At 43.8% G+C, this 120,336-nt stretch overlaps 2 protein-coding genes across 3 annotated transcripts; one reads left to right on the top strand and one right to left on the bottom strand.

Annotated features, from left to right (window-relative positions):
- The first annotated feature begins 10,842 nt into the window (after window positions 1-10,842).
- TRAT1 (T cell receptor associated transmembrane adaptor 1) lies at window positions 10,843-25,600 on the top strand. The gene is made up of 6 exons (XM_090031602.1): window positions 10,843-10,919; window positions 16,317-16,436; window positions 19,054-19,090; window positions 20,429-20,490; window positions 21,825-21,889; window positions 23,254-25,600. Exons 2-6 carry the CDS (start codon window positions 16,319-16,321, stop codon window positions 23,521-23,523), a joined length of 552 nt encoding a protein of 183 aa, XP_089887728.1. The 5' UTR covers window positions 10,843-10,919; window positions 16,317-16,318; the 3' UTR covers window positions 23,524-25,600.
- A 7,867-nt stretch (window positions 25,601-33,467) lies between these two features.
- On the bottom strand, window positions 33,468-103,255 carry HJURP (Holliday junction recognition protein). Of its 2 annotated transcripts, none has more exons than XM_090057954.1 (13): window positions 103,016-103,255; window positions 101,843-101,909; window positions 91,949-92,010; window positions 83,352-83,379; window positions 73,715-73,767; window positions 69,896-69,953; window positions 58,539-58,600; window positions 53,920-54,033; window positions 52,164-52,245; window positions 48,857-50,382; window positions 47,713-47,776; window positions 37,013-37,100; window positions 33,468-34,666 (listed from the first exon to the last, which is right to left on the bottom strand). In XM_090057954.1, exons 1-13 carry the CDS (start codon window positions 103,088-103,090, stop codon window positions 34,633-34,635), a joined length of 2,313 nt encoding a protein of 770 aa, XP_089914080.1. In that variant the 5' UTR covers window positions 103,091-103,255; the 3' UTR covers window positions 33,468-34,632. The 2 variants fall into 2 exon arrangements, with proteins under 2 accessions (XP_089914080.1, XP_089914089.1); XM_090057963.1 differs by having other exon boundaries at window positions 101,843-101,904.
- Between the last annotated feature and the right edge of the window lie 17,081 nt (window positions 103,256-120,336).

The raw sequence follows: 120,336 nt of genomic DNA, 5'->3' as shown, positions 1-120,336 counted from the left end.
GCAACTGCATTGCTGTTTATTTCAACATATTGGTGAGGTCAAGACTGAAGAACACCTTTGTTCAACCTGGACTTCTTGTAGACAGAAACATGTTCAGCTGCATTACAGATCAGGGATATGGATGTCTGGCCTTAATATTTTTACCTGTGAATCTGAAAAGAGGTTTCTCAAAAGCACACTAATGAGTTTACTCCTATCAAGACAACATACCTTTTGTCTTAATGTAGCATTATGTTAATTTACCTATCTGTATTTAGATTTTTAGTAGGAGGCGGCACTAATGGTTCACTTTCGATATCCTTGACCAACATTAAAAAATAAATTAAACAAATCACTGATTGAATGACACAGCGGTTGCATCTACACATGACTCCGACTGCAGTCATTACTGGAGTTACTGTGCAGTAGCAGCACCGAACAGCTTTTAGGTGACTGTGCAGTAGCTCATTACTACTGCTCAGTAGTGTTGCATCGCGCTTCCTGCTATATGACTCTACTACATAGCATGGGCGACTGGTGATACTGCCCCGCCAGTGACTGGGGTGGTCTCCCTGTGGCTAATCTTGCTGTCGGGGAGGGGGGTGTCACTTGTGGCCGGTCGCGCTGACTGGGAAGTAGCTGCGTCGCTCTCAGAAGCAGTCGTGGTGCTTCATCTGGCACTCCCACTCCCTGGCCAGCACTCGCAACGGGGCACCAGCGCTCCCGCCTGCCACCCCTGCCCGTCGCCTAAGTGAAGAGTGCAGCCTGTCAGGGGGTGCACCAGCGCTCTCAGGGGGTGCATGGGCACCCCTGTGCACCCTCTACACGTTGCCACTGCTACACAGTAGTAATGAGCTACTGCACAGTCAGCATCTCATGCAGACCTGGCCAACAAGGATTATAATACCATCCACAGTGCTATTGTCCAAGTGTTTCAAAGGCAATTATACCTTTAGTTGTCAGGAGCACTTAATTCGCAAACACCTGAAAAAGTATGAGAGGCTAAAGGAAATCCTATAAACTTACAAGTTACTATAAGAAAAACACATACGAAGAGTCATTTCAGTATTTTACTACAGCGCACACACACATGCGTGTGGAGTATCATAAACAGGATGACAGTACTATTCTTAACTTATGTAAACCAATAACTATAAAATAAAATGTAGTGTAGGATTTAAGGAAGTAGACAGCTGAAGAGTGTGAGACAGAAAATGTACAGTGGCATTCTTCCACTAGCTCAAGCAGTTATAGTAGCAAACTCTAAACCAGAGCCAATGAGGAATTTTACAGGGAGACTTGTTTCAAGGTGAATGACTTCGGTGGAGCTTAAGCTTTTTGTGACAATTTCTGTGGAAAAATTCTGAAGTCCAGAGTGGAATTTTTGGACAAAACGAGAGAATAAAAAATCCCAAACTACCAATACCTTGGGCGCTAACTTGAGGTGTGGGAAACATAGATTCATTTCTGTTTTACATTATTCACACCAAGGACTTTAATCAATCCCCCATCTCACAAGGAAGTCTTCACAAACAGAATAATCCTTTTAATACAAACTGCTGAAAAAGGAAACAAGAAAATAATGTGAAAGCACTTCAGTGCAGGCTGCGGAGGACACAGGTATTTAAGTTTATCAGATATTTCTTTAAATAGAGTCAACCACAACATTGCTGCACCGAGCAGTAGTTTGAATTAAGTCAACCAGTGTATTAGTCAGAGCAAGTGAATTAACTACTTTAGCATACCACAATACACCTTTTGCTTTTGGAGGGTTTGTCTTCACTGCCTTTTTAAGCTTAAGATATGACTTCAGTTTTGCCCTTATTTCATTTTCTCTCGCCTACAAGACTCTAGCTTGAGTTAAGTGACAATTTGAGGTCAGTCTAACTTTTCCATCTACTCATTCCTACACAGTAAACCTACTGGCCCCTTTGGCCCAGGGGTGCGGCACCTGGCTTTACGCTAGCGTAGTCACTGCAGAGCTCCATCCACAGCGTTGCACACTGGCCGACTCTGCACCTGCTCCTATCTGTCTGGAGGCATTATTATCCAACTGTTTGTTGTAAAGAGCCACTTGCGGATTCTTTCCCAGTTGTGCGAGGCCATGTCTGTCCTTGAACTGCAAAGTTCACTTATATCTGCCTGAAATAAAACAAACCCTGGGCTTCAACATTTGAGCTTGGGCTAGCTAAGTAAGTCACCTCTGAATACAGGTAAGATTTCTCCTGGGGACAGGATTGGAGCTAAAAGCCAGGTCAAAAGCCCCGATGAACAGAGCAATGAAGACTTTAGGCTAGAGATGTGGGAAAAGGTATGACGTTCAAGCATTGCTGAAGTTTTAACTAATAAGGTTAGAGGGACATGTCATGAGCTCATGACCTGCTAATCCTATTATTTGGTGTAGCTCAGGAATTGCTACGCACAGGGGGTGCTGCCACTCCAGCGCAACTGGAGCAAGTCTAGTGTACTAACATGAGCTAACTGTGGCAAATGCTCATATCCATAAAAAATGGCAAAAACTCACAGAAGATGAGGCACTGTAGTACTCCTTTCCATATATGGTGTGCTTGCTCTTCGCTAGACCTCATAAAAAAGCATGTCCACATCAACGTTTGCACAGACAAGGCTCAGCGACTCAACAAACAACTTTTACTCAAGTGTTAAAACGCCCATTTTCAAGGTTACTAAGGGCATGTCTATCCTGCAGTATATCCAAGCAAGCCCCACCCACCTGCATTCACATTTTCCAAACCTATATGTGTGCCAGTGAAGTTTCTCCAAGCTCATCCCCAGCAGTCACTCTTAAGGAAGCTAGAGAGAGAAGGCTTTCAAGCACCTGCAGAAAGATGCTCCGGTAAGTGTCCGTGCCAGCAAGGTCACAGGTTTGGAGCGTGCCTGCAGACAGAGGACTAGCCTCAATGTACTCAGGCCAGGCAGCGCCTATAGCCTAGACAGGCCCCTTGGCACTTCAGAGTGCAAGGCTTATTGCAAGTCAATGGGCTCCTGCATGCTGAAGTCACTTGTGAAAAACGGGACTTTGGGCTGACAGGGAGCAAGTCAAGTGGACCTGATTTAAGAGATCAGCTCCTAAAAGGGAGCTCCTAAAAGACAGAAAACTGAACAGATTTGCTAGCTTTACCCCCTTGTGGCTCCTCTATAGGAAGAAGTCAGCAAACCTGGTTCCTGTAGCTAGAGGCATGATCAGATGAACCAGTTACTATGAGACTAAGGCAGGCAGACTTTTATTGAACATCACAGTAACCACACACATACACACTTATGCCATGTAAAGGGCAGACTGACCTGTAAAACCTTAGGTCTCTATGAAACAAAGATAAGTTACCACAACTGAGCTTTCATTTCCTATGGTGTAAGAAGAGTGCACACAGGCAGTTTACTGTGCAGCAGTCAACTGTCCATAATAAGCCCTCCATTTCTACCTTAGAGTAACTTGGCTCATGCCTTGAAATATCTCATGCAATTATGAACTGCAGAAAGGGCTGCAAAAAGGGAAACATTTAAATGTGTTGTCTACAGAGCCAAAGGGGAGGGAAAGAAAACCTGAAGTCTTAAGAAGAACCCAGTTGTCCAAAGCAGAACATGAAGATTTCTTTTCATAAGAAAATTCCTCTTCACAGCAACTATTATATTTAGAGTGGCTTTATAGAACTACTCTCTCTCTAGGACAATCGGCAAGTCTCAAGAGTATATTGTAAAACTCACTGAAGTCAATGGAAAGATTACTATTGACTTTCTAGGCTTCTGAGGCAGATGACACACAAGCAGTTTACTGTGACATACATCCTAGACTGCCTGTTCTACTTGGGCCCAGCTTGGTGCTTTCATATGACTAGCCTCAAAACACTGCACAAGTGTGTCGGTTTTAATTCTCAATGGAAATTTCAGAGGTGCAGAATTACCAAGATGAGAGATTTTCTTCTAAAAACTCAGTTCAGTGTCAGAGTCCTTGGCAATGAGGTTTTGCAGAGTTCGGAAACATAGTAGTGGTTTCCCCACAGGAAATCTCTGATATAGCATGTAATAAGAGCCATCATTTCAGGGACGGTTAATGAGATTGCCTTGTGCTTAACGTTCTGAAATTCACTGTTTTATCACTGACTATTGTTACTTACAATTTACACATGAGACTGTGATCAGGTGGTTAATTTTGTTATGAAATAGGGAACTCAACCCACTGTAGACAACCAGCAAAACTCCTCACACCATAAGCCCTGTTTCTATTTTTATAGAAGTTTTATACCAACTTAGGTTCATAGGTGTTACTCCCGATTTACATCCCTGCACGTCCTGGGTGGACTTTAAACCACTGTACAACTTGCAAAGAAGACTGGAAGAGTTTGTACTTCACATACTTTCAACTTCATTGAGAATTTCATCTCCTACAGCACTTTTCACAGACCATCTCCAACAAAGGTGAGTGTATTTTGGTTACAGGTATCTTTTCCCAAACCCTTCAAAGTTGGTTCACCGTAGAGAGAAGATTCACATTAAGGGCAAGTCTACCTGCAAGAGCACTGAAACTATTCATGGATATTCAAGCACCACTGCTCTCCCCATTTATTATTCATCCTCCCCATTCTTTATTTATTGTATTGCTAAAATTAATGTCAACAGTGACGGTGGTCTTCAAGAAGGTACAGTTCAGGTAATGACTACCTTTTAGAAAACTCAAATGCAAAGTAGGCACAATGGGCCAAAATGTGCTCTCAAGCATGTAATTTATTCCACTAGATATTGTGGGAGGCATGGCTCATCTGATTATTTAGTCCGATAACAGAGTGTCATACTAACACAGTAGTTATTCAGAAGGAAAGAATAATGTACCACTTGCAGCCTCATGCCCACACAGCAATATGCACAAATTATCAGCAGTTCACAAATATGGAATGAGGTCTATGCTCTTAATTTACCCTGTTACCTGAAAGATATGGGTCTGTCCACTCAAACAATGCATATGAGCCTTACATCCTTAATGCCTAGGTTTCTGGTTTTTTTAGTCGTGCATATGTTGATCCCCGTCTCAGCTGACGATGTGTTTTGTAACCAATTGCAAAAATTATGAGGATGATTTTAAATATGGAGAACTGGAAAGCAGGGAGTGAAAATCCTGAAATGCCTTTCAGCTTGGACAAATCTGATTTTCTCCAACATTTCCAACCCCATTTTCCAGACTCTAGTAGTTTGGATTAGAGCTGCATAAAGCAGGTAAAGATGGTTTCCGTCTAGTTTTGTACAAGTATTGTCACTGTTTCAGGCAGTTTGGGTCCTTGGCTAATTGCTCAACTCCCTATAAGGGTGCTGCACAGACTGTCCGGACCCAGAGGACTAATTCAATACACAACACAGCTCTGTAATTGTCCATCTGCTGAACAAGCAGCAAGCTGTTGCTTCTGGACCTAGACTAACTCTCCCCAAGTTTTAAGCTCCCCGGAGCTGCAGAATGATCCAGCCATGGTTTCTTCCTCCAAGTCTTTGGTACAGATTAACTGCAAGCCCTTTAGAGACACAGGGCCTCATAGGGGAACTACTGGAGGGTCCCAAGACTAATGAAAACCCACCCTCCCCAGTAGGCTAAAGTATACCCTTTCTGAAAGCTTCAGCCTTACTCCTTCAGGAACATGACAGTTAGTAGAAGTACATACATAACACTCTCTGCTTTAGACAGCAAAATGTAGACAAGTGAATGAGACACCTGGATACATTTCCTAGCCTCAGTTCCCACATATGCTTAGAATCATCATCATCAAAGGCCATCTGCTGCTACTTTAAACCTCCCCAGAAGAATGCCTACCCAACAGGCTTCTTAAAGAAGTCCAGGATACTTCCCCTCTGTACGGGTCTCTTCCTCAAGAATACAGAGATAATTTCTTCTTACATTTGTAGCCAGGCATCATCTTCTTTTCTCTCCCCAGAAAGGTCAGCAAAAGATTCTTTCTTTATAACTACCTGTACCCTTTGTCCAGCTTCATCACCATCCCCTCTCCCCCCACCCACAATCAGAAGTTTTAAGGGCGCACTGAATAATTCTTTGCTTAGTTACCACCTCCCTTCAGTTTAGACTGAAGGCCTGGACAGTATCCATCTCTTAATTCCTTTGGAAAGGAGGACCATGAAGGTCAAACAGGCCCTGCCCTCTTCAAATACTGTGTCAAGTGCAAAAATGTCCCCGTTCACAAGCTTTGGTCAAATACGAATGCAAAAGACAAGCCACGCTGTGCATTCAGAGCATAGATCGCAGCATGGCCCACTCTCCCCAGGGTCAACCTGAATTCATCACCTCTGTACAGACAGATTCCCCAGAACACCATAACACATGAAACAAGGGCCTATCCAAAATCCAAACCCATGTGAAGCCTGTTACTGTTGCCAAACAAAGCTATCATAACTGACAAGTCGTAATTATCCTTCTCTGCTGAGGAGTAATTTATTAACATAAACAAAGCATTTCCACTTAGAGCTAAACTTTTTTTGCCTTATTCTACATACCCACCAGTTTATTACACCTCTCCTTGACTCCTAATTACCTCTAAAGAGTTTTTCTCCTGCCAGGTCTTTTCCTTCAGCTAATAGCATTTCACTCAACATCCCTGCAGGTTTCTGCACTCCTCAGGCCTGTTGCCTTGGCACGAAGGAAAAAGGCTCTCTGCAAACCCACATCACGCTCCTACTTCTTCATGTTTCTCACTGAGCGCAGGCTGTCTCTCACCCCTCCTAACATCCCTGGTGTTGAGCTACAGACTAATCGCAGGACTCATTTCCTTCACCAGGGGAACAGACCTGAGCGGGATCCAGGTACGACTGGGTTCATTGCATTTCAGCGGCTGGCTAGCCCAGTGACAACATGCTTCTTTTAAGTGTGAGCAGCCCTGCTGAACTCCATTGGACTTCTCCTTTTCTCAAAGAACATTTTTAAAAGCTTGGGATGTGAGCCAGCGTATTCAGTGTTTAGTCTAATTAAATCCCAACCCTCTGCTTTGTTTGGCCAGAATGGCTATTTTCTGGAGCAAACATATAAAAGTACACATTTCCATATTTCAATTCTAATCTCATATCTAATATTGTGGCACATATCAAAGCTGCTTTTAAGTCAGAAATGTGTTTCTTCTCATGCTAATGTTTATCCAAATGCACTTATTTTCAAGTTTGCAGCTCAGTGTGAGAGCATTCACTATTTTTAATATTTTTGCCTCTAACTATACCAAATTGGAAGACATCTGGTTTTGATAACATCTGGACAATTAAAAGCTCCATTTAGTTTTGGGGCAAAAAAAATAAAAATAAAATAAAATAAATTGCAGAGCCATCTCAACATTACCAGAACTAGCTTAATTAAACATTCCTAAGGAAGCACTGGTGTGGGAAATATACTTTCTACATTCTGATTTTGGATGCTAATAAATTAATAGTATTAGGAAATAAGAACGACATTTTAGTAGATGTATAATAAGCAGAAGAATTTTTTCTCTTAAATCATTCTTTTCCAAAGAGGCTAATATTATAAAATATATAAAAGCATATATTGCTGATAACATTTTACAACTGTTGTAAAAATTATAAAGGCCCTCACCTGTGCTCACTCAGAAAAGAAAATTGTGGATAAGGGGCTTTGTTGTTTTATTTAATAATTATAATAAAGAATAAGACACTTATTTTTAATCAAAGATAAGGCATTTTGGGCCTAAAGAAAAGAAATAAAAATAAAAGGTATAAATCCTTGAGAAAACACCATAAGAGATTAAATCATCTGCAACAAGACAGCAATTCAGAAAACAGAATGGCTTCGATAGCCAAACACAGGCAGATGTTTTGGAAATATCAAGATGTGGTATATAGAAAATACACGCTTTTGAACCAGCTGCTTTCATCAGGTGTTGAGCAGATTAAATTTGCCTCTGGCTGGGGTAACTTGTACAAAGCAAGAATTTCAAAGCTAGGAGGGACCATGTAATGATGGTTTGGCTTCCTATATAACCCAGTTTATATCATTTCATTAAGTAACTTCTGCAGGAAACTGGTAAATACTGGCAACCTCATGTTCTTTAGAAAGACTTCCAGGCTTGATTTAAAACTTAAAGAGCTAGAGAATCAATGAAGTAAGATATTCAAATTTCCCAAATTTAAAAAATACCGCTTTATTTGTTATACAAAGCTAGATATGGGCACAAATAAAGCATCCGTACAGTATCATTAATGTAGGTCCGGGTTCTCTAGAAAATGAAACAGAGCTGAAATTTGATTCATGAAATGATATACAGCCATGTTGTAACAAGAGGGTATACTTCCACCCTACACTTCAGGTTAAAAATGCAGCTGGGCACTGCCCACATTTATTATTCCACTGAGTAGTGCCATTGGATTCAATGAAACTACATACCTAAGTTTGCGTGTTACTGCTCAACATAAGTTAGCATTGCAGAATCAGGCCTCTCACATGAAAACACAAAGCCTCGTGCCTGGTTTTTTGTGGGAAGAGAGGTAGATCGTACCAAATACAAGGGTTCAATCTACTTTTCACTTCTTCCTGAGAAATACAATGCAGGAGAATACCACTTCTATCTCCAGGCTGCTTAGAAACCTCCTCCACCACATTTCCTGTTTGTAACTGAGCAAAGAAGAGACAAAAGACTTTTAAGACCAAGAGAGCTCCAGAGGCAGACTCAAGTTGCCAAGCTAAAGCAAAAGAGCATATTGGGGTGAGGCAGTTTAAACTCAATTTTATTTTCTGTTTGTGATACAGAAGCTCTTTCTCCAAATAACAATATATGAACAGGTATGTCTTTTTCTCCACTTTCGCTTGATTTATATAAGTCTTTTATATGGAGAGAATGTGTTTCAATAGATTACAAATCCCTTGAGCAGGTTGTTCAAAATCTGAGAGTCTGAATATTCATCTTAGTAATTACAATGATGAGTCGTCATCACTGTAATCTAAATTAATCTTCAGCTAAGTGGGCAAAAGTGCATTAAGATTTGTTAATGAGGAAGAAACACTGGCATCATTTTTGTGCTTAAAAAACTTCCTGCTTAGAGAGATGCTGATTTTACTGTGCGTTTTTCTTCCCCTTCTGAGGCATGAAGTTTATATCTTAAAGAAGCAATTAGCTGCGGTCTAATTAATTGCAGTTTAAGGACCCCTTTCCAGGGAATCAATCTTGTATTAAAAGTTCACCCAGGTGGAAATTTTATTAATGTTAATTTAGCATTCGTCAGTCACTTAATGGATTTTTTTGGAAAGGGTCATTACTATAGAACATTATTTATCTCACTGCTTAATTGGAGAGAAAAATTGCTAATTCAGCTTTTGTCTACAGACATGATGGGATACGAACTCTTTTACTCCTCCAACTCATTCTGCAAATATGGATCACTTGGAAGTGGCCAAAAGTCATTAATATACCTCCTTCGGATGATAAAGTGATGGTGGAGTTGGTATCTCTCATTCCAAATGAAGAGATATATACTTTCTCCTCCCCTCATCTTAGCTGAAAGGACTAAAGAAAGAATCCTTCTTAGTGATGATTTCTCTAAGTCAGGGACAGAATAGGACAACTTTCCAGTAGAAACTTCTGCTCTCCATCCTTGAGCTGTTAGAAGGATTAACAAAAACATTGCTGTCCTTTCCCCAGGCTCCAGAGAGTAGTGCCTTTTGTGAGCACCAGATTTACTTCATAAATGAAGCCTGTGTCCATACCATTGGGGTACATCAATGCCCATTAATGGGAGGATTTTAGACAGGAGATTTTTTAAAGAACCCTACAGTCCAGAGATGTGCCAATGGTACCTTAAAAAGGGAAATCAGAAAAAGAGAAGTCGCAATTGCATTTACTGAAAAATATGTTTTAAAAGCCTTACATTGTATTATCATTATGATATAGTGCCATTAACGTGCACAACAAAAAACAACACACTAAATAAATGGCAGACTTTCATCCCTCAAGCAGAAAAATGAGAAAGTCATACAGAATATCATTCAGTTGGTCTAATTTACATTTTGAGATAAGGAAGGCATAAATTGCACTTAGATCCACCACTAAAATGTGATCCTTTCTTCCAAAACTACATTGCCTTAAAAAAGAAATGGATGCCATAAATATAGAACAGAACCCAAAGCAAGGTGGATAAAAATATATAACAATGTGATTGATGTATTAAATATATCCCATCCCCCCGCCAATGTTCACAATTTAACACCAGAAATCCAGGGCTCAGTGAGCACTTTTATGGAAGTCTTTAGGCCGTAACAATTCAACCTTCATTGCTCTAAAGGCACTCCCATTGCTTTTATAATTGCAAACAAGCTAGTCTTTGAGAAGAAATATAAGAGACTCAAGTCCATTGTGTTTCTTTTGCTTGAAGATGATTCCATGAGACCTGGATAAGACCACAGGCTTGTAACATTCAAACCATGATATATTATTCCTACAGATCTGTTTCAACTTGGGGCATTAGTTTTAAAAAGAAGCAATATAATTTTTTAAATAATAAGACAAAAAGTTAGAACAAAGAAAAGGTTTCACTTTCAATGACAATTATTTGCATACAAATTGAGAAACCATCACCAAATGTGGCGATAAAGATCTTTAAAATCAGTCTCCTGCCTACACAAAAATCACCTATTTTTGCTGGGTATCACAAGAGACAATATGGAAGAAAATTAAACTTGGAAAACAAATCCAACAATATTAAACCATGGGCCACTCTCTCATAGTGAGAGAGGAAGCATTCAGCATTTTCCTTCCATTTGTTTCAAGCTTTCCCACCCCCCTGTATTTTTTTTCAGGTCTTTTGTGCAGCAAGCGAGTTGTTACAGGTTACACCTGTTCTCTGTCACACAGAGACAGCTGCTCAGTTATCTGTGGAGACGCATTGTTCTGCAGAGTGCTATTCAGGTTTTCCCCACTGCTCTCGTCAAGTTATAGGTATTTAAATAACTCACTTTTAATAATAGTAAATAGCTGGGGTGGGGGGTTACTGGCAGTAAGCATGTGGGTAGTGAAGGAACAGCTGGGGAAAAGAGGGAAATGTGTATGCATGAAGCAAGGGGTCTGAAAAAGTGAGATTTCTTTCATGTTTTCTATTTGGATAGCAAGATTAGCTTGAAATTTACATTAGAAAAAAAAGCATGGGACACACAGAGAGGCAATATTCTGTGTTTGATCAAACCCCTGACTGGGACTTTATGGATATATCCAAGACTCACTTTCATTTATGGAATATAAAAATGTTGATTGACAACTACAGGTATTTGTAGACTGCTTATGTAGGATCAAGATTAAAAATGCAAGAGGATGATATGTTAATGGTTTGTGCATGTGCATGTTTCTCTCAGATAAATAAAATAAAACATTTACATTGGAATTTTGTAAAATAATTTAAAAAAAAATCTAAAACATGACCTGCTGAGGAAAACATTAAACAGTCTGCCTCAGACAGAAGCCTATTTATGATGTACAAAGAAATCCAGGAGGTTATGAAATTTTTTTTTTGTATGTTGGAACATAGGCCATGGTGTCTCCTTTTTTATCCCTTGGAGGATCTAGGAGAACTGTGAGGATCATCATATTTTAAGTGCAAAGAAAATTAAACCTCACTAAATGAATGAAGCAGCAATTTTTTTACATCCTGACTTTAATTACATAAATTAAACAGTGAACAAATATTCATTGTAAAACTTGTTGTTATATGTTGGGAATTGGTAATTGAACCAGTTTGAAAAACAGGATTGTAGAATTCATGCAGAGTTGGCTTGCCAGCAGGTATTAAACACAATAGTATGCCTGTAACCTCCAAATTACAATTTTGCTGGCCACTAAACACTGGAAACTGTAAAACAATGATTCTCAACCATGGTACAGTGGCCCCTTAGGGTGCCTGAAGACCTTTTCAGGGGTACTATCGGATGCCATACAACATAAGTACTTATAGGACACTGCTACACATTCAAATTAAAGCTGGATAGAAACCATCTATAGAGTTGTTACATATTTTCAAGCACTAACTTTGTAGCTGCTTGGCTCTTTTTATAGCTGAATAGTCATTTTTATTTTGTGATAATGACTTTGCACATGTGACTGGTCTAATTTATTGTACAATTAACCTTAGGTATGCAACCATAAGTCACAAGATAAACCCAGTGGCTGCGTCCAGACAAGTGAGGCCGTGCAGTATGTGGTGCCGCAGACATGTCTGTGGTGCCACATATCACACATTCAGCTGTTCTCTGTGCTGCGAGGAAGCAGAGTGGGGGTTTTTTTTGACTCCTGGATATACGGGTATAAAAACAAAATGCGTGCAAAAAAAGCTAAGCAGCACATGCGTGTCGCTCAAAACTGGAACCTGGCCGCTGGAGCCACACTCTGGTTGCTAATCAGGATCCAAGCAGTAGGATTGCCACTGCTGCAGCCCCAGGAGTCCCTCAGGACCTCAGGTAAGGCTGCTGGGCCAGCCTTCCCTACCCCACCCGGGGTAAACTGCCACGTGCCAGAGGATGCTCCCTGGTGACAACTAGCGGTGGCACAAGGTGTGCTGCTCCTAGCTGTCTTTTGGGGACCAAATGTCCACGCCTGTGTGGACATGGCCAGTAATTTCAAATAAGAATCCGTAGTGTTAAAAAAAAAATACTCTGATTTGTTGTAGTCTTCCTGAATTCTTTGCAACAGAAAAATTGCTGTATTATTTTTCCATAGTCACAAAATGAGTGAAAACTAAGGGCTGGCATTTTCTAAGGGGTGCCTTGAGTCTAAAAAGGTTGAGAACCACTACTGTAAGGGAAGAGAGGAAGAGGACAAGCCAGGCTGGTTAGGCCCTGCATAAACACTCTAGCTCCTTAGCCTCTCCTTTATGTCATTGTGAGACACAGAACAGAGGGCTACATGGACCCAGGGCCCGATTAATGCATAGGCAAACTAGGCACATGCCTAGGGCCCAAAGTGAAGAAGGGGCCTAGTTGTGCTTATTTTACATATTATAATTATTGAGTAAAAGTAAGTAATACAAAGATACAGTATTAAGTAAGGGTCCACAAGTTTGTTTGCCTAGGGCCCACTAAAGGGTTAATCCAGCCCTGCATGGACCTGTGATCTGACCCAACATAGATTTAAGTTCTTAATAAACTATTTTCATTCCCTCTTCCCAACATCTTAAAAAAAGAAACAAAAAGTTGGGAGGATTGCTTAATATTAAAGAATCCAAAGTCCATGGCTCTTCAGTTAAAGTCTTATGCCTCTGAGATCTGCTTCCTATGTTATTAAGAAAGAAGAGAAAAAGAATTCCCAAATTTCTGAAATAGACTAATTGGATTTTTTTTTGTTTTTCCTGCCAGTTCTTTACTGCAGGAAAAGCTACATGCTCCAATGATTTTTATAGTTATACACACACACACACACACACACACACACACACACACACACACATATAGATACACACACAAACACACACACACACACACACACACACACACACACACACAGAGTCAAGTCAAATTAAAACTCAGTTTGGGAGACATCCTCTTCTTCAAACCTCTCTATCCCAAATGAAAACAGATCTCCTAGTTTCTGTTTGGATATTTAGGTTTTCCTCCTTCAGGGTATGATGTGCACTTCCTTCCCATGGGCCTAACAATAAAACACATATGGGGAGAAATGTGGAGAAAACCTAAGTAAGTAAATGCCTACAGTCAAAGTAGGAAGACAACAGGAGGAAGGATGGTCTTGGGGGTTGGCACCTGGAGTGGGATGCAGAAGACCTCAATTTCATTCCTGATTCTGACTTCTCATGTTGTTTAGAGCAGTTTACTTAGCAGGAGATTTGGGGGGAGGAGGGGATGCAAATCTCAATCATCTTTGTGTCTTCTGTCAGTCTGTTTCTATGGGGAATGTCATCTGTGCATCTTTACACAGAGACCTGATACCTAAGCTGGGGGATGCTCATGACTGGCTTTATGGGCCCTCAAAACACAGAAGGTGCTCAGAGAGTATAGTGTGAGGAGTCTTGTAATTATTCAGAGAGAACTGGGAGGCTGTAAAGGGTAAAAAAGGAAGGAACAAAAACTATAGTTTCAGACTCCACATAAAGTTATGTGGCAGGGATTCTGTAAAGGAAAAAAATGTCTGTTAGAAAGAAGGGTACTCCTACATTTTTTGTAGAAGACAGTTTTGTCTTTCACCAAAGAGAATTGTGCAGTTCATGATTTTACTAAACTCCCACATTGTCTCCTGGCTCTTTTGGTTTGTTTCTAGCTCTGAAGACTCAGTGGTCAATTTAAATCAACACAAGACACGCCTATATGAGACGCTTAATGCACAGTAAACTTATTCTACTGTGCATTAGCACATCACAGCAAAAAATGCGCTAATGTGCTAATGCACAATAGAATTAGTCTACTGCACATTAAGGGCCTTTTGCTACTGAGTGTAAGTGTCGGCTACTGTGCATTTCTGTAGTAACTCATATTAGAGGTACTAAATTTAACGCGTTGTAGCAAAGGTGCATTACTACCCTTGTGTAGATGCACCCACATCCAACAGTAATTGAGACCCTGACAGTGCTGTCTTTGATACCGGTGGAAGATTTGCCACCAGCTTCAGGGGGGAGCAAAATTGAGTTCTAAAGGCCCGATTGGGCCCAGCTGCAGTTTTTCCATTGACTTCAGCGACCAATAGGTTGCACTTTGCAAAAGGGGCATTTTCCTAAGACTACTGCCATGGATCATTGAGCAGCTCCTTGAGTCAGGATGTCATTATCTCAGAAGCAACGCTGATCAGAGTAAAATAAATAAAGAAGGCAGCTCTGGCAATATGGTGTAATTCGAGAACAAAACAAAGTGCTACAGCCAGAATGAGCAGTGCTCACAGAGAGCAGGAGCTAATGAGCCAAGCAGCAGCAGTCTATCTTCTCTGCGGGAGCAAAATCATTGGCCCCTCCTGCAACATAAAATGTCCTTTGCCACACGAATGGCTAAAAAAAAAAACCCAACAAAAAACCCAAAACAATGAATACATGAAGAAAACTTCACAGAAACCAAGTGAGAGTAATGTTACTGGTCCAGTCTGGGTTGTCACGCAGAATTTAATCCAATTGCTACCTGCCTACTCAGTCCCCATCATAGCTCCCTTCTTTCCTGTAGCTGTTTCGGAGCTCCTGTAGTTTAAGTCTCACAAGTATCCATCCCAGGCACTCCAGCAGTGAAAACAGGATGCAGAAGTACCTAGGGCAGGAATGCAGCAAGCACACAGTTGAGGCTTTCTCCATCAGGGAAGGATTTTGGAGCTACTTCACTGGTGGGAGTAATCACATATGTGGGACTGCTCTGTTTGGTGGCAGAGGGTCGAACAGGCTGTGCTCTTTTTGTCTACCCATGGCAGTAGAGAATTTAGATGATATGAGTCCACCTTACACAATGTACCATTGTTAAAAATGAAGCATGGGTTTGGTGGGGTGAGAGCAGGAAGGGGGGAGAGAGAGAGAGAGTCTCATCTGGGTTTCTCAGCAGCCTCCAAGCAAAGGAGGGCTTGAGATGGATGGGCTGAGCTTGCTTATACTTCATTACCCTGGCTCCTCCACTGCCAGTTCTTTTTAGCTATGGCTAGACTCTGGCTGCCGTCTTTCTGATATCCATAGACTCCTACCCGTTCCACTTTCTGCAGCTCCTGGGTCCCTCTTTTTCACCATCCCAATGAAAGGAGCAGAAAGACACTTCCAGGCAGAAGCCTAGATAGTGCAGGGGATCGTAACAGCTTCTGACAGGTATGGAGAATGCAGCAGAAAGACATTTTTACAGGAATGAGGGGAGGACCACAAAATATTAAGGCATAAAAACACTCACAAGAAACGCTTGCAATCCCTGGAGATAAAACTCAGCACAAAGCAAAATCCAGAATTCAGCCTTGATCAGGCTAACTCCATTGAAGCCAGCAGCTTCTACAGTCAGGAGTTTTGCTTAAATAAAGAGTAATATTTAGAATTCAGTTCACAAACCTATTTAGTTAACAAATGGCAGATATTTTGGAGAAGATAGCATCACATCTTAGCATGACAGCAACTCTCCTGATTTTCTACACTTCCGGGTATCCAATTGGTGACACCAGACTTGGTCAAGGCAACACACTATGAAATGTCATCTCTATTAGTAGTTTTATCAATCCTATTTTCTTACTATTTGGCATCTAAACACTTCCACTAATATTTAATTGGGTTGTATAGCAGCGGCTGTGACTGGAATAAAAATGTAATGCGACAGCCTTAACTATAGAAAGACTAAAAATATATACAGCACTTAGCCAACACCTGATTAAGGAGGGCTTTGCTTTTTGTTGCAGAAATGGACAATGTTGTTGAGTGTCACTTCTTAATCTGGGGACTTGTAGCCTTTTTGACTCTGGCTCTGGTTGTCTCAGTCATCCTAAATGTTTCATTCTTCATGAAAAAGAAGCAGAAAGGTAAGCAATAGCGTGTGCATCAGTTCCATTGCATGTCAGAGATACTATAAGCACATTTATTATTTTTGGCCAAATATTACACTTTGCATCTTATAAAAGGCATCTTTAAAGAACAGACTGAAGTAAAAATGATTGCTTAATATGTGAGGTATGATGTCATCTCATAGGTGATGCTCTATGGTAGGACAACAACAACAAAAAATCAAATAAATGTCAGCATGATTTAATAGTAAAGAAAAAAAATCTTGCCCCTCGCAAATGTTCTCATGACTGTATATTCTGATTTCATCCACATTTAATTATTTAATTGGAAATACAACTCCTGTCTGAAAAAGTAAATTTTACTAAATAACGGGCACTCCATTACAGCATCCTAAGTAGCTATCAAGCCATTCTGTTAATAATCCAAAAAGGACAATATAGCTTCCTCAATAAATGAAAATACAGTATCCCTTTTCATTTAAAGGTGTGATTTTCTCTCTTTTTTGTTTTTTACTAAAATAATTATACCCATACAAACCTTGTCATGGATGCAGTTGCACAAAAGGCATTTCACATGTATAGTTTTTGCCCCTATCCATACAGCTATGCTGGCATGCATACCTTTATGCTGGTATTCATAGATTTCATAGATTTCATAGACATTAGGGCTGGAAGGGACCTCGGGAGATCGTCGAGTCCAGCCCCCTGCCCAAAGGGCAGGAAGTCAGCTGGGGTCATAGGATCCCAGCAAGATAAGCATCCAATTTGCTCTTGAAAAAGTTCAATGTAGGTGTTTGAACCACCTCCGCTGGCAGACTGTTCCAGACCTTGGGGGCTCGGACAGTAAAGAAATTCTTCCTTATGTCCAGCCTGAAACGGTCTTGCAGGAGTTTGTGACCATTCGACCTCGTCATCCCTTGGGACGCTCTGGTGAACAGATGTTCCCCCAGATCCTGGTGGTCACCCCTGATAAACTTATAGGTGGCCATCAGATCACCCCTGAGCCTGCGCTTTTCCAGGCTAAAGAGTCCCATGGCTCTCAGCCTGTCATCGTAAGATCTGTTTTCCTGACCTCTGATCATGCGTGTGGCTCTCCTCTGGACTCTCTCAAGCTTCTCCACATCCTTTTTGAATTGTGGAGCCCAAAACTGGACGCAGTACTCCAGCTGCGGCCTCACCAAGGCCGAGTACAAGGGGAGAATGACGTCCCAGGATTTGCTCAAGAAGCATCTATGGATGCATGCCAGCATTTTGGTCGCTTTACTAGCCACAGCATTGCATTGCAGGCTCATGTTCATCCTGTGGTCAATGATGACCCCCAAGTCTTTTTCTTCTGTAGTGCTAGCCAGCGTAGCACTGCTGAGCCTATAAGGGTGCTGCAGGTTTTTCCTCCCAAGGTGGAGAACCTTGCATTTATCGGTGTTAAACACCATGAGGTTCTCGTCTGCCCATTTGCTGAGCTTGTCCAGGTCAGCCTGGATCACCCGCCTATCTTCTGGCATGGATGCTTTGCCCCAAAGTTTGGTGTCATCGGCGAACTTGGCCAGTCCACTCCTGACTCCAATGTCCACATCATTAATGAAGATGTTGAACAGGATGGGTCCCAGGACAGAGCCTTGAGGGACCCCACTGGTCACAGGGCACCATGATGAGTGACTGCCATCAATCACAACCCTCTGGGTCCGACCACGGAGCCAATTTCCCAGCCAGCGGATCGTGGTGGAGCCAAGGCCACAACTGGCCAGTTTGGCCAAGAGGTGATCATGGGATACCAGATCAAAAGCTTTTTTGAAGTCAAAATATATGACATCAATCTGTCAAGTCAAGATATATGACTCAATCAATAGTAAAATGACATTATACTATTCTGTGCTGGTACACACCTCATACATACAGAACATGTGTATACACATGGAAAGCATAAAGAAAACAGTTTGACTGAGGGATGCTGAAGTGGTATTCATTCTGAAAGCCAAAACAGAGGATCGAGCACAGAATCTCGTAAATTCTTAAACCCAGTTTCAGCAACGAACCCTTCTGTGGCCTGGGCTTTCCTGAATCAGTTCACTGATCTGTGTAACATAGGAGATTCCCTTGCAGAGATTCTCTTCCCTTCTGCTCATTATATTGCATAGGATCCTACTACTGTACCCTTGTTCTTCCACATCCTGTATTATTTTTGTCTTCATTTTTTGTGATGCATCATATGCTTCTCCTACAAGTCCTTTGCAGCAGTCTGCATGTAACTGGCAAATGGGACCTTGACTGGGACCTGTTGGAAAAGGGCAAAAATAACAATAACAATAGTAATAATGTTATTAAGTTGTGCTAGTCTGAATCTAGATCCATGATAAAGGAAAACCTATTTAAAAACAAATGTCCTTAATCAGTAGTCTGAATCTGAGAGGAAAAATAACCCCACTTAGGACTTGGAGAGCTGAAAATGAAAGCTTTCATTCTTGCACAAAAAGCAGGGATAGTGCCTGAGAGCTATTTTTAAACCCACATCATGTATCCTTCAAGCTACACAACATAGTTGTGTTACAAACAATTTAATAAAGTCTGCTGAACTGTATCAACCATTCATGATTTACATTTTCCTTTTACTTAAACTATGTTTCAAACCCTTTTCCAGATTACACATACAGAGACTATCAAGAATATCATCCAAGGTATGTTGAAGATAAAGTTCACTTTCATTTAGGAAGGGTGATAGAGAGTGGTAGGTTACTGGGGATGGAGTTGAAGGAACAGTGTACCATTGGTCTTATATTTGTCTACAAAGAAACCTCTACTTCTGGCAGATGATGCATTCCTTTTAAAAGAAACAGGGAAAAAATTACATCACTTAAATACAGGAAAATACTTCACTCATTTTATAAAAGAAGGGTGGGATTTAATAAGTTGTGATATCAGACTAAGTGGGCATTTATTATTGCTTAACCACGGAGTGAAAAGGTAATCTCAGAATTCTGCCTCAGTGGTCTGAAAAATCATGACTTCCCCATATCTAAGGATTCATATTTAGATGGCAGCTTAAGCAGGACCAGGTCATATGCCATGCCCAGTCTGGCTGCTCCAGATCACATGCTAAAACGCAGACCAAGTCTGCGGGTCAGTTCAGCCCATGGACTGACCCCATACCACTCAGCTGCCCCACAGTACCAGATGAATTTGGCACCCTTGATGTAAAGTATCTAACCCATTGTTCTAGGGCATGCTTTCATACAAACACTGGAGGATGTCAGATGATTTGTAATGCTGGTCAGGGACTACAATTGCTATTTTGATTTTTTTGTTTTCTGATCCTCCTTTGCCTTTTATGCTTTTAGCATTTTGTGCTTCAAGGGATGTTATTACTGCTTACAAATACATTGGGGCAATAGGTGAATGCACATAACGGAGAAGAGATATTCTAGCTAAAGAAGAATATTGGCACAAGAACGAATACGTATAATCATTTAGGCTGGAATTTAGAAATACTCTAACCACCAGAACTGTGGATCATCAGGAACAGCCTTCTAGTAATAGTAGCAAAGCAACATATCTAAATGGTAAAGATGGAGCTCCATAAGTTTATGAAAAAGGATATGGTATAAGATACGATTATTGGCGGTAACACGACTGGGCAGTGACCCAGGAGATCCCTTCCAGACACAGGTCCTAGAAATGCTGGATAATATTAATACCAAGCATGGCTCTTACAGATATTAAATTATCCAAGGTATGTCCCAAAGATATAGTTAACTCACAGAACTGTGAGCTGCCCCTCTAAAAATAAAAAAAACAATACTCATTTTCTCTCACACACTGCTTCCCACATGTATTAAAATTATCGTCTTTTCTAAGACAAGTACAATCTTATTTCTATCTATGTTTAAAGTGCTTAAAACAACAAAATCTTAACCTCTGTTAAGGCTTCAAGGCACTACTGCTTCATAGGTGACAAAAATCAAGTTCAGTATGTGCAGCATCAGCACGAACTAGTTATTTCTTATTCCTCATTGCAGTGACGATGACTATTACACTGAAGAATGCCCAGTTTATGGCAACCTCAATCAAGAGATCCTAGGTAAGACTTGTCTTAATCCTGAGAAACTGTTATGCAGAAATAATATTTTACTGGATGTTATTAATGGAACAACTGCATGATTGGGATATACTTAGATAGTTTTCAAATGCATCGCTTTCAGAACTGAAAATAATTTAAAATCTCGAACTATGTTGCTCCAGTTGCTTCTAGGGGTTCATTTTAAAAAGAAGCTTATCAGATTTACCACATTTATTACCCTAATTGTGACATGGTACATTGGAACCAGGACAGTGCATAACGATTTTGGAGGAAAATGAAAATTGAGTTTGGTAAATCATTTTACTCATAGTATCTCAACAAACACATGAGGGCTTGTCTATAGGCAGGGGGCTGCTGTTTAATGTAAAGTGCAGTGCTATACTCATGCATAAGGCTGTCTGGACACACTTCTTGTTATGTAAACAGCTTTATTTGTTTTAGCTTAATTAGGTTCGAAACAGGTTTAAAATGAACTGAAATCAGCAGCTCAAGCTGAAATAAGACTGTCCACATGGATTTCAACTGATTCAACTAAACCACTTCCAATTTGTATATCAACACCTTTAAGCAAATGAGAAAGGGAGGAATCCATTTTTACCAGTGCCTAAAGAGGTTCTAAGAGAGGAAATAACTTGACCCAAGTTTGCACTAAATTGCTGTCAGAATCAAAAGCTGTATCTAATTACTCTGACTCCTAGCAACTTCCAACACTGACCGACCAACCTGTCCAGGTTGGGTCCCTGAGAAGCCTTGCTTAGCTTGGGACAACTGACAGGTCACATTGCTGCAGACCAGATGAAAGACATGGAGCCAGTTTGTGGGCTGGATCCTGTGGGTGCGGTTGGTCTGCAGGCCAGATCCAGCATAGGGTTGACGTGTAGTGTTAGTCAGCAGGTGTGATCTGGCTTGCTAGTATGGGTTCACTGTGGGATTTGGCTGTGGAGTGACCCCACACACCAGCACAGTTTCCAGACCCATGGGGAACCTCTAAGCTGGATTTGGCCCACAGGCCAGAGGTAAACACCTCTAGTCAAAACTGTTCATGTTTTAAAAGTTATCCCAAAATTAAAAAAAAATACTTGCTGGACAGCCAAAATTGCTGCCCAGTTCCACAATCACAAGAATAAATAGACCCATGTATAGGAAGAAAATGAAATTAAATCTGGATTTTCCTCTTTTCCCAAAAGAGAGTAGACTGAGCATTTAATTTTGAATTTTCATTTCCACTAATGTAGATGTGGGAGATGCAGGTCTATCCTGGAGTGTTTCTGTGTATCTTTTTATCATAGACAGTATCTCATTACCATTAAGAAATATTTTTCCTTTTTAATAAGCCTTGGAGGAATGTTGCTACGAACAGATGACGGCTCAGCCCCAGAGACCCTCTGTGGGATTACAGGTATCCTTATTTCTACCTTTCCGTTTAGCCTTCATCATCAACAAACACATTTTATCTCCAACTCCTCTCATGGGTCCATTAACAGTGGTCAGCCCCAGCCTCTTCGGCAATAAAGAGTGGGAAACTTACACTGCCTTCAATTTCAGTTCAGCTAAGCACTTAACAGTGTACTTGGTGATTTTGCCAAATCCATGCCTTAATGAGGACATTTGATCATTGCAAGCAGCCAGAGAATAAACGCGAGTCATAAGAACACAGCTCTAAGCAAACTGTGGGTTTAATGACATGGATTCTAGAGGGGTTAACAAGGAATTTGCTCCATTGTATCAAAAACATCAGCTTAGCCACTAACAAGTAATGACGTACTGAAATCACAATTTTGAGGAAAACATGAAAGCTGGCTTTGCCTGTGGAAGTGGGCAATGTCTGCAAAATCTGCAGGAAAAAAAACCTTACTGAAAATGAAATGCTGTCTCCCCAGTTAGAGCCAGCAGTCCTCATGGTGGTGTGGCCCAGCTGTGCAGCCTGCCAGAGGGGAAGCTGTGATGGCTGCCAGCATACAGGGGATCCCAAGATGGCTGCCTCCCCTGCCTCTCACTGCTGATTGGCTATGAGGGCTGCCTGTCATGGAGCTCTGCCCCTCTCCTCCAATCAGTAGTGGGGGACGGGGCCACAATGCAGACAGCCCTCTGTGCCAATCAGCAGTAAGGGATTGGGGCCATATGGACAGCCTTTGCAGCCAATCAGCAACAAGGTGCATGGCCCTGGGGACACCTTGGTCAGGGGCATGGCGGGGGTGGGGCTAGCCACAATAAGCCCTCAAAAATGACAGCCAGCCCCACAATCTGCCTATGAAATTGGCCAGCTGCTTCTGAGTTGAGCTAACCCCTACTAATAAGTGAAGTTACATATTAAAATATTTGGCTACTAATCGTTTATACTGTGCTCATCAGATATTTTTTAAATACATAATGTATTTAGAAATTAAGATGTGGCAGGATAAGAGAATCCTTAGTTTTGGGGCAAAAGGTACTACCTATTATGGAAAATTACGGAATTACTTACTAAATGAAGTGCTAAAATCTGAGTCACCAGCATGGCATTGCTTGCTGTAGACTTCTGCTTTCAAAATAAAATACATAAGCTGGGAGCCAGAAATATACTGGGAAAATCTAAATCAATACTTGACTGATTGCAGTGTGGCAGACCCAAGCCACATGCCCTGCAATTTACAATGTCTGGACCATAGTATAATCATTACCATTACTGCACTCTAAACTTGCGCAAAAGCTTAAAGGGTGTAGCTGTTCAGCCAAGGATTAATACTGTACAAATATTAGTGAATACAATGATTCTCCTTTTAGGTGCAACCTGAAAATCAGATGTGCTACGCATCTCTGGATCACAGCATTAAGGGAAAACACAGAAAACCTAGGAAAAAAAAAGCTCCACTAGAAGAGGAAGAAGACAGGACGTCTAAAAGCAGCACACTGGCTTCTAAAGCTAGCATTTATCTCAATAGTGAGCAGCTAGCTGCTGAAAACACGGAAACAGAAGCCATTCACGATGACCCCATCAGATTATTTGGTTTGATTCATAAAGCAAAGGAGAAAACATTTGAAGGGGATTCATGACCCAGCTGAGTCATCATACCAAATAAAGGGTCTTCTGCCAGGTCATGCAACAGGAAGATGCTGAATAAATAAGGATTAAAAACCTGGTAAATTAATGCACCAATCAATGGTACAAATGGATAAGAGATGTTACAAGCAACTGCAGACTAATTTAGGCCAGTAAATAGCAAGACGTTAGACCTTGACTGCTAATTCTGAGGCCGCCTGAAGAAAAGCTGGACACCCACGTATCCACCCATTTTCCAAGGGAGTTGCGAGCTGCAACCCTCTCAGAATCTGGCCCCAATTAGCTGTTCCAATGTGTTGTTATGCTATTAGGTTAGATTCAGTCCTTTTATTTTACCCCTTTTTCTGAAATGAAATCAAAAAGCCCCACTCAGTCCTCTGTAGTTTACTAGCACATTCTGACTGTTATTTATAGTTTCATACATAATTCTGAAATTAGAGGCACTTTAGGATTGGTGTATTTAAGATTTTGGTTGATTGTACAATTAAAAACTTGTTATGCTGTACTTCCCCACTGTGACCTACAGTAACATGTTGTTATATTTAAGTTTAGAGAATAATTGAGCAATTTCAGTTCATTTAATTCAGTACTTAAACATCCAGAAAAACTTAACAATTCCCTTACATGTACTTTTGGTTTCCTTTTGGTGACCTTTTCCAGATGAATCTCCCTCCTTACTCTTCTACTAACGTAACATTTCATTGGCTCTTTGTAAAGAAAATGGTAAATGATCCAGAAAAACAAACCTCCTAGGGAAGATTTTTTCCCCCATAATTTTCTATTTGATTCTATTGGGCGTGTCTACACAAGATGCTAAATACACAGTAGTATTTCTAAACACACATTACCTAATTCTACCACATATTACCATCACTACGAAGGCGTGTGCCAATGCTACTGCGCAGTAGTGCCAGTTACTGCTAATGCTATAATAGGTACTAAAATTAATGTGCAGTAACTATGGCACGTTAATGCACATGTAGACATGCCCTGTGACTTTTACATTGGTGCTTTTACAGCTATTTTAGGAAAGTAGAAAGGCCCTTTTATTTCCACCAGGATTCAAATGGTGCATGCACCATATTTGGACTTTTGTCATGCTAAAAGGTGTTTGGGGAAGGGTCTTGTTCTTTTTTTAATATATGAAACATTTTGGGTTTGTGTAAATATTAGTAATAATAGGTTGTGGTTGTAATGGTGCCACCTTTGGGTACATATTTTTCTCTGATGAAGGGCATCAGGAGGTCTTCACATGCAAAACAAACAGAATATGAATAGTCAGGGTTCCATCTGAAAATATTAAGTAGTACTTGAATGTGTCTGCATCTTTCTTAGAATGAAAGTCTCCAAAAGAATAGCTAATATGAAGGAACCAGGAAAAAATACTAGTAGTGAACAGAAAATGTATTTTGCACATTGTGATAAAAACCAATCTGAGATTTTCAAAAAATAAGAAGATAAGCTTGAACTGAAATACAGGAACGCTAAAAGAGGAAGTTTATCTTACACATATCAAATCTGAAGGAAGTATTTATTGCTTAGTTACTACAGTAGATCAAAGAACACAACATCTATCAACAAACTCTTGCTTAACCTTACACACCAGAAAAATACACACACACACATCTACATGAACAGCCTGAGTCAGTAGAGAGATTGAATATTGAACTCAGCTGATATACCAAACATGCATAGGGCCAAACCCCCCCAAACCTCAAAGGCAATTAACTAACTTATTTAAATTACCTGGTCAAGCAGACAACCCTGGTGACAAGGGGCATGTGTAGACAAAGTGGGGGCCCTAAATTGAAGCAGAGGGGTTTAAAAAACACTGCTACAGTTTAGGGCCGATCAAACCCGTGTTGTGTACACACCCCACTGACTTACCCGTCTCTCCGGCGGACAGGGGATGCGAGGTTTTGGCAGGTGGAGCGGTCTCTGGGCTGTGGGGGAGGGGGTAGGTGCTTCCCCCTGTAGCAGCAGCCCCCCCCCCCCCCAGGCAGCACCTGCATGCAGGCACCTGGCTTGGGTGGTTCCAGGGGGCACCACAGCTGCGGAGGGAAGCACCAGGCCCCCATACACAGCTCAGGCAGCAGGCTCTGCTGGTGGGTGGGGTGGGGTAGAGATTTTTCTTGGGCAGAGCCAGCCTTCCCGAGTACTGCCAGTCTGCCTGCAGGGCTTCCTGCAATACTGCATGGAGCCCGGTGTTTCACTCTGTGGCTGTAGGGACAGCAAGTCATTTAAGGAGCATTACACTGCTGAATTTCCTACAGCAGCTGGAATTAATGTGCAATACGCTGCTGACATGTGAAAACACTGACACCATTAAAGCGATGCAAAAGCATTTAGCCTGCTTTAAAGTGTTGTGCACACCCCCCACTTGTTTCATCTACACACGGCCAAGCATTTCTGCTGCTCCTATTTTTATTTACAGCGGCAGCATCTACACAAGATGCTACTACACAGTCAATAAGTTGTTGTAATTGAAATGTATTTATTACGTTTATATAAGTATTAAATAAATGCACAGTAACCTGAGTTACTGCACAGTGCCGCCAGTGAACAGATGCTTTTTTGTGATGCTACTGAGCAGTAGCCTAATAATACTGTGCAGCAGCGTCATGTCACAGTTTATGCCATGTGACACTACTGCACAGTAATATCAGGCTACTGAGCAGTCAGCATCTTGTGTAGACGTTCCCAGCGGAGAAAAGATAAGAGATAGGGTATTTTCAGTTACGACACCTTATGAAGCCAGTGGTGGAAGTCACAAGTGGCCAAGGACTACTTTCTGGGTTTCTCATGCTACTTGTACTGGGCACATGGACTTTGCATTCAACCTCCCTCCTTCTGGTAATCTCGTGGGTCACTAAAGTCTCAAAACAAAACATGTCTAATTCCCATTAACATCAATAGAATATACACAAATGCTTAACGCTAACCTCGTGCCTAAGTGTCTTGCTTATCTAGGAGTCTGTAACTTTGCTCCCTCAATATTGTTAGTCTTAATTCAGTCTTTTATGGATTGATAAAACCTCATACCAGCTAGGAACTTGCCATCTTTTCCTAGTTATTTGATGATGGAAGCAAACATGGAACCTTTGGCAGATTCTATTTCTATGTTTGGCCACAGCTTCGATTAAATGGTCTAAACGTTATCATCATAGGAGAAACGATTTTATCCTATGATGATTTTGAGGATAAACAACATTAAATGACCACATCAGCTATTTCTAGAGATTTCTACTGGTCCTAATATATGGATATTTTCCCCCTTCAGCAGTACAGAGATCTTTTTAAGGAAATAATTCTTCAGTTCTGTAGCATTGGCTTACATTTTATATAGACTGAACCTTTTGTCCTTAGCCTACAAGTCAGTGAAAACCACAGATCTGCCCTAGCAACAACCTTTTTGGAGGTGGTTGCAGAACTCTGAAAAGAAGAATATGGTTTTTTGGCTCCCTCTTCAGCAGACTTCCTAGGGGGTCCTATGTGACTGTGTATATGATAAGTGTGTGTTGTATAAATGCCATGTTAAAAAGTAATTTCAATAAAATTGTTAGTAAATATCTGCATAACCTAAAATTCTGTTTCCAGTAATATACTGATAAAGTATTTTAAATAAAACCAAGGTAAAAGAAGAGTGTAAAACTGTGATCATATCATAAGCAAGTTGAATATGTTTTTACTTCCATATAGCCCGAGACCCTCAAAAGAGAGAAGTGAACCAAGACAAAGCCAGAAGGGGAATTATTATTTTTTTATTACAAATATCCTCATAAAAGCATTAAAAACAATACTATCGCTATATATAATCTCTCATAGCTCAAAAGAAACCATAACTATTTATAACTCACCCCCCTAAAAAACAAAACAAAACATTTTATCTTTTTTCTGTATATAATGCTACTCGAACATAACATTGTTTATATCACATCCCCCCCAAACAAACTAAACAAAAAGTGTCTTTCTTCCATATCCCCCAAAACATGAATTTACATCACATCCCCTGCAATGTAAACATGTCTCTCTCTCCCATATATCACACTATGAACCTAAAATTGTTTGCATCCAGATAACTTTAAAACAACATTTTTCAAATCCAACTTACAGCTTTTACTCCATTCCCTTGTTTCAGATAACATCCACCCTCCCACTTCAAATATACAAGCAACCACATAGATTTATACATTAAACATAAAACATCATTATTTTTATCTTACTGGTACATATCTTTGTGGATCCACTCTTAAACAATGCTTTGTTCATCATTATAAATATAAGGTCACTCCCAATTATACTGATCCAGGATAAACCATAATAACCAGAAATATAAAACTAAAACCATACACCTTTCCGTCGGTCCTTGTCCCAACTCCCACCATCCGTTGCATCAACTCCCCCTGAACATAATCACTCCCCCTCCCTAAAACCTCTTCCTCCGATCTATAAGATACCTTTAACCCAATACTCCCTCTGTTCCTCACCTACTTTGCTACCCCTTCTCCTCCACTATAAACACCTAACACCATATCTCATATTTGTCCTTCCCCATTGCATGTCCCTTATGGAAACATAAGCCACCATTCCTCCTTTCTCCATCTCTCTTCAATCCCCACCTGCTTCCACTCCCTTTTCCTCATATAGTATCTTAGTTCAAGCAGAGCCAACCGTAGACATGCTCCAACTGTGAATTCCAATCCTTTGAGAATCAACAGATTCTGCACCTTCCGCAACACTACTTTTATACACGTAAGCCAGATCCTCCTTCTCCACTCCTCTGAACCCTGCTTCACTATCCCATACTTGATCATCACAAAAGTAACCCTTCTACTCCACTTTATCCTCCTTACAAACCCGTACATCCTTAGCCAAACCTCCCTCGCAAAATAACATTCCCAAATAATGTGCACCACCATTTCCTCTGCTGCGCATCTCTCCTCTGGAAAAACGTCAATCTTCTCAACCCCCACCTGTGCTGAATTTCCCTGACTGGTAAAACCCTATCTTCCACGTCAGTTCTGCATGCTCCCCCTTCAACCCTCTATCTGTGATCCCCCTCTAAACCTCCATTGCCCATCCAACTCCTCCATGTCTGTCATTTTATCTTTCCGTCTAATCTCTTTCAACACCCTCCCTTTTTCCTTCAACCCCTCCAAACCCCAACCCCTCCAGCTTTGACACCTTATAAATCCCGCCAATCTCCCATAATAGCATGACATTCTCCAGGCCCATGGCCTTTTTCAACTAGTCCCACATAATCCCAATCTTCTTGTCATGGCATGGGGTCTGCAGGGATGGCCATGGTGATCCTAGGGCTCCATGACTGTGCCTGCACCACCCTGCAGGGCACCTTCTAATTTTGCTTGCCACATCTTGTTGGTTGAAATAATAAGTTGTGAGGCTGCCCACGAGTTTGTGTGGTCACAGTCCTGCTGAACCCCGCTAGTTCCTGCTGATCTTGGGTCCCTTGCCATGTCTCACTCAAAGTCAGTACCTCTCGAGACACCCTAAGCCTTATGGGCTAGATGCGTGGTTTCAAAACCACCCCTTTACCATGCCCCATGCCTCACAGATTGCATCTAAATGTTGTCTCTTTTGATGAGGCTGCAGCCTAGTTCAGCCTCCTGTCATCACTGGGCCCTTGGCCCCAGTAGCGGTGCCCTCTGGTGCTGGGGTCCCTTCACCCTGTCATGGTGCCCTCTCTGGTGCTGGGGTCCCAGCAGCCCTGTCATTATGCCCTCACTGGCATTGGGCTCACTTCAGTCTTAATGAGTCCTCTTCTCCAAATAGCCTCATCCCAGTCCACCAAATTCAAATAACAATGCAAATACAAGTCCTTGGGCTATAACATAACAACAACGTTGGAGGTCACACTGCCCCTGTAAGGAGGCAAGCTTCTCCCTCAACAATGTAATGCCTCCTAGCCCAAGATACTTTAGGAGTTCCTAGAGTCCATTAGTCTTATCAGAAGCAGAATAGACAACCAAGCATCTTTGAGTAATGTTTCTGCAACAGCTCCTTCCCCCTGCTTGCTGACAGAGCTAACCTCCTGCCAGCCCCAGCCCTGAGGCTTATATATGCCCAGGGCCCTGTTACCTTCTGGTCAGCTGACTGGGTGCAGGTGCCAGCTAATACCAATTAGCTTACTGCCAAGGCAACTTGCCTAGCTCTCAGGGCTCCCTAGCTAAGCTGCCTTTGCTCTTGAAGGAGCATGCACACCTTAGTGCCCTGCAACACTCCTCAACATCCTTCCTGCCCAGAAATGATAGAAATTGGCAGCTTTCCCTACCCCTTCCATGGCTTCTCTTGCAACCATCTGCATGAATTGCGCGTACGTGAAGGTTTCCATGTCTGAAAAGTTTCCATTTGTCTTCACCCCCCAACACCTTCATCTCTTCTACCTCCCGCAACTCATACCTCCCCAAATCCCCACAATTTCCCACATCCAACACTGTACTCTTTGCCTTATTCAACTTTGCACCCGAATCCTTCCCATCCTCCTATGTGCCTCAACACATGCCCTACTGATACTGTATCTGTCAACAGCGTTGTCAGGTCATCCATATATGCAGTGCATCTTACCTTCTCCCCACCCCAACCCGGAAAGGAAATCCTGCTTGTTACCTTATCTCCCCAAATCGCTTGCACCAGGGGTTCTATTGCACAAATGAAAATCCCCACTGACAAAGGACACCCTTGCCTTACCCCGTGTGAATTTCAAAAGCTCGCCCCAAGTGCTCTTCCACCAACAACTGACTCTGCCCTCCCATACAGCAACTTCACCCACCCCACCAACTTCTCTGGAAAAGCCATATTCCCCAGTACCCCAAACAAAAATTTATGTGCCAGCCTGTCATATGCTTTTTTCCAAATCTAAATTCACCAGCAATGTATTTATCTTCCTGGATATATGTCATTTTATCTCTCAGTAACCATTAAGTCTGTGAAATTCTCCTCCCCCTCTACTGAACAAGTCTGGTCCTCATGGATCACCTGTGTCAAACTCTCTTTCATTCGTGCTGCCACCACCTTTGCCACCAACTTATAATCAATGTTCAATAGTGTAATGGGCCTCCAATTACTTCACAGATCCTTTTGCCCCTTCTTATGAATTAAAACCACCACCTCACCCACAAAATCCTTTCCTACTACCCTGTACTCTGTGATCTCCTCAAACACCTCCACCAAATCCACCCCCACCCAGGATCAAAACTTAACAAAGAACTCAGCTGGTAAGCCATCCTTCCCCAATGATTTACCCTTCCTTCATTGTTGTCAAAACCCTCTCGACCTCTTCTACTGATATCCCCCCTTCTCAAGCAAATCTCAGGATGTTGTCCTCCTGCTGTACTCAGCCTTGGTGAGGCCACAGCTGGAGTACTGGATCCAATTCTGAGCGCCACAATTTAAAAAGGATGTGGAAAAGTTTGAGAGAGGAGAGCCACACGTATGATCACAGGGCAGGAGAACAGGCCCTATGATGAGAGGGTCAGACCCATGAGACTCTTCAACCTGGAAAAGCGCAAGCTCAAGGGGAACCTGGTAGCTGCCTATAAGTATATAAGAGGTGTGCATCAGAATCTGAGGGAATGCCTGCTCACCAGAGCACCCCAAGGGATAACAAGGTAAAATGGTCACAAACTCCTCCAAGACCACTTTAAGCTGGACATAAGGAAAACCTTCTTTACTGTCCAAGCCGTCAAGGCCTGGAATAGACTGCCTCCAGAGGTGGTGCAAGCACCTACTCTGGACTCATTTAAGAAGCATTTGGACATCTATATTGCTGGGATCCTTTGATCCTAGCTGACTTCCTGCCTGCGGGGCAGGGGGCTGAACTTGATGTTCTTCCAATGTCCTTTCTAGCCCAACATCTATGAAATCTATGTACTATAAAAGTATACTACAGATGTGGCAGGTGAGACTAAACAGGTATCTCACAGAGCCAGGAAATAATCATATCTTGATGATATCACCCTATATTTATGCCAGTGCAAATAAGCAAATGACAAACAATAATAATAGGCAACTGCCTACAAAGATATGGGTTGAAGAGAACACTAGTTTTTTCTTCCTAAAGAATACAAATGACCACTTGTGAGCACACTGGTAAAGTGCATTTGACCTTAAGTGTTATAAAAAGATTCCTACTTAAACTTTCAGAATGCAGTACCAAACCTTCATGAATCTGGGAAAAGGCAAATGTGATCCTGTGGGCTGAAAGATAGCCCATGTTGATGGGCTCTATAGGAGCAATTTGGTTAGAATAATTCTCTCTTCCAAGAAAGAAGAGAACAGTGATGCTCTGGGGAAAATATAACCAGGCAACAAATTAAAAAACCCAATAGCTACCTGACACTTTTCAGCAGACAGATTTCTTCTGAGAACTTGTGGGACTGAACAAAGTGCCCAGGAACAGTAGCTAGGTCAGAACATTCACTAGCTGAGGAACAGTCACACTTCAAGTGCCAGACATAGGAGAGAGAAACCATATTTTCAAGCACATTTCAGTAAACAAGGGTGAAAAAATGTATTCCTTCTTAACTTAGGTCCTGAATGCATTCTGATGGCTTGTGGTGCACAATAACCAGGGATCCTAGTTTTCTCTAATAAAAAAATAAATAAATCACAAATTCTCTGATAACCCCCCCGCAAAATCCGTTATTAAAATTAAAAGCCCCCCCTCGCATTCCCGCCAGGCCTGCTGGTGCCCCTCATCCCCCCTAATGCCTCCCCCAGCCCTGCTAGTGTCCTTCACTGCCCCCAAAACCCCCCTAATCCGGCTGGTGCCCCTCACTGCCTCAACAACAGCCCCCCTGCCCTACTTGTGCCTCTTGCCCTGCACCCACAGCCCCTGCCCCCCAGCCCTGCTGGACAGGGCCCTCATCTGCCAGGGCTATATGGCCAGGGACCCAGGTCTGCAGCTCCCTGCCCCCAACAATAGTCAGCTGTAGCAGAAGCAGCCTGGAGCCGCACCAGCCCTGCTGGTGCCCCCCAGCCATGACCTGCAACCCTCCAGCCCTGCCAGAGGGGGCCCTAGCAAGCCCCACTTATTGTAGAGGCTCCAGGAGCAAAGAGTGAGGCTGAGCTGAGCAGAGCTGGGGCTGACTGAGTCTCAGCCCCACCCTTCCTCCTCCCCCTCCCAGCAGGGCTGGGGGTTTCCTGACCCGTTTGCAAACAGCTCTTGCAGGCTGGAGCTCAACCAGCCTGAAGAGCTGCTTGCAAAAGTGGAGAATTGTGAGCTTTTCTGCTAAAAGGAGAAATAGGTGTTTTCTCTGATAAAAAGGGGAAATCTATGAATTTCCTGGTTTTCCGTGGGAATCGGAAAACCTGAATCCCTGATGATAACCCAGCTATCGTGTTTACTCTTCTGTCCTACAGAGTAAGCAAAGACTAACCATATCACATCATCATATAATAGGTGTTCATAAAACTGGGAAAAATTATATTTCTACACCCAATCTATACTGAATGAACCTAAAATATGATCTATTACGGTGGCAGGGCTGAGGAGAGAGAGGGTCCCTTTGCCCATCACAGTCCATCCTGCCACCCACCTGCTCAGAGTCCTCCCAGTGACACTTGCTTGTCATGCTTTTTTGGGTAGAAAGGACTCCTAAGGCCAGGTCTCACAGCTTGGTGTGTTCTTGGTGTTGGGTGGTACTCTTGGTTTCCTGGTCGGGCTGTCATCTCACCAGCTTCCCCCTTCTCTGTCTCAGTTTCACTGCCTTTGGCTCTGGGTTACTCCCAGGTTACCACCCCTTCAGATCTAGGGCCCAAGACATGGGGCATCACAGCCACTCAACAGTAGCTGTTTGGACCACCACAGTAGACTCTTGGGCTATCATGCCTGTGGCAGTAATCTTTCTTGTGGGAAGTAGGTTGGGCAGGGTGCTAGGACACCCTGTCCTGCGGCCTCCACATCTCCCATTACAGTCACTCCTGGTTCACCAACTGTCCATTAGGGGAAAAAAAGGAAAAAAAAAAAAAAAGGAAAAAAAATCTCAGCTTAAAGTTCTTTCCCTATTTCAGGGTAATGGACACAGTCTTCACAGGGATTTGCCCCACAGGCCTGCTGTCCAAACAAAATAGAAACAAAAGGGGAAACTAGAATTTCTTCTGTTCAAGCTCACTCCCCTGCCAGGGCTACTTACAGGGTCCATCTGGTGGGGACCATCCTGTCCTCTTGATGGTCAGGCCTCCACTGCCCCCACCCATCCCTTCTGGGTTAACTTTTATCTGTCCAAGCCACTCCTCAACTTCTGGTCATGTGGCTTATTCAGCTGCATGTGGCTCGTACTGTCCCAAAAGGTCTTGGTTTTTAAGTGGTCAGGACCTCTTTCTAGCTTTCTTTCTCCATTTTTCATAACAGAGACTCTGCTCCCTCTTACAGTTACCAAACTTTAGGAAAAAAAGAAAACAACTACTAAATCCAATAACACATAAAATTTTATTAGACAGACAAGATTAGTAATGAGATAAATGGAAAATTAAACATTAAAACCTGGAACCTAATAGAATGGCCGCATTACAGGTTCATAATATTATACTGTCTTTGGACCTTTCTAGCTAATGTTGTCGGGAGCCTAATAACATGCACATATAAAAAGCCACTATTCACAGAAGAGGGTAGGAATTCCGGCAAGTACAGAGCTTGTTAATACATTATTATTAGCATGATGATACCTGTGTTAATCAGCAGACAAAAGAACTATGTGTAGCCCAAACATGTACAATTATGAATACTACTAATATATGAGTTACAAATATATGCTGAGCTATAAGAAGGAGCCTTGATTCTCGCAGCAAGCAGACACCTCAAAAGTCAGATAAACAACAATTCAGTAAGTAGAACTGCCCTGCAATCCTTCTGGATACTCTTCTGGATAAGAGGGACTGTACAAATTAGGATAAACTGTATAATACAGAGCAATGTTCTTCAGCTCCCTCCTTAGCAGGAATTGCAAATTTCAGTCTGCAATAGTTAAAACTGTCCCTGATATCTTTAACAATTCATAAAACAATTTCTTTATGGCCTTCCACAGATGACCTGGGCTGGGTGGTAGCCATGAAGTTGTCAAAATGATGTTAGGAGTCCTCTTTCACTCATCATTGTAGCTGAGTTTTCTGAATATCCTGGAAAAGAATATTGTTGAATTATAGTTACTAGTAACTGAACCTCTGAAGAACAGAATATCAAAGCAAAGGATCCAGTCACCTAATTGCATTAATTGTTAACTGCAGTGGGCCTACCGTACTCCTTCTTACACCCACCTGAACATAGGGATTCTTTTCTTCTTTCCATTTTTTAATGTCCCAATAATTTCAGCAAAGAGAGGAAAATCTTTATTAATTCAAATTAGGCTAATAACTCTGAGATCTAATCTAGCAGTCATATCTGAACATAAATAAAAATGAAAGTTCCAGAAGAGGGAGAATACTTCCTTTGCTCTCCCTTTCATTTCTCCCCTTAGGAACTGAAGGATTGGCATCTTATTCTTCAGATTTACTGTGAATTCATCCAGGTTGAGATCACTGTGTTAGGTGATCTGTCACCAGAGTCCAAGCCAGCAGCATTCAAATAGATCCACAGCCAACCTGTTACTTTCTGTCCTTTTTCTTTCCTGATATTTATCTTTTGTAAACACCTTTTGCCAAGGATTGTCAAATCTTTCCAGACACAATGAGGATCTATCTGTTTCTTTCCCAACTGTTAATTGGAACACATGGCTGCTTTGCCATCTGCTTGGCTGTAAGATTTCGGAATGCTTCAAGAACATTAAGGAAAAGCCTCATTCTCAGGGTGTTTATTACAGGCATCTCAGATGTCTAAAAAATATCAAGTCTTTGGCTGGAGAAAATTGCCAGCTGAGAGCCCATTCAGGTTATACAAATGCATGTTCACTGACTTGCAATTAAGGAACAAAGATCGATGTTTATTCCAGATAGCTTGACAAGAAAACATTCATTATGGCTTCTCATACAGCCTGTTACTTGCACACATGCAGAAATCGGTTTTTGGCTTTGCCAATCTTATAAAAAGTTTCTGTCCAGAGGGACAGAAAGGAAAGAAACAGAGAGAAAGAAAACAAGTATGAATTAAGAAGCTGAGTAACGATTTACCAAAAGGAGATTTAAGTGGGAAGAGACAAGTAAAGCTCACAAAAAAATCATCCCATCTGTTAAGCTTACTCGAGATCATACACTGCATTGACTTTTCCATATTTGTAGAGTCTTCACATTCATCTCTGCCTAAACTCATTTAGGAACAGTTTACTGTTCTCTCCTTTTTATTCAAAGCCTGGGATCTCTTTTCCTTAAGATTGGTGCTGAAATACTTCCACAATCTGTTTAGCACTCTCTGAAGAACTCATCTACTTATCATCCAAATTACATTATTTATTCTAAATTTCTAAATGTTCAACTAATTTTCAGCCTCAGAAGCCTCTTTCACATGAGATCAGCTGTACTGAATGCATAATGGCATTGCAAAAGTTTAATGGTATGAGTCTGGGAAGGGTATACTATTTGAGAGTGTCAAGTAACAGATTTATCCTTCAGATGCTTCTAATAGAATGCCAAATAGGAAGTCATGTTTTAAAGTCTTAAGAGATTTTCTGTGTTACCAAGTGTTAGAGAATGTTTTAAAAATATATTCTTGGAAATAAAGGAGATTTTAAAACTATCTTGTGCTTTATATTTTACATTCCAGTGTTTATAAACCTGGTATCCTCTGGTTATGAAATCCAAATGAGCATGACTTCAAGAGCAGAAGCTTCAGAAGCTTCCAGAAGTTATCTTAATATCTCCCCTTAATTCAGTTAAACAAATTAAAGCCCTAGTAAGCAGATATTAGAATCTGAACCTGTCACAAGGCTAAAATTACCAACCGTGAAGTAGACTAAATTTGATGGGAAAGGAAACAAATAAATATGTCTAAAGTCAATCCTGCCTTACTTGTCAAGAGGTCTAGTTTATACACAGACTAGTGGGCACAAGAATGACAAGATGGTCCGCGACATACGATGAACGCAATTTAACATATGTCCATTAACACAACATATTTAGTATAACGGGTACCATCAACATCTTGTTTCATTCTCACCACATATTCATGTATGGAGCACATGTGAAATATGTAACACATGACAGAGAAATGCAAATCAGAGCTTTTAAAACCTCTGCATCAAAACCTATCAAGATGCAAGGTATTGCAATATTTAAGTCTCAAAATGCACCCTAAAAGTATAGGTTTGATCAAGGACTGATATGACACTATTAATGGTATAAAAACTGCATCAGTTATTTTTATTGTCATAAGAACAAATATAAATATGCACACTCTGTTTCCTCAAACATCATATCTTTAAAAGGAAGGATATTACACTGCAAATATGTTCTTTTTTTGAGAGAGAAAAGAAACAAAGTAACTTCCAGTTGCAAAATAACTTATTTTTTAACTGCTCAGAAAAAGTCACTTGCCTTTGTTGACGTTTTTCTGCATTTCTAGTTGATCCATGATTCTGCAGCATCCTAGGAATAGTTGCATAGATATCTGCTATCCTGGATTCTGGTGATATAATGAACAATGTGAAAAATTTTAAGCACCACATGGAGTACACTGTGTATTGCAGAAGATTGTTAAAACACTGGACTGCTATGGGCTTGGATAAGTAGCTCAGACCATCATCACCTTAGTCAGCAAGGTTGTGTCCAAATTCAATTTCAAATACAGTTTGCATTTAACATTCAAAACAGTGAACATATTTAAGTGTAAAGCTAATTTTCTTTAAAGTCTTTATAATGTATCATCATTACAGAGTTAGGGCAATTAGAGTGCATCGCATACATCGGTAAAGAGAAATATTATAAAGGACATTGAAGGCTAACAATTTCTGGGACAAACTATAAAATAAAATTGGACTTGGAAAACAGAAAATTAAGGGACTCTTAAACGTGGCAAAAAAAAAGTCAAGAATCTTTCTGAAGAGTGTGCAGGTAGTGTGCTGACTAGGAACAGATTACTAAAACAAAGCAGTGAACAAATATATTTTTTCTTCGGTTTTCCCTTGCAATTGGTTAACTTTGTGCATTTGACAATTTAAGTTACTTTTATCAGTTCTTCATCTGGAGTTCTTCCTTTGCTGACAAGATGAATGAAAATGAACTGACAAACACGAAAATACCAATGCCTTGTTCAAAGTATATATATATATTATATTAGTAAATTCTCAAGTCACATTAAACACACTTTACCCAAAATTTGTTTTTTTTCTTTTCTTTTTAAAAAATAGTTCAATATTAATGTGTTCTTTCACATAGCTAGAGGGGAAGTACTGTATTTACCTGCACCTCTAGTACCTATCTCCCCGTCACCGATCTCCCACACTGCCCCCAGTGCTTACCCCCTGCTGCCTCTTCCCCCCCATAGGCCACCTCCCCTTCCTGACACCACTTATCCTGTGGCAGCTATTTCTACACACACACACACACACACACACACACGTGCTTGCGCCATGTGATCTTCCCCAAATTCACCCTCTCCCCTGCTCCACAAGCTATCCTTGCCACATAGCAATGGCAGTAGCTACAGCCATGGTCCTGGTACTTGACTCCAAGATGAGAGTTCCCTTCCCCATGTTAAATGAGGGAAAAAGAACACTTAATTTTGGATTTGATTAAATACAGTAATTCAGAACAGAAATATTCCGTAGCAAAAAAATTTGAAAACTGGGGCAATGAAACCAAAGGTACTGAAATAAATTGGATGCAAATTTGAAATGTCACATGATATTACATTCAGTTAATGGTTACTTTTGACTGAAAGTACAGTATATTTCAGAAGTTTGGTAAGACCAACAAAGAAAAATCAGGGATTGATTTAAAAACAACTTAAATATAGATATTCATAGTTTGGCTGTTACTTAGATATGGGCAGAAACATAAATCTAAAAAAAAATCTGAAAAAATCTGAAAAAAATCTCAATCACTAGAAATTGAGGGAATTTGTTTTGGATGGAACAAAAAGATACCTAGCAAATGAAAACCCTGGCTAATTATCAAAGAGGAAAACAGAGGGGAAAAAAAGAAACAATGTTTCTGAGCACAAAATATATTTAGGTAAAATTCCTAAATAGTCCCCAAAAAGGGTGGAAGTTGCATCTTTTGAAACATAAAAATTTAACTAATCTAAACAAGAGGGACGCACAAAGACAAAAACTTACCTGGCAAGATGGCCTAACCAGTGTAATACAAGGACTAAAATCTTTACTTGCTAGCACTCTATTTGCTGTTACCCAGCACTTACTGCAAGATCAATTAAATGACTTCAGAGATAAGCAGTCACCTTTTTTGCACCCTATTAACCCTTAATTTATGGGAGGTTAATAACTGACCAATTTTTAAAAAGTGCTCCCATTTTAAATACAAGATAAAACTCTCTCTTCCAATGATACCACCAAAAATTCATAATGGAAAGAAGATTAAAAGAACAACTGCAAGAAAATAAGATCCCTATTTTGTTAAAGCCAGAGAGTGAACTAGATTCAGGCTACCATTTAACATGTACAATTAACAAGCTAAAGCACAGTGAAGCTAGGTCATGATTTTTTTGATGGAAGGTACTTCTCTCAACAAAGAATTTGCTGAAATGTATCCTTTTCATAAAACTTTCAAATTTGAAGAAAATTTTACTGGGGAGGTCTCTCTCACGTTCACAATAGTATTTCTGGTCAAAATCTGAGATTGAGAAACCAATTTCAGAACAGCCAAGTGTTCTGGGACCTTGCCTAGAATATGGGATAATAAAAATGCAGAGCATGAAGCTGTATCTCCTATATGCCAGTTGAATGCTGTAACCATGAGGCTGCTGAGGTTTTTCATACCTTAAAAAACAAACCCCCTCCCCCCACCCCAAAACCCAACTCACAAAGTAGTCATGCTTTGCAGAACACGACTAAATGGTGTCCTCAACACTCTTCACAAAACAGAATACTTGTTTTCTGGCCTACACGAGAGGGTGGACCAGGTATGTCAAATATATTGCTTGCAGGGCTACGAGTAGCCCAAGGAATTCAGGAGGGGAGCTGTGGTGGTGAGGCTGGCATAGCTAGCAGGGGCATGGTCTGCTGTGGAATCTGAGGCCCTGGAGCCCCACTGGGCATGGCCCCTGGCAGGTGGGCTTTGCTGCCACAGCCTTGCTTGCCACACAGCTGCTTGGTACACTGTCGCCTCTGCAACTGCTGCTTGCCCGGTAAACTGGCCAGTGAGGAGCCCTATGGTCTAGATGCAGTCCAAGGAACAGGGTAAGTTTGACCGCCCTGGGCTAAACCAAAGAGCTGCTGGCCCCAGGAGAAAAGATCACAGCCTTTTACCGCTATGTCAGGCAGAGATCCCTCCTCATCACTGCCATACCTGTATGCTAGGTATGACATCTCCAGTGCCAGCTGAGGCAGGACCAGTTGAATTACTTTACTGGCTTGTCTTTCTTTAAATAAAACTTGGCTTACTATAGTCTAAGTAGATTTAGAAAAGGTGACATTTCACACCCCCAGTTAAGAGGCAGTTTAGAATGCAACCAACTCTGTGCTTTTAAGCGTGCACAAATGACGGTTCCTTTCCAACATAGCATGTTGCTTCCAGAAGTGCAGGCCATGTACTAGGTGGATATAAAGGACCAAAAGGTGAGAGAGGGGCCCTAAAGAATGACTCTCAGATCTATTTAGGAGCCTATTGCCTCTCTCATTTAGGTACATTTGTATATCTGGGTCTCAGACTAGTTTATCCAACCTGGTAATCCTTACTAACAACTGGCTGTCAATGAAATTTTGGAAAGAGCATCATAGTAATGGCTATTGTATCTGAAGTCCTTCCTTCAAAACGAAGGCAAGTTTTACTGTACATAACATCTAGGATCAAAAAAATTCTTCATTTGACCCATTAGTTTCAAAAGCAAATAAAGCAAAAGGAGATTTCTACCCTTCCAACTGCAAATTAAAATGTGTGCAGCTTTCACAAACATGAATTTTGTAGTTATAAACCTCAAACTTATTAACCTTTCAGCTGATATACCCATATATCATTTATGATTATTCACAGAGGAGCACTTTATTGCAATGTACATCTCAAAAAACACTGAATAGTATTTATAGTGAAGGTAAAGGAACATTCATGTATCGTAAAAACATGCAAAGCAACAGCTTGCTTGTTGTAAAAGTAACCAATTTATAGTTTCTTCCCTTTTATAATACCCCAAAAATAACAATATGCAAAACTCTGCACGATTACATGCTGTTCTAACAATGCAAGGAAGAAAATTCTTTCCCTTGTAAAATAACCTTTTCAGAATTGTGGAGGGTGGGAAGAATGAGAAACATCGCTAGGCTATCTGCATTAATAGGAACATTGTCATGTTTCTGACAAGGCCCCTTATGTAGTACGTCATCAAGCTGAAAAGAAGTTTGGAAAAGTTTATGGGCTTCCTGGTACCCTACTGAAGTCCACATGGATTTTTTTCAGGAAGAGAGGGAACCATGAATGTCACTATATGTGCTGGGGCTCATCCTGCTACCCATTCATCTCCTGCTGGTGCATAACACATCCATAGATGCTTCTCAAGCAAATCCCAGGATGTCATTTGCCCCTTATACTCGGCCTTGGTGAGGCTGCAGCTGGAGTACTGGGTCCAGTTTTGGGCTCCACAATTCAAAAAGGATGTGGAGAAGCTTGAGAGAGTCCAGAGAAGAGCCACGTGCATGATCAAAGGTCAGGAAAACAGACCTTATGACGAATGGCTGAGAGCCATGGGGCTCTTTAGCCTGGAAAAGCGCAGGCTCAGGGGTGACCTGATGGCCACCTATAAGTTTATCGGGGTGACCACCAGTATCTGGGGGAACATTTGTTCACCAGAGCGCCCCAAGGGATGACAAGGGTGAATGGTTATAAACTACTGCAAGACCGTTTCAGGCTGGACATTTCTTTACTGTCCGAGCCCCCATGGTCTGGAACAGCCTGCCATCGGAAGTGGTTCAAGCACCTACATTGAACACCTTCAAGAGAAAATTGGATGCTTATCTTGCTGGGATCCTATGACCCCAGCTGACTTCCTGCCCTTTGGGTGGGGGGCTGGACTCGATGATCTCCCGAGGTCCCTTCCAGCCCTGATGTCTATGAAATCTATGAAACACTGAATCAAGGCCTTTCAATCAGAACAGATGTGCAAAACTCTACTCCTAGATCCTATCCCCTTCCTCTTGCCTTAGCCACTGGGGGTGGAATAAAAACGCACGCGCACATACTCTCACACCCATATTTACATGAATCTAAGACAATGTTGAATTTAAAGCAACTCTCCCAATAATCAGATTTCATACATGGAAAATTATAAATTTGCTATAATTTTCTCTGTGTGTGTGTGTGCGCGCGCGCGCGCTCCTCACTTAACGCTGTCCTGGTTAATGTTGTTTCATTATTACATTGCTGATCTATTAGAGAACGTACTCATTTAAAGTCATGCAATGTTTGGTTATAACATTTGGCCACCACCTGCTAGTAGGTAACTACTGTGACGCAATTGGATTTGCTTAACATCGTTTCACTTAACGTTGCATTTTTCAAGACTGTAACTACGAAGTTAAGCAAGGAGTAGCTGTAGTCTAATTATTGGATGGGCATCATAAATTCATCTCCCCACCTCTGTGGCATGGGAGCCAGCCATTAGTGCCCCCTGTCATTCCTCCCTCCCTCCCTCCCCCCCAGTGCCTGCCCCCCTGGCCAGCACTGCACCCCTGCCCAAAGCCTGTCTGTCCTCTGCTGCCACTGCCACTTCGGTCACTGGTTACCCTATGCAGTAGAAGTAATAGTGGCGGCAGCAGCTCCAGCTCTGGCTCCTGGCATGGTCTTCCCTGTAGCATGTCCCCCCACCCAGCATGACATGGCCTTTCCTGTCCTGCTTACCCCCACAAAACATAGTCTCTCCATCCTATCCTACTGTACAAGCTATCGCAAGTCACCTTGGCTCTGGCCAGCACCAGCAGCAGCAGCTCCTGCCCTAGCATTCAAGACAAAGCTCCCTGCATGTTAAAAATGGGGGAAAACCCTTGTCTTCAATTTGAGTAAATGTGTGTGCATGTGTATGTGTGTGTGATCTCACTATGCCTTGTCCTCAGATAAGCACAGAATGTTTTAGGGCAGGGGTGGGCAAAATATGGCCCACAGGCTGGATCCGGCCTGCCAACTGACTGGATCCAGCCTGTGGCTGCACATGCAGCGATCTGCATGGGGCTGAGCTCCACCTGCTCTCACTGGGGCAGCCTGCTCCATGGTCCTGCCCATGCTTGCCGGCCTGGGCCCTGACCCATGTGCATAGCTTCTAGTGGGGCTGTTCCTGGTGCTGCTCTGTTTTCCTTACTTCCAGTGCAAGCCGCCTGACTGAAGCTTCCCTACCCAGAGTGGCACAGCAGGGGGAGAAGGAGCAGAGCAGCACCCAGCTGGCTGCAGTCACACTGGGAACAGCCCTGCTGAAAGCAGTGTGTCTGGTGGGGCCTGGGCTGGCAGGGCTGTTCTGCTCCCCTCACCTCTAGCTGCAGCTCCTCTTCCTCCTGCACCACTCCAAGCCGTGGGGGAGCTTTAGGCAGGAGGCTCCTGCCTCAGTGTGTGGGGCTCTGGCTCCAGCTGCCTTCCACCTGTCAGCCCCAAACTGTCACTGACCCATGGCCCAGTCTTGCTTACCCACCCCATTCCCGAACACTGCTCTCCATCTACCCCAAAGTCCCATAGGTAGTATTGGTGTATTGTTGCGTAAGGGAGCCGGGCTGACTTGGCCCACAATAGGTCATCTAAACTCCCTATATGGCCCTCACCAAAAATAGTTGTCCACGCCTGGTCTAGGGAGTGAAAAATGTGGTTTCTTGTCCCTTTTATTATACAGGGATCCTAGGACAAGGGCACATCTCCACAATATCAAACTTGGAAACAGCAGCAGCTCTGCTCCTCATGCTCCTAGAAAACAGCATATGCCCTCTTGCAGGAACCGAAAAGTAACATTTATATGAGCTCCCTTCAGAGTAGTGCTGTAGTGGTCTCACTGCTGAAAGCCCAACATGTGAAAAGCACAAGAAATTGAGGAAACAAAGGACCTCTAATCTCTTTCAGCTGATCTTAAGTGTTCCTTGCAATAAAAGTAGAACATTCTCAGAGACCAATTCATTTTTTTCTGAGGTGATAACATCACCATTAGCTTTGAACTGAAAATCTGGAACTGAATGTAACTTATTGCACAGGAAATATTGACAACTGCTAATATGAGAAATACAAGAACAGAACAAAAGCGAAAGGAAATAAAAATCAGGAAACTGAAAGCAGAAAAAAAAAAGTTACAATTCAGTAGAGTTGTTGAAGGGGTAAGAAGAAAGGGTTCAACAAAGGAAGGAAAAAGACAGACTAGGACAACTATGAGTCAGCTGCTCACAGATAGGTGAGCTATTAATGGAAGAGGCAGAGAAGGTAAACTATCCAGTAACTAATTTACTTCAGTCACAAAAGACACCACACACATATACATACAAACATCTGACCACAAGACTAGCCAACATACTATCAACAAAGATCCTGTTGCATAAAAAATGTGTAAGAGAATTTTGACAACCTGAATGAATGCATGTCAGGAGGGACCGACAGAATTCACCCATGGGTGCTGAAAGAACTAGCTGTAGAGACAGCAGGCAAGTACTAAGGGGTCAAGAGCTGCCTGAGAGACTACCCCTCAGTGGCCTCACCAGTGAACTTTTGGGTCTGGAGTGCATTTCCAGCTGATACAGGACACACTCAGGCATATCCTGGCTGATACATGATGCTGCAACATAGAAGACTTGAGAAGTAGGGCTGTGAGAAGCTTCAGTTGCTGATTCGATTTGGCAGATTCGGCCTGATTCGGTGGCCGAATCTCTAAATCAAATCAGGAGCCTTGAGAGTTCAGATTCAATTTGGAGAGATTCGGAAAGATTCAATGATTTAGACATAGCTTTAAATATTTTTCTACATACCTCAAGGTACCAGGCAGCTTGTGAATGGTGCAATGATAGGGTGGATAGAGCGTCCCTCAGGAGCGTTGGGGAGTGGGGGGAGGTCCCCAGCGTGCTTGGTAGCAGACCTAAAGTGGACCAGAAGCACTTCTGGTCCACTTCCAGGTCTGCTGGGGAGCGTACTGGGGAGCCACCCTGCGCCCCCCCCGCTTGGCGACTGGAGCCTCCTGGGTCTGGGGGGGCACCCATGGTCCCCCCCCCGTGGCCAAATTGCCAAGCTGGGGTAGTATGGCAGGGCCCCCTGCACGCTCGGTGGAGGACCCGGAAGCGGACCAGAAATACTCATGGTCCACTTCCAGGTTTGGCGCAGAGCATACAGGGACCCCCACCCCTGCAGGACACTCCATCTGCCCCACCATCGCAGTGTTCACGAGCTGCACCTGGTACCCCGAGGTATGTAGAAAAGACATTTAAAACTGTGACTATGGCTGAATCACTGATTCTTCATATCTTCAGATTCAAATTTAGCCAAATTGAATTGGTGACAGTAATCTGAATCAACTAATCAAATCACCGTCCCTGGTTCGGGCCAAATCTGAACTGAATATGGCCTGTTTCGCACACCCCTACTGAGAAGGACTAATGTAGTGCCTACCTTTCCAATGGAGAAAAAGAAAGCTCAGAGCATCAAACACTGGTTAGACTCATTTCCCTACCTGAGAAGCTACTGGAGGAAACAAACCAGTAAATGTCAGGAGGACTAGGAATGCATGTGTTAAGAATAAACCATACTAAACAAACTTGATTATCTTCTTTAACAAGGGTAACTGAGTTGGTAGGAAAAGTAAGAGTTGAACATAATATCCCTGGACTTTAGTATGGCTTTGGACACAGTCCCACAAGATACTCTCGTGAGGAAACAGCAGAAGTGTGGGTAGCTAGAATTAGCATTAGCTGGCTGAATAACCATAAGCAAAGGGAATCTATTAATGGTTCAATGTCAGATGAGCAGAAGGTCCCAAGTGGGACTCCAAATGGACCTGTTCCATGTTCGGTGTTGTTTACTTTACAGGAAGAGAGTAAACTGATAAAATCTGCAGAGGACATACAAGTAATAGAGGCTATAAATGCTTTGGAGAAAAAGATTAAAATTAACATGCTAACGCCAGAAACTAAAACAGATGCATAGGGGATAACTGGCTTGGCAGTAGCACTAATGAAAAGGATCTGGAGGTTAAAGGTCACGAAATACTCAGAAACAACCAAAAATGCAAATCTGGGTTGCACTAGCAGAATCTCTATATGCAAGACAAGGAGGAGGATAGCACCACAATACTCAGTACTAGCTAAAGTACTTTTTTTCAGTTTAGGGTGCAACATTTCAAGAAAAGAGAAACTGAAAAGGAAGCAAGTGACAAACAGAATGCCAGTCATATAAGGAAAGGTTGAAGGAACAAGGCAGGGCTGGTTTGGAGAAAAGGAGACTTGGAGAGGATGGGAGGACAAGACCGTAGTTTTCAAATATGTAAAGATGATAAAAAAACTAGGGGTGCACCAATAAAGATTTTCTTGGCCAATCATGAACCAGGTATATCAGCCAATACTGATTTGATAACCAATTTACAGGAATGAAGCCGGGCAGAGTGGAGACCAGCTCCTTGCAAGTTAGTCTGTGGAGAGGAAGGGCAGCAGATTGAAATCACTATGTTGAGCTAGAGAGTGTCAAGGGCTGTGGCTGGGGGTGCTGCCCAGCCAGGGCAGTGAATAGGACCTAGGTCCAGGGCAGAGAGCGGGACAGAGCTGCAGGCAGCTTGTTCAGGGGATCAATATCCCGGTGCTTAAAAATGGTGGCGGGCGTGCTTGAACTAAAGCTTGGCAAATGAGCTTTAGTTCAAACGCTGCCTGCCACCACTGTTTTTAAGCACTCGGACACTTTTAACCGGAGCCAACTGGAGCGAGCGGGGGAATGTGGACTGCTTGCTGTGGGATCAGGGCTCTCTGCCCTGCTGCCCTTCCCTCAGGAGCACTTGGTTGCACGTCCCCTGACTGCCTGGCAGCAGGAGGCATAACTTGCCACCCCCACTGCTGCCAGGGGGCATGTAACTAGCACAGGACTCTTGAGGGAAAGGCAGCAGAGCAGAGCCATGAGCTGAGCATGCAGCTTGCATCTGCTCCATGCACAAAACTAGGGGACATATGCTCCCCTATGCCTGTCCCAGGGGGTGTGCACAGCATAGGGGAGTCACCCCCCGCCCTGCACCCCTTGGAAAAGCTGCCTGCGGCTCCATCCTGCTTGCCGCTCCAGTCCCAGTTCCCATTCATTGCCAAGGCTGGGCAGTGCCCCCAGCCCTTGCCCTGCTCCCTCCCTCACCGTGAGGGACCTCGATCTGCACTCCCCCCACACCCATTCCCTCCCCCATGTCCCATCCCTGCCACAAACTTACCTGTGGGTCACTGCTCTCTGGGGCATCTGGGGGCCCTCGCCAGAAGGCATACTCTATTTATTACTTAATGTTATTGGCCACACCACCCAAAAAAGCCGATAATGTTAATTTTCCTTTTATTGGTGCTGATCCAATATGGCATTGATATATTGGTGCACCTCTACAAAAAACATTCTTGATTTTTCAAATTTAGAGCTTGAGCAAATTCTCTTATCAACTCAAGCACACCATTCTTATCACTTAGATTAACTAGCTTACTGAGTTTAAGGCACAAAACAAACCACATTTTGCCAAATGCAGCTGGAAGTTGACATACCCTAAAACTGTTAATAAAAGTATTTGGTTCCTAAAGGATAAGATTAACTAATTACCAATTTCCCCATTCACATTAACAGAGAGATGTGTACATCACTTGAAGCAGATCAGAGAAAAAAAACACTATATAATTTTTTTTATAAAGAGTTTCTGGTTTAATGGAAGAAGACAATAGCCAAACAACTCTCAAGCTGCAGTTCACAAAACCTTTCATGATTTGTTTTGCATGAGGTGTGTTTTGGGGGGAAGGGAAATGGATGTCATTTAGGAAATGGTTTGCAGAGATCTACTGGCTTATCCTTTAAAGCAGTTCTCCTAACCTATAAAGCAAGGCCTTCTGGAACTTACCTTATCCTTTAAAGCAGTTCTCCTAACCTATAATGCAAGGCCTTCTGGAACTTACCTTGCAGGAAAGTACTTGGATGAACAAGAAAAGTACGATTTGGAGAAGCAGGAAACCCAACATTCTGAAAGAAAATCATTGATAAATTAAATGAGTTTTCAAACATCTCAGCATTCATTGCATGAAATGGAGAGCAGCATTGTCTCTAAGCTGCGTGGCGTGCATGGCCACGCTTTGCAGCATAGCATGAGCATGCCTGCATGGCCACACACGCCACACAGCTTAGAGGAAACACTGCTGGAGAACAGGACAAGAAACCCTGGACTACAGGACCAATTTAAGACCTATGAAAATTAGTAAAAAGCTATTGGTTTCAACAGGATTGTATGAAGTTTTTAACATCAATTTTTCCAACAATAAAAGGGGAGTAGTACTCGCCAGTTTCACAGGAAAGTTGTGAAGGGCTAGGGACAGAAATTACACACAAACAGGTCTAAGTAATTGGAAACTGGTTCAAATCTGGAATATAACAGAAGTTCAGTAAACATAAACTACTTTCAAAATGGCTGAAACTGGTTTAAGATAAATATGGATGGGTGTCGTATCAGGCTTAAGTGATTTAGGTTAAATCAGTTTATTGAACTCCCAGATCCCCTCCAGAGTTCAGTTAACTCTCAGTCCTACACCATCCCAGGATGCTTTTCATCTCCCCCGCAATTCCCCACCTCACAGAGTGGGCAGGCTAGCCTTGGCCCAAGCTGTCTTGCTCCAGCTGAGCAAGTGGGTGTGTTGTAGTGCCCCCCACCGCCTGGCTTTTGGCCAGGACCACTGCAGGCATGTGGTTGCTTTTCCTAAATCAAAAATGAATGTCTGTTCACTTGTGTGTCAGTTTAATATACATAGTTTAGACTAACCTGTGAAAATTGAATCAATTTAGCCTTGGGCTTTTTTGACTGTCTTTACCTAGCTGGCATGATTTAGTTAATGTTCAAAGAACAACATTTTTGGGTTTTTTTTTCTTTCAATAGTCATTGCAATCAACTAAAGATATTGTTTAATATTTTTAAATTATTTGACTGCTTCTACATTAAAATAAGGCTGAAAGTTTTCCCCAGGATGTACATTTTATGAGGGCACAAGAAGACTTTTAACATTTCAGGTGTGTTCGTGGGGAAAAAAGGCAATACAGTAAAAGTTTCCTTACAAAGTTCTCAGAGTCATAATTTTGATTATTTGGACTTTGAGAGAGGCTGGCAACAATCCCATCATTTGTGTTTGATAAGTCCATGCCAGTCGCCTGAGGGTTAACATGTTTCTTATGAGAGGACTTTGGACTTGCTCCTTTAGGACAGTAAGATTCAGGTACATTTTTCAGTCTCTTTAGTGGTGAAAACAGAAGATCTTCCTTATGGATATCTGCTACTCTCTTAATTCTGGCCAAAGAAGGCAAAGTTCGTATGGGTGAATTAATTAGGGCATTTACAGTTTCAGACATTTGTATGCATTCATATTTCCTTAAGTTTGAAGCTCTTAAAAAAGTAGGGAGTTTTGGAAGCCCTTCAGTATGTAACTTCTGGTAAATCTTGTCAAATGCATGATCATACTGTTTATGACATGTCTCAGAATCAGAAAAATTAATTTTGAATAAACTTTCTCTCTCTTCAAATCTCCTTAGGCTTGAAGGAGTTTTTGGAAATATAAGTGGTTTCTGAAGTTCTTTAGAGCACAGCTTCTGGTAAACTTTTTCAAACGCAGTCTCATATTTCTGCTGAGCCTTGCTAGGACTCCGATTCATAGGAAGTGAGGAAAATGAATGACTGCGCTGCAACAAAACACCTTCTTTGATTGGCTTTATTTCAGGTTGTCTGTGAAATGCATCTGATGTTCTTGCTAAGGAGTAGTTGTTCAGTGACAGAAAGGTATCAGCATCAACATTAAAGTTGCAAGTGGGAGAATTTCTCTCTGAGGTACTATCAAAAGTTACACCATCAATTTTGCTGTTCTCGCCATCCTTCATTAGACAAAGAGACACTGATCCCAAACCTCCAGTGCAAGTTACAAAAGGGTATTTCTGAGAAGATATTTCAGGAAGCTTCTCAGTTGGGCTACTTTGAGAATGGTTCAGTGACACAGCGGCCCGAGATGGACTCTCAATCAACAATGTTTCATCTGTTCTAACGACTGCATTTGGAAAACCAGTTGACTTCAAGATGTTTTGGTCTGTTGTTTCAGTGTAATTACTGGTGAAACTTCCAGAACAGTCTATTATACAGTCTATTTCCATTGCTTCGGTATTAAAAGGTAAGCAAGACAGCACATCAGATTCATCCCTAGTTAAACATGTGTCATAATTATTCTCATTGACTTTATTTCCAGGAAGTAATTTTTGTTTCTCCTGATCATTACCATCATCATGTGTGTTCTGCAGGCTGCACTTTACTTTAGCTGGCCTGAACCTTTTTGTTTTTACCATGGTAACATTAAGTCTTGGTTTTTTAGGATGCCATCCTCTGCGTCTGTAGTTTCTGATTATGTAATCAGCTATTTTTCTTTGAGTTTGTCTGTTGATCAGTTTACTAAGGTTCTCCACCATGCTTGGATACAAGTCTGCAAGTGTGACATTGCTCCAGGAACATTCTTCATCTGCAGACTGGTACTCTTCATAAAAGCTATCATAGCCAGTTTCATTTTTCTTTGTGAGAGGTTGACATCTGGGTGCAATTGTATCTTCTGAACAAAAAGAAACAGTGGAAACATGTGATTTGAGATTTGGAAGCAAAACATGTTACCTGACTCTGCCTTCCTCCTGAAACCATTATCTTAGCTTCCTTATAGACCAAATAAAGTTAGGCAAAATAGTAATTAGAAACTTTCTAGTAACATTTATTACATACTATAAGTCTATAACTTTTATAGACTGTCAAATGCTGTAAAGTATTCTGTGTTGATCTTCATCTCTTAAATGAAGCTTTATAAAACTCAGCTTTAATAAAGATTTTTTTGGATACGTGATTAAAATCTCTAGTATTTTTTCAGCATAATTATCATCAAGTTAAAGGGTAATTAAGCAAGAAGATTTTTATACGTATTTTGTGAACATTTTTGTATTAATAGATTACAGAAAATGGATAATGTTTTAGAAAATAAAATGTAAAGTTATTTTAGAAAGGAGGCCAAAAAGTGCTTGAGAGAGAAATCTAATGCTGAAAGAATGTTAAAGTACTTTCATTCCAAAGGCAAAACAGTCTCTCCTTTTCAAAATTTCTGACATTGACTGGTAAGTCCAAGGTAAATTTCTTAGAAAGGGATGGCATAAAACAAGCCTTAAAACATAAGAAAATACAGCATTAAATTTACTTTGTTCATTTATAAAATGTAAACATTTTTGGTCTATGAGGCAAAACATAATATGCTGTGAAGTGTTAAGTATTTCATACAAAAGTAACCAAATATTAATTAATGGAACTAGGAGCACTCATGTTAGTTTCTCTCATGAAAGAGACTAACACTCTTGAGATTAAATTACAATTGCGTAATGAGCAACACAATAATTAACTTTGTTCTATTGTTTAACAAAACTAAAAGAATCACTTTATTATCTAGAGTGCTTTGCTGCATATTCCTATAAGACTGCAGGAGCCTTGAATGTGTCAGTAATAGAAACTTCCCTTGGGCTGAAGCACTATATTGATAGGCCCAATATCTGTAGTCTCTAGAGGGGTGAAACTTGAACTTAAATGAATGGGAGTCTTCTGTTGCAGGTTTGCAGGATTTTAGTCTGGTACTGTCTTGCAGAAGAAAGGGGACAAAAGTAGCAAGGAAGCAAATCCAACAGATATATTGGACAAAAATTAATCATTGTATTCCCTGCATTTAAACCAAGGCAAACACTAAAGCATGTAAAAATTCATAGATTCATAGATGTTAGGGGCTGGAAGGGACCTCTCAAGACCAGGTCCAGCCCCCTGTGCTTGGGCAGGTTAAGACTGCTGAGGTCAGATGACCCCAGCAAGGTGAGCATCCAGATGTTTTCTGAAGCTATCTAGAGTAGGTGACTGAACCAGGAGGGAGGAGCTTAAACAACCAAGCTTAAATATTATTGAGCTTTTTTTAAGTGCTGTGGTAGCTGGGAACATATGGGAAGCAAGATATATTTGGTAATAGCTTTAATTGGACCAAGAGAGCGGTGTTTGTGCAGGTGTTCCATGACTTACTAATAATTTATTATTAATTGACCTAATAACAGATACTACCAAACAAAACTTTCTTCTCAGAATTCTCAAAAGCTTTTTTCTGGTCACTTTTAATTAACTGGGCTTCATTTATACTAGCCACTTTTTCCTTTTAATTTTTGAAAGACACTTCTAGAAAAGCATTAATAATGCACCTATATGTACCTGCGCCTTAAGAGTTCAAGCCACTGTACCTTCATGTTTAGATAATGCACACTCTTCTATGTTTCCAGTAAAACATGTTAAAATCATTAATAATATGTTCAGTATCATGCTCACCAGATACAAATCTAGATTTCTCCATGAGCCCTTGTAATGGAGAAAGTAGGTGAATACTTTCCGGTTTTTCTCTAGGTGCCACCTGAAAAAAAACCTCACAGAACTCAATTAGAGAATCTATTACATTAGTGCCCAAGCATCATTGGATTGTGACATCCATTTTACTAGTGCTAAATAAAGAGAGAGAGAGAGGCATGACCTTGTTCCGGAGTAGCTTAATGAAATCCAGGAAGAGAAAGTTCCATTCAATACTTGCTCCAGTTTAATAAAAGCTTCAATAAGATTTATTAAGCAAAACAATTGTAGGTTAAACTTCAAAGGACATTTTGTAGAGTATGCAAAATCTTATATCACCTTTGTTCATTTCTAAATTAAACATAAAATTTACATTTCGTTCCCAAATATTTAAATTTACTTAGATTTATAAGACAAGTACTAGGCAACTCATCAACAAGCCTAACTTCTATTTTCCTTAAAGAACAACCATAACAATACTAGTTCTTCAGCATAGGGATATAAATAATATTTAAAAAATATCTGTTTAGCCTCCTCTAATCATATCGGTTAAACGATTTAAGTGGTAACAGAGAAGATTGGACATGGCTGCTGCTGCTGGGAGCTGCTCCCTGGGCCATTTGACTGAAGGGGAGGGGAAGGAAAGGGGAGGTAGCGGTGGGATACCCTACCAGACAACTCAGATGCAGCAGTAGGCGAGGGGCTGAAGCCATTGGCGTGCTGGGAAAGGAGGGACATCTCTGAACAAGCAGCTAATTAAGCTGCCCGCTGTCTTCCTCTTTAACCTCATAGGCTATGGTTATTAGTCTCTCCTCTTGCCCCTCCCTCTTCTCCTTGCTCCTCCCTCCTGCCTGCCCTGCTGCCTTCCTGTTCCTGGGGCACTGTGCCGCTTTCCTTTTGAGCCAGACTGCGCCCTTTGCTAAAAGTTAACCGGTAATGAATTACCAATATAAATACACTTAACACTGAAGTGTTTATCCTTTCACATCCCTACTTTAGCAGGCCAACTAAGATGTGTAAATTCGTCTTTACTTCTATAACTGGAAAAAATTACATGCAATGTAAAAAAGGCTATTTGAATACTGTTTGCTCAGTTTCTTTAAATTTTCCTTTAACACTAAAAGCAATGGGGACAAAGCTCATCTCAAGATACAAAAGCCAAATCAAAACTCAGATTACAAAGAGGAAATAAAATTATACTCTGTATGGCAATTATAATAATAAAAAAAATTCCATAAACATTACTTGACAGGGTCTGTAACCCATATTGAAGGAAAAAAAAAAAGTCATTAGGAGACTACAAAGAAATAGCTAAGCATTTAAAGTAATGTTACATAAATTAGCTAATGTAGTATAGATTAATATTTAGCAACCAAAAAAATCACTCCCAAAATCAGTCTTAATGAGCTTATTAAAGTTTACTCTAATAGGATATCACTGGATTTCCACCAAGAAGAGGAGAGGAAAATAGACTGGGATATACTGCGCCCAACCCTGTATTTATAATGGGTACACTGATTCAGCAGTTTCCTTAGTACATTAAGTTTTAAATCAATTCAAATGTTTATAAGTGATTAAGATGCTCTATCTTCAAGAAAATTATTCTATTTTCTACTAATGAAGCTCCTGCACATCTGAATTGTTCCTAGCAACAGGCACACTAAGTAATAAGTTGGCAAGTAGTTTAAAAATACAATTTTAAACAGTTAATGGATTCTATCAAAATGTAGTAATATGTTACCGTAATCCACTTGGGAATGTTCCTATCATCACCTTGTACTATAACATCCACACGAACTCTGAATTTGTCTCCCATTTCCATCTCAGAAAGGTCTGCAAGCAGCCGATTATTTTCCTATCATCGGTAAAAAAGAGCCCACACAAGAAATAGCCATGTCAACAGAATATTATGAAGTACAAATTAATAAAATACTTTGTCAAAAACATCCCTATTATTCAAATTAATCAAAAAATTTAAAAACACAGATAGAACTATTAATAAATACATTCTTACGGCATACTCAAAATACTGAATGAAGTACCTTTACACTCCAAATTATTTTTTACGTACATGTATATTACGTTCTATATAAAAAAAAAAAAGATTGCATTCCTAAAAGTAGTACACATATAAATAGCTACATCCAAGTCCTTAGAGAAGGTTTATCTTCCAAAAACTTGCATGATTACACTATGTGAGCAGGTTAAAAACAATGCTACTCCACCTACTCTACTATCCAACTTCAGTATTGCAGACTTGCTTCACCTTGATCATTAAGGAAAAAAAATGTTGATTATGATTTTGGGAGAGGGGGAAGATTTTTCTTGAGAGGTAAAAACAGCAGATTGTTGCCCTGGATGCCTAAAGTCTGCCCCTGGCTATATCACTGATTGATGAGGGGACCTTGAGCTAGAACACCCCTGGCTCAGCGGGTGTAAACAGATATCACTCTTGTGCCACCAAAGTGAGCAAACAGACATCCTAGCTCCATCTCACACTTCCAAGTGCCTAAGGAAATTACAGTTTGTGATGACCTAAATGGCAAGACAGTTTTTTGCTTGCGCCATGGGAATTCTCTTGCAGAGAATTCTTGCAGCACAAGTATCAGGCTGTCACACCTTGACTCAGGACACACATCTGCAAGTAGAGGAACCTGCATGGGCTGTCCCACAGGATTAGGCCACCAAAGCACCAGGGGGACCTGACTTCATGGAACAGCAGCTCTGGTGATGTCTATGGATGCCAGTGAGCTGGATCAGCTGTGCAGGGACACATCCCACCCCAGCCGATCCTATTCTGAAGATGACCGTTCTTAGCCAGTGTCCCTCAGTAGAAAGTAGATAATAAAAAGCCAAAAACGTTTTGAAAGAGGAGCTGGCCCTGGACAGATGTTCTGTTTGAAGTGCTCCAGACAACAAGTGTACAGGCATGCATGGACAAAACATTTCCTACAATCCCTCTATGCACCATTTGGAACACTCAGTTGGAACACCAGAGTGTTCAGTCCTCCGTTATCCCACAGTGCTTCATGGGGTGAGGGTTGAGGGCAGGGCAGACAGCTAACAAGTGCTCTCATGTGAGCTAAGTGGTTATCCACCTTACTTCACTCCCACTCCCTCCTTCCTCTGCTCTCCCAAAGACGACTAAGATGCTGAAGGACTGCATTTGCTCCTACCATGCCCCATGGCTAAAGCTTCAGTATACCATTACAGAGATTTGGAATATGATGTGGGGAGGTCCTGGTTGGAAACCATAGATCTGCCAAGAACTGAAGGGCTTTGAACTGGAGTAGAATTTTGAGCACTTCAAATGCACATCTGTCTACGGCCTTTCTAAATGCCAAAATCCTTGGTGACAGTTACTCCAGAGTCAGAGAACCACAAACATAAAATTTCCATCCTTGGAAACTTTCAAAAGTAGATTAGACAGACACTTGGCAAGGATGGTTTAGTCAGGGATGATCCTGCCTTGAGCAGGGGGCTAGACTAGATGACCTTATGAGGTCTCTTTCAGTCCTACTTTCCTATGATCTTATAAAGGGGATCATAGGAAAGTGGAGCTGAAAGGGACCTCCTGAGTTTCTTTAGGTAGACTGTTTCAATGCCTGACCCCCCCTCATAGTCAGGAAGTTCTTCCTAATTTCCAACCTAAAATTTCCGCTGCTGCAGTTTGAGGCCATTTCTCCTAGTCCTGTCCCCTGCAGCCCTAGAGAAAAGCCCATTTCCACCCTCTTCATAATCACCCTTCAGGTATTTGAAAACTGTTATCAAATCCCCACTTGGTCATTTCTTCAGATGAAATAACCCTAGTTCTTTCAGCCTTAAAATTCGTCTCCCAGGCCCCTAATCATTTTTCTTGCTCTGCAAAGGACTCTTTCCAAACTGTCCATGTCCTTTTTGAAGTATAGGGCCTAAGACTACAAACATTACTCCAAATGGGTTCTTAACAGTACTGAATAGAGCAAAAGAATCACTTCCCTTGATTTGCAACTGACACCCCTATTAATATAATCCAGGATGCTGCTGGCTTTTTTTTTTTTTTTGCAATAAGAGCACACTGTTGACTCATGTTCTGCTTACAGTTTGCCATAACCCTATGGGGTCCTTCTCTGCAGTACTGCAGCCTAGCCAATCATCCCCAGTCTGCATTTGTGCATGTAATCGTTCTGTCCCAAATGCAGAACTTTGCATGTCTCAAATTATATTTAATTTGTTATATATGATAAAAAACAGCAGCCACGGGCATGATAATCCACACACAAGTATTTGTTCCCCTTAATTCACTCTTTTACCTGTGTCTCAGCATTTCTGAGTGCGAATGGGCCTTTATCAAAATATGAGTTTCATTATCGAATCAGACACATGTTCATTTAGTATCTTGTTTTTGGCCACTACCACATGCTTTAGAAAGTATGTGTAAGAAGCCTGAAGAAAGCAGACATGGGGTATGCCCTACATACTAGACCTTACCCGACTTAACTATCTTGAGGTTGGCCTGAAGCCTTGTTATTAATATCACCTCTAAAAAAAATAATAATTATGCTGCTTGTAACCACTTTGCAGTTTTGATATCCACCCCTTTTGGAATGCTGCCAGCTTCTCAGCTTCAATGACTGCCTGCCTGTGGCAAAAGGTTTCACATTTGATATATGTGTTTGCGAGAAAGCATTTCCCTCCTTTTACTTATTTTGCTTTCACCACATTCTACTTTCCCCAAGTTCTTGTACTCGATGACCAGATCAGAAAAAGCTGAGTACAGGCTCTATACTATCCATTATTTTATATACTTTTACTGTAACCCCTTAATTCATGCCTTTCAACAATCTCACGTTAAAAACCATGTCAACATTTGAGCCTCATGTTTCTGATCATTCATATTATTCCATCCCATTCTGCCATAAACTTGGAGATGGGTGTTGCTCAAGAAAATTTAAGACAGCTTTAAAATAAATTAAGGTTTTTTTAATTTAAACTTAGATCTTAACTAAATTATCTGTATGGTTTTAGTGAAGCTGAAGAGTTGAGCTGAAGGGTCTAGGCCTGAACTTGGAGAAGAAAAAGTATCAAGTTTTGTAAGATATTGGAAAAAAATCTTCATAAGATATAGGAGAGTTTCCAGCCAGTCTGAGGTATCCTTAGAGAGAGATGAAAACTTTTGAAGCATATTTTTCTCTCCTACTACCCTTATAATTAATGCATATTGATGCAAATTGAAAGACTTAACATGACAGGCCTGGGGCATCAAATGTATGGCTCATGGGCCAGATTTGCCCTGCACTGACATGCTGTGTGATCCATGGGGCTGGTAGCGGGGACAGGAATTCAGGATGAGACCTGCTGCATAACCAGGGCACAAAACCACACTGGGCATGCAGGATGGTGGCCCCACACTTGTGTTTGAATCTTTCCTGCAAGAAGCCCTGCAGTCTAGATCCAGCCTGGAGGCAGGGCAAGTTTGACACCCCATGACAGGCCAAGTTACTTACCTAACAGGGACAGAATAGTATGAAAGCAGGGTGTGGCAAGGGGTGGTAGGGATGACAGGACAGCTTTGATTTTTTTGCTTTCGGCACTGCTTTTAGTCTTTCAGTGTTCAAAAAAGGAAAAACGCTTTATCTGTGTCAAGTCCAGTTGAATCCAGTGAGATAACAGTAGTGTAAATAAATAAAATAAAAGGGGAAATAACTGAACTGGCAAAATGGATTAAGGAAAATTGCAAATGGTATTTCAGATGAAGTCTCACAATTTATTTATATAGAAACACATAGAGTATGACTACATGGGACAACGCAGTGCCATGCAGAGATATGCTGAGCTAGCTGTAAATGCACTAGCCCTGGAACCAGAAAGCAGGGTAGCTGAATTAGTACAGTGCTATGCCAGGCTAAGTAGCCCCCAGGGCTCTGCAACTTATTAAAGCCTAGTTTGCCCTCAGTCTTCCCTCATTTGCTCTTTAAGATCATGTAAGTCCCTAACTGTCCTCAGTGGGACTAAGAAACCTAAAGAGCAGCTTATGTGAAATGGCTTTGGGGATTACCACTTAGTTCATAAAAGGACTGCAAGGGCTAACAAAATATCTGTTAGCAACCTCAGAGGACTGAAGGACTCAGATCTAGACACAGGCGTTCTAACAACAAAGAAAGAGATGCATATGAATGAAGAAGAGAAACTTGTTACAGTTGCAGCCTGTACAGTACCCCAGTTGCAGCTAACCAGGTTTTGCAACCATCTGCCAAGCACCTTTCACAAAAAAGTCCACATAAAAATAGTTTAAATAAAAACAAACACGAAACGAAAACGAGAAACAGAGAGACTGTCCCATTATAATTAATGCAGAAAGCACAACAGAAATGATCTTACCTCTAGGTTAACATTTTCAAAGCTTCTTCTAATTGAAACCAAATCTGCTTTGTTTTCTATATCTGCAATTGAAATTAAACACTGAATAAAATCCACTTGCATCCTGCAACAACTGCAATTCATTAATTTTTCTATGAATTAATAACACACAGATACTATCAAGACCAGTTGTAATAGCAACATCATAGGAAAGCAGGGGTGGAAAGAACCTCATGAGGCCACTTAGTCCAGTCCCCTGCTCAATGCAGGATCACCCCCTGACTAAACCATCTTTGCCAAACTGCTTTTGCCTTTTTAAACTGCATTTGAAAGTTTCCAAAGGCAGAAATTTAGGTTGGAGCTTAGCGGAAATTCCACAAATTCAAGGTAGCCTGTTCTGTTACTTCTTTTGATTGGCAAGCAAGACTCCTGTTACAACCCAATATGCTGCTGGCTGTTTTTGCAACCAAAACACTTCCTTCCTTTTTCATGCCTCCTTGTGACAAAGAATTTAGCAGAATCCACAGATTGGTTGGTATCTGACAAGGCTGCACCATGAGCGCTTCTGTTGCAGCCTCAAACTTGCAAGCTCTGGCCTGTCAACTGTGCACCTGAGTGCGCATGCCACCTCAGCCCCACAAAAACACTATTGGCTCATAATCAGCTTATGGTCCCCTGTAGTCCCCAGGTCCTTTTCTTCAGTACTGGCTAGTCAGACTCCGGTCTGTATATGTGCATGTAATTATTCCATGCCAAGTGCAAGACTTTACACATGGTCATGCTAAATTTCACCTGACTAATTTTGGACCATTTCTTCAGCTTTTCTCCCCCAACCCTCCAGACTGTAACTCCACTCAACAGAATTGCTAAGCATGCACTCAGTCTCCTCGCCCAAATCCATTAAAGAAGAACTAAAAAACAATGAATTTAGGAAAGACCCCTGGGAAACCCCTCCTGATGCCTCTTCCCAATTAAGCATTAAGCCATTGATGACTACCTATTGGGCGTGTCTACATGAGAAGTATACTGCACAGTTGATTAAGTAACTATGCAGCAAGTGTCTCGCTGCACAGTAAACATCTTGATATCTACACATGTGCTTCTATTAGGGCATACAAAATTAGTAAACTCTGTAGCATGGCAGTACTTGTAAAATACAAGTACTACTCTGCTGCAGTTTTTTTTCATGTGCAACAGGCTTGGGTTAGATCAGGCTTGTTCGCCACGCGGCCCGCCAAGCCATTTTTTGTGGCCCACAGCGCTGCAACGGGAAACGAAAGTAAACGTTTACTTTCGTTCCCACCCCTTGTCCCTCCCCCAACCCCTCAGGAGCTTTCTAATGGCTGCTGAAGGGCTGGGGAGGGGGCAAGGTTCCCACACGCACCGCATCAGCCTGACGTTGCTAACGCGGTGCAGCTTCTCCCCTCTCCCCTCATTTCATGGTGTCCCTTCCTCACCCCACCCCTCCCTTCCTCATTTGCATGCCAGCTCCTTCCCTCTCCCACATTGCAGGATTTCTGTTCCTAGCCCCACCCCTCCTTATTTCCATGCCGGCCCTGCCCTGCGCCGGTCCTGGCCGGCCGCATGGGCTGGAGCAGGTCGCAGTCCAGTGGGTGGGCAGGTGCAGAGAGCACACATGCCGGTGCAGAGGGATGCTGCCGTGGCCAGGCCCGCAGGACAAGCTGCTGCCACTGCTGCTGTGGCTGTTGGGGTGGGAAGCCGGCGCAGCTCCTGCAGACATCGTGCTGGGGATGGCGAGTCACGGGCCCTGGGGAGTGAGGGACCCCTGCCGCTTGGGCTCAGGCTGCCCTGAGGAAGAGGGAGCAGGGGGGTGTCCCTGCACCCCCTGTAGAGCCCCCACATGTCCCCCTGGCTGCTGAGCCCAGGTGCATAGGTGTGAGAGCATCCTCGAGGCCGCCCAGGTGGCAGGGAGGACATGGTGGGGTCAGGCAGCACCTCTCAACCCCTGCGCCCCCAGGCTGCGGCCTGACTTGACAGGCCACACGAATGCCTGCTCCTGCCGGCCCACTGGGTGATAAAAAGTTCATGATCTGGCCCCACATTCAAAAAGGTTGGACACCCCTGGTTTAGATACTACTTCTGCTAGCTGAGACACAAGGGTACTTTAGCCTAGGGAATGCCTCCTGACTAGCCTCACACTGAAGCACCCTCTTGCCTCAGCCAGCCCCTGCGCAGCATGTGGAGCCCAGTCAGTTCCCTGCCAGCTGCTCCAAATGGACTCTATGTGATATGCACAATTAAACCCTGGAGCAATAAGCTCTGGAGTTTATTTGTGTGCATTACTTGCATGTGGGGACATGCCCATTGAAAATGATGATGTGACCAGTTTTGTATCCACCTTAAAATACTTTCTCCTAGTATTTCCTTAGCTTGTTAATGAGAATGTCATGGGATACAGTGTAAAAAGCCTTGCTAAATCCAAGGTGCATTACATACACAGCTCTCCCCTATCCATAGAACCTGTCACCTTATCACAGAAGGAAATCAGTTGGTTAGGCATGACTTCCTCCTGGTGATTGCATGGTGGCTGTTCCAGATCACTTTGTTCTTCTCTAGGTGCCTTAGAATAGATTCTCTGAGGACCTGCTTCATGATCTTTCCTGGTATCAAGGTCAGACTGATTGGTCTGTAATTCCCCAGATCCTCCTCCTTTCTGTTCTTAAAGATGGGCACTATGTTCTTCTCGTCTTTGTTCTGCTCTTCTCCTTCCTTTCTCCCCATAGGATCTTGATCTCTGTCACTTCATGAACAGTCACCCAAGCTGGCTTCTACTTTCATGTTCTCAACCAATTCTTTCCTGTTTGTGAGCAGCAAGTTGAAAACAGCTTCCCCTCTAGTTGACTTTTCCACCACCTCTATCCAAAAGTTATCCCCAGCACACTCCAAGGATTTTCTGGTCTGCCTGTGCACTGCTGTGTTTCCTTCCCAGTACATGTCACAATAACTGAAGTCACCCATGAGAACCAGATCCTATTACTGGTTTAAAAAAAGGCCTTGTACACCTCTTCTTCCTGGTTTGGTAGCCTATGCAGAGGCCAAGTGGCATCCATCCTTTTGTTATTTCATCCAATCTTTACCCAGAGGCTTTCCACAGGCCTACTTTCTACTTTGTAATGTGCCTCACAACACGCATACACCTCCTACATATATAGTTTTGGCCAACTTGACCAAAAAAAGTTCCAAACAAAATATGTTTTTTAAAGCTTTTATAATACCTAATGAAAACATTCCCTTGTTTTACATTTCCAATTTAAATTGTATTGAATGTGTATGGGTTGTAGGCACCAGAGCCATGTCGAAAAGTTCAGGTTAATTACCTCAAAGCAGAGTTCTTCCAGATAAGCACCGATATGTCGAGTCTACAGAACGAACCTACTTGTCAGGCACCCAGGCGTTCCCTTTACAGTGCTGCTGCTTTCTGTCAAAATAGTTCCTAAAACATTCCAAGGGCACAACTCCACAAGCACAACATACTTGTGCTACCTCAGGCCCTTCTATGGCTTAGAAAAGATTTTATCTGGATTTCCTACAGAAGATGATGGGAGGAAAAGGTGAACGTGCAAGGCATGTCTCCGTGAGCGGGAACATGTGCTTCTTGGGGAAAAAAGTAGTAGCACAGTATGTGCCGCTGCTGCTTGTCCCTGTGAAACATCTGGGAGTGCACACTCTGGAGCACGCATTACTCAGGGTAGGGCTGGAAAAGCTGGGAAAGCTGAGGCCTGCACCTGGGCTGGTCCCAGCACCCTTACCTGGGGCAATCATAGATTTTCATAGACATTAGGGCTGGAAGGGACCTCGGGAGATCATCGAGTGCAGCCCCCTGCCCAAAGGGCAGGAAGTCAGCTGGGGTCATAGGATCCCAGCAAGATAAGCATCCAATTTGCTCTTGAAGGTGTTCAATGTAGGTGCTTGAACCACCTCCGCTGGCAGACTGTTCCAGACCTTGGGGGCTTGGACAGTAAAGAAATTCTTCCTTATGTCCAGCCTGAAACGGTCTTGCAGGAGTTTGTGACCGTTCAACCTCGTCATCCCTTGGGGCGCTCTGGTGAACAGACGTTTCCCCAGATCCTGGTGGTCACCCCGATAAACTTATAGGTGGCCATCAGATCACCCTTGAGCCTGCGCTTTTCTAGGCTAAAGAGTCCCATGGCTCTCAGCCTGTCATCGTAAGATCTGTTTTCCTGACCTCTGATCATGCACGTGGGTCTCCTCTGGACTCTCTCAAGCTTCTCCACATCCTTTTTGAATTGTGGAGCCCAAAACTGGACGCAGTACTCCAGCTGCGGCCTCACCAAGGCCGAGTACAAGGGGAGAATGACGTCCCGGGATTTGCTCGAGAAGCATCTATGGATGCATGCCAGCATTTTGGTCGCTTTACTAGCCGCAGCATCGCATTGCAGGCTCATGTTCATCTTGTGGTCAATGATGACCCCCAAGTCTTTTTCTTCTGCAGTGCTAACCAACGTAGCGCTGCCGAGCCTATAAGGATGCTGCAGGTTTTTCTTCCCAAGGTGGAGAACCTTGCATTTTTCGGTGTTAAACACCATGAGGTTCTCGTCTGCCCATTTGCTGAGCTTGTCCAGGTCAGCCTGGATCACCTGCCTATCTTCTGGCGTGGATGCTTTGCCCCAAAGTTTGGTGTCATCGGCGAACTTGGCCAGTCCACTCCTGACTCCAATGTCCACATCGTTAATGAAGATGTTGAACAGTATGGGTCCCAGGACAGAGCCTTGAGGGACCCCACTGGTCACAGGGCACCACGATGAGTGACTGCCATCAATCACAACCCTCTGGGTCCGACCACGAAGCCAATTTCCCAGCCAACGGATTGTGGTGGAGCCAAGGCCACAACTGGCCAGTTTGGCCAAGAGGTGATCATGGGATACCAGATCAAAAGCTTTTTTGAAGTCAAGATATATGACATCAATCTCTTCTCCCTTGTCCAGGTGATAGGTCACCTGGTCATAGAAGGAAATGAGATTGGTCAAACAAGACCTACCCGCAACAAACCCGTGCTGGCTATCCCTTAGAATGTTAGCCTGGGCCAGTCCCTCAAGGATGGCCTCCTTAATAAACTTTTCTAAGATCTTCCCCAGGATAGAAGTCAGGCTAATGGGCCTGTAGTTAGCCGGATCCACTCTCAGGGCCTCTGGGAGCTACAGCCATGGCAATCTGGCAGCAGACAGCCTGGCCAGTAGCTGGAATGTGGCACTGACTGGTCAGGCTCTGATTTCCAGTGGCACGCTGCTGCCATGCATCACCCATGTGCGTCACCCTGTTTTTTTAAGGCGTGGCTTTTTTTGACACTGGAATCTTCCCGTGTCAATAAAACCCTGTGCTGCAAATTAGTAGCACAGGGAACGCCTGCACGTGCAGTGCCACAGACAAGTCTGCAGAGCCACATAGTGCATGTCCACAGTCATCTGGACATGCCCGCAGAGTCCATTTCAGAGCTCTGTCACAGAAAAGATATGTCCATTTCACAGTTTCATAGTAGCTAGGGTCAGGAGGGACCCGAACAGATCATCTAGCCTGACCCCCTGCCACAGGCAGGAGTGAATGCTGGGTTCACAAGACCCCAGACCGGTGATTATCCAACCTCTTTTTGAATTTACCCAAGGTAGGGGCAAGGACCACTTCCCTAGGAAGTTGATCCCAGATTCTAGCCACCCTATCTGTAAAACATTGCCTCCTCATCTCTAATCTAAACCTATTCTCCATCAGCTTATTACCATTGTTCCCTGTCACCCCAGGTGGTGCTGGGAAGAAAAGGGCTCTTCCTATTTGCTGATGATCTCCCCTGATGAGTTTGTAGGCAGCCACCAGGTCCCCCTTCAGCCTCCTCTTGCTGAGGCTGAACAGGTTCAGGTCCCTCAGTCTCTCCTCACAGGGCCTGTCCTGCTGCCCTCTCACCAAATGGGTGGCCCTCCTCTGAACTCTCTCCAGGCTGGCAACATCCTTTTTAAAGTGCGGTGCCCAGAACTAGACGCAGTACTCCAATTTCGGCCTGACCAATGTTGCACAGAGAGGGAGTATCACCTCTCCAGACCGGCTTGAGATGCATCTTTGGATGCATGATAAGGTATGGCTGGTCTTGCTGGCTGCAGTCTGGCATTGGCGGCTCATAGTCATCTTGGAGTCAAGGACTCCAAGATCTCTGTGCTTTCAAGAGAGGAACTCCCCAGCCTGTACCTATGCTGTGGATTCCTTCTCCCAAGGAGTAACACCCTGCATTTGTGTAAGTTGAACCCTATCCTAAGCTCATCTGCTCACTTTTGTAGTCTGTTTAAATCTAGTTGCATCCTCTCTCTCCCTTCAAGTGTGCCCACCTCACCCCACATTTTAGTGTCATCAGCAAACTTGGACAATGTGCTTTCAACCTCCTCATCCAGCCTCCTCTATACTTTCCTAGTCATGGGATATTTTGGCAAGTTGTATCTCCCAAGCCTGAAGTGATGGGGCCTGGAGCTTTAGCAGGTCAGGAATTACATCTATCAGAGTCACAACAAGGTAGAATTTTGCAATTGTACATAGCTTCACTAACCTTGCCTACCCTAGCAATTGTAACTTTTCCATGTTACAGTACAAGTCAGGAGAAGACAACCCATGCCAAGTGTACCATAAATGGCACGGGCAGGCTGTGCATGGCACGCAACTGATGGGTGAAGGGACTGGCAACACAGCAACAGAAAGGATAGGAAGCAGAAAGCAAAGCAGAATATCAGGCAGGGAGCACAGAGTAAAGAGCAGAAAGCAGAGCAACAAATTAGGCAAAGGAAGGGGATCAGAATGGCACTTGGAGAGGGGGTGGAGCTAACTTGTGGTACTTCTACTGAAAAGGTTGGATGCCACTGCACACGTGCTCTTATTGAATGGATGCTACCCTACAAACCTCCTTCAAACATTATCTAGCCTACCTAGAAAAAGGCTAGTGTGACCTTTTATAATTCCCTGCATATGAAATAAAGCGATTGGGTGATTAAAAGAAATCTCTTAGTCCTATTAAGATAGTAAGCTCCTGCTGTCTTAGCATCTTAAGCATGTTGGTTTGACTCTGTGAAAGCAAGAGATCTACAGAAGAAAACTGGCAGATTAATTAGTTGATTAAAGTGAAAGGCAGATACTACTCAGAAAAAGAAATCTACAGTAAGAGTGAAACACAATCGTATTCTTGCATACAATAGTGAGCAATGGATTTGCCATGATAGCATATAACTTGCTCTCTAAAAACATGGCCTTCCAGCTATTATAAAGGCTAGTTTAACAAGAAGGTGGAACACACAGCAGTGTATCATGAGATCAAATGAAGACTTCTTATGATGTGTTAGAGTCAAATTAAATTGCCAAAACAGAATCTGACGTTTTACTGGGGGTAGATACATTGATCAGTCATTTAATTAATCTCTTAGTTGTGCTGTGAAAAGAAACACTTATTATCTTATGGTACGTGGCGCAATAGTATTCTCTGTTGCAGCTGGCTGTTAACTTAGATGCCGATTACATAAAAAGCCCCCTATAAAAGCCCCCAACCCTAACTGTTTAGGCACCTGAAAAGCTGTAGGAACTAAATGTTGAAAAAAAATTAGTCTAAAGTTCTGCACCTGTGAACACCAAAAGGTGCCATTTTGACTGTTTTGAGTGCCTTAATGCTTATCTGAATGTTGATGTTTAAACCCCTAAGGATTCACAAACTACAGTGGCCCCACACCTCAGTCCTCCAGTTCAGTCCAGTAGATGGCCTCAGAGCAGGCTTGAAGCACTGAACTATGCACAATGCACAACAGCCACAGCCACTTTTATTCAAATACATGGCCAGAGAATGAAAAAGAAAGATGTGGTATCCACTTTATTTATGTATTTACTCAAATAAAAGACAAGGTTTCCCCCCACACCACCTGGCATGGAAAAAAGCCCCTCAACTTAAAATGACATGAATGTATTTATGTATTTTATAGTAGGGCCACAAATGTGCAATATGATAATGATTATTAGGTGTTCCTCCCTAAACAATGAGGTTCACACCTGGGAGAGGAACTTAGTCTAAACGGCTGAAAGAAGTAATCACTGGGCATGTCTACAAGAGACACTTATGCCACATTATCCTAATAGCACTGCACAGTAGCATAGCGGTTAAAAACCATGCTAATAGCCTACTGTGTAGTATAATTAGCCTAACGTGCAATAAGCATCAGAAAATAACTGTGCGCTGGAATTAGTTACTGCACATTTAGTTAGCAGTTTACTAAATAAGTTAAACTACATACAGAGTATCTAAGGTGCATTAATGAACGTGTAGATGCACCTACTGAGAATTAGCATCTGACGTGTATGCTTAATAGTAAGTCAGACAGGCCCTTGTGGATGTGGTTTGAGGCATATGAGCCAGGCTGCTCCAGACAATGATGAATTTACATTTTAAAAAAGAGGAGAGTGACACTAGGAAATGGACTAGAAGAGTATTTCTTAGAGTAGGGAAAACAGAGTGGGGAGAAACTATCTTTAGCATATTAGATTAGTACCGTCATGTCTGAAAGGATGTAAGTATGTTCTTGATCATAAATAGATCAGGAAAAATGTGAACATTTTGGGGAATAAAAGGATAACATAGGTTCTCCAAGAAGTCAATGAAAGAACAATGAAAATGGCCACATTAAAAAAAAATACTTAAGTCAGTCCTTGAGAGGCAAATATTATCTAAAGCAATGGTTCTCAATAGTTTTACTCAAGAGACCGCTCGTTAGATTCAAGGCACCCTCTGGAAAATGTTAGCTTTTAGTTTTCATTTGATTTTTCACAATAGAAAAATAATAGAGCAATTCTTCTGTGGCAAAGAACTCAGACCACAACAGGTCAGAATGCTTTTAACACTATGAAATCCTGTTTGAAATCTCTGGGTTTACCTGTGAATTATATTTGCACATCTAACAGTGATAACACTGTGTGACACTACAGAATCCCTGAAAGGATCTCAAGGCATTCCAGGGTGCCATGGCACCTTAGTGGAGAATCATTGGTCCAAAGTTTCCTGGGCATAAGTTGCTTTAGTCTCTGGTGATTTAGCTGGGCAATACAAGTTTGCAGTTTGGAAGAAGTCTTTGGCTTAGTCAGCAGTGGAAGCTGCATTTTTAAGGCTTAGAGCTAAGATGCATGAGTAAGGTCCAATCGTTGCTCTGATATTTCCTTTTGGTTTTTCTTTGTTTGTGTTTTTACTATCGCTTCTCGGCCTCTTGAAGACTCAGATCGAAAAAATTTTCTCTGCATGTTAGAATATAGTTACTGATTCTTAAGGTTTTCATGTTTTGATAATAAAACTTTTGTTAACTTTTATAACTTAGCTATTGTCAGTGATAAATGTGATTTCAGAGCATTTGACTAAACAGGCAGCCCTCTTCTGCAGAGGAGGGGATCTATGATTTTTGAGCATATGATGGACAAAAGGTCTTTAAGATGGCAAAATTTCCTCTTCTAAGATCTGGCAAAACCAATGATGGTGGATACCAAGGAGGGTAATAAATGTGGGATAGATCACTTTAGATATACCATGTTCAATACTCTCCCACTACTACTATTGCTCGAAAAAAGATATTGGGCTAGACCATTGGGCTGAATCAATATGGCACTTATGTTTGTATGCTGGTAAAATGGGTAGAGCCGCAGTGCCCCAGGCCAAAGAGCTGGCCCCTAGCACGTCTCAGTCTCTTTTCAGTAATCAAGCAGCAGACAGCAGACAGGGATTTGAGGCTGAAGGACACCCCTGAAAACATGAGAGCACGCACATGCCTCAAAAGCACAAGTGACTAACCCAGGTCAGGTATTCCTCACACATCTCTCACCATAAAAAGGCAAATTAGACAAGACACTATAATCTTCTATGAAGAAACAAGATGCTAAGTCAGTGATTCTCAACAAAGTGTCACAGCACCCTTGGATACCTTGAGATCCTTTCAAAGGTGTTGTGGTTGTGGGGTACCATACAATGTTAGCATGTTTGGTGTGCAAACATAATTCACAAGATAACCCCAGAGTTTTCCTATAGGAATTTATAGTGTTAAAAACATTCTGACCTGTTGTGATCTTTCTGAGTTCTTTGCAACAGAAGAATTGCTCCGTTTTTCTGTAGTCAAAAGAAGAGTGAAAAATAAGAGCCTTGAGTCTAAAAAGGTCGAAAACCATTGTGCTAAGTATTTGCAGATGCTCACTCAAGGGCTGTAATGATGGGAAAGAATGGAAATGACAGAGGATGCCACAAGGCTTTCTAATTCTACCTTTGAAACAATTTAGAATGCAGAGCAGTAGGAGGGTCACAAAAGCACTCCAATGGATCCTGACCTCAAGAAGGTTCCATAGTCTGGAACTACCTGGTGCTTCCCATGAACAGAGATATGCAGGACACCCGAGTTCCTCACTCACTCTAGTTAAATTTACCGTGGATTTCATTGTCCAGGCTTAGAAGAAAGGAGGCAACTTCTAACCGTCTTTGTTTTTTGTAAATAATGCATTTACAAATATAGGTAAGGATACTAAATAATATAGCTGAAGACATTACCCTAAAGATAACTGGTATTTCAATTTGACAAGAGGACAAACAATGTTTTCACACTTGTTTTTCACCGATAGGTAAATGCAAAGGGGCATCTTCAGGGATATACTATATTTATGAAAGCAATTATGTAAATCAAAGAAATTATATATTAACTTATGAAATTATTGGAAGGTGATGTTTTATTTAATCAAGAATTAATCGTAGGATGTTAACCAGCCATGAATTACATAATGCAAAAGAACAGGTATTACAGATTGGAAAAATGTTATCAGAAGTATAAGTATTTGATGACATTCAAAACAAAGGTAGTGGTATTAATGACTTATATAATTAATTAGGAACATAACACCAAACAGCTTGGTATGTAAAACCCATAACTGATACGGAAATGGTGATACAGTTACAGCAGTGAAAAGGTCCCATCTAAAGAATTTGCTAATTAATCCATTATTAATTATGGCACATACTTTGAGACAAAAGTTTTTTAGGATTTATAACATGAATTTGTCACGTATAGCCAGCCCATAACAAATTTTTAAATTTTCTCCCTTGAATTACTTACACCAACAGCAAGCCTTCTGTGCTGAGATCTAAATACTGCATGGATGCTGCACTAGATAGCACTAGCAATGTTGCAGAGTCTCCACATGGTCCCTAGTCTGTATTTTAGTTACAAAGCATTGCAAACATGAAAAGTAGGCATGTATTAACAAACATCATTTTAGTTATTCTGGAAAAGGTGGCAACAGGACTTTTACCCACTGCAGTTCATCTCTAGCCAGTGTGAAAACTGGTAACATTTTTGAAGCCTTACCTGTGTCTTCAACTTGACTGTCTTCAGAGGATTGTATGAAAGATTCCCCAGCAACTTCCTAAAAAATAGCAACATGTATGTGAACAAAAAAATGAGTCGCAAGACCTGGTCACAGGTTAGAGGTGTTCTTGTGCAACTAGTTCTCCTTAAAACTAGATTTTGTATTCTTTAGAAGTTTAGCATTTGATCCAGTACCCAGGGAAGTAGCTGATACTTTGCCAACGATTATGACATATGCTGGATTAGTCCCTAACTACCTATTTTAAAAACATTTCAGTAAACTATGCTGAAAAGTGTCTAGAAGCTTCTACAATATTTTATTGAAAATGATAATATACCTCTTGTGCCAAGTCTCTGCAGGAATCTTTTGTAAAACAAGTTTCATATCCAGTTCATTTACCAAAAAACCTTGAATCTACTACAGCAAAACGCAGACAAACAAAAAGATCATAAACAAAAACTAAACAAGAAAATTATAATTGTTTTCATAGTTTCATAGTAGCTAGAGTCGGAAGGGACCTAGTCCGACCCCCTGCCTTAGTAGGAAAGAGCACCGGGGTCAGATGACCCCGGCAAGGTGCTCATCTAACTTCCTTTTAAAAATCCCCAGGCTAGGAGCCTGCACCACTTCCCCTGGAAGCTGGTTCCAGGCCCTAGCCGCCCTGACTGTGAAGTAGCGCCTCCTAATATCTAATCTAAACTTACCCTCCGCCAGTTTGTGACCGTTATTCCTGGTCACTCCTGGCAGCGCACGGGGGAACAGGGACTCCCCCAATACCTGCTGATCCCCCCTGACCAGTTTGTAGCAGGCCACAAGGTCCCCCCTTAACCTTCTCTTGTGGAGGCTAAACAGGTTCAGGTCCCGTAGCCTCTCCTCATAAGGCCTGCCCTGCTGACCCCTGATCATACGAGTGGCCCTCCTCTGAACTCTTTCCATATTGTCCACGTCCCTCTTGAAGTGTGGTGCCCAGAACTGGACGCAGTACTCCAGCTGCAGCCTGACCAGTGCCGCATAGAGGGGGAGGATCACCTCCCTGGACCTGCATCTGTGGATGCATGACAGGGTACGGTTGGCCTTCTTGACTGCCTCCCCACACTGCCGGCCCATGTTCATCGTGGAGTCAATGACGACTCCAAGATCCTTTTCCGTCTCCGTGCTGGCAAGAGGGGAGTTCCCCAACCTGTAAGTGTGGTGCCGGTTCTTCCTCCCCATGTGCAACACCTTGCACTTATCAGTGCTAAACCCCATCCTATTCTCATCCGCCCACCGTTGCAACCTGTCAAGGTCAGCTTGTAGCCTATTGCACCCTTCTAGTGCACCCACATCCCCCCACATCTTAGTGTCATCAGCAAACTTGAACAGGGTGCTTTCTACCCCGTCATCCAAGTCACTGATGAAGATGTTGAACAGTGCGGGCCCGAGGACCGAGCCCTGCGGAACCCCACTGCCCACATCCTTCCAGGTCGAGAAGAACCCATCCACTACCACCCTCTGGGTGCGGCCCTCCAACCAGTTGGCGACCCATTTGACCGTGTGGGCATCGACACCACAGTCTCCCAGCTTTTTGATGAGGACAGGGTGAGAGACAGTGTCGAAAGCCTTCCGGAAGTCCAGAAAGACTACATCCACAGCAACCCCTGCGTCTAATGATTTGGTGACCTGATCGTAAAAGGCCACCAGGTTGGTCTGACAAGACCTGCCACTGATGAACCCATGTTGGTTGCCCCTGAGCATGCATTCCCCCGCAAGGCCCTCCTGGATGTGTGCCAGGATAATTTTTTCAAAGAGCTTACCCGGGATTGAGGTAAGACTAACTGGCCTGTAATTTCCCGGGTCCTCTTTTTTTCCCTTTTTGAAGATAGGGACCACATTGGACCTCTTCCAGTCCTCCGGCACCTCGCCAGAGCACCACGAGTGCTCCTAGAGCCGCGCCAGGGGTCCCGCAATGACCTCGGCCAGTTCCTGTAGAACCCTAGGGTGAAGATCGTCTGGACCAGCGGACTTGAACACGTCCAGCCTCTCCAGAAGTACCCTAACTAACTCCTCGCTAACCCCTGGCCCAGGCGTGTCTCTCTCGGGGCCCGAGGGGGGCCCAGCAGGGAGGTGGCTGAACTGGTCCCTACTTAGGAAGACAGAGGCAAAGAAATCGTTAAATATGTTAGCTTTGTCATCTGGCGTGATGACTAAGTTGCCCATCGTGTCCTGCAGGGGCCCCACATTACCCGGGACCCTCTTTTTACCCCCTATGTATTTGAAGAAGGACTTCTTATTGTCCTTAATCCAGGAAGCTAGTCCTATCTCCAACTCTGCCTTGGCCCTCCTGACTGCCCCCCTACATCCTCGGGCGACTGTAACATAGTCCTTCTTGGTGATGACCCCATCTCTCCATTGGGTATATGCCTCCCTTTTAGCAAGGAGACATTCCCGGATGCTCTTAGTGAGCCATGGGGGTTTATGTGCCCTCCTGCTCCCTTTGACCCTTGTTGGGATTACCTCCCTTTGGGCATGGAGGATCGTCTCCTTAAGGAGCAACCACTCACCTTCGACATCTGATTCCCTTCCCCTCTGGGTCCTCAGCGCTTCCCCAACGATCCTCCTTAGCTTGTTGAAGTCAGCCCTCCTAAAGTCTAGGGCTGTTGCCTTGCTGCAGCCCTTTGCCACCTTACGCTGGATGGTGAATTCCAGCAAGCGATGATCACTGTCTCCCAGGTGGCCCATCACCCGCAGCCCCCTCACCAGGTCATCACCCCATGAAAATCTACTACTGAACCTTTGCTCCTGAAAAAGAGCAAATCCCCAAAACATTAAACCTTAAAAGGCCCAGAGTTTACTACTGAAAAACACATTAAACAAGCAGTGTTAACAAAATCTATTTTCAAAGTTGAAAAGCTCATATGCAACCTCTCTCACCTTAGATAAACCTAAATTTGAAGCTAGGATTTAGTGGATGAGAAAAAGGATGCTAAAGAAGGGCTGTCCAACTAGCATCATACACATGGCCCACAACTAGATAAACTGTGGTCCAGGGGGCTTGTCAGCATGCCTGTTGGAGCTGCTCTTGTTAATCCGGAACCCAGGGAGTCAACACTTCTGCTTGTCCCCCACCTTCCACTCCCTTGCCTGCTGCCAGATTTGGAGTGTTTTGGTGGCCACTGGCAACTCAAATCAGTGGCAGGGGAAAATGGGAGGCAAACAATGGTGGCAATCACCCTATGGGTCCTGGAGCCATGCCAATGAAGGGCTCTGGCAGTCACCCTTACAAGCTGCTGCCCTGTAGCCACAGGTGGGTCCATCCAGCCTGCTGCAAGTCCTGCAGTCCAGATGCAACCTGTGGAGCTAAACGAGTTGAACACCTTTGTATTCGAGAACCCCAAGAACTAAAAATATACATTTTGTTTCAGCCTATGAAGGAACATATAGGTTTTTGACAACGTATAGTTATTTTAAAATGATCTAAGTGGACAAATGGGGAACTAGAAGGGAAATTTTCTGACTAAAATACATGGTTGCAAATTCTTCACACAAGGAAAAGAAGTCAGATATGCAGTATCTGAAAACAGGTGCATGGCTTTTGTAGGTGTAAAAATAAACTCAAATTTTCTCAAATAAGTTATTTCTAATTTAATTAGAGACAGTGTGGTAAATTAATTAAACTATTTGCCTGCTTTTTAAAAATGTGGTCTTATAACAATCTTACCAACTCTTTTAGGAGTAAACACTTATAGAAATTATATTTACATAGTCATAAACTCATGTCTCACAAATCAGCTTTTCTTTAGATTTACATTTGCCAAAAAGGGATAGCTGTGTGTTCATACCTGATGAATTTTCATCTCTTCATCTTCAACACCAGCAATCGACTGCTCTGTTTCTTAATTAGAAAGAATGATAAAAGACACTTACGTTAGAATCTGCTGCTGATAGTTGTTAAAACTGCACACACACAGTGATTTCATTAACTATATTTAATTTACTAGTAAATTAAGTAAACTCTAAAGAGGTCTAACAAATTCAGAACATGCACAATGAAAGTAAGAAGAAAGATTTCAGGACAGATTTATGGCCAATATAAACTGATATAGGAATGTTGAAGCCAATGGAAATATGCTGATTTAGATCAGCTATAAATCTGAGTTAGTATTTTATAATAATAGATATTCAAAAAAGGCTCCTACAACTCTTATATAAAAGTGTCAACTATGATCACACCCTGCCACACTTAAGCAAACAAATAACTTTACTCAGATTTAAATTATACTCACTTTCAGAAATTAAATATTACCTAACTACCTTGTAACTGGTAATTACTGATTACTATTTGTTAAAATGATCTGCAATGTTCTAATTAGATACTACGTGTCTTTTTCTGGTTGTCACATGGATTGAAAGGGAGGATTTAGGGCTACAATATTAGAAATAAATACTTAAAATATTATCCAAGTTGCATTCAAGTTCATTTTAGTTTCAACTTTAGGTCACCTTTTTCTTACTCTAGACACCTGTCTAAAGCCCACTTGTATTATGTGAGAGTAACAGGCCTATGAACCAGAAACCTAATATCTGCTGGTGTTCCTAAGATGTGAGCCATCCCATATCCCATGCTACCAATTTCCAAAGACAGACTACTGCACCTGGCAGCACAGTTTCAGGGAGAGGCAAGCAGCCAACAGTGGCGAAAGAACAGGTTATGGACTATTTAGAAAAACTGGATGTGTACAAATCCATGGGGCTGGACACGATGCACCCAAGGGTGCTGAGAGAGTTGGCTAATATGACTGATTGCAGAGCTGCTGGCCATTATGTCTGAAAACTGGTAACAATCAGGAGAGGTCCCAGATGATTGGAAAAGAACAAATATAGTGCCTGTCTTTAAGAAAGGGAAGAAGAATCTGGGGAACTACAGCCCTGTCAGCCTCACCTCAGTCCCTAGAAAAAAATCATGGAGCAGGTCCTCAAGGAATCCATTTCCAAGAACTTGGAGAAGGTGACTAGGAACAGTCTGCATGGATTAACCAATGGCATGTCATGTCTGACTAACCTGACTGTCTTCAAAGATGAGAGGACTGGCTCTATAGATGTGGGGAGAGCAGTGTATGTGGCGTACCTTGATTTTAGCAAGACTTTTGATACGGTTTCCTACAACATTCTTGCAATCAAACTAAGGAAGTATAGGTTGGATGAATGGATTATAAGGTGGATAGAAAATTGGCAGGATCATCGGGATCAAAGGATAGTAGTCCTTAATGGACCAATATCTAGTTGGCAGCCAGTGTCAAGTAGAGTGCCCCAGTGTCGTTCAATATCTTCATCCAAGACCTGGTAGGTGGGATGGAGTGTACCCACAACAGACAGTAGATACACTGGAGAGTAGGGCTGGGATTCAGAGAGACCTAGACAAATTGGAGGACTGAATCTTGCTCATGAGATTCAACAAGGATAAATGCAAAGTCATAATCAAATGGAGAAATTGTCTCAAGTTGCAGCAAGGGAAGCTTAGATATTAGAAACAAAATAATCACAAGGAAGGTACTAAAGCACTGGAAAATGTTACCCAGAGGTGGTGGAATCTCCATCCTTGAAGGTTTTTAAGACCCAGCTAGACAAAGCCTTGGTTGGGATGATCTAGTTGAGGCTAGTCCTGGTTTGAGCGGGGGATTAGACCAGAGCCCCTCCTGAGGTCCCTTCCAACCATAATTTTCTGTGATTCTATAGTAAGGAGGGACACCCTCATCAGATGTGCCATACACTTCAATTTTGCTGCATGAAATGCCACCAGAAAGTAGAAACCCTGTGTCTGTAATTGCTGATGCTAGTTTGTCAACACTCATGGAAGAATAAACTGGGGGGAAAGGGAGAAACAGTTTATTTTGGGCAATCTCTTGTGGGAATAAGTTTCCCTTCTTACAGATGTTTTGGCCCTCAACAGGCTTAGGATAACACTTGTATTCACCCTACGAGACTTTACTGTGCCTTAATATGCATTTTATATAATTACAAAACCCGTTTTTATAGATTGCATATATTTTTGTATGAAAAATCTAAAAAGAATCTAAAAGATACTCCAAGGTTTGTGTGCCTGCGTAAAGATTCTACTGACTCTCAGACCCGCTCTCTGTTTCAGTCCTGATCATATTCTTCCTTCAGTTAGTACAATACCAGAAGTACATAGGCTGACTGATTATAAAAACCAAACAAAACCAAATTTCCTTAGAAGCAGAGCATACATCTACTGATGATTCAAATTTTTTTTTTTTTTTACAACAGTGCGTACTCTTGAACTGAGCCTGCTAATAACACAAATCAGTCAAATCTATTTTCAGACACTACTTGTAACATTTATTTCTTCTTGGGACAGCATGCGTACAATGCAATGAGCCTGGAAAAATAAAAAGAGAGCACAGGTTGTATAGGAAACATTCTAAACCCTATTGCTCAGGGTTGACATTAAAGAAGTTTCCACTTCAGGCAAATTTAATTGCTCTTGCTTTTCTATGCTTGTTTGCAGATAAATAGATATCAAAAGACAAAAAAAACTAGGACTGTGCGAAATTTCGCCAGCTGTTTCATTTCAATGCTGTTTCAACTCATTTTGAGCTCGAAACAGCAAAATCAAAATGAAACAAGGCTTTGAAAAAGCCTCAAAATGAAATGAGGGCAGTTGAAATGTTTCAGGTTTCGAAATGTTTTGAGTTTCGAAACTCAAGCAGGGCTTGCCTGCAGGGAAACAGAAAGTAAGGAGAGGGAGGGGGAAGAGCAGGGGAAGGACTACTCTCATATTGATTGTGTAGCTGGCCAGTGACTGTCATCCTTCCCTGAGGTCCCTTCCATCCCTCCCCCAGAGCACTGGGATTGGAAAAACAGGATGAAGGCAGCATTGTTTGAACTGGCCTGCTTTCTGTCACCCATGTCATGAGTTTTGCTTGAAACCGTGGCACCTATCTCCTTGAAACCTGGCTGGCTTCATGGCCTCAGCAGGGGCTACCATCCCTGCAGTTTTCACCCTACTGTGTCTTAACACACACACAGCACAAGTTTTGCATTCAAAACTTTGAGGTGCAGGTTCCCAGAAACTCCTGCATCCATGTCCTTGAAACGTGGCAGGCTTCATGGCCTCAGAAGGAGCTACCATTCCTACAAGTTCCATCTGAATCAGGCAAGAACTAATAAAGTTATAGGCAGTTTTGTGGTTCCCCAGTATAGCCTATGGGCGAAACATCAAAGCAGCAAAACAGTTTTGACAAAAAGAAACTCAAAATGAAACACCGTCCCATTGAAATGTCAAAACGGAAGTCAAAACGAAACAGTGCTGTTTCACACAGCCCTAATAAATACTGTTTTTTCATGATGGGGGTGGGGAACCTTGGGGACCAATCAACCTAACATCTCTAAAGAAGCAAATATTTAAATAAATGCACAAGTAACAGGACTAATCAAATGCCTAATGTTTGTACAATTACACATGTGGCTGGATAACAGGAAGGGAAAGGAGAAAGGACTGGGGCTACAATGAGATTAATTCTGCTTCATAAAGTTAAGCACATGTTTACCAGGATCAGAGCCTTAACTTAAGCTCTTTGGACGAAGCACCACATCGTTTATTTTGTGAATACAAAGTACATTTACAAATGCTTTCTAAATAACTTTTAGCAATATGTTTAATTTTTTAAAAGATGAATCAGACCTGTATTTTGGCAGCTTATCTGTTACTGGAAACCGATGGGAAGTCAGATAACATACTGCAATGTCCCATGAACATTCCTATACCCATCTTTGTAAAGCAAAATCTATTAAATACCTCAGAGGAGCTTTGTTTGGTCTAAAATAGAAATGGAACATTTGCTTGATTCAGGAAAGAAGAAATTTTAAGACTGTGGGGGACATATCCCAGAAATACATTATTTCCTTGGTCTTTGTACTCTGAGCTGCCACAACAGACAACTCAGCAGAGGACTCAGCACAACATAAGTAACTAATGCTTAGAATAAAAATTTAAAAAATAAAACTACAAGTGCAGGTAAAAGTGCAGAGCAAACATGAACACCCAACATGAAGGTGGCATTCAGTACAGAAATATTTTGGTTTTTATTTATGTTATCTTCAGTATTCTTCTTTTAACTCAAAAGCAAGGGTGCTTAACCTCTGGCCCATGGGGCAAATGCGGCCCACAGAACCACTGCATCTGGCCTGCAGGGCCTTTATAGGTTTGAAAATTTGGCAGTGGGGAAGCAGTGACCATTAACACAGTCATCCTCCTCCCTCCTAAACTCCCATGCAGCAGGTTGGAACCATGCTCTAGTCCCCACTTCTGGATCAGGGCCAAGCTACATCACCTTCCCCCGCTGCGGAGCCAGGTCATGCCCCTTTCCCTATACAGGGCTGGGACATGCCCCCTTCCCTCTAATTCAGGCAAGGCTGGAACCTGGTCATGCACCTTCCTTGCCCTCCCCGTTCTCCACAGGGCCAGGCCATGCTTCCTTCCCTCTTCTTCCCTGCTCCATTGGGCCAGGACAAGTTTCTTTCCCCTGTGGAGCTGCATTGCAGCCACCCTGCCCTCTGCCACCCACCCTGCTCTGCATGGCCAGATGGTGCCTGCCATGCCGGTCCCAGGCACCAGATCAGGACCACCAGCTGGATCCAGCCTGTAGACAGACTGGGTGCTGTCCATCCAACCTGCCGTGGAATAAGGTTGAATACCACTGTTCTAAAGTAACACACAGATCAATATAGCTAACTATATAATCACTGACTCCTAGGAGTGCAGTGTATGATGTGGTCAGAACAGTACTATAAATTATATGTTTAATTATTCAGTCATAACTAGGCATGCATTCTTCTTTTCTGTGATGCAGAGATCTTCAGGAAACTAACAGCCAGCCAAGTACAAGATTCCTCAATACCATTCTTTTATGCTGTTCTGCAAATTTTATTTTTCAAAAGCTCCAAGTTATTGTTGCGTTGAAAATCCCCAGTGAACCAATATTTTTAATCAGGTTATTTATAAACAAACACGAGTCAGTAAAATTTGCAAAGTCATTTTTTACCTCAGATCAAAAGCTGTCAATGTTTATACTAACCCTTATTTTTTAATTTTACAAATGAATAACTGCTAAATATTTATTGCTTAGGACAACCTGAGACATATCAGGGAACCTGGTTTTCTCAGTTTAAAAATTATGTGATAAAAACCTGCAAATCCTCATTTTTCCATAATTAAAATGAAACGCCACTATTTATATAGGTATCAGTTGAACACAATATTTTATTGATTTATTTACAATTTTAAAGCAATTCAGATGCCTACCAGTGCTTCAATCATTATAACAACATAAATTCTAAATATATATTTTGGTTTTGGCCTTTTTAACATGGCATATTAGAGCTCCCCCTGCTCTCTTTGCTTACCAGGACGTAAGTCCAGCTGTGGCTGTTCCTTCTGCTGCTTTGTGGTGCTGAGCAGCCCTGATATGCCAGTGCCCTATACTCCTAAACCACAACCCCCTCCCCAGCCCTAACAGTGTCCTGCCCAACCTGCAGGCCCCAGCCCTACAATGTGTGGGGAAGGGAGTGCCTGACCACAGGTGACATGTTGCTGGGACATGGTGGGGGACAGATGTCCCTGGATTTGTGCACCCACAGTGGGCATGGGGCTGTGAACTGGTCAGACCAGCATAGGCAGGAGCTGCCTCTGCAGCATAGCAGGCAGGAACCAGCGCGGGAGCGCAGAGAGGGATGGCAAAACTTGTTGCAGTCACTGCCAGGAACCCCCACACCAGTTGCACCCCCAGCTGCACAAGAAGTAATGGACTGGTGGGTAGTGGTGCTCTGCCCTCACCTCCTCCCATTGCTAGCATGTTGGGCCACAGTTCTATCCTGCCCCCAGGCCCTGGCTGCTACTGCCAGTCCCCTCAGGCCGCAGCTGTATCCCAGACAGGAGATGGGGTAAGGGGCAGCACACGCGGCCTGAGGGGAGTGGCAGCAGCGGCTGGGTCATGGCAGTAGAGTAGAGCTGTGGCCCAGAGGGTGACTGTCTGGTTGCAAGAGGAGGTAAAGGCAGCACAGCCTCCACCACAGTCCATTACTCCTTGCACTGCCGGTGGCATGCCTGGCATGGGGGTCCTGGCACCAGCAACAATGAGTCTTGCTGCCCTGCTTCACCCTCCTGTGCTGGGTCCTACTTGCTAGGCCATGAAAGTGGTTCCTGCCCATGCTGGTCTGGCCAGGCTGCAGGCCTATGCCCCACTATAGGCACAGAAATCTGGGGGGGGCACATGGCCCCACCAGAGACTTACTTGTAGGGAGCTGCTCTCCAGCATGCCGCCTGGTTGCCGTGCGCATGTATGTGCGTGCACATGCACAAGACACACCCTGTCTGTGATTGCTCTCCTCCCATTCCTCCTACCCCCAAGCAGCCCCTTGCAGGCTGGAACTCTGCCACCCTGAAAGGGGAAATCCACCGTCTTCCATGGTTTTTTCCTTTAAGGGAGAAAATCCATGTTTTTCTGCAACAAATGGAAGACCTGGGGCCCTGTTTGTTCCATATTGCTCCAATTATAAATCAGACCCCTCCCCCCAGCTTAAAGAAAACCATAAAAATCACCCTCAATTTATGGGATAACTCTAGTCAAAGAAACATGGCATTACTATGTGAGGCAGCTGATCCTATGTAGCATCATTAAGCATGAGTGACTGGTGTCCCCTGAATCTGTCGGGGGGGGGGGGGGAGAGGGGCAGAGACAGAAGCCACCAATGGCAGCAGCCCTGTCGGGGGGGGGGGTGGCACCAGCGTCGGCCGTCGGGGGGGCACTGGCCCTGTAAGGGGGACATGTGCATCCCCTACCCATCACCTGTGTCATTAAGGACCATAATGGCTTGTCAGGCTGCTGGCTGATCTTATGACCCCACAAATGCTACCCATTGTGGCTCTTAGGAGCACCATGTAGGATGAGTCTTGGCCCACACAAGGAAGAGCCACTATGGTTGGGTAACCCAGATCACCTGTACCTGGAATTTATGGTGATTTCCCTGCTCTCTTGTAGGAGGTAGGCATTAATCCTTCCTCAGGCAAACCAGGAGCTCAGAAGTCTTAAAAAGCTGGTATCAAGTTGAGATTTCCAAACCCTTTGCTCTGCTGCCTTGGGTTCCCAGAGATGTGGCAATCCATGTGGCAGGTCACCACTGGAGCCATAAAGCCAGGAAAGAGCCCACAAAAGGAGGTGGCAGGAAACTGGGAGTTCTGTTGGAGCTTGTGATAGGGCCCACCCCCATTACTGAGGAGGAGCATGTCCAAGCCACTTCTGTCCTGAGATGACTCCCCACTCCCCCCACCCCAAGACAGCACTGTGGCTGCATGGACCAGCTAGAAGGCCATATGGCAGAAAAAGCTGTGACAAAAGAGCTCTGGCTGAAAGAGTGCCCCCAGCTGCAGACAACTGGAAGCCCGGCCACCTGGGCAGGGTGGAAGGGTCTGCCCCCATGGGAGCAGATTGTTCAAAGCAGCCAGGAAATAGAGGGGGGGACCTCCTGGGCAAGGAGCACGCTGCCGCTGCTAAAGACGCTTGGATGGTGTAATTTTTGGGTGGGTTTACCCTTGTCCAACAGAAGCCCTGCTGCCAACCTATGTACAGATCCAGGCTGTTGGGATACGAGAACCACAAGACAGGGAGCGGACAGCAAAGACCACAAATGGTAAGCACGACCGTAAGTGCAACCCTTTTCATTTATTATTACTATTGATTTGTGTTAACAGGGATGGACTCTGGGAAGGGAGCCCAGGGCCTGGGAAAAAGCTCATAATCCAGGGGCAAGCCTCAGGCCAGCAGCCCAGAGAGGCCAAGGTTCTGATCTGTGGATCCTTGGCTGAACCTCCACAACTAGAATATTAAGGAGTCGGGGAGTAGTGGTACACCCGATCCAACACACCCAGCAATGCCTCTCCAGGGTCATAACTACCTGGGTGGTTCACAGAGCCCTGCCTTCTATCTGGCCTTAATTATATTGCAAAAAGATAAGATTTAAAAGCAGTTATATCAAATCCTAGGGTATTTAAAACAGAACTAGTCAGTTTCTTTGGCATTAATTTTTAAGCAACTTGGACAGTGTTGGGTTGGGGTCAAACCAAAAGATTTTAGAAATAGAAATACTTGCCAGTGCAAAATGAAAGAACCCCAGATCTTTTGAAATCTTCACTGCAAGCTAATACTTCTCTCCCAGCTTTACTCCACTACCCAGTATCTTTTGACAACCATTCTACTGCAGTCACCACATACATACAGACATTCCTCTTATTCAGTAGTCCATTTCTAACCCCATCTTGGATGCACAAAATCTTTGAGGAAAGAGTGTTAAGGTTGCAAAAAAAATCAAGCACCCAAAACTTTGGAAATATCAGAATTAAGGTTGCCTTAATTATGTCCTCGTTTCTGTATACATTATGATACACAATCACATTATTTTTTCTACAGAACATTTGCTTCATTCAGCGCTGACTTGAGTTTCTGATTTTTTATTTTAAGTTCCAGCAATATAGATGTTTGCGTGTATGATTTCTTTCTTTTATTTTTAAGAACACACACAAAACCCCCCCATATTCTACATGGGTTATCAATACAGATGGAATCTGTCTATCACTACAGACTTGAACTAACCAAATATTAGGTGCAAATAGGCTGCTATTCTCTATGTATTTTAGCACTGGAAGGGACGAGACATCAACTTTCCATTGGGTTTCCAATATTTGCTGACATGAGAAATGACGAATTTTAGAACTCTCGGGTTCACACTCTAAAAAGGAAGCATTTCCTAATTGGCCTTTTCTGCTTTCAGTTTGACCGTTCTTTCTACTCCACCCAATCTCGTCTCTGATTCTCCTCTGGCTGCCTCTTCCACCCTCAGTTTCCACTCCTCTGGCTTCCCCTCCTACTCACAAGTCTTCTTGTTAGTTTCTCATCTTAGTTTTTCCATGGGCTCCTTATCCAATCCATTTCATTCTGCTCCATCCCCAGTCACATCACTGATTCCTAGTCCTTTCCAATTCCATTGTCATTCTTCCTCCTACATTTCTCTTACCTGCTTCAGCTCTTTCCACAATCAGTACTGGCCTCGTCTCCCTCCAAGTTTCCTATCTCCTTGGCTCAACCAGTCCCGGCTGCCTTTCCTAATCTATAACCACTCATTTAAACATTTTTCTCACTAATATATAATTTGAACACTATAGATACAAGAGAGGGCTTTAAAATCCAATAACTATTTGTTTGGGTATTAAACATTTTTTCAAAACTTTTGACAAAGGTGTATTAACACATCAAATGAAGACAACCTGTCAGGTGACTGCACCTACTGCCTTTAGACTGCAAAGCATATACAAAACCATTGTATCTTCATGTACTGTAGATGTGGCATTTCTATTTTACTTCTGGATGGATTAAATATAGATAATATTGTAAGACTTTTCTTTACCTGTAGTTGCTTGATAGTGTGTAGTCTTCTGAAATTAAAAACAGAAAGCAGAGTCAGAAGTTAGAACTGCAAGAGTTATTTTGACTAAACCACTTATTTATTTCAATGCTGTAAGGCACCTATCTCCTTCAATTCTCAATGGCCATGGATGACATTTATGTTGTTATTTTAATCTATAAGGCAATGACTATCCTGGCATCATCTTGTTTCCACCTTGTTTACTCAAGCCTTGGTACTGTTGTGGCAAATCAGCAAACACAAGCTATAACTTACTTTGTATCTATCAAATTAATGACAATACCCTCCTTAGGGATGCTTTAGAGCAGGGGTGGGCAATTATTTCAGGTGGAGGGAGGCTTAATGAGATTTAGTGAGCTGTCGAAGGGCGCATAGGTAGCCCCTGGTCACCATCTTCCCTGACCTTTGCCACCGGAAGTCCCTCCCCTTGCCTCCTAGTAATACTCCTGGGGGGGGGGGTCTGTCATCTTAGAACCAGAAAAAAAACAGATCATACACTAAAAGTCAAACACCTGCTATAATTAGTGCCTCTATACTAATGCTCGTAGTATGGGGAGTAAGCAGGAGGAACCGTGCCTCCTGATTGTGAGTAAGAACCCAGACTTAGCGGGGGAAGAGCTGCACCAGGACTTCTTCAGTCAGCTTATGGAGGCAGTTAGGTCAAGGGATGTTATTGTCATGGGTGACCTAAACTACCCAGACATTTGCTGGGAGGAGCAGACAGTCAGGTCTGACCGCTCGCGTAGGTTCCTGGATGTATTACAGGACCTTCACCTTATCCAGGAAGTGCATAGCCCGACTAGGGGTAACGCCTTGCTGGACCTGGTCCTGGTCCTGGCCACGGGGATGACCTGGTGAGGGGACTGCAGGTCTTTGACCACATGGGCAATAGCAATCATCACCTGCTGGATTTCACTATCCAACGCAGGGTGTCAAGGGCTTACACCAAGGCTAATGCCCTTGACTTCAGAAGGGCCAACTTCAGTGAGCTTAGGAGACTAGTGGGGGACGCACTGAGGGCCCAGAAGGTAGAGGAGATGGGAGTCCACAAGGGATGGTCGTACCTTAAGGGGACAATCCTCTGGGCCCAAAGGGTAACGGTCCCTGAGAGAAGCAAGCGGGGTAAGAGTGCTCAGAAACCCCCTTGGCTCAGCAAGGGCATTCAGCAATGCCTGAGAACTAAAAGGATGGCATACAACCAGTGGAAGGGAGGAGCTATCACCAAGGAGAAGTACTCCTCCTCGGCCCGTGAGTGTAGGAGGGCTATTAGGAAGGCCAAGGCAGAGATGGAACCAGGCTAGCGTCCAGGATGAAGGACAACAAAAAGTCCTTTTTCAAGTACATTGGGAGCAAGAAGAGGGCACCAGGCAATGTAGGGCCCCTGCAAGACGCAAACGGTAATATTGTGGCTATGCCAGACAAGAAAGCTAATATTTTTAACAGTTTCTTTGCCTCTGTTTTCTTGAACAAGGACCAGGACATCCCACATACCAGAAGTAGAGACAATCTCGGGGATAGTTCTGTCGGGCCTTGGGTCAGCGCAGATGTAGTTAGGGAACTTCTGGAAGGACTAGACATTTTTAAATCTGCAGGTCTGGATGCCCTCCACCCAAGGGTGTTGAGGAAGCTGGCAGGGGTCATCACGGAGCCCTTGGCCTGGCTGTATCAGCATTAGGGGTCATCCGACCAGGTGCTGAAGGATTGGAAACTAGCTAATGTGGTCCCAGTTTTTAAGGAAGGAAGGAGGACCCAAGTTACTATAGGCCTGTAAGCCTCACCTCAGTGCTCGGGAAGACCTTGGAGAGAATCATCAAGGAGTGTATCTGTGGGGGGCCAGCAGGGGAGAACATGCTCAGGGGCAACCAGCATGGGTTCATCAACGGGAGGTCCTGCCTGACCAACCTGATTGCCTTTTATGACCAAGTAACTAAATCCTTGGATGATGGTGTCGCCATGGACGTAGTCTTTCTAGACTTTAAGAAGGCCTTTGACACTGTCTTTCACCCCATCCTCATCAATAAATTAAGCAACTGTGGCATTGATGCCTACACAGTTGGATGGGTAAAAAATTGGCTGATCAGGTGCACCCAGAGAGTAGTGGTGGATGGGTTGTACTCAACCGGGCAAGATGTGAGCAGTGGGGTACCCCAGGGCTCAGTCCTCAGGCCTGCACTGTTTAACATCTTCATCAGTGACTGGACGAGGGGGTGGAAAGCACACTGTCCAAGTTTGCTGATGACACTAAGATGTGGGGAGAGGTGGACACATTTGAAGGGAGAGAGAGGCTGTAACTAGATTTAGACAGACTATAAAAGTGGGCAGCTGAGAATAGGATGGGGTTCAACATAGACAAATGCAGGGTGCTGCACCTTGGAAGAAGGAATCCACAGCATACATACAGGCTGGGGAGTTCCCCTCTTGAAAGCACAGAGGTGGAAAGGGAACTTGGAGTCATTACTGACTCCAAGATGAACATGAGCTGCCAGTGCCAGACTGCAGCCAGCAAGGCCAGCCATACCTTGTCATGCATCCAAAGATGTATCTCAAGCCAGTCCAGAGAGGTGATACTCCCCCTCTATGCAACTTTGGTCAGGCCACAATTAGAGTACTGCGTCCAGTTCTGGGCACCACACTTCAAAAGGCATGTGGCCAGCCTGGAGAGAGTTAAGAGGAGGGCCACCCATTTGGTGAGAGGGTAGCAGGACAGGCCCTATGAGTAGAGACTGAGGGACCTGAACCTATTCAGCCTTGGCAAGAGGAGGCTGAGAAGGGACCTGGTGGCTGCCTACAAACTCATCGGGGGAGATCAACAGCAAATAGATAGAGCCCTTTTCTCCCCACCACCACCTGGGGTGACGAGAAACAATGGTAGTGTTGTTGGAGACTGATGGAGAATATGTTTAGGTTAGAGATCAGAAGGCAATTTTTTACAGTTCGAGTGGCCAAAATCTAGAACCAACTTCCCAGGGAAGTGGTCCTCGCCCTTACCTTGGGCAAATTCAAGAGGAGGTTGGATGATCACTTGTCTGGGGTCTTGTGAACCCAGCATTCATTTCTGCCTGTGGCAGGGGGTCAGGCTAGATGATCTGTTCAGGTCCCTCCTGACCCTAGCTACTATGAAACAACCCTGTACACCCCTGGGCATGGGCTCCACACTGCCACCAGTCCCAGTCCCACACACTGGACTCCTGCCCAGCTGCAGCTCTGCCCTGCCTTCCCTACCTACTGCCTTGAGGGAACGGGATGCTGGGGAAGCCTGCAGCAGCAGCCCCACCAAACGATAGCAGGGTTGGCCCTTCCACCCATAAGTCAGAGCAAGACATAATACGGCTTGTTGGGGGCAGATGTACCCTCACAGGCAGAAGCACTGGATGAAAGTGCTTGGAGAGGTGTATCTGCCATGTGGGTCACATTTTGTTTGCCCCTGTTCTAGAATAAAGCTCATCTAACCCATCATCCTGCCAAGTTCAAAACAGTCCTTATTTGTTGACCTTCAAGGCCACATTGCCCAGTTTTTTGAATGAGCATTTAGAGGAAACCTGAAACTGGAGGGCATCTATACACATGCTGGTTCACTTTCTAATAAGAATGTGTCAGAGCAGACTTAATTAATCAAATCTGTTTCACATCCCAATTAGAACACTTCAGCGTAGTCTCATCATCACATGTATAAGGCCCCATGGGTTTAAACATGGCTGCTGGGACACTTTACCTAAACTTTGTTGAATGAGATTTAGATAAAACATCCCACAACCACCTTTAAACCTGTGGGAGCTTAATACACATGACAGTGAGGTGTTTTAATTACAGCAGCTTTCTGGGAACCACTCTAAGTAAAAGCACCCCCTCCACCCAACACCAAGGTTGTGTATAGGCAGCAGGAACTTCTTACAATTATTGATGAGCTTTAAGACTAAGATTCAGCTTAACATGTTTTTGTTGTGAGTGCTTTTGGGGCAGGAATGTAAAGAACACATGCCACCATTTTTAATGATGTTGATATTTTATGTTTGTAGATGCTGGATTTAAATGTTAGTGCACAAGATGGGCTGTTTGAGGGTGTTTATTTTAACTATAATGAATGGTGGTATGCAATTTGTATACTGAGTATATTAAATATTCAATTCTGATAGCAACTGACAAATACTTGATATGTTAACAGAAGAGCGGACAATTATTTTGGCTGAAAGGCCCCTTAAGTTTTGGTGAGCTTTTGAGGGCTACACATGTAAAACCTTGCAGAAGATATCATTTTAACAAATTATAGATAAAAAAAAAAAAAAAAAAAATCAAATCATATACTAGAAACCAAACATGTACTGTAACGTATTTTGATTTTATTTTAAAATTTCCCCCCAGTTTGGTCTTTTGAATAGTGTATATAGAGGTGACTGCATAATAGCTCAAAATGGTCTTACTCTTGTATAATGTGCGTGTGGGTGGGGAGGGGGGCCTGCATGTGTGGAAGGCTGCCTGCAGGCTAAGTCCAGGGAATCGATGGTGGGAGGGCAGGGGGCAGATGCAGCAGAGCTTGCCCAGGTGGTGCAGGCCCTGTGTGATCCACCCCACATCCCATCCAGCCTGCTGCTGCCCCCACAGCACCCACATAGGGCCAAGCCCCACTCACTCCCACCTACGCACCGTGTGTCCATCTGCACTGATCCAGCCCCAGCAAGCATGCACAGCTTCCCAGGGGGTTGCTCCTGGTGTGGCTGCAGCTGCCCAAGAACTGGCTTGGCTTCCCCAGCCTCCAGCATCTCCTCCTCCTCTTCCTCCTGTCCCTGCTGTGCTGCTCTAGGCAGAGGCATGGGGAGTTACAGCTGGGCGGTTCCTGCCCCAGCATACAGGGCTCCAGCTCCTGGCTGGTCATTGCGCCAGGTGGCCGGAATGAAAGGCAGCTAAAAGCTGGAACTAGAGCCCCACACACTGAGGCAGGAGCCATCTGGCTGCAGCCGCCAGCTTGCCCCCCACCCCCACCCCCGAAGCAGTGCAGCAAGGGCAAGAGAAGGAAATGCTGGAGGCAGGGGAAGCAGAGCAGTATCCAGGCAGCTGCACTGGGAGCAACCCCACTAGAAAGCTGTGAGTGCTGGCTAGGACTGGAACTATCCAGTGGCTTTGGGCTTCCCCAGGTGGGGTTTATCCCCATGCAGAGTGCTGTGGGGGCAGCTACAGGTTAGATCCACCTAAATGATGAGTGCCCACCCATGGGCCAGATGCAGTCAATTGGCTGGCCTTATCTGGCCGTGGGCCATACTTTGTCCACCCCTGTGTTTACATAATTATTTATACACGTCAAGGAAAGATTGTTCATTCCCACCCTTACACATATTCAATGCCAGCACGCACACCAGCAATCTTGCAGCAAAACAAAAGGTGACAAACATGATGCCCACAGGCCGGATCCATGTGATCAGGCTCACAGGTCATTGCACCAACCCCATGTACTGGCCCTGGCCCTACGTTGCATGGGGCACCATAGGCTGCATCCAGTGCCACGCATCCTGCATGCAGCACAGGGGATCAATGCGGGGCATGCAATGTATGCTGCATTCTGCCAGACTAGACCTGCATGATGACTCCTGTGCCACTGGGCTGTGCCAGAATCAGAGACAAGGCAGCACCTGTGTGACACTGCTTATAGTGTGTGCCCCTTAAAGGCCTCCTGTGTTGCATGGCGGGCACAGTCCAGCTCTGTGTTCAGCACTGGGGCTGGCTGTGCATGCACCGCAGGGGGCTGGCACAGAGCTCACAGGCTGGACCTGGCAGTGTGTGTGGCACGAGTGGTCTGGCCCCCAGGTTATATGCACAGGAGGTCAGTCCTGGTCCAGCCCACGGATTGGCCAGCTTCTCTCATCCAAGCCTACAGGACCAAATGAGTTCAACACCCTTGCAGTAAACAAAAGTGCTACAAAAGAAATGATTATCTGGAACACTTAAATGCTCAGAGGGAAGAGAACAAATAACATGCCCATAACCCTAATGATGGAGAAAGTCATCTCAATTTGACGCAATACCATTGCAAAACTATTTTCGTCCTTTCACTTTGTTTTGCCCCGGGAGCCATGCAGTGGCCGTGCCATGTCCCCTGTGCATCTGGCAGCAAAAGGCACAACTTGTCGCCCCACTGTCGCGACATGGGCAGGGGATGTGCAGCTAGCACAGGGGTCCTGGGAAAAAAAGGCAGCAGGGCAGAGACCCCTGAGCACACAGTAGACAGTCTGCCTCCACTCCACAAACAAATCCAGGGGGGCACAAGCTCCCCCACGGATGCACACAGTGGTGGGGAGCCAAACCCTCCTCTCTGCTATGTCCCTTTGGATGAGCCACCTGTGGCTCTTTCTCACTCCCTGCCCTGGCCCTGGGGTACCATTCACTGCCTTGGCTGGGCCACACCCTCACCCAGCCCCCACCCTCTCTCACCATACGGGTCTGGATCTGCCCCGCCTATGGCCCCTTCCCTCCCCCCTGCCCCTGCACAGACTTACCTGAATGGCACTGCTCTCCATACTGCCCGGCTGTGCACGCTGTGACTGCACGTGGTGTCCAGAAGCCCCAGTCAGAAGGCATATTTATTGGTATGTTATTGGCTACACTGGCCAAAAAAGGCAACAGCTGATAATGTTAATTTTCCCTTTATCAGTGCCAATACAATATGGCACTGAAAGGAGAAAGGGCCACTCTAGTGCCCATCTTTAAGAAAAGGAAGGAGAAAGTTTCAAGGAATTACAGTCCAGTCATTCTGACCTTGATACCAAGAAAGATCATGGACCAGGTCCTCGGGGAACCTATTTTGAAGCACCTAGAGGAGGGCAAGGAAATCAGGAACTGGGACTGTGGATTCACCAAGAACAAGTCATTCCTGACCAACCTGATTTTTTCTATAAGGTGACAGGCACTGTAGATGGAGGAAGAGCTGGGGATGTGATACATCTTGCTTTTTATACTATATTCCATGACATTCTTGTTAGCCAGCTAAGGAAATACAGGCTGAATTGAAGTACTGTAAGGTAGATCCATAACTGGTTGAATTGTCATGTTCATCATAGACTCAATGAGTCACTAATGGCTCAATGTTTAGCTGGCAGGAGGTATCAAGTGGGGTTCTCCAGGAGTCCTGCCTGGGTCCGGTATTGTTCAACTTCTTCATTAATGATATGGACAATGACTAAGTGCGTGCTTTGCAAATTTGTAGATGACACCAAATTTGGGCAGAGTTGCAGACACTCTGGAGGGTAGGGCTAGGATTCAGAGTGATCTGAATAGTCAGGAAAAGTGGTCCAAAATCAGATGAAATTTAACAAGAAATGCAAAATCCTGAAATTGGGATGGAATAATTGAATATACAAATACAGACTGAGGAATAACTGGCTAGGCTGCATCAGCAATGCAGAGAAAGACTTGGGGAGCCACCAAAAGCTATATATGCACCAAGAGTGTACTCTTGTTGTAAGTAAGGCCAATATCTTACTAGGATGAATGAACAGAAGTGCTACTTGTAAATAAAAGGAAAATAATTCTTCTACTCTTATTCATCATTAGAGAGACCTAACTTGGCCCATTATGTTCACTTTTGGGGCCCAGACTTCAAGAAGGATTAAAAAGGTCTAGAGCAGAGCCTGGGGGGAAAACAAAACAAAAGAAAAAAAAAATCACTTTTGAAGGACAGGTTGAAAGAGCTAGGATTATTGTCTGGAGAAGAGAAGATTGAGGGGGGACTTGATAACAGCCTTCAAATATCTGAATGACAATTATAGATAGGGTAAAGATGGGCTTTTTCTATGGCTATAGGAAACAGGACTAGTAGCATTGGCCTCAGCTTGCAACAGAGAAAACTTAGGCTGGATATCAGGAAGAACTCTCTGACTTTGAAGGTGGCCAAGCTTTGGAACAGAGTACCTAAAATATTTATGAAATCTCCATCCTTAGAAGTTTTCAAAAGCAGGTTAGACACAAACTTGGCTGGAATGGTTTTAGTCTGGGATAATCCTGCCTTGAGTAGGGAGCTGCACTAGATAACCCAGGGGTGGCAAAACAGCAGATCTGGCCAGCGGCTGGACTCCATTTCCCAGCAGACTCTGCCCACATTGCTACATCTGGCTTCCATGGAGATCCCAGTAGTGGGGAAAAAAGCTATAGCAATGTGGGTAGGGGCTGCTGGGAAATGGAATCTGTCACGGCCCAATCCAATGCATGGGCTGGGCTTTGCCCCTTCCCAAGATAACCTCATGAGGACCCTTTCACTCCTACTTTCTTCTATTCCAATACATACCCTGTATGCATATGTAGACATTCACAAGCCAACATCTCAATGATGTCCTAAATTATCATTAACTCCTGCCCCATACCTTCTCTCCTGCCCCCATATTTTCCAAAACAATAACTATGCTATATGATGAACAGAAAACAAAACAAAAAAACCCCCAAACCTCTCATTTTGAAGTATCTAATTCCTCCACAAGCCAAAAAAAATTTATTTAGGAAATAGTTCTCCGATTCATAGTGACCTAAATCTTCTACATCCTTTGAAATAAGATTAAAATAAGATGATTCATAACATACAATCACAAGTAAACTGATACCTTGAGTGATTTTCTCCTCCTTTTCAGGTAATTTTGTGATATGTCCTCCCAACTCTTTGGTCCTAGAAATATTTAAGGAAAAGTTAATAGATATGATACATGCTTAACAGTGTCATTCCATGTTAGATACCTTCCCTACTCATTAAATGTTTAGGGAGAATTGATAGCAGAGAAACCTAAACTACACACTCTAGAGGACAATTAAGCTTTGTGTTAACCAGCAACCCCTTACCCCCAAATCTAGGGAAATGGATGTAGGCCAGGGGTGGGCAATTATTTTGAGCGGAGGGCTGCTTACAGAGTTTTGCCATGGTGCCAAGGGCCACACAGGTAGCTCTGCCCCTTGACAGGTACCCTGTCCCCCAGTTGTCATCTTGTAACCAGAAGTCCTGCCCCTAAACCCTGACCTTTGCCACAAGAAGTCCCTTCCCTTGGCTCCCAGAAATACTCCTTTCAGCAAGGGATTTTGCCAAGGGTCAGTGATGATCTAGTCAGGGAACTTCTGGAGGGACTGGATGTTTTTAAATCAGCTGGTCCGGATGATCTCCACCCCAGAGTGCTGAGGTCATTGCGGGACCCCTGGCAGTTTTACGAGCACTCGTGGTGCTCTGATGTGGTGCCAGAGGACTGGAAGAGGGCCAACATGGTTCCCATCTTCAAAAAAGGGAGGAAGGAGGACCCAAAAAACTATAGGCCAGCCAGTCAGTCTCACCTTGATCCTGGGTAAGTTTTTTGAGAGAATTATTTTGGCACATATCCATGAGGGGCCAGTGGGGGAGGTTATGCTTAGCAGCAACCAACACGGGTTCATTAGCAGCAGGTCCTGTCAGACCAATCTGGTGGCTTTCTACAACCAGGTCACCAAATCCTTAGATGCAGGGGTAGCAGTGGACATAGTCTTTTTGGACCTTCTGAAGGCCTTTGACACGGTCTCTCACCCTGTTCTCATTAAAAAACTAGGGGACTGTGGTGTTGACACCTACACAGTCAAGTGGGTCGCCAACTGGCTGGAGGGCCGCACCCAGAGAGTGGTGGTGGACGGGTCATTTTTGACCTGGAGGAATAAGGGTAGTGGGGTTCCGCATGGCTTGGTCCTCGGGCCTATACTGTTCAATATCTTCATGACTTGGACGAGGGGGTAAAAAGCACCCTGTTCAAATTTGCTGATGACACTAAGATGTGGGGGGATGTGGGCATGCTAGAAGGGAGGAACAGGCTGCAATCAGACCTAGACAGGTTACAGTGGTGGGCAGATGAGAATAGGATGGGATTCAACACTGACAAGTGCAAGGTGATGCACCTGGGGAGGAAGAACCAGCACCATACCTACAGGCCGGGAAACTCCCTTCTCGTCAGTGCAGAGGCAGAAAAGGATCTTGGAGTCATCATTGATGCCAAGATGAACATGGGCCAGCAGTGTGGGGATGCAGTCAGGAAGGCCAACCGCACTTTGTCATGCATCCACAGATGCATCTTAAGCAGGTCCAAGGAGGTGATCCTCACAGTCTATGTGGCACTGGTCAGGCCACAGCTAGAGCATTGAGTCCAGTTCTGGGCGCTGCACTTCAAGAGGGATGTGGACAACATGGAGAGGGTCCAGAGGAGGGCCACTCGCATGATCAGGGGGCAGCAGGGCAGGCCCTATGAGAAGAGGCTACGGGACCTGAACCTGGTCACCCTCCACAAGAGAAGGCTGAGGGGGGATCTCGTGGCCTGTTACAAACTAGTCAGAGGGGACCAGCAGGCACTGGGGGAGTCCCTGTTCCCCCAAGCACTACCAGGAGTAACTAGAAGTAACGGTCACAAGCTGGCAGAGGGTAAATTCAATTAGACATCAGGAGGCACTACTTCACTGTCAGGGCGGCTAGGATCTGGAACGAACTTCCAAGCGAAGTGGTGCTGACTCCTACCTTGGGGGTCTTTAAGACAAGGCTAGACAAATCACCTTGCTGGGGTTCGTTTGACCCCAGTACTCTTTCCTGCCATGGCAGGGGGTCGGACCTGATGATGTACTCAGGTCCCTTCCAGCCCCACTAACTATGAAACTAACTCTGAACCAGAAAAATACCAAATTATATTCTAAAAAGTGAACATCTACATTTATTAATTTGAATTCAAAAAATATTTTTATCCTGATTTACATGCATTTGTGTAGTGTACACAGAGGTGATTGCATAGTAGCTTAAATTGAAGTCTTACTCTTGTGTATTGTGGGGGATGCATGCATGGGAGGGATGGGTATAGGTTTGTAGGAGGCTGTAGGTGTGTGGGGAAGCGTGTGGGTGGTATTGTGGGGGTGGATAGGATTGGGGGTAGTGAGGGAGCACATGGGTGTGTGTGTGTGTGGCAGTGCGGGTGGGTATGGGGTTTGTGAGGTGAACAGTGGCTGGAGTGCGTGACGGGGTGTGGGTGTGGGGGTCTGCATGTATGGTAGTACAAGGGGAGGTGTGGGTGCAAGTCACCCTATGAACACACACACAGTCTCTTTCCACAATCCAAAAAATACGAAAAACATCTATCGTGTTGGTTATACTTTCAAGGTCAGGATTCTTACTCAAATGCCAGAGCGTCCAGATAGCGTCAACAAGCATCTAAAGACTCTTTAAACTGAACAACAGACAACAGGCAACAGCTAAACAGTGCATATGCCCTGACCCGATACAGATAAAAAACAAAACAAAAAAAAACACAAAAGAAGAATTATATTACTAAACTTGACCAAATCCTGTCATCTGTCCCCAAATAAGATAATATAATTCTTCTTACCATTTCAATGCTAATTTGGGTCAGGACTAAGACATATGGAAAGGAACTCTTAGAAAGTGTTCCTTTTGTCTCAGGAAGTCTGCTGCTTGCCCAGAACCCAGATCCAAGATTTCATGGAGGTATTACAGAGACTCAACTGGCCCTGAGAACTACCCCATGCTACTCATCCATGTGGGCACCAATGATACTGCCAGGGGAGATCCTGAGCAGATCAAAAGTAACTACAGGGCACTGGGTGCAAGGGTGGCAGGTACGGGCGCTCAGGTGGTGTTCTCTTCAATCCTTTCAGTCAAGGGAAAGCTCCAGTATGAAACTGGAGATAGGCCTGTTGAAAGTCTTTGGGTTAGGGACAGAGGGGAGAGCACAAGATGCTGTGGAGGGTGATCTGCTAGACCACCAGACCAGGAGGAAGAAGTGGTGGATGAGGTTTTCTTCAAACAGAAGTTTCCCAGTCACAGGCCCTGACTCTCATGGTGGGCTTCAATCATTCTGACATACAGTAGTGCACAGGCAATCCAGGAAATTTTTGGAGACTGTTGGGGACACCTTCCTGGTACAAGTGCTGGAGTGGCCAACTAGGGGGCATGCTCTTCTTGACCTACTGCTCGCAGGCAGGGAAGAATTGGTTGGGAATGTAGAAGTGGATGGCAACTTGGGCAGCAGTGACCATGAGATGATTGAGTTCAGGATCTTGACAAAAGGAAGAAAAGAGAGCAGCAGAGTAAGGACCCTGGACTTCAGAAAAGGAGATTTCGACTCACTCAGAGAACTGATGGGGAGGATCCCCTGGGAAAGCCAGTATGAGAGGCAGAGGAGTCCAGGAGAGCTGGCTGCATTTTAAAGAAGCCTTATTGAGAGTGCAGGAACAAATCATCCCGATGTGCAGAAAAACTAGGAAGTATGGCAGAAGACCAGCTTGACTTAGCAGGGAACTCTTCAGCAAGCTAAATCACAAACAGGAAACTTCTAAGAAGTGGAAACTTGGACAAACAACTAGGGAGGAGTATAACAGAACTGCTCGGGCAGCCACGGATGAAGTCAGGAATTCCAAAGCACAATTGGAGTTGCAGCTAGCAAGTGATGTGAAGGGTAACAAAAAGGGTTTCTACAAGTATGTTGGTAGCAAGAGAATGATCAGGGAAAGTGTGGGCCCCTTACTGAATGGGGGAGGCAACCTAGTGACAGAGGATACAGAAAACGCTGAAGTGCTCAGTGCCTTTTTTACCTCAGTCTTCACAGGCAAGATCAGCTCCCAGTCTATTGATCCTGGCAGCACAGTATGGAGAGGAGGTGAGCAGCCAACAGCAGCAGAGAAAGAACAGGTTAGGGACTATTGAGAAAAGCTAGACATATACAAGTCCATGGGGCTGGATGGGATGCACTCGAGGGTGCTGAGGGAGCTGGCTGACATGACTGCAGAGCTGCTGGCCATCATCTTTGAAAACTCATGGCGATCGAGAGTGGCCCTGGATGACTGGAAAAGGGCAAGCATAGTGCCCATATTTAAGGAAGGGGAAAAAGGAGGATTGAGGGAACTACAGACCAATCAGCCTCACCTCAGTCCCTGGAAACATCATGGAACAGATCCTCAAGGAATCCATTACTAAGCACTTGGAGGAGAAGAAGGTGATTAGAAACAGTCAGCATGGAGTCACCAAGGGCAAGCCATGTTGACCAGCCTGATTATCTGCTATGACGAGATGACGGGCTCTGTGGATGCGAGACCAGTGGATGTGGTGTGCCTTGATTTTAGCAAGGCTTTTGGTATGGTCTCCCACAACATTCTTGCAGGCAAGCTAAGGAAGTATGGGTTGGATGAATGGACTGTAAGGAGGATAGAAAACTTGCTGGAGCATTGGTCTCAGAGGGTAGTAATTAATGGCTTTATGTCTAGTTGGCAGCCAGTATCAAGTGGAGTGCCCCAGAGGTTGGTCCTGGGGCTGGTTTAGTTCAATGTCTTCATCAATGACCTGGAAGATGGCACAGAGTGCACCCTTAGCAAGTCTGCAGATGATACCAAGCTGTGGGGAGTAGCTGATATGCTGGAGGGAAGGGCTAGGATTCAGAGTGATGTAGACAAATTAGAGCACTGGGCCAAAAGGAATCTCATGAGGTTTAACAAGGGCAAGTGCGAAGTCCTATATTTAGGAGGGAACAATCCCATGCACAGTACAGGCTGGGGAGCAACTGGCTGGACAGCAGCTCTGCAAAAAAGGACCTGAGGGTTACAGTGGACAATAAGCTGAATGAACTAACAGTGCACCCTTATTCCCAAGAAGGCTAACACTATACTGGGTTGCACTGGTAGGAGTGTTGCCAACAGGACAAGGGAAGTGATTACTCCCCTCTATTCAGCACTAGTGAGGGCACATCTGGAGTACTGTGTTCAGTTTTGGGTCCCCTACTACAGAAAGGATGTGGACAAATTGGAGACAGTCCAGTGGAGGGCAAATGAAATGGTGAAGGGGCTGGGGCACATGACTTATGAGGAGAGGCTGAGGGAACTGGGCATATTTAGTCTAGAGAAAAGAAGATTGAGAGGGGTTTCAATTGCAACCTTTAACTACCTGAAGAGAGGTTTGAAAGAGGATGTACCTAGACTGTTCTCACTTGTGGCAGATGACAGAACAAGGAACAATGGCCTCAAGTTGAAGCAAGGGAACTTTAGGTTAGCTATTAGGAAGAATTTTCTCACTAGCAAGGTACTAAAGCACTGGAACAGGTTACCCAGGGAGGTGGTGGAATCTTCATCCTTGGTGGCTAGACAAACCCTTGGCTGGGATGATCTAGTTGGGGCTGGTCCTGCTTTGAGCCAGGGGTTGGACTAGATGACCTCCTGAGGTCCCTTCCAACTGTAATTTTCTATGATTCTATGAAAATAAGGTATGAGGAAAGGTAATTCAAGTGGAATTCTTCTCTTGAGTAAGTGTTTGGAACATGATCTCATCAACCACAAACTCCTTATTCTATCAAAGCAACTAATGGAAGACATCATGGATGCACTCTTACTCAAAACACTGGCACTTGACTGACTAGGTCATCATGCATAGGGCCATCAAAAAGTTCATATCACCAGAACTATGACCACAGTAAATGACTGGCTAGTCTATCATGGCCTATTATGTCCATTCATATTGCCCCAAACAAGCTAAACAAAGGAAACAACCAAGAAAAGGGTTCAATATCAAGTGCTTGAAAGATCCTGCTAAAGCCTATCAACTTCAGCGGTGCCTCAGTGAGAAATTTTTTGGCTTCACAGATGATTTTGACACCATTGATTACTGGGAGAGCCTCAAGAAAGGTATCCATGAGGCAAGTGAAGAATCTCTACGATTATCCAAAAAGAAACATTAGATAGGGAAATTCAAGTTCTCATTTACACAAAAGGAGGGCTTTGCATCACTTCTAAGCAGACACTTATCACAACATTAAAGCTGAGTCTCAGAGGAACATTTGAGAGCAAAAGGACTAGTAGATTTCATAGACATCAGAGCTGGAAGGGACCTCGGGAGATCATCGAGTCCAGCCCCCTGCCCAAAGGGCAGACTCTCTCAAGCTTCTCCACATCCTTTTTGAATTGTGGAGCCCAAAACTGGATGCAGTACTCCAGCTGCGGCCTCACCAAGGCCGAGTACAAGGGGAGAATGACATCCCGGGATTTGCTCGAGAAGCATCTACGGATGCAAGCCAGCGTTTTGGTCGCTTTATTAGCCGCAGCATCGCATTGCAGGCTCATGTTCATCTTGTGGTCAATGGTGACCCCCAAGTCTCTTTCTTCTGTAGCGCTATCCAACGTAGCACTGCCGAGCCTATAAGGATGCTGCAGGTTTTTCCTCCCAGAGTGGAAGGAAGTAGTAGTAGGAAGACAAAGCGAAAGACAAGCAAAAATTATAATATGCATAGTTTCTCCAGCATAACCAAAGCTATCTATGGGTCAAGCCCACAAGGAGCCACTCCTCTGATGTCCAAGAATGGAACAACATTCTTTTAAGACAGTGTCACCATCAATACATGGTGGAAGGAGCACTTCCAAGAGATCCTGAACTAATATTCTAATATTGAAGACAATACCATGGAAGCCACTCCACAACGATATGCTACCATGCAGATCCATCAACATATCACAGGGCATCGAAAGCCATTAAGCAAATTAAGAACAAGAAAGCATATGATCCTCACAGAGTACCAGGTGAAATTTATTAGCAAGGTAGGAAAAAAAAGCTCCCTAACCAACCAGACATCATTATTGTGAAAATCTGGAAACATGAAAAGGTTCCCTGAAACTTGAGAGATGCTAGAATCATTTCCAAATTCAAGAAAGAAGATGGATTGGATTGCTGAACTATCATAGTGTTGCACTCCTGTCCACAGCTCAGAAGAATCTCACTTCCATTTGCCTCAGTCGACTCACTTTCTTCACCAAGGAGATTCTACTCAAGTCCAATGTGGTTTCAAGACCACACAGAGCTAAAATAGGTAAGATCTTGTTGCTAGACAGCTGCAAAAGTGCTGTGAGCAACATCAAGATCTTTACATGGCCTTCACTGATCTGACACCTGCCTTTTATTCAATCAGTAGAGAAGCTCTGTGGAAGATCCTGGTGAGCCTTGGGTGCTTGCCTAAATTTGTTACCATCCTCAGACTTCCACACAACAACATGACAGCAATGGTCTTGAGCAATGGCTTGGAAACAGACCCCTTCACTATTAGAACTGGAGTCAAGAAAGATTAACATCAACCGGTCACATTCAAAATCCAAGATAACCAACCTCTCCATTATTGATCTTCAGTATGCTGATGATTGCGTCATGTATGGCCACTCCATTGGAGAGCTCCAAGTAACTTTTGACTGTTTCTAGAGGTGCACTGATACATCAGTTTGCTTTCCAATACAGACAATTTTCTTTATATTGGTAACAATTTGACATTGGCCTGATGGTGCCAATAATTTGGCCAATAAATGCCCATGCCGCCTCCAGCTGGTAAGTCAGAAGGGAAGGGAGGAAGAAAGCAGCGTAGAGCTGGGAGCAGAGCTGCAGAGAAATGTGGGGTGGCTGTAGCCTCTTCCCAGTGCCACCTGAGCCCATTCCGAGCCCAGCCCCTGGTAAGACAAGTCCCACCGGGCTTCGCTCCACCCCGCAGCTGCAGCCCACCCTGCGCTATGTAGATCCAGGGGTGCACACCCCTGGGCCTTGGCATTCCCAGGGTGCAAGCAGCGGCAGGAGCTGCGTCCACCCTATGAGCTTTGCCTCCATCCCATGGCCCCCACACCCCGGCTGGGCAGGTCCTGCCCCTGCCCCTCCCTCACTACGGGGAACACTCCCGATGCTAATCCTCTTCCACCACACCAGACTTACCAGCTGGAGGCACTATATCGGAAATTGGATCGGTATTGGTCAACACGCTTCCTTAAATAATGGTTATCACTATCAGCCCCCAAAATCTTTATCGGTACACCCCTAATTGCTTCTGTGAGGCACATGAAATGCTTGAACTCACTGTCAACTTCATAAAAACCTAAATCCTTTACTATGCCACACCAAATCTGCCAGCTTCTCTTCTACATATTACAATTAGAGGGCAATCCCTGGAGAATGTTGAGTATTTCCCCAACTGGGCAGCCACCTTTCCCAAAAAATAAACATACACAATGATATTCAACACCAAATCAAATCTGCTAGCACTGCCTTTGGATATCTTCAAAATCATGCCTTTGATAAACGTGACATCAGGACCTAAACCAAGCTTCTCATCTACCAAGCAGTTGTCGTCCCTATTCTATTGTATGGGTGTGAAACTTGGATGACATATCAGAAACACCTGAAATCTTTGGAACATTACCATCAGCAATGTCTTTGGAAAATCCTCTATATCAACTGGAAGGACAGAAGGATCCTTTGGACAGGATGTATCCTAAGGATGCCTGACAACCAGCTCCCAAATAGGCCCTAGATTATCCAATTTACTAACAGTCACCATTCTGGAGGTAGGCAAAAGAAAAATTCAAGAACATCTTGAAGGCTGATTCAAAGAAATATACTATTTGGGAGAATCAAGGATTGAATTGTTCCCAATGGCACCACGATGCATGTATGACAAAGCACTGATCATTTCAAGCAAACTCATCTCATTATGAAGGTAGATAAGAGAGAGAGCTAAAAGGGAAAGAACTGTAATGCAACATCACTGGGATCTATTCCTTCCTCCTGGAACTATTTGCCACATTTGCAGCTGAACATGAGGATGTCAAAATCAGCCTCCTCAGTCATCTACAGACTCACTGATGACTTCCCATTTACTGGAAGATTGAGAACTTCATATCAAGGGACAAGGCTGACAACAACAATGGTTCAGAAAATATGTGAGAAGAAAGGGTCTTTTTGGCGGTGTCATTAATTAGACTGACACAGTTGGGAGAGATGTCAGACAAGGTTTTTGTAGCTCACGGTGAAGAGCTGACAATTTCCAAGGGGTGCTTCAAGTCCAAAAAGGTTGAGAACCACTGGTTTTGTCTTTGATACTCCCTTCCCGTCTTTTTCCTCTCTCACTTCTGTTCCTTCTTCTTTCATATTATGATTTGTTCCTTACAAGTCCTTAAAGCATTAACTACTTTTAATCTGAAACCCCAAGAATACACTGTTTTTTTGTCTAACAAACAAACCAACTACACATCTCAAACCAAAAATATCAGTTCCTTTTACCTTACGCTCATTGCTACGTAGACAGACTCAAAAATCCGAAGATTTTTCTCATGTTGGAGCGATGTAGCCATGGTGGCCCAGGAAAAATACAAGAGGCAAGGATTTTTGCAGCTTATGTCTTTTATCTGACCAACAGTACATAGTTGAGGAAAGTTACTATACAGGCAGCCAAAAGCTTGTCCCTTTCTCTCCCAACTGTATATGGGTCCAAACAAAGATATCACCTAAAAAATCCTTGTGTCTCGATGATTTATAATTTTATATGTGAAGGTTACATACTTCAATAGGTAAACTTCAGAAAAAGCTGCAATTTTTGCAGGCCATGGTGGACAGTCTTCATATACATATTGTATAACCCTGTTTTTGTAAGTTTGCACCCCTTAGCAGGTCTAAAATACAATAAATACATAAAAGTTAAAATTCTTACCATCAGGTGTATTGCAAGACAGTGTTTGCATAGAGACAAGTACATCATCTTCAAAGGGAAAACTGTACTGTATATATAAAAAAAAGCAACCAAACATTTTTAAAAATAAGAACAGATGTATTAAATATAACAGTAAAGCTCTTAAATACATCTGAAGATTGTTTTCATAATCTGAACCCCATATCAGTTTGAGTTAGACTGAACCCTATGAAAACTGGCATGCGTGTGTTGTTTCATTAGCAGCACTTTAAATAATGTTCACTATTACATGAGCTAAGCAAAGTTTTTAGAAGCAGGAATATAAACCTTTCTGTTTCAGGGTATCAATTACAAATCAGCTCCTGTGATGGATATGACATTTCAGAGTTGCCTCTTTGACAGGTTATCTCCCACCTTCTTCTAGCAATTTGTACTGGCCTCCAACGGTCTGGAAATTGGATTAGACAAGCTACTGTTTGATCCCACACGCAAGTCAAAGAGGTCTAGCGGCCTCAAGAGAAAATAATTATCTCCACAACAGCCCGAAAGAAAAGTCAGACATTCATTTTTTTCTGAGTACAGTATTGATTAACATGTGTGGGGAAACACACATTTTTATCTCTTCTTCAGTACTAACTGCGTCTTGACAAAGAGGAAGGTGGAACTACTTGCCTGTTGCCACGAAGTTATGTCTGTAAAATAACCCTGAAGAGAGACGGTTATAGTTTCTCTATAATGAGCTTCCTAAGCATGGATTCTGGCATCTTGAGTAAAAGGGCCCATCTGAATTCAGTGGGATCGGCAGGTCTTTAGAAACGTTGGAAAATGTTTCCAACACGTTCAGTAGCATGGGTAGGTGCTTAGAAACATTGGGTAAATGCAGCTACTTAAAGCAGTTAACCGGGTATTTGAAAGTTTCACTTCCTGCATATTTACATCCTCAGGTTATCTGGGCCTTTGAAAAAAACTTTTTTGAAGAAGGGGGGAAAATGTCAGGTTGTCACCATCAACACCGCTTTTAGGGCAGGGATCAGGCGTGGGCGGAGCCCCAAACAGGCCCTGGCGGGCTGCCACTCCCGCTATCACTACCCTTCTCTACTGTGACGACATCAGGCGTGCGCGGGGTCCCCTTCCCCCGCACAGGCCACTCTGAGGTGAAGCAACCCCAGTCCAACGACCGCGCCGGCCCCTCACCTTTGTGACGATCCCGTTTAAGGCGGCAGCGAAGCGCAGGCCGCTACGGTACAGCCGCTCCCCCAGGTCGTCCATGGGGCTGGGGCCGGGGCCGGGGCCGGGGCCGGGGCCGGGGCCAGGCCTGCGACCGCCTGTACCAATGGGCCGCTTCCGCCCCTCCCCGCCTACCGGTGCGTAATGGGTGCTCCCAGCCCAGCTCCTGCCCCGGCACCTTCCGGATACTAATTTGAACTGCGCGCCCAGTCCCGCCCGCGTTGAGGGGCCCCAGCTCCGATTGGAGGAGACGCTCTAGGCGGAGCAGCCAATCAGCGTGCGCAGAGCGAACGCTACCAGCTACGATTGGCCAGGTGTCTTTTTTTTTCTTCCCCTTCCGCAGAGCTCTCTAGTTGGTGGTGGAGCTCGGGCGAAAGGAGAGGGAGGGCGGGACTAGGAGGCAAACCCTTCATTCCTGTTCTGCCTAGCAACAGCGGCTGTCTGTGAGCTCCTATTGGAGGCAGGATGTGGGCGGTCTCCTATTGGTTACTGCGGGGGTTTGGAACAGTGCTTGAGGGGAATGGGGGGGGTGGATCGGGCTGGCTCCCGTCATCGCACCGCCCCGTGCAACCTCGGTGCCTGGGTTCCACAACATCTGCGTGGGCAGGGAGCCTGGTTCTCGCTGATAAAAAAATCCCCAACTTTTGGGTAAAAAAAAGTAACCCAAAGTGCACATTTTTCAGTGGTTAAAGTAAAACTCTGCTAATGTATAGATATCTAGCTATCTATATGTATTTATATATACGTAATATATAGATAGACAGCTATAGATATGTCTATCTATATATTAGCGGGGGGTGTGTGTGTGTGTGTCCTAATTTTAAAAAAATACCCAAAATCAATTTTCCTTTTAGATAGATAGATAGATAATGGATTTGGGGTTTTATATATGTAAAATGGATTTTGGGTTACTTTTTTAATTGGGTTACACACACACACACACATACACACGTGTGTCAGGGGTGGATCCAAAAGAAACACCACTAATATGTAGTTAGATCTCTCTCTCTCTCTCTCTCTAGATACAGATATAGATAGATCTAGCTATATATTAGTGGTGTTTATATACATATATATGGAGAGAGAGATCTAGCTATGTATTAGTGGTGTTTCATTTTAATTGCTGAAAAATGTGGATTTTGGGTTACTTTTTTAAAGGGCTACTTTTTAAATTGGAATATTGGGGATTATTACTATTATTTTTTTAATCAGAGAAAACCAGGAGACCCACTTATAAGCAAACAGCTGGGTTTAGTGCCAAGTGGCTCTACTACCATCTGCGTCACCACAGTACCACATCCCGAGGTGGATCTAGGGATCAGAAAAGGGGTACAGGGGCTGAAGTGCATCATCGCACATGAAACAATGCATATTTTTCTCCAACTGAAAGAAAACTAGAAGCTTTACTAGTATGCTGGGGGAAGGAGAGCCTAGGGCCGTGTTATTCAGTTTAAGATGGAAGCAAAACCAACCTAATATAACATCAGTGGAAGGTGCATCAATTTGCTATATCACATATTGTGTATAAAGTCACAACAAAATGATTGAAGTGTGTTGTCTTGTTAGCTCTCGGAGCCTTCAAATTAAATTGATGTTTCAGAGTCAAGACAAAATCTAGTCCACTAGAACCTTTTGATGGTGCATCTGATGCTTCACTGTAAGTTAGGGCCACACCTGAGTGAATGTGTTTGGCTAGAGTTGAAAACGATCTGCAGGGCCATGGAATAGGAGCTAGATTACCAGGAGCAGCTAGCAGACAGAAGAATTGCAGAAGAAAGGCTAGCTTGATTAGTGGAACATGCAGACCAGTGAAAAGGAGGTGGAAAGAACATTAACACATGTGAAAAGAAGAGTTTAGAAGGAATCACACAAGTCTGAAGTCAACTGATTCCCTCAGCTGAATAGAAATGCGGCTGTCACTGCCAGGCAGCTGGTTTTAAACTTTGGGTTGAACAGGAACCACAGATGAGGGGAAGTGCAACCACACCATTGTACCCATCCTGACACCAGCTACCTTCTACACTGTCTAGTTGTGGCCTATTCATGTAGTCAGTCACTCTGAAGGCAAAATTCCCTTTTACTGAAGTGCCTGAGAGTTTTACTTACACAACCAGAATCTCAGAGCATATATCATGCAGAATTTCATAATTAAAACTTGGTGGTGTTGCAGCAATGTAGCCCCGAAGGCAAGAGAATTTCTGTGGATGCTATCTTTTCGTGGGCCAGCTGCACGGTTGAGATAGACTTAGACAAATAGGGATCCTATCTATACATGTGCAGGGAGCCTGCTCTGACATGCTGGAAATCCCGTGTGTCAGAGCAGACTCGATTAATCATAAAAATTAACACGCTCCAACAGACTCTAGTATCATGTGTATCAGCGTCCTTGAGCTAAAAAATGGCAGCGAACTAAAGCTCGACAAACAAGCTTTAAGTTCAAAATGCACCATCACTATTGGTGCATGGCTGCTGATACATGTGCTGATCAGGAGCTTTTAATTAGCATGGCTCGCTAATTATAGTCCTTCCTGCCCCCCCGCAATGTCTCCCAGAGCACGTGTAAAAATGCCTATAATGTTAGCTAAAGTTTAGACAAGCTTTTGAATGCATTACAGTCTTCTTCAGATCTGAGGACTGTTGGTTTGGAAATAGCATTTAAAGGTCTGGTTATTGGGAACTGGCTTATAGATATATGCATTATCAGGGTTCAAGATGGGCAGCAGGGGTTAAAGAGCTTGGGTTTCACACACAGAGAGTTCCATATAGCCCTGGAAGCAGACAGGCTGTTTAGCACAACCAGGCCAATGGATGGATGCAGCCTGGGAATTGAGGGTGTATGCCATAATACGAGATAACAGCCTTCAAGTTAAATAGGTTGTCTAACACAACAAGGACACAAAGCCTGGGAACTGAGGAAGTATATACCATACTGTCCCATAACACAAGATAAGTGACACCAGCTACAAGGCCCCTGAGCAGCAGGGGGACCCGAGTCCCGGTTTAGGGGGAATAGACCAAATTAGGAGAAGGCCTGCAAGTGTGACCACAGAGAGACAGCCAACCAGAGATAGCCACGAATGAAGAGTCATCATCAGGAGTCATCAAGGGGGAAGGAGAATAGAAAAATGGAGGTTTGAGATTAACTAAGATTTTCACCCTGTTCTTCTCACCCCTCCTTGTTCCTCCTTCTCTTCCCCAAGAGGGGTCCCCATCCCCATCCCCATCCCCATCCCTGCCCCCTGGGCAGGATCCCCAATATCACCATACCACCAGCCCATCTCATGCACCCCACTGGAGGGGGCTGTGGGCCTCAGCATCCCACCTCCAGACTGCTGACACCTAAGAGAAAGAGCCTCAGAGTGGAGCCTGCATCCTGACCAGATGTTCTTTGACTCTGATGACAGCCCTAGGATTGGTAGATATAGAATTGTTTAATCGTTTGTATTGTTGCTTTTTTGTTATCAGTCTGTATCAGTAAATTTGCCTATTATCAACTGGCAGGTGTTGTGGTCGGTCTAAGGGTTGTGCTCACTCAGAATAAAGGTATAGGCCATGGGCTGGGTCCAAATCCAGTGCCAACAAGGACCTTCCTTTTCCCTCAGACCTGAAGAAAAGTGTGTTGATTTGAAAGCTGGGCTACATCTGTTGCAATCATGCAGTTAGACTTATAAATGATATCACCCACAAAAATCCTTGTCTTTCACTTTCTTAAATCTTCTTTGATCATCTTACCAGGGAAGCTGATCACACTGCTTAGTGGCAAGATTCCCGTTCTAAGAATCTGTTGTCAACTGTTGCTCCTTCATGGATTGGCCATGTTTTAAGTAAATGGGTGAAATTTCCAAAAAAATTAACATGTTTAGAATGAATCAGGGTTGTATAATGAATTAAATTGGCTGTAGGGCACTGTTTCTTTTTTGTTACACAAGCTGAATGGGTCAGGGATTGCAGAAAGAAAAGGATGATTTAATTGCTAAGGTTCCTGGAGGAATTGGATCCCTGCCTTTATCCCAGAGGTCCTACAAGATATTAAGCCAATCACTTGAAACCACACTCTGGCAGATATTTACTAACTGGATGTTCTCTGGATGCTCATAGTAAGACAGACACCTGGGACAGATTCATAGAAATGTCGAGTGCTTGCAAAGTATATTGCCTGGAGTTGTCCTATGATGTCCCAAAGGCTGCTGGCAAGCATTCATTTAATGGCACAATGGGATCTGATCTCTGATTCCAACAATTGTGTGTCCTTCCATGTAACAAACGCATGGCAGGATGCACAATTTTTGGGATCAGACATAAACATTTTCAGAACCCAATTGTGTGGCTGTTAGGAGAGGGAACCCAACATGATCTCTTATGCCCTACTTCCCATGCTGTGTGTGGATTCTTGGATCACAATCCCAGGTTCCAGTAAGTTTAAATCTGTGTGGGGCCAGCTCATATGGGGCAGGTTTAAAAACCTTACTTGTGCCATAAATGCAATGTTTGCCAAGGGGCAAAGATGCCAACTACTTAAAAAAATCAGGTTCCACATATGTCTTGTTGGAGTCCCAAAATGTAGACATACCTAGTTTGGCCCTAGCCTTACTGGTCTAAAGTTCTGCATGTCTAAATGGGGAATAAAACCACTTAAGCACTTTGCCATCAAGGTAAATTCTTCAGTGCTTACAAATTGTTCAGATACTATGGTGAAAGCCCAAAGAAAATTAAATGAGTAAACTGATAATTTTAGATTTAGAGTACCTTGAATGATATATACATTAAACAAGGCCTAGGAGCACACATTGAATAAGAAGGATAAAAATCCTCTGGGTCAAACTATGAGGTGGTGCAGGGTGGGGAGGAGGGCTGGACCACAGTGAGAGAGACCTAACTGTTGGTATATACTACAGACTACCAAACCAGGGGCAGGAGCTTGATCTGGAATTCTCTCGAGAAGTGGCAGAGACTGCATGTGCACAGGACTTGGTCATCATGAGTGACTTCAGTTACCCAGATATCTCTTAGGAGGAACACTCAGCTAAGTCAGATCACTCATGTTGCTTCCTCACCCATATGGAAGAGCTCTACCTGACTCAGGAAGTTTACAGGCCAACCAGTGGTAACACTCTCCTAGACTTGGTCTTGGCCAAAGGAGATAATCTGGTGAGCAACTTGAATATAGAGGGTAGCCTAGGTGACAGCAACCACTAAACCATCATGTTTACTGTCTGTCGCAAGGCAGGGAAATAACCTAGCAGGGTTGAAGTTTTGGACTTCAAAAAACTGAATTTCAACAGGCTCAGGGCAATAGTAGGGGAAGCGCTGTGGGACCAGGGACCAAAGGTAAAAGGAGTGCTTGAAGAGTGGTCATTCCTCGAGGACATGATCCTTGAAGCACAAAAGAAGTCCATTTCCTCCCATGTGGAGGAAAGGTACCAGAAGGTCTGGTAAGCCCTCTTGGCTTAATAGGGTGTGGCAGGACACTGTTGGTGCCTGCCACTTTAAGGGCTGGAGCAGGCAGCAGCCAGGTGCTTGAGTATGATGGCCGTTTTTGAGATCCAGGATATATATAGGGTGAAGCAGCAGTTTGCTGCTGGAAGCCATATAAGAGATATCAGGCGGTACAGCTGAGCCTCAGGAACAGTTTGGTGGTTTATGGGCTGGGGCTATGGGGATGGAAGAGGCTCCAGGTCCTGGGCATGACCTAAAACTGCACCCTGCTAGGGATGGGTGGTCTGGTGGGCTGCTTGTGGCAAAACAGTCCCCCAGAAGTGCCAGGCCTGTTACCAGCCTAGTGAAAGGTGGGTTGGGGGCACCTAATAACTACCAGCCCCTGCACAGTCCTAGCTGGGGAAAGCCCAGGCCAATGAGAGGCCTGAGGCTCATGGGATCCAGAGGAGTTGTGAGGGAAAAAGCAGGCAAGCAGCTCAGGCTTGTCTTTTGGGACCTTGACTGGCCCATGCTGGGGCCAGGACCCTAAGAGGGGTCGAAGGGCCAGGGGTCCACTGCAAGGAATGCCCAGAGAGCACAAGGCTCAGGATCCCAACCAGCCTGAGACGGGGCCAGGGCCTAAGGGGGACCCAAAGGTCCCAGAGAGGGTACCACAGTGAATGGGGTGAATGGCACAGTTGAGTTTAGCTGCCTGAGATGCCATCAATGAGGCTTGGGCCACAGTGTAGGGGTGGAACAGAGCTGTGGAGATCCCCCTAAACATCAGGGTGCAAAATGGGCAGCCTCCCGCCTAATTGACTATACCATAATTATGTATCATCGAGGTGTGGCAAGCAAGAGAGGTGGGTGGTTAGCCCTGGGATAGGTGGGTGGGCCAACATCAAACTGGCCCTGGGAAGGTCCCCCTGTTACATAAGGATATCATGGTCCACTTGAAAAAAAAGAAAGAGGCATACAAACAATGGAAACTTGGGACAGTCCCCAAGGAGGACTATATAACTACAGCCCAAACTTGTAGGGAGCAGATTAGAAGGGCTAAGGTGGTGAATGAATTTAAACTAGCAACAGAAATCAAGGGCAACAAGAAGTCCTTATTTAGCTATGTAGGAAACAGGAGGAAAACAAATGGAAGCATGGGGTCCCTGGTTAACACCTCGGGACAGCTGGTTACTGACACTCAGGAGAAAACTGAACTCTTGAATGACTACTTTTCTTTGATATTTCACCCGACTAAGGAGAAAATTATACTAGATAAGGTTCAGAACGGGTATGGTGGGAATGCCCGCCTTCCTACTGTTGACATGGAGCTGGTGTGTGATCAGTTAGAAAAGTTAGTCACTTATAAGCCAGCAGGACCAGATGAACTTAATCCAAGAGCGCTAAATGAGTTGGCTGAAGTCATTGCAGGACCTCTGGCAAAACTCTTCCAAAACTCACGGCACTTGCGGGAGTACCCTGAAGACTGGAGGAGGGCCAATTTTGTGCCCATCTTCAAGAAGTGGGGGAGAGAGGATCCGGGCAACTATAGGCCAATTAGCCTAACTTCTATCCCAGGAAAAATCCTAGAAAAATTCATCAGGGAGTCTATGTGCAATATAGTTGCAGAAGGTAGGATTCTGAACAACAGCCAGCATGGCTTTGTCATGAGTAGGTCTTGTCTTACCAATCTCATCTCCTTCTATGACCAGGTAACTCACTACCTGGATAAGAGAGAGGAGATCGACATTGTATACCTAGATGTCTAAAAAGTTCCCATTGTACTCGGCCTTGGTGAGGCTGCAGCTGGAGTACTGCATCCAGTTTTGGCCTCCACAATTCAAAAAGGATGTGGAGAAGCTTGAGAGAGTGCAGAGGAGAGGCCAGTAAGATAAATATCCAACTATATCCAAGCATGATCAGAGGTCATAAATATAGGCCTTATGATGAGAGACTGAGAGCCATGGGACTCTTCAGCCTGGAAAAGCACAGGCTCAGGGGTGATCTGATGGCCACCTGTAAGTTTATCAGGGGTGCTCACCAGGATCTGGGGGAACGTTTGTTCACCAGAGCGCCCCAAGTGATGACAAGGTCAAACATTACAAACTCCTCCATGACCATTTCCGGCTGGACATAAGGAAGAACTTCTTTACTGTCCGAGCCCCCAAGGTTTGGAATAGACTGCCGCCGGAGATTAGACATTTGGATATTTATCTTGCTGAGATCCTATGACCCCAGCTGACTTCCTGCCCCTGGGGCAGGGGGCTGGACTTGATGATCTTCCTAGGTCCCTTCCAGCTCTAGTGTCTATGAATCTGTGAATCTATGAAAAAGCCTTTGATCTGGTATCCCATGATGTTCTCATGGGAAAATCGGAGAATTGCGGATTTCACTGCTTGACAGTTAGGTTGGTAGGAAGCTGGCTGTGAGGTAGTACCCAGAGAGTTTTCATGAATGGATCTGTGTTGTCCTCGCGAGAAGTGGCCAGTGGTGTCCCTCAGGGGTCGGTGCTCAGTCTAGTGCTTTTTAACATCTTTATCAATGATTTGGATGTGGAGGTGAAGAGCTCACTGACCAGGTTTGTGGACGATACCAAGTTATGGGGAGTGTGGTCACGCTTGAAAATAGGCTGAAGATACAAGCAGACCTAGACAGGCTGGCAAGTTGGGTGGATTGGAACCAGATGAAATTCAACGTTGAGAAGTGTAAAGTGCTCCATCTGGGGATGAGCAATCCCCAACACACTTAGAGGCATGGTGGTACCAAACTGACTAGCACCATGACTAAAAGGGACCTGGAGTAAAAATAGACCAGAGTTTCCCAACAGAAGTGTGCTGTCAGAAATGAGGTATGAGAATGGGGAATGCCTTAACAGGTGTGTCACAGTAAATTTTTATTAATGTAAGTGTGCCTTGGGCAGGAAAAGGTTGGGAAACACTGTAATAGACCATAATGTGAACATAAGCTGTCAGTGCAATGCTGTAGCCAGCAGGAGAAACAATCCTCTGGCATGCATCAATGGGTGAATCTCAAGCAAAACCAAGGAAGTGATTCTTCCACTTTTCTCAGCATTGGTGAGACCACAGCTGGAGTACTGTGTCCACTTTTGGGCACCTCGCTTCAATAAGAACATGGAAAAGCTTGAGAGAGTCCAGAGAAGGGCCACCTGTATGATCAAAGACTTGCAAGATAAGCCACATGAGGAAAGGCTGAGGGACTTGCGTCTCTTCAGCCTACAGAAGAGAAAGCTGAAAGGAGACTTGGTAGCAGCTTACTGCTACATCAGGGGAGTACATCAAGGGCTCAGCGAACAACTGTTCACCAGGGCGCCCTTGGGGAAAACTGAGTAGTGGCCACAAACTCCTGGAAGACCATTTCAGGCTTAACACTAAGAGAAACTTCTTCACAGTCAGGGTGTCCAGACTGTGGACTAAACTCCCTCCAGAGATGGTGCAATCACCTACCCTGGAAATCTTCAAGAGGAGATTGGATGGTCACGTCACTGGTTGTCTTTCCTGCCTAGCGCAGGGGGCTGGACCCAATGATCTTGCAAGGTCCCTTCCAGCCTCTTACAATCTATGAATCTATGAAAAAGAAATTCAATAACTACTGAATAGGGCAAGAGTACTGGGGAGGCAGGAGGGCAAGGGGGGAATCTTAGATTTCACAATGCATACACACAAGAATTTAGGTTGCATGGGCAATTTTCATTCTCAGATCTCCTAACTACTGAATGTTTGATTTGCAACTGTGATGACCTTTAAATATTTTTGTGTGTGTCATTTTGTCTTTGGAGTAAACACAAAGCTAATTTTATATACAGGAGTAAACAGAGAACCTGAAATATATGGGCCTACGCTTGTCACTTGAGTCTCATCAAAGGAAAAATCAGTCATCTGGCAAGGTGCAGACAGTAGTTAATTCTAGCTGTTTTGAATGCATGCTGTATTTTAGATGAATGACAGGAGCACTCAGTTACAAAATAATTATTTCTAGAAACTGCATGAGAGAATGAAGGCTGCATTCTGTAGTTATGCACAGAACCTTTTCATGCCAGAAATAACTTGTTTAGTTATGTGAACCAAAACTTCCAGCCTCTGTGAGCTGAAGCTTCACATTAATAAATGACTTCTGATAAAGTATTTCTGCAAGATTTCAGAACTTTGCACTCACAGAGCTTAATAGCTGCCACCTCTTTGTTCAGCCTTAGAATGAGACAAACCCACCCTATTTATCTCAGGGAGAAATTTTCCATGGAATAAAAATAGCCCATATCCTCTTAATCATAGATGGAGTATAACTGAACATTTGAAATCTAGCTACAGTGAAAAAGTTACTTAACTTTGTAGGCCATAGACATGGTCAGCAGGCCTGTGCGAATAGCTATTCAATTTGGATCCGGCCAATGCAGATGCCAGTGATCCGATTCGGAGCTCCGAATCAGTTTCCCGCGTTGATTCAGCCTAAATGGCTCCGAAGCGTTGAAGCCGCTTCAGAGATCTAGCCATAGAGTATAATGGGGAAATAAAGGAAATTTCTATAACTTTGTTGTTTTTTGTCTGAGTTGGATGAAATTTGCAGGGATGGTAGCCTCTGCTGAGTGCATGAGGCCTGCCAAGTTTCAAGGAGATAGGTGCAGAGGTTTGGGGGAAACTGCACCCCAAATTCTAGAAAGTAAAACATGTCACGTGTATATGTTAAATCACAGTGGGGTGAAAACTGCGGGGATGGTAGCCTCTAGTGAGGCCACAAAGCCTGCCAAGTTTCAAGGAGATAGGTACAAGGAGAGGTTGAAGAAGTTAGGCATGTTCAGCTTTCAGAAAAGACATTTAAGACATGATAGTAGTCTTTCAATATATGAAGGGTATCCAGGGGTCAAAAAACCCATGGGAAAAAAAGCAGAGCAGCACAGACACGGGCAGCATGCCATTGCACCGCACCTAACCATGTGGTATGTGGCACTGCAGACATGTTTGCAGTGCCACATACCGCACAGCTGTGCTCATCTGGATGTACCCCTTGAGTGTCTACCAACAACCTTTTCATCAGCAAGACTTTGGTCACCATGATCCCCCTGCTTTACCTGTGGCAGGTTAGGGTGTTACGTATTGTGCTGTGTCAGGGTTGACTGTGTAGTTTTGCTAAAAGGTTTAGATAATGGATTTGTATGTAAGGGTTTGGATAGGGATAATGCTGCCTCAGGCAGTGGATTGAACTAGATGGCCCATGAGGGTCCCTTCTAATCCTATTTCTCTATAATAAAAACCAAACTTCCCTAAATGTAACTTAATTATAATTGTTGTTCTCCTTGCAGAGAAGCTTTTGTGAAGGGACATGATAGGCTGTTATGGCCCCTTGTAAACGTCTTCCTCCTTCCTGGTGTTTACATCCTTCCGAAACTTGTAGACAGTTATATTCTCGCTAAATCATTAGTTAGAAAAGCTTCAAATTGTATTTTTTTCTTTTAACCTTTCCTTATAAATTGCAGCTGCTGAGTCCAGGAATAATTTCTTGCCACCCTTTCCCCAGTCAATCAATATCTTTTTGTACTTAAGTTTCCAGAACCATAAATCATTTCCCAGGAGTAGCCACTGTAGAGCCACATTAAGAGGGATTTTCACTATAGCACACTGTAAATTTCTCTATTCTTTCATAGCCTCAAAAATCAAATTGACCGCATAGGCAGCAAAACCATGTCTTCGTTTATTCATGTGTTTATTCATGAATAGACAATGATTTGGCCACAGAAGAATGGGAAGATCTAAAGGTCACCCTTCCTTTTTCATCACAGTTTGCATGGCCTAGCTTGTTTAAGGTTCACAAATATTATGTATTTGGGAATACTCACCTTCTGTGGGCAACTGAGCAGGAAGTGGATATAAGTATCCACTTATATAGATGGAAAGGGGAATAGAAGTAACTTGAAAAAGATTATTTCTTCACAGAGCAAGAGAGAAGCTATGCCTAGCATTGTGCCCTCCACATTTGTCTTACAGAGGCATTGTGTACCATTGGCTTCCTATGGAAAAAGGTAGAAGCTGGCTGCACCATGCCCTCCTGCCAGAGCTGTGCCAAGAGTCACAACTCAACTTTTAGATGCATAGCCCTTGTGCCAGGCACTGAAGAGCAGTACCAAGGACTGGGCTCAACTATAGGGGTTTTATATAAACTTTCTATTTTAACTTGAGCCCCACCCCCCATCCAGAAACCTGGGAAAAATAAATTTTAACTGGGTTTATAAAGTGAATGGACTTCCTTAGTCACAAGCAATAAGCAACTGCAACAAGGTTTCTTAAAGGGAAAAGGGGACACACATACAGCCCTAAACCTTCCTTCTTAAGTGTTGCTCCGGCGGGCGGTGCCCACCTTTGAGGCGCGCTGGGCCCTGGAGGGCGCGCTGTGCCGGGTGGAGGACGGCTGTCTCAAATACGCGCTCTGATGTCATGACCGGTCTGGGCGACCGGGCTGGCTCGGGGTCGAACTGCGACTTCCAGCTCTGCCGCGTCCTGGGCCCTCGCCAGGCTGCCTTTTTGCTCTCTTTTGGGTGGAAGTTGAAGGCTTTGGGACGTGTATGAGGGGATGGAGCAGGGTCTGAATCGGTTAGGACTGTGTGGCCGGCACGCCGACCGCGTAGCATGTGAGACACGACGTGAAATGCAGCGAAGGTGTCTGTCACGGTGTGATGTGTGGGTGGTTTGGTTGGCCCGGGGGTTTTTCTTTTGGCCCGGGATTTGGGGTGCGTGGGACGCACTTTTGCGGACGGGCCGTGGCTCGGATCTCTTTGTAATACTTAGGTGGGCATGAATTCCCTTGCCCAATTTGGGTTCTGGATCCGAGGACAAAGAGACTTGTCCGATCTCGTTTTTGGGTTGGTAGTAAGTTGTTGGTGCTTTCGCTTGCAAGCGGCCACCATTGTTGTACCCCTGAACCCCTGAATAAAGTTTTTAAAAAATCAAAATCCTTCTTAAGTGTTATTTCTTAACTTGTTAGCTGAAACAGTTAGGGGTCTATCACAGTTACTGCCAAACAGACCCAGGGGAGCTACCACCTAGCCCAGGCTGCTGGGAAGCTGCCATGTGGGGTTTACCACTTATGACAGCAAAAGTGGCAAGTGCTGGGGAGAGAGGCCCACACTGGAGTTCCCTACCACTCCAGCATTGTCAATCACTGCTCCTCACTGCCACTGACTTCAGGCTAGCATGGCTAACTACCTGTCACTGACTGCCACTGAGAGTCACAAGTCCTTACTGCTGCTGAGGGTCACTGTTTCTGTACCTCTGAAGATCACTGCCACTGGGGAATCCTGTAGCTCAGGACAGTTTCTCCTCTTTAGACTTCTTAAGAAACTCCGGCTCTTTTAGATCCTTGCTTGCCCATAACAGCTTGAGCAATTTCAACTCCTTCAGAACTATAGGTAACAGGTTTCCATCTGATTTCACTGAAAAGACCTGTGTCCACTGGTATTTTCCCTTTGAGGACTAATGGCCAGCTACAATGCCATCTAACGTAGCAGTACTAAACCTCCCTCCTACATGCCAGATATAGCCACAGAGCTATGTCATCTAGCCTGTGGGGCTCCCCCACATTATTACTTCTACTGCTCCTCTCTGCCAAATTTCCAAGCCACATGGCATGACTCTGCATGCCAGATTAGGCTGGCACTTGGGGCTGGAGCAGCTGGAACTATCCAGCACATCTGGGGCCAGGGCTGGAGGCAGGACCCAATCTGGTGCATGCAGGACCAGAGCTGTGGGCTTGACTCAGCATGCATGGGGTCAAGGCCAGCTGGGGTGGCAGGTCTGAGATGGCCCTCATAGGGCTGGGGCTGCAGGCCCAATCTGGCATGCACAGGGCATGGCTGGGACCAGGGCCAGGGCAGCAAGCCTGATAGAGTGTGTGCAGCACTGGGAGGGCAGTGGGCCTGATATAGCATGCAGGACTGGGGCCCAGTCTGGCATATGGAGCTGGAGTCACGCACTGGATCATGCCCACACATCCACTACACACTGGATCAGGCCCATGGATCAATCCTGTGCATTGGGTCCAGCCTGTGGACTGACCCCACACCAGTCATCTGGCCTGCTGCCCAGCAGGCACCACTGATCTAAGGAATAATTCCTGGCTGGAGTCTCTTCAGTTTCTCTGCTATATCTCTTTCTACTCTGCCGCCCAGGCCCACCCCATGGCAGACCTCTGCCCAGATCAGTTACCTTTACACAACTTTCTCTTTGTAGCATTTGGGTGCCTACAAACTCTATGTTTTGGGAGGGAGGTACACTGAACATAAAGATCTGATCTGCAAGGACCTTTACAATTACACATTTTATCCACAAACAGTGAAAACAGGTCCACGGAGCCCCCAAACCTCCAAACACACATACTAATGAGGGCATGTGGAGAAGGAAAGTACAAACAGAGCATGCCAGGTCCCTTCATAGTATAGCCCTTCTGAAGAATAAGTAGTTATCTCCCTCTCAGTCTCCCCCAGAAGCAATAAAGAGAAGCACTCTGAAACAATTCTACCCATACCAGGCTGCACAAATGAAGGATCATGGCCAGCCATTTCAAAGGCAATATCAAAGCATCTGAGCTGTCTCAAAGGCTGCTGAAAGATCTAATAAAATCAGCATGGCCATCTAACCGCTGTTCTGCATGGGAGAATCAAATTGTTTAAAAATGCATGAACACAGAGCCCAATGTGATCAATGCTACCCCAATGATAAGATCAGTAGGAATAAAAAAAATCCACTTATTGAACAGCAAATATTAGTGGTGTTTCTAAAACAGCCCAAGTGCATGTTGAAAAGAATATTGATTGAGCCAAGAAAACATCAAGCAGTTATGAAAGTTTAATCATATTCTCATTCGAGCCTGCCTTCAGTGCCAGGAATTAAAATTTCTGCGTCTCATGAGGACCAAAGATACATTTCCATAATGTTCTACAAGTGCTCAAGCTCTGCCTCTGTACTGAATGGTAAAATTATTCACTGCAAATTATTTATCTGTGATACGCAGCCCTTTTCTGTGTGTGCACAAATTACCCATCAACAGTTTGCAGTTTGTACCTATTTGTTCCTCATTTCCTGTTCTTTAACAAATAGTTGTGCAAACTAGTTTTAGCCCATGGAACTGGCTGCTATGATTATTTGCTAATCATAACTACATGGCCACTCATTTTGACTGCATTTTAGTGGTCTCCTTCACTGACTGAATGACGTAAGTTTTTTCAAAAGGATGCATCCATCTGGCTGCTGGTATATTACTAATATAATCATAGGAATCGTAGGATCATATAAAGTAGAGATAGAAAGACCTTATGAGGTCATCTAGTTCAGGGGTTTTCAACCTTTTTGGGTCAGTGTACCCCGGTGGCTGGACACGAAGTGGGGTGGGGAGATGGTGGGGTGGTGCATGGCTGGATGCTGAGTAGGGGGGTGGCATGCAGCTGGATGCTGGGAGTGTGTGTGTGCGGGATGTTGCATGGCAGTGCTCCATCCTCACCTGCTCATGCGTACCCACTATGGTCTTCTCCAGTACCCCCGAGGGTATGCATACCCAAGGTTGACAATTCATAATCTAGTCCAACCCCCTGCTCAAGGCAGGATTATCCTTGACTAAACCTTGCCAGTCAAGTGTCTCTCTCTAACCTGCTCTTGAATACATTCTAAAGATGGAGATACCACAACTTTCCTAGGTAGCTTGACCACCTCAATAGTCAGAAAGTTCCTCCTAATCTTCAACCTAAATTTCCTCTGCTGTAGTTTGAGGCCATTGCTCCTGCCCCCAGTTTGAAGCCTGGTCCTATCCCCTATAGTCACAGAGAAAAGCCCCACTCTGTCTTCTCTGGAATCACCCTTCAGGCATTTGAAGGCTCACAAAGATGTGAATCTTCTCTTCTCCAGACTAAATAACCCTAATTCTTTTAGCCTTTCTGTGAGAGTTAAGCTACACTCGCAAAATAAGTCACCGTCTCTTGTTTTAATATGAACTGGTTAATTTCCTTTCTTTCTCTCCTGCCATGACTTTGATGGAATAAGATACAGAAATAAACACAGTCCTGAGAGATGAGGAAGATATCATAGCTGCAGTTCAACAAAAATAGCTCTTCTGCTCGACTATTATGTCTCTCTTAGATAAATAACATCTTATATATATTTGGTTCCCTCTCTCTTTGAGAACTCTCAATTTCTTGGTCGCTTGCCCTGTTCTCTGCCACACGGGTCCCAAGCAAATGGCAAACCTAGGTCACCTTGTATTTACTACTGATATCAACATTGGGGGGTTCTCTTCTCTTTGTTAACAGTTTCCATCCACTCTCATTCCTTTTTCTTAATTTTAAGTCTCTGGGCTTTTACTTGGTGTCTTCAGGTATCAGACTCACCAACTCAAAGTCCTCCTTTGTTAACTCACTTCATCTTCCCCTCTCTCCAGGACCCTTCTCACATTCCCTTTTCTCTTTCTTGTAGTTTCTTCCTGTTTCTTCTGGGTTGCTTTCTTCTCTTTTTCCAGCTAAATTTGGGTTACTTCCCCTTTAAAACCTTCCAGCCATCTTGTCTCTCTCCCAGCCTGCTCTCTCCCCTCTCCCTTGGCACGTGCTGCTCTCTTTGTTTATGTTCTCATCGGGGTCTCTATCCTCCATCCGGGTAGCCTCGCTCCCTTTCTCCTGGGACTGGTTGCTAAAGTAAGTTTTCTGCTTTCCTTCACTCTCCTGAAGTTCTGTGATGGGGCAGACTTGGTGCCCTGTCACACTTTCCTTATAAGTCTTGTCTTCCAAGACTTTTGTTGCTCTGTACTGGACTCTTTCCAAACTGCCCATGTCCTTTTTCAAGTGTAGGGCTCAAAACTGGACACATCACTCCAGCTGAGGCCTCACCAGTACTGAATAGAGTAGAAGAATATTTTTTTTTGATTTGCAAATGACTCTCCTGCTAATAGAACCCTACCATTGCCTTTTTTTTTCAACTAAAGCACACTATTGCTCATTGTCAGCTTATGGTCTACTGTAACCCTCAGGTCTTTCATTGAAGTACTGCAGCTTGGCCAGTCAGTCTCCAGTCTGTATTTGCACATGCAGTTATGATGCTCCAAGAACATTTGCAATTGTCCAATGAATTTATTATATATGTACTAACAAATTGCCCATCAAGAATGATAGGGGTTGGCGATCAGGTGTGTGGGGATGGAGCACCGCGTCTGGCCACACAACCCCCACCCCGCCACTCTGGGTTCAGGCCCCCCTGCTCTGGCACCAGCCCCATTCCACTCCACCACACCCCAGAGGCAGATTGATGTGTACTAGGGCCCTAGGCAAACACAAAATTGGAGGCCCCCTTCCCTCACCGGAGCTGGGCTACAGGCAGGTGGGGCCCCTTCCCCTCCTGGTGCTGGCGGGGGAGGCTGGGTAGACCCTGCCAGGCTGGGGGGTACATGCCCACCTCTTCTCCCTGCTACCTACCTCCCCTCCCCCACTATGGCCACATATGCATGCACACAAATGGGTGTGCCCTCTACTCTTACTCTCTCTCCCTGTCATGAACACAGACATATGCACGCACTGCTCCAGAAGCCTGGGCGTGTTCGCCACCACCACAAACTTTGCAGGCAGCCATGCAAACTTGGGCCCACACAGACAATCACCATCCACCCTCTTGGCTGGCCATGTGCATTTGGCCAGAAGCGTTATGGACAGACACACAGACAGACAGACAGACAGATAGACTAAACCATTTGTGAGGGGGCCAGGACCCTGAGGGGCCCGGCCCGAGCGGGGAACCCCAGAGTTCCGCCCCGCTTCCGGGTCCGGACCCGGAAGCCCGGCCGGGAACTTAAGGTTTCCCGGAACTTGAACCACGCCGACGCGGGACCAGCGCGGGAAG

The sequence above is a fragment of the Crocodylus siamensis genome, chromosome 1 (genome assembly GCF_052110815.1).
Source record: "Crocodylus siamensis isolate JL-2025a chromosome 1, ASM5211081v1, whole genome shotgun sequence".
Classification (NCBI taxonomy): domain Eukaryota; kingdom Metazoa; phylum Chordata; order Crocodylia; family Crocodylidae; genus Crocodylus; species Crocodylus siamensis.
Note: the sequence above shows the minus strand (reverse complement) of the source record. Positions and strands in the feature narration are given on the sequence as shown.

Excerpts from the sequence above, each read along its gene's own strand:
- TRAT1 (XM_090031602.1), top strand. The coding sequence starts at position 16,319 with ATGGACAATGTTGTTGAGTGTCACTTCTTAATCTGGGGACTTGTAGCC. Across the intron at positions 16,437-19,053 it reads CATGAAAAAGAAGCAGAAAG|ATTACACATACAGAGACTAT; the intron begins GTAAGCAATAGC and ends ACCCTTTTCCAG. Across the intron at positions 20,491-21,824 it reads CCTCAATCAAGAGATCCTAG|CCTTGGAGGAATGTTGCTAC; the intron begins GTAAGACTTGTC and ends CTTTTTAATAAG.
- HJURP (XM_090057954.1), bottom strand. The coding sequence starts at position 103,090 with ATGGACGACCTGGGGGAGCGGCTGTACCGTAGCGGCCTGCGCTTCGCT. Across the intron at positions 52,246-53,919 it reads ACATTCCCAAGTGGATTACG|GTGGCACCTAGAGAAAAACC; the intron begins GTAACATATTAC and ends GTTTTTTTTCAG. Across the intron at positions 50,383-52,163 it reads GAAATCTAGATTTGTATCTG|AAGATACAATTGCACCCAGA; the intron begins GTGAGCATGATA and ends CTTTTTGTTCAG.